The sequence below is a fragment of the Giraffa tippelskirchi genome, chromosome 5, assembly GCF_054371585.1.
Source record: "Giraffa tippelskirchi isolate mGirTip1 chromosome 5, T2T-mGirTip1v1.2.pri, whole genome shotgun sequence".
Taxonomy (NCBI): Eukaryota; Metazoa; Chordata; class Mammalia; order Artiodactyla; family Giraffidae; genus Giraffa; species Giraffa tippelskirchi.
Window position 1 is genome coordinate 112,148,116 of NC_137279.1, and position 136,297 is coordinate 112,284,412.

General features: G+C 43.5%; 2 protein-coding genes, 3 long non-coding RNA genes and 1 pseudogene across 10 annotated transcripts; 4 read left to right on the forward strand and 2 right to left on the reverse strand.

The window, feature by feature from the left end:
* The first annotated feature begins 5,678 nt into the window (after positions 1-5,678).
* SLC16A4 (solute carrier family 16 member 4) lies at positions 5,679-33,609 on the forward strand. Of its 2 annotated transcripts, XM_081492798.1 has the most exons (9): positions 5,679-5,881; positions 7,917-8,029; positions 16,077-16,209; positions 16,857-17,000; positions 17,139-17,300; positions 19,101-19,616; positions 22,049-22,260; positions 24,081-24,174; positions 33,156-33,609. In XM_081492798.1, exons 2-9 carry the CDS (start codon positions 7,949-7,951, stop codon positions 33,314-33,316), a joined length of 1,503 nt encoding a protein of 500 aa, XP_081348924.1. In that variant the 5' UTR covers positions 5,679-5,881; positions 7,917-7,948; the 3' UTR covers positions 33,317-33,609. The 2 variants fall into 2 exon arrangements, with proteins under 2 accessions (XP_081348924.1, XP_081348925.1); XM_081492799.1 differs by lacking the exon at positions 19,101-19,616 and having other exon boundaries at positions 5,681-5,881.
* LOC145507031 (small nuclear ribonucleoprotein E pseudogene) lies at positions 17,832-18,273 on the forward strand (annotated as a pseudogene). Its single transcript, XR_014054509.1, has one exon. The product of XR_014054509.1 is annotated as a small nuclear ribonucleoprotein E pseudogene (transcript).
* Positions 25,746-38,158, reverse strand: LOC145507035 (uncharacterized). The gene is made up of 3 exons (XR_014054515.1): positions 38,049-38,158; positions 26,456-26,609; positions 25,746-26,216 (listed from the first exon to the last, which is right to left on the reverse strand). It is a non-coding gene; the product is annotated as an uncharacterized LOC145507035 (long non-coding RNA).
* Positions 38,159-46,943: 8,785 nt separating this feature from the next.
* RBM15 (RNA binding motif protein 15) lies at positions 46,944-54,327 on the reverse strand. 4 transcript variants are annotated; one of them, XM_081492778.1, is made up of 2 exons: positions 51,350-54,327; positions 46,944-47,305 (listed from the first exon to the last, which is right to left on the reverse strand). In XM_081492778.1, the coding sequence occupies exons 1-2, from the start codon at positions 54,213-54,215 to the stop codon at positions 47,283-47,285; spliced, it is 2,889 nt and encodes a 962-aa protein (XP_081348904.1). In that variant the 5' UTR covers positions 54,216-54,327; the 3' UTR covers positions 46,944-47,282. The 4 variants fall into 4 exon arrangements, with proteins under 4 accessions (XP_081348904.1, XP_081348903.1, XP_081348905.1 ...); XM_081492777.1 differs by having other exon boundaries at positions 51,346-54,327; XM_081492779.1 differs by having other exon boundaries at positions 51,437-54,189.
* A 2,857-nt stretch (positions 54,328-57,184) lies between these two features.
* LOC145507040 (uncharacterized) lies at positions 57,185-66,455 on the forward strand. The gene is made up of 5 exons (XR_014054520.1): positions 57,185-58,265; positions 58,847-59,131; positions 61,915-61,989; positions 63,411-63,503; positions 66,296-66,455. It is a non-coding gene; the product is annotated as an uncharacterized LOC145507040 (long non-coding RNA).
* Positions 66,456-126,592: 60,137 nt separating this feature from the next.
* On the forward strand, positions 126,593-128,652 carry LOC145507037 (uncharacterized). The gene is made up of 2 exons (XR_014054516.1): positions 126,593-126,647; positions 127,956-128,652. It is a non-coding gene; the product is annotated as an uncharacterized LOC145507037 (long non-coding RNA).
* The last annotated feature ends 7,645 nt before the right edge of the window (positions 128,653-136,297 follow it).

Consider the following 136,297-nt stretch of genomic DNA (forward strand, 5'->3'; position numbering starts at 1 on the left):
GTGCACAAGCAGATGAAAAAGTCTTCATTTTGTTGAATTTGAATGCAGCTTCTGTTGCTCTCTAGCAATTTAATATTTGACAGTAATAAAAAGAAATCTCCAGAGTAATATTTATTCAAAAAATACCAAGCACCTACAAATAAATAGTGCTAGCTTAAATTTAAATGGTGGGAACTCTCCCCAAATCTTAACTCTTCTGCACAAAGAGTGAGGACAGAAAAAAACTCAGCTAAAAATAAAATCTTGGTATTTCTGTATTAACACTCTGAAGTCCCTAAGTGCCAAAAAGTATTCATGGGCTATGTTTGTCAGTGGATGACAGTAATAGTGGTGACTTAGGAAAATCATGCTGCATTCTTGCTGAATAACTTTAAGGCCAAGAGTAAGAAAGAGGTTGAGGGAATTATTTATGCTTAGTTCAAGATCCTAAAAGCTTTATTAAATCGATTGGGTACAGATGTCAGAATTTAACCAATATTCCAATGGTGGCTTAAGAATTCTGCTCTTGATATTAAGCCCCACATGATTAATAAGAACCATTTTTAATGAATGAAGTATACCAATAGGTCATTTAAGGTGCAGTTACTATATATACAGAGTCATCACAACAAACTTGCAAATAATATTAGCCACATTTTACAGGTCTGGAAACAGATTCAGAAAGGGTAACTGGTCCAGAGTCTACAGACTTAAATAATGGTAAGGTTGAGATTCTAACCAAGTTTGCATTTCCCACTGTACCTCAAAGTTTTCTGTATGAAAGATATGTTTCAAGGGGTTCATCTTTTACAGCATATTTGCAGCTTTCCTAGCCTCAGTGAATGACTCACTGTTCTGCTGCATTTCAAATCAGACCCCGCCCTCAGCATCAGAGCTGTCTATCAATACAAAGCTCCTCCTGTCATCCTATTACCAGAATCATAGACAGCCCTGCTTTTCAGAGTAACAAGTTCCTACCCCTCCCCTCAAAAAAACAATCTTACAGATGTTTACTAAAAAGTTATTTTTAGAGTATGATCCCTACTACCAACCACACATAACTGCCCACTTAGAGGGCATCTTCTCAAACCACAAAAGCTCTGCTTCTGGTAGCACTTTAATCAAAAAGTATTATAGAGTTGGTTTTAAAAGCCTGAGAAGCCCCTTACTTTTTCAAAAGGAACATGCATAAATATGTGCAGATTTTCCAGATAAAACAAGAAACACACACACTGGCCTAAAACACACTGGTTTAAAACCTGGAATGTTGGTGCTGGGGAGATGAAAGGCAATTTCCTATTTACGTTTCTTTTTTTTCTTTTTGATGTGGAGGGTGGAGCAGAGGAAGGAAATGGGATAAGAAAACTGAATTATCCCAGTTATTTTCTAGGAGACTCAGCCTTAAACATTTCCAAAATGCAATGGGAAAAAAACAAGTTGTATTACAATTATAAGTATATACCTTTCACAGGAGGTGTTTGGAGTTAAGGTAAACAAGTATAGAAAAGTAATTAAAACAGGGCTTGGAACTTCAAAGTACTAACCAGAATCTTCAGTCATTACACAGAAGCACACACAACTAGGCTGCAGATTGCCATTTGTAGCCCAGAAACTGTATCTCTCTGGAGAAGGTAATGTCAATGCACTCCAGTATTCTTGCCTGGGAAATTCCATGGACAGAGGACCTAGTGGGCTACAGTCTATAGGGTCACAAAGAGTCAGACACAACTGAGCGACGGAGCATACATCTCTACTGGACTTTACAGGTTCCTCAAACTCCTTAGGTCCAAAACAGAACTCAACTCTCCCCAAAACTGTTTCTTTGTTTTGTATCTGTCCCAGCTCGGGACCTTGGAATTATCCTAGACTTCTTTCTCATTCCCTGCATCCTGGCAGTCTTCAAAATCTGTTTCTCTTAAAGAATTCATGGGCCTTCTTTCATTCTCCTGCTTGATTTTCTTCAAAAATACCATGTTGTTGACTTAATTTTCAGGCTTAAATGTATTATTTGTAGAGGCAGTATTTTCTTTAGACATTCTTTAGGCATTTTTTTTAGGTATTCTTTAGACAATGCAAACATATAAGGAAGGTAGTTATTCATCCCGCCAGCAAGTGATAGTTTATATTATTTTACTGTATTACTTGTATTTCAAAAAACAACTTACATGCTTGGGAACAAAGGTATGCTTGCTATATCTTGTTTTGCTTTGTCACTTAAGTAGGAGCATTTTTCTTGTCGTTAACAATTCTCAGGAAGCACAGTCATACTCTTGAGTGTCCCTTGGACTGCAAGATCAAATCAGTCAACCCTACAGGAAATCAACCCTGAATATTCATTAGAAGGACTGATGCTGAAGCTGAAGCTCCAATACTTTGGCCACCTGATGTGAAGAACTGACTCATTGGAAAAGATTCTGATGCTGGGAAAGATTGAAGGTAGGAGGAGAAGGGGACGACAGAGGATGAGATGGTTGGATGGCATCACCGGCTCAATGGACATGAGTTTGAGCAAACTCCAGGAGATGGTGATGGACAGGGAAGCCTAGCCTACTGCAGTCCATGGGGCCACAAAGAGTCGGACACAACTTAGCGACTGAAAAATAACAAACTGTCATACTCTATGTGTTGCTCTTAAGTTCTTGCCAAATAACTCTGATAATTATCTTTGTTAAAAAAAAAAAAAAGAAACTATTTCCAAACTCTGGAGCCCCACCCCCTGCCTTGAGCATAGAGTTAAAAGATGAATTGAAGCATATTCACTAAAAAATCCTTTGAAATATCTTACTAACACATTTTAGGTGGGGCAAACAGTAAATATTCCTGGCAATACTGAACAAAACTTTCTTTTACTTTTAAACCAAAGGTATCCATATCAAATGAATCAAAACCAAAACTATGGCTTAATCATGGATGCAAGAGGCATTCCCAAAGAAGATGAAAAAGATATTACTCCCCCATCCCCAAGATCCAGAGCCACTCCCAAAGATACCAAAGAAGACTTAGACAATACCCCTGGAGTGGGCGATAATGGATACTAGCTATAAACAGGGTGCCACCCACATTTCCGTCCAGCCATATTTTGGGGGCCCCCAACATGACAGCTAAGCTGCCTGCACAGATACAGAACTGCCAACCTGCATGCTCCGATGGGCAGAAAGCCAAGCCAAGGTCTCAGGACACAAAACAAGATAAATGAAAAAGAAATATCAGTCCCTGGGTGTAAGAAATAACAACTTAAAAGGGACCATTTTCAAGAATAGCTAGCTCTGAGTGACAGCTTGCTGATGTAATAGCCAAGAGCTGGGTTACAAAACTGAAAAGTCCAGGCAAAGGGAAGGCAGGATGCCTAGTATTTTCACACTTGTTTATTCTATTGGTGAATTCAAAACATCAGGCTACCCCATGGACTGCAGCACACCAGGCTTCCCTGTCCATCACCAACTCCTGGAGCTTGCTCAAACTCATGTCCATCGAGTCAGTGATGCCATCCAACCATCTCATCTTCTGTTGTCCCCTTCTCCTCCTGCCTTCAATCTTTCCCAGTATCACAGTCTTTTCCAATGAGTCAGCTCTTTGCATCAGGTGGCCAAACTATTGGAACTCCAGCTTCAGCATCAGTCCTTCCAATAAATATTCAGGACTGATTTACTTTAGGATTGACTGGTTTGTTTTCCTTGTAGTCCAAGGGACTGTCAAGAGTCTTTTCCAACACCACAGTTCAAAAGTGTCAATTCTTTGGCGCTCGGCTTTCCTTATGGTCCAGCTCTCATATCCATACATGTGAGAAGGAATAGGTGCTCAAGAAAGGAGGAAACAAGATGTCAAGGAGGGGCCGGCCCATAAAGTGGAAGGAGATAAAGCTAGTTGATGTCCGGAAAGATAGTTTACTCCATAGTACTCGGCTAATGAGGAACTGGGGAAGGGACTTGTGTGCTAGGTATAAATTGCTCATTGTAACGACTCTGGATGCGCCTACCCACCAGACACCCCATCTTGCAAGACCATCATTAAAGCTTTGCTTCCCACTTACCTTCTGTCTCCAAGTCCATTCTTTGGGTTTGGGCTGGTGAGGGGAGGGGAAGAATCGATCATCAATGCAGATGTAAATGAAAATTCACAAGCCACCATTCAAAGATCTAATTTTTTTTCTCCTGCCACTCTGAATCTAGAATGGAAGGAACTCTGTAAAACTGAACCATAGGTGACGGTCCAGGAGAACTGACTTTGGTAAGAATTCTCACCCTTTTGGGGCTTCTGCCAGTTTTCCCAGGATCTTATCAGCAGGCTCTCAAGCAAGTGGGGTGTCCCAGCAGGTCTCATCCTGGCCACTAGAAACTTGGGGAACCACTGACTGAAACCGCCTGCCCTGTCCTGGCACCAGAGTAACCACTTGCATGAGAGGTTAAATAGGAAATCCTGGTAAGGACTGCAGAACTAACAAGCTACCACCAACCAGAAATATTTGAGAAAGGTCAAAAGGTGAGAGAAGACCCCAGTTCATATGTCCTACCAACCCCCCAGAATCCTTCTGGCTGGAATCCATCTTGGCTGAACAATGCGAGCACCACCAGGAAGGATCTTGAGTCAGAGGTTGTTAGCCAGAGAACCCAGGAACTAACCCCATCACCATAAAACCTGAGACTGTGAGCCATGTGGCAAAGCAGCTCTCCTGGGTTCCCTTATCCTGCAGCTCTCTGCCCAAGTTCCCCTTCCCAATGAAGTCTCTTGCTTTGTCAGCACATGTGTCTCCTTAGATAATTAATTTCTAAGTGCTAGACAAGAGTCCACTCTTGGGCCCTGGCAGGGGTACGCTTCCAGCAACAAAATTGTAGGGGAGAAAAAATAATTTTCCCTCTACCCTGTAAAGTGCTTGGCTGAGACCCCTTTTTCTCCAGAGCACCTCATAAATGGATAAACTTAGCTAGGTTAAAAGCTTTCCTCTGTGGCCACTGTAATACAAGATTATCTTTGGTAAGCTTAGCCTACTTGTTGTTCACCCTTAAAACAAAATTTTATTCACCTGAGGCCTCACACAGGACCAGCCCAGTTTCAGTCCAACCCGACCCTGGACCCAGGGCAACTCCAGCCAGTTTCTGAATGCAGTCTGGAAAAAGAAATGCTCAAATAAAGTCTGATGGTTCATAATGCAAAAGCTGCAGAGCTGGGGTGGGGGAAGGGCCAACCCACACCTCCAGAGGCAATGAGAAAGCAGCAAGCCCAGTGGGCTCCCTGGGTATCTGCCTTGGGCTTCTCGGTGTCGCCTTCCTTGCTCCCTCTTCTGACACCAGAACTATTTATTTGAACAAAAATCGGTTCAAACTGGGCAGTAATAAACTAGATGTTGGGAGCGCTCCACTGACTGGAGCTCAGGGAGAGGTTTTTACGGAGAGAAGGCAGAAACAAAGTAAGGAAGTTATTGATGGGCCATAGCTTAATTCCTGGCTGATTGTGACTGGTCATCTTTAGGTTTCTATTTTGTAGCCCTGTTTCAATTTCTAGTTTGCTTTCATAGGCTGGCTTGGCATTAGAGCCACCTCAGTGTGCTGGCCTCCTGGTTTAATTTAACAATAGTTATCCAAAGGATTTTCTACTTGGTTTACTCTGGTGCTTGCTTTCGAGATCATGGTCAACAAGTCTATCTTCTGGGTCAGGATGGGTGGAGGGGAGGGTCTAGTATGATGTCAAATCCCAGTCTCCCCTCCTCCCCTCAGGAAGTAAAGTCCATCAGCAGGAGTGCCTAAGTTGGCTCTAGCCCTGGGCTCTTACAATGCTTGCTTGTTTTCACAGGGCAGCAGAATGAAATGCTTTAGAAAAAGAGCAACATTCTGGAAAACTGTATAACTTTTCTTCCCAGATTGCCTCAAGTCTGTGGAGGATTCCCTTGCTGAATGCCACATCAAAGGTAGGATGAAAATGGGGTTGTGTGTTGGGGTTGGTTCTTTATAATGTTTTGAATGACCAGCATCTCTCCCCGCACAGCCTGCTCACCAAAGAGACTGTCGTGCCACACTCCCTGCCGGCAGATTCTCCTTTCCAGGAAGAAACAGACTGCCTGCCAATCTGCCAGTGGCAAATAAAGACTGCTACCCCCTCTCTCAGAATATTTACATTTTCCTTTTGCTATTTCTCTTTTTATGTATTTATTTTACTGAACCACTTGTGTGAAGGTAGAAGACATGACATTTCACTCCTGAGCATTTTAGCACACATCTCCTAAGAACACGCACATTCTCTAGTAGGACCTCAAGACCACAATCACCACCAAGAGATCTAACCTGGTCTACTACACAGCCCTCATTCAAATTTCCCCAACTCAGTTCCCAAAGTCCAACTTTTCTCAGGCCTGGAATCCACTCCGGGAAGTCATTGCACTTGGTTGTCATGTCTATTTAGTCCCTAAAAATATTTTCATTTCAGCAACTGCTGTGAAAGGGAATTTCCAAACCTGAAGTTCCCCATCCCTTTAAAAATTTCTCTAATTTTAAGAGCTTATTACCCAGAGGACCAGAGGGTGGTACACAACTTGCCCTAGGATTTGACTTAAGACCTGGGGGGAGGACAGTGTGAGGAGTGACCACCCAGCAATCAATGAGGCCAGGCTTGCGGTCAGTTCGTTTGCAATTTCTGCCTGAGGTGAACTGGTCATCTTTTAGAGGCCATTCACACTGGTAGAAGAAAGATTTCTGTGGTGGCTTTGATGTCCCTCATAGCACAGCCTTTTGTTACCTTTTTCTATTTTCTCCCATGGTTCTGCCTGGATCGTGATTATGGAATAAACAAGGATAAGGGGAGTCTAATTGGGCAGACTTATGTTAAGTAAGGACATTCTCCAAGAGTTGTCAGCACTCTGTGGAATTCTAGGGGAAGTCAGGCAGCAGACCTCCACAAATATTCCCCAAATGGTACAAAGCCTTGCTTGTATATTTGAGGTTGAGATCAGAGAGCCTATAAACAACTTTAGACATGAGAAGTGTCAACTAAAAAGATGCACAACTTGAGAGCTGCAAGTTTTATCTAGGGCAAAATGAGGACAGCAGCCTGGGAGATAGCAGCTCAGCTAGCTCTGAGAGACTGTTCCAAGAAGGCAGTCAGTGAAGGTCAATATATGATTTTGGTGAAGGGGGGAGTTCAATGCAATCAAGTGCTTACTTTACAAAAAGTTTTCTGCTAGTCACAAGGAGCTGAAGTCACCAAGATGGGATTTAGTGATTTTCTAGATCAGAAGGATTGGAATCATGAGATCAGTTCCTAAAAATATCTATCTAAACACCTGCTCCACCAGATTCCCTGGAGCACAGAGGCCTCATTCCACCTTGAAATCCTTCAGGGGGTGTTAAAGGCCAACAGCTGCAGTAGCACAGGGTTCAAGTTCCAGAGGCAGATGGCAAATGCCCTTGTTGCTGTTCAGTTGCTGGCAAAGGCTCTTGGCAAATGCCAATTTCTAGTTGACAGGCAAGTGCCAATTTGCTGACAAGAAATCATCTATTCTTAAAGAGGTGGGCTGAAAAAAATTACAAGGTTTTTAAATTTTTTAATTTATTTTTGGTGTGCTGGGTCCTCATTGCTGCATGAGGGCTTTCTCTAATTGCTCCAAGTGCGGGGTTACTCTCCAGTTGCAGCACATAAGCTTCTCCTTGCAGTGGCTTCTCTTGTTGTGGAGCATGGGCTCTAGGGTGGACAGGCTTCAGTAGTGGCTGGTTCCAGCTCTAGAGCACCAGCTCAGTAGTTGTGGTGCATGGACTTAGTTGCTCCATGGCATGTGGGATCCTCCCGGACCAGGAATCAAACCCATGTTTCCTGCATTGGCAGGCAGATTCTTCACCACTGAGCCACCAGGGAAGCCTGGTACAAGTAGTTTTATACCACAGAAGAAAATAAAGTTTAAAGTTCAGATCAGTCTGTCAACTAAGCCAACATCTGTCTTGGATTTGTCACAGGGATCTTCTACATTTAAAACAAACGAAGCATCATGCTGAAGAGGAAAGTTCAACCTTATAAGAAAACCCTGGATGGAGGTTGGGGATGGATGGTCGTGTTTCATTTCTTCCTGGTAATTTACTTTCTCCTTCCTGAAAGAAAGCTTTCTGGGGAAAGGCTCAGAGCAGCCTAACAAGAAGATCACACATGAAACCCTTGACATTTGAATGGAAAGGGGATCCAAGTAAGGCCAGGAATTGCCAATGAACCTGCAAGTTGAAAATGTTCTCCTTGAGTGAAACCAGAAGCACTGCCATCCTGTCTCCTCCTACTACTCAACATTCCTTACTTAAACCTACAGAATGCTCCAGCCATTAGCAGCTCTGCTCTGGCTGCATGGCAGTTAGGATTTGGGGACAATCACATTTAGCCTTCCTAGAAATAGCACTAGAAACTGCTAAAATGTGCTTCTGCAAGGGTGGGCAGGGAGGGGATTCCCCAGCTCAGTCAAGCAAACATGTTACTGCTGCAAGCAACTTCCTTCTCTTCCAGGAGGCTGGGACCTTTCTTCAGTTCTGCCTGGTGTCCACTTCCCAACCCATCCCCACCAACCATAACTTATGCCAGAGTTAGGCTCAATGTATATTTCTGACATGTCTGGAAAGGAAGACAGGTTTGTGAATCTTGAAACTGGAGCCTGATTTTTTTCCTTCATTCATAAGCAGATCAGACTCCATTTTTAAATTAACTTCTTTCCCTCATCCTCCCAGAAGCTCTTGGGGTTATGTGAGACTGTGGTGATCTGAATCGGCATGGTCATCCTGATGGGATTGATGAATCCCATCACTGCTGTACCCTAAACCCTAAGTGTGGCACCAGTTCCACGATTCCTCTTAAGTGTTCCCAAGTAAGCCAACTTTAAGATATCCTCAACAAAGATATCCTTCCCTCCTGATCCTCCTCCTCAGCCTAGTCCTACAGTAAGAAGCTTCCAGGGAGGGGAATGCAGGTCCTGGTGGCTTCTAACTAACCTGCAGCCCACAGTATAGAAGGACCACACCTCCTCCATCATGACAGAGAATGGGAAAGTAGGGAGGCAGAGGTCCTCAGCCAGGATTTACATAATACAAAACTCCTAACCTGAGGACTATTTGTTAAAAATTAGCTTCATTACTAAAGAACACAGAATCTCTTTTCCTTCCTCCCAGAAGTGTTACTAAAAAGGAAAACAAGGACACATTAAGTCTGAGAGCCTTCCTGTGGCTGGACCACCTCCTCATATCACAGGCTTTGCAGAACCGGCATTATTGGTGAGGATCTTGAGTTCTCCCACTTTTTCCTGCATTATGCTCTGAGGATAGGAAGTTATCTAATTTAGTGGCTGCTAAGAACAGTTGTTTAATAATGAGATTAGTAAACAGTCTCTCACTTTTTATGGGCTTCTCGGGTGGCTCAGTGGGTAAAGAATCTGCCTGCAATGCAGGAGACACAGGAGATGTGGGTTTGATTGCTGGGTTGGGAAGATCCCCTGGAGGAGGGCATGGCAATCCATTCCAGTGTTCTTGCCTGGAGAATCCCAGAGACAGGGAGCGTGGTGGGCTACAGTCCATAGGGTCACAAAGAGTTGGACAAGACTGAAGCGACTGAGCACACACACTTTTGGGGGTGTGATGCTACTCTTAAGCACACACATAAAACATTTTGTTCTCAAAATGTTAACAATTAACTCAGGCCAATCAGCCACAGTAGTAATGTGGGTACTTGGATGATGATGCTTTCATACCTGTATGAGTTATAAGTCTGCTTTTCTAGAATAGATGAGCTCCTGAAAAAGTGAGTGAAAAACCCAGGTAACAACATATCCTTCAGGAGCTCCCTACTTTTTCTTTTTTATTTTAAAAAAGGTCTCATTCTAACTTACCATACTTTATAACTGCATAATCTGCATGACTGTTTTCTGTATTCAGCCTATTTCTCTGGACTGAATGTTCTACGAGCACAGGGCCATTTGCTGGGTCTGTTTGTTCACCACTATAAGCCAAGTCCCCTAGTCAGCAGCCAAAACACAGGACACACTCAATAAATACCTGCTGGCAGATGGGAGGATGGATGGACACATTCACGAATAAACCAGATGATAAATATGAAGTTGGAGAGATGGGCAGGGACTTTGGAGGACTTTTAAGAAAAAAAAAAAAAAGCAGGGGCGTAATGGAATCAGATTTGTATTTCAGGACAGTAGCTCTGGCTGCAGAGCAGATAGTGGACTGGTGATGGATAGGCCTGGAAGTAGGGAGGTCCACTGGAGGGATGCTGCAGTAATCCAGGTGAGAAAACGTACGATAGTAGCAATGGGGATGGAGAAGAAATACAGATCTGAGCAATAATGAAGAGATACTGTTAAGACTGTAGAGTAACTGAATGTCAGGGAGAGAGGGAATCATGGAGTCCTAGGATGTTGGCTTGGACAACATGGAGGATAATGTATGCCCTTCACTGAGTTGGATGACATGAGAAGGGGACAAACCCTAGAGAAGGCTTGAAGGGCTTAACTTTGGGCACTGAGTCTGGGGGACTTGTGACATAACCAGTCATGTATATGTTCAGTATAGTCTATGTGCATCTGGAGCCCAGGATCTGCATACTGAGATTTGTGAGTCAGCAGCACACACAGTGGTTTGAACTGTAAGTCTGTGGATTCAAGTCACCAGGGAGAGGGAGACAGAAACTGGGAAATAACCCTGGGGAAAGTGATGCCTAGGGGATGGGCGGAGGGTGGCTGAGAGGAAACTGAGAAGCAGTTAGAGGTTAGCATCACAAAAGCTAAGGCAGAAATGTGCAGAAGCAGATGCTGCAGAGAGGCCAGATATGATAGAAATGACATGAGCTATTGGTTTAGCAACAAGGAAGTCTCTGATAACGTTGATAAGAGGCATGCATTGGAGTGAGAAGAGAGAAAGCAGAGATAACCTAACAGACTACTCTTTGATGAAAGAAGTTTGTGAAGGTAAAGAGCTAGGTGATACTAGAGAGGAACACGGAATAGAATAACGTAGTTTTGTTCAGTTCAGTTGTGTCCAACTCTTTGTGACCCCATGGACTGCACCATGTGAGACTTCTCTGTCCATCACCAACTCCCGGAGCTTACTCAAACTCATGTCCATCGAGTCGGTGATGCCATCCAATCATCTCATCCTCTGTCGCCCCCTTCTCCTCCCACCCTCAACCTTACCCAGCATCAGGGTCTTTTCAAATGAGTCAGTTCTTCGCATCAGGTGGCCAAAGTATTGGAGCTTCAGCTTCAGCATCAGTCCTTCCAATGAATACTCAGGACTGATTTCCTTTAGGATTGCCTGGTTCGATCTCCTTGCTGTCCAAGGGACTCTCAAGAGTCTTTCCCAACACCACAGTTCAAAAGCATATGAATTCTTTGGTGCTCAGCTTTCTTTATAGTCCAACTCTCACATCCATACATGACTACTGGAAAAACCATAGCCTTGACTAGACGGACCTTTGTTGGCAAAGTAATGTCTCTGCTTTTTAACATGCTGTCTAGGTTGGTCACAGTTTTTCTTCCAAGGAGCAAGCATCTTTTAATTTCATGGCTGCAGTCACCATCTGCAGTGATTTTTAAGCCCCCCAAAATAAAATCTCTCACTGTTTCCATCATTTCCCCATCCATTTGCCATGAAGTGATGGGACCAGATCTTAGTTTTCTGAATGTTGAGTTTTAAGCCAGCTTTTTCACTCTCTTACTTTCATCAAGAGGCTCTTTAGTTTTTCTTCACTTTCTGCCATAGGCATGGTGTCATCTGCACATCTGAGGTTACTGATACTTCTCCCAGCAATCTTGATTCCAGCTTGTGCTTCATCCAGCCCAGTGTTTCTCATGATGTACTCTGCATAGAAGTTAAATAAGCATGGTGACAATATATAGCCTTGACATACTCCTTTCCCAATTTGGAACCAGTCTGTTGTTCCATGTCCATTTCTAACTGTTGCTTCTTGACCTGCATACAGATTTCTCAGGAGGCAGGTCATGTGGTCTGGTATTCCCATCTCGTGAAGAATTTTCCAGTTTGTTGTGATCCACACAAAGGCTTTGGCATAGTCAATAAAGCAGGAGTAGATGGTTTTCTGGAACTCTCTTGCTTTTTCAATGATCCAGCAGCTGTTGGCAATTTGATCTCTGGTTCCTTTTCTAAATCCAGCTTGAACATCTGGAAGTTCACAGTTCACTTACTGTTGAAGCCTCACTTGGAGAATTTTGAGCATTACTTTGCTAGCCTGTGAGATGAGTGCAATTGTGTGGTAGTTTGAAATTCTTTGGCATTGCCTTTCCTTGGGGTTGGAATGAAAACTGACCTTTTCCAGTCCTGTGGCCACTGCTGAGTTTTCCAGATTTGCTGGCATATTGAGTGCAGCACTTTCACAGCATTGTCTTTTAGGATTTGAAATAGCTCAACTGGAATTCCATCACCTCCACTAGCTTTGTTCGTAGTGATGCTTCCTAAGGCCCGCTTGACTTCACCTTCCAGGATGTCTGGCTCTAGGTGAGTGATCACACCATTGTGTTTATCTGGGTCATGAAGATCCTTTTCGTACAGTTCTTCTGTGTATTCTTGCCACCTCTTCTTAATTTCTTCTATTTCCGTTTGGTACATACCATTTCTGTCCTTTATTGTGCCTGTCTTTGCATGAAATGTTCCCTTTGTATCTCTAATTTTCTTGAAGAGATCTCTGGTCTTTCCCATTCTATTGTTTTCCTCTATTTCTTTGCACTGATCACTGAGGAAGGCTTCTTATCTCTCCTTGCTAGTCTTTGGAACTCTGCATTCAAATGAGTATATCTTTCCTTTCCTCCTTTGCCTTTAGCTTCTCTTCTTTTCTCAGCTATTTTTAAGGCCTCCTCAGACAGCCATTTTGCCTTTTTGTTTCTTTTTCTTGGGGATGGTCTTGATCACTTCCTCTTCTACAATGTCACGAACCTCCGTCCATATTTCTTCAGTCACTCTGTCAGATCTAACCCCTTGAATCTATTTGTCACTTCCACTGTATAATCGTAAGGGATTTGATTTAGGTCACACCTGAATGGTCTACTGGTTTTCCCTACTTTCTTCAATCTAAGTCCAAATTTGGCAATAAGGAGCTCATGATCTGAGCCACAGTCAGCTCCCGGTCTTATTTTTGCTGACTGTATAGAGCTTCTCCATCTTTAGCTGCAAAGAATATATCAATCTGATTTCGGTATTGACCATCTGGTGATGTCCATGTGTAGAGTCTTCTCTTGTGTTGCTGGAAGAGGGTGTTTGCTATGACCAGTGTGTTCTCTGGGCAAAACTCTATTTAATAACAATAATCTCTGACAAAGCCTGATGTTCTGCATTAAAAAGGAGCCACCGTGACCCAGCCTCCTTTCCCAAGACAATATTCTTTAGAATGGTCTGGTGAGGGAGTTCTTACTATGGGAGTGGGGGGTGGGAGGAAGGCATGCTCTTAAAGATAAAAAGGAAATGAGAGGGCTGTAGAATTTCTAAGGGCTTTTATTTTGAGGGAAGACCATTTATAATGTCTGATGTGGACTCTGGAACAGGACTGAAACCCATCAACCTTAGTTCAAAACCTGAGATGAAATAGTAGACTACAGACTTCAGTTAACTAAGGGAATATCTAGACCTTGGGATAAAGATTTTTACTATCTCTGAGTCAAACAGAAACAAAGTTGGAAGACTACAAGTTAAGGGAGGGAGGCAGACTGGATACAAAGGCTGTGTCCTTGGTCTTCTTGATACACGCTGTGGAAGGTACAGTCCCAGTTAGTAGAGACAAGTCACATCTACTTACTGCTGCTATGCCCAGACATCAAGGAAAGACCAGAGACAAAAGGTTCTGAACTTTGGGGACCAGTAGTTAGCCAAATTCAGGTGGTTAGGAACCTAGAAGCCAGCATCTTGTAAATGCCAGCACGGAATCCATGACCACAGAAGAAGAGGAAGGGTAATTTTATATGAGGTCTCATTGTATTGCTCCTTGCTCATTAGAGGACGCAATCACCGCTCTGCCTTTTGAAGCAGAAGAAACAAGTTTGTGTCATTTAAAGTTCGTGCATATTCTCTAACCTCATTTCCTGATAGAGGCACCTTTGAGGAACATTATGATTACAAAGTACTTGATAAAATGCTTTCTTATTTTTGAATATATAGCCCTCGTGTCCATAGCATTGTTCACTCTAAATAAGTAAAGTCTTACAGTTTCTATCAAATCAGAATGGGAAAAATACATTAAAGGACTTCCTCCTCACCATCCCATCTTCTGCTACCACTGATTCCTAGTCCCTCACTCCAGACAAGAAATAATACTAGTCTGAAGAGACTATTGGTGAGGATGGAGCAGAACGTTTTGGTTACTTTATTTAGCAGGTAGAAGCTGAGGAAAGGAAGTTCCTAAATGGAGGCAGGTCTCTGATTTGGGTTCCTAAATGGAGGCAGGTCTCTGATTTGGGTGAGTCAGTAGATTGTACCAATCAAGAGAAATGAAAAGGAAAAACAGGCATGGGGTTAGAGAAAGATGAATTTAGTTCTGGGTAAGTTAACCTGAGTTAGAAAGATATCACAGACAGTAATATGAGTCTCGAGCTCTTGGGAAAGCAGAATGGTTACACAAGATGATAAAAACATAGTTAATAGGTTATTATTTACCAGAATTTTCTGTCTTCACAGTCCTATGAACTAGGTGGAACTATGAACTATGAACTAGTCCTTTATCTCCACTTTACAAAAGAGGAAGTGTAACTTTTGTAGTTCGACCAAGGTCACACCCCTAGTACAAAGCAGAGCCAGGATTCCAGCAGAGGCAGGCTGACTGCAGGCAGAACACAGTATTCATGACTACACCATGAGTTCCCTCATAGCTCAGTCGGTAAAGGATCGTCTTCAATGCAGGGATCTGCCTGCAATGCAGGACACCAGGGTTTGATTCCTGGGTCTGGAAGATCCCCTGGAGAAGGAAATAGCAACCCACTCCAGTATTCTTGCCTGGAAAATCCCATGGACAGTCAATCATAGTGAATGACTATGTCTATCTCACTATAAATTGAGATGAGTGCAGAACCAGTGAGAAAGAACCAGTGATAAGGAACCCAGGATCTGTGGTCCTTCCACAAAGCATGGCCAACTTCAAAGCAGAGAAAGTAGCCTTCAAACAACAAGGCCACTGAACAAAGGAAAAGAAAGGGGCCACTAGGAAGCCCCCAGAGACAGAGTGAGTATGTGTGGTTTCTGGGCTTTTTGACTACAGCACCTGGCTAAGCCTCCCTTCCAGTTCCCCTCAGAACCTTGCTCCTCACTTGCCCCCCTTCTAATCAGAATTCCAAAAACAAATGCGAGTACTGCACTGAAAGAAAACCTGACCTCAAAGAGGGTGCTCCCCCTAGTGGAGAGGAGAAGGATGGTGCGGGCAAGGAGGGTAAGGTGAGACCAAAGAGTGGGGCACATGACCCAAACATAAGGTGACCATACATCCTCATTACCCTTGCTGTCCAGGCATATTCAGCTCAAAAGCAAAGTTAAAGCAAACTCTTAGGTTAGTTTAGCTAACCTAAAGTCTCACAGAACAATTCTTTTGGACCAACACATCTCTCACAGAGGTAACTAGAATTAGCTGTTTTTAACAGATGCTATTGTTAACAGAATGGTACAGTGGTTGGTCAATATATGACCTTTAAGCTCTCTAAACCTTAATTTCCTGTATTTCTTCCTATCTATCTGGCTGTGCTGGATCTTTGTTGCAACACACAGGATCTTCATTGCAGCACAGAGGATCTTTAGTTGCGGCATGCTAACTCTTAACTGTGGCATGTGGAATCTAGTTTTCTGACCAGGGATCAACTCTGGACCCCCTGCATTGGGAGCGTGGAAGGAAGTTCCCTGAATTTCTAATACAATATTGACAAACCTATTCCATGCTACGTAATGAGGATTAAATGAGATGCTTTCATGTAAAGTGATTAGACACTCTAATGGGACAATTGTCCCATAAAATATAACATGTTACAAAAAGGGACTGGCAAACAAACTAGTAAAATACAGGTGAGCCAGAGAATCATAGCTGCCAGCAGTTCTAACCTCCCCTGTAATGGCTTACTCACCACCTGACTTGGACTCTGCTCTGCTTTGATTTAGGTAAATGTATTTGTGATGGGGATGACCAAGACTTTTGCAATTTTCTTTGTGGTTTTTCAAGAAGAGTTTGAAGGCACCTCAGAGCAAACTGGTTGGATTGGATCCATCATGTCATCACTTCGTTTTTTTGCAGGTATAAAGTCGACAATAAGCTTGCTGTCCAAGGAGAAGGAACACAAAGGGCAATTTCAAGAAGACTCATCTGTCAGTCCATTCAAGACAGAAGCATTACTAAAACTCAGGTTCATTTATCAATATGTAAAGCTGAGAAGAGTAAGGACTTACAGTGTTTACCTCCATTTGACTTGGCAAAACTGGAAAAATTAGGGTTCAAACAAACGAAGCTGAAGAATCTATTTAACATCATAGGTTCAGTGAGTCAGTCTCTCAACTGGGAAGGCAGACCATAAAGCTCTGACCTGATCATCTAAGCATACTCATCACAGTGTAGATAAATAACTGAACTTTGTTCTAGTCATAGGTCACTAAACACAACCTTTTCTTGCAGAGGTTTTATGCCTTTTCAGTAAGCTTCCCTTCCAAACCTGCTTATTTACATCATCTTTTCTTCAAAACAAACAAAAAACAACCAAAACTCTTCTTCTAAAAAAGCAAAATAGTGTGGAACTATGAATATTAAGAAACCCAATACAGACACCCTTTTGAAGGATACACAAAAGTAAAGTCCTTTTATTTTCCTTCAGTTACCCATTTAAACTGTACATCAGAAAAGAAGGGATGCCGGGGCATATTTAACTGATATTTGTTTCTTTTCTCAAGGTCCCCTAGTTGCTGTTATTTGTGACATAACTGGAGAGAAAACTGCCTCCAGTCTTGGGGCTTTCCTTGTTGCTGGTGGATATCTGATCAGCAGCTGGGCTACAAGCATTCCCTTTCTTTGTGTGACTATGGGATTTTTACCTGGTAAGTCCACGGTAAAAGCAAGACTTTAAAAACAACAACAAAAAAATGGAACCAGGAAACTTTCCTTTTACTGTGAGTTCAAAAGGCCTACTTATATTATCTCAGGTTCTAGCTATTAATATTATGTTTTTCTTTTAGGTTTGGGCTCTGCTTTCTTGTACCAAGTCGCTGCTGTGGTCACTACCAAATACTTCAAAAAACGATTAGCTCTTTCTACAGCTATTGCCCGTTCAGGGATGGGACTGACATTTCTGTTAGCACCCTTTACGCAAGTCCTGATAGATCTGTATGACTGGACAGGTGAGTCCTGAACCATCAATTCTGCAAGATTTAATGTTGAGCCCTCTCTCCCTTTGATGACTAAAGAGGAGGTGAGCATGATTCTTCCCTGGAGAACAGACAGCAAAAGAGACTCTGAATTACTTCAAGGCCTTGCCAGCCTAGAGAGGCAACTCAAGAGTTCAAGTCTGAGGGGATGGAAAGCAATTTGTGTGGCTGAGGGAGCACACCATAGCAGGGATAGCAGTACTCCTGGGAAGCAAGAATCCCCTCCCTCCTCAAAGCCTTCTCTTTTCACATTTTTTAAGAAAAACATCTGCATTAAAAAAGATAATAATAAAAGACTCCTCCATCAGATTCACTAAGGATGGAATTGGGTAAAAAGAGGATTATGTTCCTTAATAATATTTATATACTGTCAACTATAAATTTTCATGAATGAATAAAAATCACTCTATAATTTTTCTCATACCTGAGATAAAACAATTGGTTTAAAATAACCTCAAGTTGGAGAGAGTGTGTGGAGCGGCGTGGTGCTTGTGAGCTTCCAGCATGGCGTACCAGGGCCAAGGCCAGAAGGTGCAGAAGGTGATGGTGCAGCGCATCAATCTCATCTTCAGATACTTGCAGAATAGATCGCAGACTCAGGTGTGGCTTTATGAGCAAGTGAATATGCGGATAGAGGGCTGTATCATTGGTTTTGATGAGTATATGAACCTTGTATTAGATGATGAAGAAGAGATTCATTCTAAAACAAAGTCAAGAAAACAACTGGGTCGGATCATGCTAAAAGGAGATAACATTACTCTGCTCTCAAGTGTCTCCATCTAGAAGTGATAAATGAAGTGAGAAATTGTTTGCCAATACCGTTGGTTTTTTAGGTGTCCTTTGTTAGAGATGTAGTTCTAAAACATGTATTCATATTGTTCTGCTCACCCTTATGTTATTACCAGATGACAATAAATGCTGTGGGACTGTTCTTATAAAAAAAAAATAATAATAACCTCAAGTTATTGGGGGGAAAAATCTATGTATATGTAAATATACATGAATATATATATATATATATATATATATATATATATATATGACTATTCCTACCTACAGAGCAATTTTTCTGAACTTCCCCTTTTCCATTCCTGATTTAAAAAATTACTAATATGGTGAACAGGACCAACTGACAAATCCCTAAGACAAGATAGCAAGATAGTAGAACCTACAGCCAATTCTATTTCTAGAAGCAACACACACACAAGTCACAGCTTTGGTCAGGACATGCTGAAGTCAAGCAACTACTCAGTTTCAAAGGCAACACTGGCATCTGTCTTCTTTCAAGGAATTTAAAACATCATGAGATGAAACGGCTATCTCCTCTTCTAAAGCAGTTTCCAAATGATTCCCATTGCCCAATTCTGTATTTTCTGTACCTAAATCTAAAGCCTCTTTTCAGGATTTAAAACACATTGTAATTTTCTAACATTTGAAATGTGACTCCCCTCCCCCTACCCCCACCCCGACCAACACATCAAAACAATTTTTTTAGTACAAATAACTCCTCCCATCCCACCTTTGGTATGGCTTTCTGGCTTTCTATCTCCAAAGGTCTCCCTGTTTTCACAAGGATACAGCAGTGTGTACGGCTAAAAGTTAAGTCAATGGATTTAAATACTTTCAGCTAAATTCAAAGACAAAGCAGTGTTTTCAGGAATTATTGTACTATGACTGAATATTTAGTGGTGGGGCCTCTTCTAAGGATACAAAGTATTGTGAAATCAAAGACGTAAATTTAGCTTAACTTCTCAATTTTTCTCTCCTGTTTAGGTGCCCTTATATTACTTGGAGCTATCACATTGCATCTGGTTCCTTCTAGTATGCTCTTGCGACCCATTCATATCAAAAGCAAGAGAAATTCTGATATTAAAGATAAAAGTAGTTTGTCTCCAAGTGGTCCAGAGGGAGCATGTGGAACAGAAACATCATGCTGCAATGAGACCCAAGAGTTGGCCATCAGGGACAGTATTATGCAGAAGGAAGGACAACCAGGTATAAGTTTAACTGTCTCACAAAATCAAAGCAAAGAGTTCAACAATGAACGTAACAGAAATGGACTCTTCCGAAAAACTAATGAAGAAACTTATCAGAATAAGACTACTTCGCAGAGCTGTAAACAAAAACTCCTTGATTTTTCTCTCGTTAAGAATCCTTTTTTCTACATATTTACGTGGTCTTTTCTTCTCAGTCAGCTGGCATATTTCATCCCTACCTTTCACCTGGTAGCCAGAGCCAAAACACTGGGGATAAACATCATGGATGCCTCCTACCTTGTTTCTGTAGCTGGTAAGAAAGCCTACTTCTACCTCACCCTCAAAAAGGAAAAATATATTCTACAAAAATTGGTTGCATTTTATTAAAAAGTTGAAGAAAAATAATATTTTTAAAAAGGAGTTTTGGGAGGGCCAGGAAAGCAAGTTTTTTGAAGCTGATGGGAGCAGCAGGCCTTCCCTTCCACAGATCTGTCACTGCATCTTGCACACAGGCTCTCCCTACAAGACAGCGGACCCCAAACCAAGTCTTGTTTTCATGGGTCAGTAGCCAAGTATTTGCTAGATACTGAACCTTACAAAGTGGATCGTAGTGGAAACCGTCATTTTAGGAAGCAAAAAAATCCAACGTAGACAGCACAGTGCAGTGGCTGAAAGAATTGGTTCTAGAGCTAGACTTTCCAGGTTCAAGTTTTTGCAGTGTATGACCGTTAAGACCTTGGGCAAGTTACTTGCTGCCTCTGTCTCTTGATTTCCTTATCTGCAATATATGAATAATAGTATCTACTCTCGTAAGGTTATTAGGATTAAACAAGTAATGCATGTAGAGTTTAAAATAGTACCTGTTTTAGTAATATTTGTAGCTAACAATTTTCCCCCTTTAACTCATAGTAAAGGGATAAGTATGTGTACTTAGGCTAGTCATTAATGGATTGGCTAACATTTAAATTGAACTAGAATGAAAAATAAAACCAATCATTTTAGCTGAGTATTTATAAAAATAAATGGAAACAGAATGCTTGATCCAGAAAATATGGATTCTTTCAGCTGACAAAACAAGGAATCTAAAAAAGTGAAAATGAAGGAAACGGAACTGGTTTGCGCTACCTGGAAATTCTCAGTAGCACATTCACTTCTCTCTTGCTAATTTCTGGAAAAAACTTTTACCAAGTCCTTGCAAAACTGACAGCACCCCATTTCCAACTGCTTTGGTCAAGTAAAACTTGTGTGTGCAAGAAAAAGATATATAGCTAAACTGATGTTTTCCACTGAAATGTCTGGTAGTATCAATTTGGATCAGATTAGAGCTTTACAGGGCTTCCCAGGTGGTGCTAATGGTAGTAAAGAACCTGTCTGCTAATGCAGGAGACATAGGAGACTTGGGTTTGATCCCTGGGTCGGGAAGATCCCCTGGAGGAAGGCGTGGCAACACAGTCCAGTATTCTTGCCTGGAGAAACCCATAGACAGCTGAGTGTGGCAGGCTATGGTGCACAGGGTCACAAAGAGTTGGAGAGGACTGAAGCAACTTACACACACACACAGGGCTTTACAACAAGGCCAAAGGATATAATAGTTCCAATATGCATTCTAGGAAAAAACTGTAAAAACAGATATGGAGATGGTAGTATGCATTTTAAATTCCTTTTTGTGGAGTAATTTACATTTGAACCATAGGAAGAATTTTAAGTAAAAAACAACTGCAGCTCAAGCTCCTCTTGGTGAAAATCTTTCAGTATTTAACTGGTACATTGCATATAATAGGATAAAGGATAAGAAGGTTCTATCACCATGAAACTCAGTAAAAAATGTTCTTCTTAAATTCTATTCAAATTACACCACAGTGTCAAACGTTCAAAACATGATTTCCCATTTTCAGACTTCCTACATATTTTCAAGTTAAGCATAATAACCTTTGGAGGACTTAACTACCAAAACCTCATGCAATTTTAAGAAAGTGTCTCAACATCTATTTTTTTCCCCAATGTAAGACTTAATCATTTATACTCCAGTCATCCACCATTTGACTTCCCCAAGACACTAACCTGTGGGTCTACTAATCCTCAAGAAATCTCACTTCCTCACCTGTAGGACCTCTTCAAGGGAGGCCTACTGAGCCCAAGGTCTTCTATAATCTGGTATTCCCAGTTTGGTGGTGTAAGGTTTCCAAACACAATCAGAATAAACACTTGATGACTCCTCCACCCAAATCTAGAGGAGTTTTTTCAGTATTTTATTAAACGTTTAGAATAGGTACAAAAATGATAGAATCTACTGAAACAAAGGAAATCAGTCCTGAATATTCACTGAAGGAGTGAGGCTGAAGCTGAAACTCCAACACTTTGGCCACCTGATATGAAGAATTGACTCATTGGAAAAGACCCTGATGCTCAGAAAGACTGAAGGCGGGAGGAGAAGGGGACAAGAGAGAATGAGATGGTTGGATGGCATCACTGACTCAATGGACCTGAGTTTGAGTAAACTCTCGGAGTTGGTGATGGCAGGGAGGCCTGGCCTGCTGCAGTCCATGGGGTTGCAAAGAGTCAGACATGACTGAGCTGAGCAACTGAAATGAACGGATACAAATGAAACCATTTTTTTCTCATATGTCCTAGCCACAGGGAATGAAGACTTAGACATAGGAAAAGATGCCTTATGCATTTATATTTTTCAAAGGGGCTAGAAAAATGCAATTAGGATTTCATAAGACCTTTTCAATACTGTTCCAGGTATCACTGAGACAGTCAGTCAGATTATCTCTGGATGGGTTGCTGATCAAAACTGGATCAAGAAGTATCATTACCACAAGTCTTACCTCATCCTCTGTGGCATCACTAACCTGCTCGCTCCTTTAGCTACCACATTTCCACTACTTATGACCTATACCATCTCCTTTGCTGTCTTCTCTGGTGGTTACCTGGCATTGATACTTCCTGTACTGGTGAGTAGACACACTTGTTAATGTTCTTACACCATTTAGAAAAAGTAAGAATCATCATCTCCCCCAAAGAGAAAACATACTTTGTATTACTTTTATAATTAAAAACAAAAACAAAAAAAAACATACCCAAGAAACCTTGTAGCTACATCCTATCCAGCTATTCTTATCTTGTAGGGAGGGATGATGAGAGGACTAGCCATGTGGGAACAGGAAAGAAAAACAAAACAGGGAACAGAAGGATTCCACTTTATCAGTCTCCCAGGTTAGGCTTCTATTCTTCACTTCAGCTCCAGAAATTTCTTTGGTTCTAAGATACATCTGGGAAGAGTTCCTTAAAAGAAAAAGGGGCTTCCTGACAAGTGATGACCTCTCTCTTGTTGAGAGAAGTTCTGTATACTTTAACAGGGATATTGTGCTTTTAACTCCTCTCCCTCTTTACCCCAAACTGACATAAAATCCTAGAGCTGAATGCAATGGAGTTGTACAAATACTTCTGAGTTTTTCTTGGAACCCTATGGGTCCTTAGAACTAGGTCCCCAGTGCGCTGGAACATAATCCTCAGGAATCTTCGGGCCTGGTATCAATATTAGCATAAGTGGTGAAGGGTATTAAGAGGCTTAAGCAAAAATTAAAACTTTCTAACACTTAAATCAACTTCTTGTGATATCTGATTTCTTATAAACCAGTAGCTGGTACTCAGCCATAGGTGGACTGAAGACTACTACTGTCAGCTCCAACTGTAAATACCATTTCCTAACAGAAAAGAGCAGCGAGACTGAGGGGGAAAAATATCCCCGAACCAACTAACTAAAACATTTTTTAAAATAAATAAAAACCAATGGTTCTTACTAATAAAATTAAAACACTATATGCCTACTCAAATTACTATTCCCTATCTACCCTTATGGCAGAAAGTGAAGAACTAAAGAGCCTTATGATGAAAGTGAAAGAGAGTGAAAAAGTTGGCTTAAAGCTCAACGTTCAGAAAACTAAGATCATGGCATCTGGTCCCAACACTTCATGGGAAATAGATGGGGAAACAGTGGGAACAGTGTCAGACTTTATTTTTTTGAGCTCCAAAATCACTGCTGATGGTGATTGCAGCCATGAAATTAAAAGATGCTTACTCCTTGGGGAAGGTTATGACCAACCTAGATAGCATATTTAAAAGCAGAGACATTACTTTGCCCACAAAGGTCCGTCTAGTCAAGGCTATGGTTTTTCCAGCGGTCGTGTGTGGATGTGAGAGTTGGACTGTGAAGAAAGCTGAGCGCCGAATAATTGATGCTTTTGAACTGTGGTGTTGGAGAAGACTCTTGAGAGTTCCTTGGACTGCAAGGAGATCCAACCAGTCCATCCTAAAGATCAGTCCTGGGCATTCATTGGAAGGACTGATGTTGAAGCTGAAACTCCAATACTTTGGCCACCTCATGCGAAGAGTTGACTCATTGGAAAAGACCCTGATGCTGGGAAGGATTGGGGGCAGGAGAAGAAGGGGACGACAGAGGATGAGATGGTTGGATGGCATCACCAACTCGACGGACATGGGTTTGGGTAAACTCCAGGAATTGGGGATGGACAGGGAGGCCTGGCACGCTGCGATTCATGGGGTCGCAAAGAGTGGGACACGACTGAGCGACTGAACTGAACTGAATCTACCTCAGCTCTTTCATATCAGGGTAGAATGCCATCCAAACCACCTCAGAAGCCAAGTGTTCATTGCTTGAGACAACATACACAATATTTTATCCCTCTGTAGGCAAAAGTCTCTGCAGAATATCACCCTCAATATGGTTAACACTGGATTCTAATCCCTACAGGTTGATCTGTCTGGGAATTCTACAGTACACAGCTTTTTGGGACTTGCAAGTTTCTTTGCTGGGATGGCTGTCCTTTCTGGACCACCTTTAGCAGGTAACAGCTTAGCCTTAGTAAACTTCAATCACAATGAACCAAAATGTTGATCTATGATTAATGGTAACATAGAATGACATTATTAGATAGTTAAAAGAAACTGATGATTATCTTTGCTGTTCCTGTACCAACTTGCACAACTCCATTAAGAAACCAGGAGAATCTGAGGGTTAATTCACCAAGTGTGCACTAAGCAGATTTGAGTCTTGCAGCAGGGACTGTGTATATATCTACTTCTCTGGGGAGACAATCCAGAGTTTTATCAAATGCCCAAAGATATATGATGCTTAAAAACAAAAAAACAAGAACTACTAGCACCTTTTATCTAAACAGCAGTCATTACAGAGCTTGAAAACTGCAGGCCTGATCCCTTTGCTCTTCAGACGTGCTGTAAGACTAAATGCCAGAATCTATGCAGAGGACACGTGGGGCCACTAGAGACACATTAAGTATAACTATAGTAAAACTTTGGGGAGTTCTGTTTCTAAATTAACTTTAAGACTGAAGCATTGTTTTACGTTCACTTTTTACCTACTGGAACATAAGACTATTAAAAGACTAACCACTCACACACAAATATTTTTAGGAAACAGACTTAAGCTTTAGTATCTTATGCTTTAGGTTCTCAACTATTGAGAGCCTATAAGAATTACAGTATATAGAATATACTATATAAGATATTAGTAAAAGAATTATAGTATGCAGAATTACAAATTACTACAGCATTTCTAATCATCCACAATAAGGAATCCAATCTAAAAATTACTTTTGCTTCCCTCCGTCCTGATGTAAGACAGAAAAAGGGTCTGATCTTGCCCCACAATTTTTTAAATCAAGTTTTATAATGCCATAAGATTTGCACCTCTATAAACTTGAGACTGAGAAAGGCAAATATCAAAAGAAAAATATAAAAACTTAAGAAATTACTAAAGGTAAAAAAAAAAAAGTACCACTGAGGTTCAATTTGAGTATATCTATCTAAAGGAAAAATGTACACAAATATACAACCAAGTCCTGATTTGAATTTATGAACACATCTCTTTCCATGAGGTCTAACTTGGCCTATACTTCATAACTGGAAAACAGGTGAGAATTTTATAGCCCAGAATTATTATACAACAGGGAGTGGTAAAAACAGACCAAACACTAGAGGCTCCTAGCAAAGTTACTCTGTCTAGTATTCAGGTCAGTGAAATAGAGGAAAACAGAGTTCAAATACAGTTTGCTGATGAATTTTTTCAATCTTGATCCTTCTTCACTGACTGTGTCAAAGACACTTTGGAACATTTTAAGCCTGTTAAGCCAAAAACATCGGAGGTAACAAATACCAGGGCACAGAATATATTATTCAAATGATAAAGGCAAGTAATAAAACCACATGTTTAGAGATACACGTTTTTGTATACATTTAAAAATGTTTAAACAGTTCAATGTATGAGAAGACAAGGCAAGCTTTGTGAGGAGTATTACTTAAAAGGAAAAAACTATAGATGTATGTGTGGGTTTCAAAACTAATTTGTTGGTCTTTAAAAAAAATTTTTTTTTAATAAAAAAGGACCACAGAGCAGATCAGAAAACAGAGTGCATCACTTTATTGTGAAATTTATTTCACATGCACACACACCTATGTAATAGAAAACATATATGATATAAATACATTTCTTATTGTGAGTCAAAAGAAAAATTACAAGCCTTTTGTTACCCAATATCCACGATATCCTAGCACCATATGTAAGCATAAAGACAGAGCCCATGGTAGAATATTTACCTGCTAACTCTCAGAATACTATGTAGGCAATCATAAATTTTATAAGTTCTACAAAAAAAGTTAAAGTAAGTGATAAGGCTGTTGCTAAAAGCTTAAGTATAGATTTTTAGTCTGGGAGTTGCTCAGAGTATCTTAAACAAGATTATGATAACTGATATATAATTCAGTTAAGTTTCCTTCTCTGTACCATGATCTCTCATTGACTACAATGTTGTGCTAGGCATCCTGTTGAAGGGAGATTTCAAGATAGTCCTTGCTCCTGTAAGTCACTGTTCTGTGAAATGACAAAGAGGATTTTACAAAGGCTGTTAGATTTGTCCCTAACTTCCAACAGCAACTACTTAAGAACATCAGAAATAGTGATTTGTAGATCCACTCATCTCTCAACTGGTATGGACAGTTACATTATTGTCTTCAGCTTTAACTAAACTGAAAGGCTTACTGGTTACAAAATATTTTTCTAAACCAAACTCAGATCTTCTGAACTGTATGAGATCCTCATTTTATACTTACCTAGATTTGTTATTATCAAATTAGAAAAGTTGAAATTCCTATAAAAATTACAGGTATTACAAATGAGCAATCGAGCAAAGAGTAAAATGTTTCACAATAATCCTCAGTCAAAAGACTAGTTAAAAATGGTACATGAACAATAATTTTCTCCTTCCTGTATGGAAATGAAAAAGAAAAACAAGTTAGTCCTATACAGCATATTTTAATAACTCAAGGAAAGGGGGGGGAAAGCATAGGAAACCCAACGAACCTATTTTCTTTAAAAAAATGTTTTAAGAAAAAAGAATGTTTAAAGAAATAAGAGAATTATATATACACTTTTTGTAACAGGTAATTGTTAAGAACTACAGTAGCAACAAAATTCTTTATCAGATCTTGGCTAAAACTGACAGGGATTGAAATAAATTAGTAGTTCAAAAATTAACCCCCCCCAACACACAGATTCCCCACAAGGGACCACTCTGCCCACTCCACCTCACAGCCCTCCCTATTCTTGTCACTACTCAGCAACAAATTCAATTTTAGTTAACAACATGACCTGCTTCAGACTGGGTCAGCTGACCCAAGTGTAGGTCAAACGTCACTGTTCATCCAAACCCAAATTCTGTTTTTTTGCTGGTAGATGGCATCCAGAACTATACACTAACACAAAGATGGAAGCTTGAAAGGTTGTGAAAAAACAAAATGTTAATATTTTTAAAACACAATATACATTTCTAATAGACCCCTGTTAGCGATATAAGTCAGAGAAGGCAATGGCAACCCACTCCAGTACTCTTGTCTGGAAAATCCCATGGATGGAGGAGCCTGGTGGACTGTAGTCCATGGGGTCGCTAAGAGTCAGACACGACTGAGCAAATTCACTTTTCACTTTCATGCATTGGAGAAGGAAATGGCAACCCACTCCAATGTTCTTGCCTGGAGAATCCCAGGGACCGGGGAGCCTGGTGGGCTGACGTCTATGGGGTCGCACAGACTTGGACACGACTGAAGCAACTTAGCAGTAGCAGTAGCAGCAGCAGCGATATAAGTACAAAAATAGTGCTTTGGGCAAAAAGCAAGTATATAATCATACTCTCCAATGTATCAGTATAAGACAGATACACATTACTTATGTAAAATTCCTAATCTTGTACCCTAGGCATTTGACATGTGAGCTCAAAACGCTATGGGCTGTTCAGTTTCATTTAAAAATAAAAACACCAATGGCCCACATTAGCTGCCTATAAGACAAACTCAGTGTAGTTCCCTTCTTCCACATACTCCTCCATTTCCCAACTGATAAATGCATATATTAAGCTAAAATATATTTTAATATATATTTGAATCAATAATAAATGTCTGAAAACTCACTTAAAATGTCAGATAACTGTTTTTTGTTTACACCACCAAAAATTTATTTTCCATTCATACAGTTGATCTCTCTTATCCATTTAGCCCTCCCTCTTGCCCGTTCCCCTATGATAACCACTACTCTGATCTCTATATCTACATGTTTGTTTGGTTTGTTCATTTTTGTTTGTTTCATAAATAATCGCCAGGACTTAACACTAGGACTTAATCTAGAACGTCTCTCTCTCTCTTGCTATCATTTTTCAACCTCACAATTCACCAGAAATATCATGGAGCAAAACTGGTTACTTTTGCATTAACATTTTATCTGTGTTTTATAAGAAAAGACAATGAGTAAAATGGAAATTCATCCATCTAAGCCTGTCTCCTATTAATGCAAAAAAGTGCATCTCTTCATGAAATGAGAGATCATTTCCTCCTACCTCTATTCCATCCTTATTTCAGATACAATGTTAAACAAATATTCTACCCAGTCCTCACTCAAACTTTTATCAACCATGTCCTCTACAGTTTTACCAGTCATCTTAGCCTATCAGTTGAGAATTTCTCTATGGTCTAAAATTTTATTTGTAAAACAAATACACAAACAACCCTTTGGCCTGCTATAAATCCCTTTTGGATATTAGGGGTATGGGGGACAAGTAAGAAGGCAGAACAAAGCTCCTTTTCCCTTAAATCCTGAAGAATATATTATACTCTGAAGAGGCAAAACAATATAAATCATTTATTTATCCAGTGGTTATTTTCCCCATAAACAACAAACCTCACAGAATTTTACTTTGATTCAGTATCCCTAAGATTAAGGAATCCCTACAAAAACAAATTTCAAACAGCTCTCTACTGTGGTTTAAAAAAAGAGGGGGAGGTAGTCCTTCCCTTGCAAGGCCAAGAAATCAAGTTTCAACATCCTAACACAGACCAAAATCCTCTTAATAAAATTTACAACAGAGAGCCAATAATTAAAACACTACCAGTAAATCTTCCAGCAAATTTCTATCACAGGGTCTTTAGAGAGTTCCTGTCTTAAAAGACACTGAGGTTTATATCTGCTAAACCATGTTTCCCAAGACTTTCTCCCCTCATGGCACATATAGGAAATATTTGTACAGCACACCCAAAGTAAAATGACAAGTCTGCCAATAGCCAGGCCCCCAGGAATGTGAAAAGATCATTATCTCTGTACCTCGGCAGTCTGCCACTATGCTACAGCCCAACAGATAGCTAGGAGCTCTAGTTCAACACCAGCAAATCACTTACAGAATTCTCAACTAGTATGAACTACTATCAAGGAACTTTGGAATTAAGGGCCTTTTAGGAGTATTTTAAATCTTAACAAAATGACCAATAATAAAGTTACAGTAGTAACCGTACTGTAAAGGATTTATAAACCCAGCTAAAAATCACCTTCTGAGCTATCACAGACACGAATATTTAGGCAAGATGCCACAGTCATTTTTAAACGTGTATGGTTTAACCCATAAAATGATAGAGTAATTTTTAAATGATGACATTTTAAAAAATGAATCTAGAATACTATATTAAACACCAAACTTGAAAGATTCTAATCCTTTTTGCCTATAAGAAAACTGGTTTTCAAAACTGTTTAAGGAAGCTGAGTCCTATCTCCCCAGTTGTTTTTAAATTATCAAAGGAAACATTATTTGACATTTCTGTCCAGAACAAAGGTTACACAGTTATAGATATAAGAGAGTAATTTGGACCCCAACTTCACTGTACATAAGAATCAACTGGGTGCCGCCTAGAAGGAAGATGCTTAGAAGCCAATGAATTTGCACAATTAACATGCATCTTAAGTGAATCTGATGCAGGTAGTCTGGAACATTAAGGAAATGCTTAGAGGGCACTTGAGCTTAGGAAGTCTGCACCAGTAGCCAGTGTACTCCTCAGAATGTTGGCTGCATACAGTATTCCCTAGTGTGGAGTGGAGGCTCAGATCCATGCATGCTTTCCTAGACTGCAGCTGGTATTCTCTGCCATTCACAATGTTTTTGCTATGACGACAGAGGAACCCAGTCTTAAATGTCAATTTATGTGTGTATTTCCTTTTAAAAATGATTAGAATGCAGTGGTTTCCAAACTACCAACAGTAACCCTGAAACTCATTAGGGTTGAAAGTACATTTGTATACAGCTATTTCATGCTATTATTTAAAAAGTACAAAGATCTAATAAAATCAAACCAAATATACCACCTTTTTGTTTGCTTGGTTTTGGCTGTGCCTGGGATCAAACCCTTGTACTCTATAGGGGAAGCACAGAGTCCAACCACTGAACCACCAGGGAATTCCCTATATAGTCTTCTTTTACTTTCAGTGGTGGGGAAAAGCTAATTATTCCAACAAAAGAGAGATGTTTGGTTAGAACAATGAAGCTATAAATTTAACTTAGCTAGTTGTTGTTTAGTCGCTAACTCGCATCTGACTCTTTGCAAACCCATGGATGATAGCCCACCAGGCCCTCCTGTCCATGGAATTACCCAGGCAAGAATACTGAAGTTGGTTGTCATTTCCTTCTCCAGGGGATCGAACCCGTGTCTCCTGCATTGGCAGGCAGATTCTTTACCCCTGAGTCACCAGGGAAGCCCTACATTTAGCTTGATTATGAAGCTAATACTTTCACAGGACAACTAATTAAAAATAATACAATTTAGTTGTCCATCTCACTCTTCACCTATTTGCTATTATAAACAGCATCATAAAACTAACTACTCAACTGCACATTAATATTCTACTGAACGGCAATTAGATCTTAGGGAAAGAATTTTAAAATATGCAAATCTCTCAATTCTCAAGCATGAACGGGAGAAACAGATTTAAAACAAACTGTTTCATTAAACTTTGCACTGGGAATTCCCAGGCAGTCCAGTGGCTAGGACTTGATGCTTTCACTGCCAGGGACCTGGGTTCAATCCTTGGTTGGGAAACTAAGATCCTGTAAACCACATAATACAGCAAAAAAATAGTAATAATAATTAAAAAAAAAAAAAAACAATCTTTGCATGGAAATACAACTTTGCATGGAAGCAGTTCTATAGGATGCTAAATAATTCCCTGCCCTAAGAAAATATACTAAACATATCTTTAATGTTTCAGAAACAAGATTCTGACTTAAATGTGTGTGAAATGAATGGTTTTATAAGCAGTTTTCTCTCAAACTGTCAAAGTCCCTCTAGGATTTATAAAACAACTCATTTTCACTATTTTTAGCTTTATCCTCCTGACCCTTCAGCAGCACTAGCTACCTCCTTGTCCAAGAACTTCTAGTCTTTTCCCAGAGTATAACTTCTAACACCCCTGTCTTATAATTCACTGGTTATGTATATACACTGGTAAGTTGCTCTACTAAAGGACTAAGGGAGGAGTGACAAAGGATAAAAGGGCATGCTGCTGATATCCAGTTTCTCCTTTATAGGCATTTCTAGAAAAGTTAACAGAATGGTTACGTTTCTTAGATATCGAAAGGTCAATCAACATAATACAAAAACTTGTGAGTAGGTTTCACTATTATGCTTATCTCCAAGAAACATTTAATTGCAGTCAAGCAAGGAGTTAGTAAGTAAAAGCAACTTAAAGTTAGCTGAATTTAAATAAAACATTCCATTTATTCATTACATTAAGAAAAGGAAACAAAAAGCTAATAAAGCAAAGAAACAAAAATTAAAAGTATTTATCAGAGCCAACTAAGAGAATATAGAGGACAGGATAGGAGATAAAGATATACATAATCAGACAAAAATTTTACTTCAATCAGACCCATCCAGTGAGAAATCATGTTCCAAGATATAAGTGAAAATCAAAAGACATGACGTCAGCTCCATGCAGGCAGATATTTTCATCCATTTTTATCCACAGATATAGTCTTAGTACCTAGAACTGTGCTTGCATATCGTACCAAAATTTTTTGAATAAATGATCAGAATAATAGCCTTAAGTTTTTTTTTAGGATTTTAAATATAAGTACTTATAAAACTCATATTATTATAAGTTTGCATCTACAAACATAATATGCATACAATAATCTAGAAAAGATTGTGAACCCCTAGAGGTTCTGAGCCCTTTTTAGGGAGCCTGAGGTCAAAATTATTTTCCTAACAATGTGCTAACTCACTTTAGCCACCTCCGACTCTTTGCAACCCTATGGACTGTAGCCTGCCAGGCTCCTCTGTCCATGGGATTCTCCAGGCAAGAATACTGGAATGGGTTGCCATTTCCTTCTCCAGGGGATCTTCCTGATCCTCAGGGATTGAACCTGCGTCTCTTATGTCTCTAGCAATGGCAGGCAGGTACTTTACCACTAGTGCCACCTGGGAAGCCCTTTCATAATAATTTTGAGACTTTTGCCTTTTTCGTAAGAATGACTTTTGCAATAATGTATAAATGTTGGTGCCTGGTACAAATATTCCTTGCCATCACAAACTCACTTTAAAAAAAAAAAAAAAAAGCATTTCACTTAAGAAGTTCTAGTATGTGAAAGTCTTTTTCGCTCGGTCGTTTCTGACTCTTTGTGATCCAATGGACTATAGCCTGCCAGGCCCCTCTGTCCATGGAATTCTCCTGGCAAGAATACTGGAGTAGGTCGCCATGCCCTTCTCCAGGAGTTCTTCCTAACCCAAGGATCAAACCTGGGTCTCCTGCATTGCAGGTGGATTCTTTATCATCTGAGCCACCAGAGTGATTCGAATATGTGCCATCAACCAAATGATTCTGAGAACCCTTCAATTCTTGTTTTAAAAAGAACACTTTGATTTCAGGGAGAAATACTGTCATTGTCTAACCCACTTGGCCAAGTCAGTTCCTTTTCACTTGTTCTCACCTGAACCATCCCTGCATAGCCCTTATCACAGGTGTAATACCTAAAGCCCCACTAAACTATGAGTTCAGGGGCCATGTCTAGTTTGGCTCATTATGGTATCAACACTTAGCACATCACTGGGAACATAGTAAGAACTCAAATGTTTGTTCAGTGAAGGAAAAAAAGATAATAATGAGTTCTCACTTTTTTCCTTGGAAAATGGTTCAGTTTTTTTTTCTTTGTAAGAATAATTGTAAAATGAAATGGTATGTGTTTCCAATTTTCTCCAACTTTCATTATAACACTGGAGATGGGCTCTAGGTCCACAATTACTTTTTTGCCAAGGTTTAAACCCCTAACTCAGATGGAATTGATTTAGCTTCAACAGAATTTAACACAGGTAAGCAGCTTGACTAACTTTCTAATGGGTCACAATACAGAATAATTACAGGAGGCTTCTTCCTTCAATGGTTCATGGCTGAGAACTATTAATGGCACGATTTGCATCATTAACAGAAATCCTTCCTCCCTTATAGGCTGGTTATACGATTATACCCAGACATACATTGGCTCCTTCTACTTCTCGGGCACGTGCTATCTCCTCTCTTCAGTTTCCCTTTTCTTCGTACCATTGGTGGAAAGATGGAAAAACAGTCTGATGACAGTGAGAGAAGACTGCAGTCAAGTGAGAGCTTAAAAGAAAATCTAAAGTAAAAGTCAGTGGAAGAAAAAGCATGGAAGAGAAGTACCCTCATTTATAAAATGAGAAGGTGAATCACATAGTTTTTTAAGGTTCCTTTTTGCTTTAGCTTTCTGAAGAACGTCTAACTGGTGATAAGAAAAGAGTAATAGCAACTTAACAGTTTGCTTCTTAACTAGAGATAATCTTTGTTTTCTTTTCATTATTTTATTTCTTAAATTTTCTGTAATAAACATGTTTTGCTGTGCAATAAAACATAAATAAGAACTGCTAAAAACCCAAACAAGAAACCTTTATTTCAAGATCATTTCTGAATACTATTCCTATCCATCCAATGTTACTTTTTCACTATATTTAATTATCTGAAATGGTCAAGCTCACCATCTAGACATAACTTTAGAAGAAGTTTTATATGAAAGTTGAATAGGTGGCTCTTAATGGGAGATAAACTAAGATGTTTTCTTAAAAACCATCCTAGTGTTCTCTGCAATACCAGCCTCTCTAGAATCTCCTTCAGCTTCTGTTATTACTATTATTATTCCATCTTTCCATTCCTCTCTGCTTTAAAGTACTATTAATTCCCTACAGAGAAAAACTCCAAAACGAAAGCCTGGATTTAGCTCCAAAATGTGGCACTCTCTCACCTTCTACATGTACTTTTGTGCCACCAGTTACAACCCCAATGGCTTGCCATTGTCCACCAGACTGTCTCGCTTATCCTTCACAATCTGACTCACCAAAGGCTTCTGGAAAACCTCTCGCAGCATGAAGTCATTCTCTCCTCTGGAATCTCATCTGCCTTTTAACAGAGCACTATATGAGCTAATACATCAATCTTTGGCATCAGTCTGCAAGACCAACAGGCCCAGTACCAATTTTGGAACCAAATTTATCTGAGTTCAAGTCTAGGTTATGTTAAAAACTGTAGTTGGTCATGTTTAAAATGTATAGGTTTTACACACAGATGGGACTAATATTCTTTTTACATTTTAGATGTAAGACAATATGAATAGTCAGAAACAGTACCTCTTCACACAAACAGCAATAATGATAAATCCGAGCTCTGCTACTTGTTACTATGTAACTTCATGAAAGTTACTCAACTGGTCTTGAGTCCCAGTTTCCTCCTTTATAATATGAGGATACCACCAACCTACCTCACTATAAGGATTAAATGAAAATATACTTGTACCAAGCAAAAAACTCTTCAGAGACAGTAGCCACTCATTTCCTTTCTTCTTTCTACATCAAAACACAAGATTTTAAAAATCAGTGACTTACTAGGAATCACTCTAATCCGTCCCAGCTTCCCTTTTGAGCAATAATTGTTCTCAAAAGACTGACTACCTAGACAACTAGATTCTTTCCTCCAATGAAAGCAAACTATACATTTTAAGTAGAACCAACTAGACGGAGTTCCCTGGTGGACTAATGGTTAGGATTCGGGGCTTTCATCACCATGGCCTGGGTTTAATCCCAGTTGGGGAACTGAGATCCTGCACACTGTGCGGCCAAAAACAAAAAACATAACAAAACAGTAAAAGTAGAACCAACTAACGAACTTCAAGTTGAATTCTGATTTACACAGGCTTCATGACTCATACACAACTGAGTAGTTCTTCATCCTACTCAATGGTAATAGGCCCCTCTAAATCTGGGTGGTGCGGATCAAGAAAGGGTGAATCTCCAGACCACAGGAAGCTAGAGACTTCATAACTAATGTACTCATTGTACTAACAATTAATTTAAGATGTTCCTATTTACTTCTGCCCCTGAACACAACAATAAGATATCAAGACATTTTTAAGTAATCATAATCTAGAAATATTATCTCAGACACATAAAGGGTTTCAAGAAAAGCAAAAGAGTACACCTTTCTCAAGATATCCCAAGTGGGAGGGGGGGTGGGGGGCGGGGTCCCTGGTGGTCCAGTGGTTACAACTCGGCCTTCCAATGCAGGAGGCACAGGTTTGATCTCTGATCTGGGACTAAGATCCCACATGCTATGGGGTGCAGCCAAAAAGAAAAAAAAAACTAAAAAAAAATATATCCTATGGGACAAAGAGGAAACAAACAGTAGACTTCGCATGTGTTTGCAGAAGTAGGCTGGTGAATAACCTTATAGCAACATCTAACACATACCAGTCACTGAGGCAGACACATTTTATATTTAATCTTAGTCTTCAGAACCCTTAGAAGAAAATACTATGATGACTATTTTACAAATAAATAAAACTAAGGTCAAAGAAATTAAACACCTAGTATGTAGAGTCCTAACTGAAACACAAACTAACAAAACCCTACACTTTCCCCTTTAGACAATCTTGGCTTCTTGGCAGTACACAAGATTATGGAGCTAATTTAACTGCAAGCAGTTATCTTATAATAAATGTGTTCTAACTCAAATTGGCATCAAGTTTTAATATCTAGTTTGAAATGAAAAAAAGGATGCAAAGTATCTAAGAATCAAAACAAACAAAGCCACAAAACATGTTACAATAAAGTAAGAATGTAGTTATTAAAAAATAATGTTCATTATTATTCCAATATTCACCAACTCTGACCAAAGAAGGTAATGCTTAATTAAGTACGGGCCACTTATAATTCCTTAATATAAAATATTAGTTGAAATGTTTATAAAGTATAAGAATTACCTATAAATACATACATATTTAGTAGAGCTATGATAATTTGAACATAAAAGTTCAGTTGGAACTTTTGAACACAAAAGTTCAATACTTTCTTCACACTTACCGCGTTATTTAAAACTATTAAGATAACCATTTCCAGCTGCTTTAACTCTAAGAAATGCCATATCATTAATGTAAAAGGAATTTTCTATATACGCTGTTCATGAAATACCGTTTCTGGTACTAAAACTGTACCTTATAGTACTTTTAAGTTTTAAACATTCTTTCCCACCTATTACTTCATCAGTATCAGGTCAATCCTGTGAGGAAGATGGATAATTATTAATATTCCTATCTTATACCTAAGGAACAAAAGCAAATTAAGACCAAGTTATTTGTCTAAAGTCACAAAGCTAATCCTAAGGGAGCCAATTGTGAATACTAATTAACAATGATTAGATCATAGCCCTTGGCTTTTCTTCTTTGATGATAAGTTTAAAATTTAATAAAAGCAATAATTATACTTAAATGGACTGAAATAATCTGTGGTATTTTTCAAATAATCTAGGGACATTAACATATGTGATGCTATCTGTTTATCTGCAAAAAATCAGCTCCTTAGTACATAAACTTGCCTAATTGTAAAATTAGCTTTTTCCATGAGAGGAAAAAAGAAACCACAGTGTATTAATATTTGAATTTAGACGTAATTTTTAAAAGAAACAGAATCCAAACCTGAGGACCTAAATTTAAAACCAAAGCCCAATACTTTTTAAAAACCTTGAGTGATTCGCTTAAAGCAGAAAGAGCTTGTATGAGGCTTTATGTCCATATATTTGCCTTATTTGGTTACTCATGCACCACAAGCATCTACCTAAATGTCTCATATTTATCACCCATGGTCTTCACATATACAAACAAATGAAAAACAACAAAAGGCCTTGGAATCATCTTTTAAATAAATCAGTTTAAAATTCATGTTTTATTTCTATGAGAGGGAAGCTGGCATTACCTAGGATCACTGAGACAAATAAAGACAACCATTTCCTAAAAAGAACTTACTCTCTTGTACATTCTAACACATCATAAAAATCTACTTTCATCCAAAATGATGATCAATAACAACCTACTGAGGCTGTTTCAGAGATGCAGAGGATAAGACGGGGCAATCAACTGTCTGGCTTGCCTGGAAATCAGGGAGTTCCTGGGACCTAGGACTCTCAGTTTTAAGAGTCCTAGGCCACAAGTTGGCCACTCTTACCAAGGAGTAATAACACATGTGGATGTCTGGATACTTGATAGCATGCAGCTAACAACTAAAGTTTTTTTTCTAGCCACACTTACCAAGAATCACAAATTCAATTTATTTTACATCATTCAAGGGCTAGTAAGCAAAGAGAAACAAATAGGATACACAGCAATACTTAAGGAATGGAGGCAAACATTTTTTTAATGAAAATCCACTTTCAGGCATTAACTGCTCAATGACTTGTGAAATGAAATTTCAAAAACTGAATTAACTTTCCTGGTAGCTCAGATGGTAAAGCGTCTGCCTGCAATGCAGGAGACCTGGGTTCAATCCCTGGGTCGGGAAGATCTCCTGGAGAAGTGAATCGCAACCCACCCCAGTATTCTTGCTTGGAGAATCCCATGGACAGAGAAGCCTGGCAGGCTATAGTCCATGGGGTCGCAAGAGTCAGACATGACTTAGTAACAAACACACACACCGCAAAAAATTCCAATTTTCACTTTTACACTATTTTTACAAAACTGATAAACTGGGCCAAAATAAAGCCAAGATGTCCCATTCTTTGGTTGGTGTCACTACATCAACATTCTTTTAGCAAGGAAAAGAGAAATCTATCCTTTAAGAGTTGTATTTCAGGACCAAGGAAATGACAGATAAGTTTTAATAAAGAGTAAGAGCTAACATAAACTTCCTTCAATATTGCAAAGCTAGTCAGAGTTTAATATAAATTATTTACATACACCAAACTCTAGAACAGAGGACTTTACCACACTTGATTAAGCCATTTCAAGCCTAAATGCCCCAGCTACGCAGCACAGTCCTCTGAAGCCATAGTAATAAGATGACTCACCAAGTGGCAGTTGTCTTAGGTTCTAGGATTAATGGGTGTCTGCCTGGATGAGAACATATGTATGTGCCCAACAGACGATCTCATCCTGTTTGACTAAGAGAAGAGAGAGGCTAAAAAAACTGGTCAGTAGTACAGTAACTGCTTTATAATGGAAAGAATCAGACTTTGTCCCAGAGACTTGCAATTCATGCAGACTTTTAAAATGTCCTCTGTATGCATTATACCCCAATTTTCACTTACCAGAAAAGTATAACAGAGTGATCTAAGAGGATAAAAACCAACTTTATCACCCCGAAATTAGATATAGCTGAAAAGTGAGAATTATCATACTGAGTTCACTGCTTCAAGATATGTGAAGTCAGAGTCATGAGAATATTAAATCCATATTTAAACCCTCCTATTACATTTAATGACTTGATGTCAGTTTCCACTCAAGTAAAAATCAGTAGTTCATATTTGAGTTCTAGTTCACAAATGTATATATCCTTATGTGAAAACTGATACCATGCCACAGTTAATAAGATATGGGTTTATAAATATGGAGTTTAAAAGAAACTTACCCTTTCCCTTTGTGCAGCTCTGACTTCCAACCCAGTTTCTACAGAAACAGAAGGACAAGTGCCAATGCCAGAAGTCTGCCAATTAGAACTCATCTTTTAGTTGCTGAATAATAAAGCCATATCCCAAAGTCGGCTATAGGTTTTTGATTGTCAGTAGTTCCTAAAAAGAAACCCAGGAGGAAAAAAAGACATTTAACCAACTACTATACTTAGAAATGCTCCCTCCTTTAAACTTGGCTATTAAAAGTAAATAGAGGAGGGTAGATCTAATACCATGTGTTCAATTTTTTTTTAAAATTAGGGCTTCAGATACCTCCACATTTAAAAAGCAGCAAATAGAAGAAAAGGTATCTTTGAAGGTTCAAAATACCTTTAAACCGATGTATTAAAGAACACTCATGTATCACAGACATAAAGTATTTTCAACCACCAAACCTTAAAGTTCAGATGAATCCTTTTAGCGGAATGAATTTTCAGTAAGATTTTTAACACCGCAGAGGGTAAACTTCACAAGTAAAATGTGTTGTGAGAAATAAATGATACAGGCAAATTTCCACTGAAAAATAAAAAAACTCGTGTCTCATGTCTCAGGAGGAATCTATAAATGAACTCTAAAGAAGTTTTCTAAAGATGTTGACATTGCTGGGCTTGATGAAAAATCCCTCTAAAACATACATGCCAATTGAAAAACTGTGAGACGTGAGAATAATCTGGCTGCAATTTCTCATTTGGTATCAACATGGCTGCTTGGTTAATGTACTTTAGAATCTTTTATCTTAAAAACTTAGGCATTAAAAAAGAGCATTTCTGTATCTAAATTGACACCATGCAATTCACAGTATTTTCTGAACATTCACATTGGTCCATTCTCTTCAATATATATGAATCTTTATTACTTGTCACTGTGAACTTTAACATAATTAGATTCTTGTTGCTATGTGAGGAAAATCAGTTTCTTAATGAAGTTACTTTTGTACTATGATTAAACAACAAAAGCAATCAGGAACCACTCCTCAATCCTGTCCATATCTATGCTCTCCATAGAAAGCTCTGACTCCATCTCTGCCAAATTTTCTAAATTATGGGGCACCTATCAGTACAGTCTCAAATATCCTCACCTGTATCTATATAAAAACAACACGTTCTATCTTATAATGAAATGAATGAACTAGAACAGAATAGGAGGGAGAGAAAAAATATTTAAATGTAACAAAATAAGCAAGACCCAACTAAATAGGATGGGGTTCCCAGGTGGCGCTACTGGTAAAGAACCCCACCTGCCAATGTAAGAGACATGGGTTCAATCCCTGGGTCAGGAAGATCCCCTGGAGGAGGGGAGGGCAACCCACTCCAGTATTCTTGCCTGGAGAATCCCACGGACAGAGGAGCTTGGCAGGTGGCAGTCCATAGGGTCGCACAGAGTCGGACACAATTGAAGCGACTCAGCAAGCAAACCAACTAGGATAAACAGAAAACCCTCCCCTGTCTTGGTGGCAGAGACCTCTGGTAATCTTCTGGTCACTAGAGGTCACCACCTATGAACTCTTGTACCTACTTTTCTTAATGAAAATATGTATTTTTTTAATCTTTAAAGTCAATGTCCTTGACTAATGCACAAATATGAGAATCTTATGCATGAGGGATAAGATGCTAATCACCAACTTTTACTACCCTAAACATTTATATATCTACATTTTAGTAAGTACTTTTTTTGATAACTTTCCAGTAGAGGAATCACGGGGAATCTGAGTTCATTCAATAGCTTTGTGTGAGGCCATCCAGTTCTACATTTCTTAGCAAGCTTCTATGTGATGCTAGTACTGCTGGTCTGAGGATCGCACTTTCAACAGCAGAAATTCTACAAGGCTAAACAATATACACATTGCACTGAATCCAAATTTACTCTGAAAGTTTTTGGTTTTGATGTTTGAACAATTTTTAAGAGGCTGATTGTGCATGTGTTGGTCAGTATGTTTACGATTTGACTCTCAAGCAGTGATTCTCAACCTCGGCTACACACTAAAATCAGGTGAGCACTTAACACTAGCACCTCGGCAGAACCCCACTGGACCTAGATGAAGTTAAATGAATCTGTGAGAGTCTCCTGGCTACTGGTATTAAAATTCCTCACGTGATTTTAATGCATAGCCAGGTTTGAGACCTCTGCTACAAAATGAAGAATTCTAAAGAGTGCAGTTTATTGAAGTGTTTCGCTATACAAGAACATACATAAACTATACACTGATCTTGGGAGCAAGGCAAAACTGACAGTCAGTTTTATATGCTAAAATAAGAATTTTATGAAACAATTTTCCCAAAATTCCTTAAAAACATGTAATAAAAATATATATGTATATGTGCCTCAAAGTGTTCGTTTTATCTGTAATAATAGTTCTACTCTGAACATTAATGCAATAAAAGGTTATGCATGGAGGTTTTTCATTCAGCCTCTTTTTTGGGTAGAAGGAAAACCTGCTGGTCACTTGAGAAAGATCAGATACTAATTCAGTATTTTAAAACAGTATACATGCATGTATCTGGTTTGCACAGGTCATTCCATAAAAACCCTCTAAACTGATTTTTAGTATTTAAGTTTGGTTTGATATCACTAGAAAAATGACAAATTATGAAATATAGAAAACATGGTCAAGGAGTTACAGCAGAAACTACATGTAACTACAGTGTAAACTGTCTTGACAATTTGCTGAAAGCTGAAAGAAAACTGACATGCTAAGAAAATGAGGATATATGAGGAAGACCTCAGGATGGCCAACAATTGTGCGACTGAAGAAATAAAATCTCTACTATAATATTTAAATAGAAGAACACTGCTTATCTCTAAGCAAGAACATATTCACAGTCTTGCAGATGATTTGAAATGCTAATCTATCTTTGAAGGAAATATTATCTTTGATGTGTTTATGGTTGAAAGATTTCTCATTTTGAATTACTTATACTGCCTTTGTCTTCAATTTGTATAGCTAATTAACTAATTCTTCAAATATTTTGGTATCTACTATATACCAGGCACTATTCTAGATCTTGGGAATAACCGAAAGAAATATGAAAGACATTTGTTCTTTTCCTGAGATATGTAGCCAAATCTTGATCAAATCACTTCACCCCCTTGCTTAAAACCTCTGCATTCAGCTTTAGAACACAATCTAAACCCTTGGTCCTTGGCAGCAAGGCTCCAACTTAGTTTATGACCTCCCTTCCCTGATAGCTCAGTTGGTAAACAATCTGCCTGCCATGCAAGAGACCCTGGTTGGATTCCTGGGTCAGGAAGATCAGCTGGAGAAGGGATAGGGTACCCACTCATGTATTCTTGGGCTTCCATTGTGGCTCAGCTGGTAAAGAATCTGCCTGTAATGTGGGAGACCTGGGTTGGATCCCTGGGTTGGGAAGATCCCTTGGAGAAGGGAAAGGCTACCCACTCCAGTATTCTGGCCTGGAGAATTCCATGGACTGTACAGTCCATGGGGTCACAGTCTAACAGGACTGAGTGACTTTCACTTCACTTTCTTTGATTATAAGCTCCATGAGATATAAGGAACTTTTCTGTTTTCCTCACCAATATAATCCCAAGACCTAGAATACTGCTTGATACATAATAGGTACCTGAATATTTGAAGAATTAAATAATTAGCTACACCAATCAAAGATAAACCCAGTAACAATAATTCAAACTGGGAAATCTTTCAACAATTTACAAGCCAAAGATACACTCAATTTTACCTATAACTCCATTGTACCTCACTCAAGCCTATTAGTAACCTAGTTAGAAGGTAGTAGACAGAAGTAATGGTTCATTCGCAGAAAATACTTACATGTGTACATATACACTCAATCCCAAAATCACTTTCAATTTTAAGACAGACTACAATCACATTATTTTTTAGATTAACTGAAAACTCAAGGATATCTCAATCAATTCCTGACAATACACCCCTTAGCCAAGCCACAAAACTTTTCTGGTATTCCTTTAGCATTTCATAAACTAAACAGCAGCCCTTCTTCACAGACAGTTATAAGGTAAAATTAAACACTAAGTTAGACTGAATTTCTGGGAGAAATACTTACATGACTATAAACCTACCACTTGTGACAATGTTAAGTGCTAAATTCCATGGCATTTGCTGTTTCATTCTGCTTGTCCTCTCAATAGCTCTGAATTTATCTTCTGGAAGCTCCTCTCAGCTTCACAATCTGAATACTATTCTGGTTCTCCTACCTGACTCTTTTCTGGCATCATCTTCTCTTCCCATGCCTTAATATGACACTACCCCAAGTTTACACTTCAACACTCTTACTCTCTGACCAATGCTGCTCAACCCATGACCACTGAACACAGACTACTTCATCAGAATTACCTGGAGAGCTTGTAAAAGAACAAAGACTCCTGGGCCATGCATGCTGGTCCTAACAAATCCCACAATTTCTGGGGTTGGAGCCAAGGGCCTGTATGTTTCCCAAGAACTTCAAATGCTGACACACTATAGTTTAAAATCCACCACCCAGACATTTTCTCAGGTTTGCAGCTTTAATCCCATCCCAGCCTTCTGAAAACAGTGGGGTATGACAGTACAGTGACCAAAAGCCCTAGCTATAACAAAAGCCTGGCTAGAACCCTGGCTGCATCACTTACTGTCAGAGTATAGTCTGTGGTGAAAAGTAGATGAGACAATGTTTGTTGAGGACTTGGCAGAATGCTTGGCCTCAAGTATCTAATAAAAATGACTATTAGAACTGTTGCTTTACATCCATATCCCTCAACTAATTATCCATCCTCACTCCCCACCTGCCTAAAACTAGCCTTTCAGGACCCCCTATTGTTGTTGACCCAACCATATTACTAGTTTTCTAGACCTAGCCTGCATCTTTCCCATGTATCAACAAGCTGCTCTATTATTATTAATCATGCTTGATGGACTGACATCTCAATTCCAACCTCCCTCCACCATTCTACGTTCTTCTTCATCTAACAAATTATTTTTTAAACACTTTCATGATCAGCCCAGCTTAAAGTTCACATACTCAATCATATACCCCTATCACCAGTAAGAAGTCAATTAATCAAATATTGGCTTGTGACATTTCTCCCATAGTTGTCTTGAACAATGAACTTGCCCCAATATTTAACTATTTCCCTGTTTCTATCTAGTTTCTCCAATCAGAGTCCAAGTTGCTGACAGGAGTAAAGACTATTTGATACATTCTTCTCTATGCACAATATCTTACTTCTTAACATACAGCCAGCATTTAATTTATACAGGAACTCTACCTGAATGCTTAATAACATAGCATTTGGGAACAGAAGCATGTTAAGTAATTTTACCTCAAGATTAAAATCTTGGTTGCTTCTCAGAAACAAACTTGTCTGAGGTTTGAAGAAATTTTGTTACTCTGCTTAAATTTATAAAATTAATCAACTCTGCTTAAAACTTGTAACTAGGTCATAATTCAAGTTTTTAAGTAAAAGGCTCTTTTAACCAGGAAAGCTTAAAAACAGCAAAGTGGAATGGGAAATAGAGGTGATGGTCAGATAAGCCATAATCACATATCCTACTGCAAAAATAAAAATAAATGCTGTACAAACCATAAGTATTAAATTTATTGCCTCAGATAAACAACTTGTAAACAATAATGTGACTTAAGCTACTGAAGTGGCAAGTTATAAAATCTAGGTTGTTTTACTAGTCAGGGTAATCCCCATTTTCAATTTTAATACAACTAGATCTTTCAAAATGAACCAAGAGATGTTCTTGGAACTATTTCCTTTATAGCAGAATCCTAAATTTAGATCCTACAAAAGACACTGGGAAACCACACATATAATTCAAAAGGGCAGTTTCCAATTTATAAAACCAGGACAAGATCTAACACTCAACCCAATTAATATTTTTTTCTTCATGGTGTAAGTAGAAATAAAATGATTTGAGTAGTTTCAAAAAACAGTGTACGTTTCCATTTTGCATGACATATACAATAAACAAATGCCAAAAAAATGCCCTGTCTGCAATATTTTTTCTTCTTGAGATAAAGCCTGAGATCTTAAGAAATACCAAACATGTAGAAATATGTTGAGAGTATAATAAAATTTTCCTCAAATTGCCACAGTGACTTTCTTTTTTTTTTTAAACTAATTAGAAAAACTTCTTAATGAGCTTTCAATATGGACTAGTCAGAGAAAGAAAATACACTGGAAATTAACATTTCCAACAGGAATAAACAGCTTAAAGAAATGTACATGACAGATCATTTAGCAAAGATTTAAATGGCAGCCAATTCATAAGCAGATGTTTTACAAATTCTTGAAAACAACATACTGAGAACCTGAAAATTGCTGTACTTCACTTTCCCCATTTGGAAAGAGATGAAAAAAACCTAATGAAAAAGAAAAATCCTCATCAAAATTTTTGATCCCATTTAAAATACAGCAAAGAAAACCTAAATTGTATTATACATTTAAAAAGCCGTGCTTGTGTTCAGCTGCCAAAGCCTCACACTTGATTAATAACAGAGGAAGGGGCTGGAGGGCTCAGGCGGCTAGAAGCACTAAATGGACAATGAAAATGGTTAAGCGATTTTACTCAACACTGCCCATTCACTTCCCTAAGTTTACTGCAGCTACCTAATGTTATAATTAAATCTCCCTGTGGAAAAAGAAAAAAATTAACCATTTTGGCTAAATTATCACTCACAGTCTAGTAATACACTTTTTTGCTATATATACTAAAATATTCTTAACTTGGAGGTTTAGAGATCAGTGTTCATAATAAGCAACATTTTTACACCAGTTGAGTTCTTCCAGCACCATTAAATCACCAATAACAGTTAAGGCTACAGCTGAGAGAAAACATCAAATTTTTACAGGTCCAAATTCATAACCAGAATTTTAACACTTTGGTTCTCACATTTAAAAGAATTCTTTCAAATGTTAAGATAAATTTTAAAACTTAAAAATATCAAAACACCAAGAACACAAGTTCTGGTCTCCAACTTTGTTAATACAACACTTTGGTGAGGGGAGGAAGCTAGGAACAGCAGCAGAGTGCCTACATCAGAGAAACATATCCCCAAACACTGAAAGCCCTCACCCTGTTAATTACGCTTTTGACCTCTAAAAACCCTCTTACCTGTTTATAAGAGTTTATACAGCTGTTTGCCACTGGAACACCACCTTGCAGAGTATAAGCGTGGCATCCTTTGTTGATAATCACCTGTTGCCTAAGTAATCATCATCCCGCATGGAGACAGACAGCACTAGGCCTCTTCCATCCGAGGTTAAAATTCAAAACAAGCCCAACAAGCCTGCATTTCAAGGTGGTCTTCGTCTGCAACTATTAAGTTTAAAACTGGCAAACAACAATGGTGTCTGAAGCCAATGGTGCAGCACTGCTGGCTTCCTCTTGAACTCCAGCGTTGTCACTGTGCACCGAAGTCTCCTGCGGCAAACAGGGGAGTTGTTCTCCTGTACTGGAAACAGCTTCCAAAGATCAGGAGCCCCTGTACAGGATAATGCAGGAACTAAAGGCAAACACTTTTTCCTCCTTAAGGATGCCTCCATTTTTTCCTCACAATCTGTACTACCAACCGAAGTGACTGGGCCTGAGTGTGCGTTCGTACCTATGAAACCGTCACGGTGCATGCACATCCAAGGCATGTGGAACCACAGGTCAAATAAGGCACAGATACCAAGTAATGGTTCTAATTACAAACGCTAGCTCTCAGGAACTCTTCATCCATTCAGAACTAAACCCATCACTGCATAACTCTGGTAAGAAGCCCCTGAAGATGGAGGAGCTCCTCAAGTGTGTCAGGAAAGGCTTTATTAACATCATCATTAACATTTAAAAAGCAAGCGGAGCATTTCTCCTTCTTTTGGCAATTTGGTGCAAATGTTAAGTGCAAGATAAAGCAATTTCAAACTTTTCTTCAAATTAAAAATGAAACTAAGGCCAAACGTGATGGGTGGACAAAATAAATCAAAACTTAAAATTCAGCAACTCCGGCTCTTCAAACCAGCAAAGCCCCCGACTCGTGCACTGTGGTGAGGCTTACGGTGCTTGCCCCGGCTTCTTGCGTGCCAGCAAACAGCACCATTTCCTCATCAAGTTGAGGACTGAGAAGCAAATGATCCCCTTCACTGCAAACAAAGGGGGTCACAGTAACACTAGTGATCCTTCAGAATTGACACACTGTGATAGTCAAAATGATGGTCTCCCTGCTTCTTGCTCAAGACATACAAGATCTGAGCAGCAGCAAGTACCCCCTCAGCTGCAAACAAAGGGGTCAAAGGTTTGCCGTCAATTCACTTCCAGGCAGAAAAACATTTTCCTCAAAAGAAACAATTTATTTAGAATAAAACAAAAGCAGCTCAACTGTGAGCGCACGTTTGAGTGACAGCTACTTTTAAGCTGTGTGAGCCATAAAAAGGGTTTTTCTTTTCCAGAAATCTTGTGTACACAGCACAAAGCAAGGTCATTTTTTTTCCACTTAAAACACCGGCATTGGCATCACAATAGCAGATACACAACTTTAAGCTGCCATTTTAGTAAAATGCACAAATACTAAACAGATTAGCTTTCTTCCATCAAGAGGCCCATGTAAACTTCACATAAGCCACAACTTCTCTTCAAAAAGGTCCATTAGAGCTTTGAATTCCATGTCTTCATCCGTTGTTCACCAGTTTTGCTTGCGGGGGGGAAAAAAAGGTTATTCAGTACAAATGTTTACAATATTAAAAATATATATATTTCCCCTATGCCATTATAGATGAACATAACATTAACAAGACCTTCCTGGACAATCCACCTTGACTTCAAAAAGCACCAATAATACCCACTGGCACAAACCTTGAAATGAACTTACTGTGAACAGACAACAAGTAGAACAATAGGGTGATTTTTTTTTTTAAAGACTGCAATTAAGGGTTATAGGACTTAAAATATCCTTTGTACTCATGTAACTGAGTAAAACATGTCAAAAAAATTCAGAAAAAAGCAAGTTTATAATCAATTTATAATCAATATATTCTATATAACTTAAAAAAAAATGAAACTATAAAAAGGTGGAGTTTAGTCAAACTTATACCCCCTCTATTTTCATTCTATAATTTATATGGAGCAATACAGACCTACTCCATTATTGTAGAAAGGGGTCAAGATACAAAACCTTTTAAAAATCCACCTTCATTTGTGTTACCAAAGACAGCAGCTGTTATTTTAAGAAAACACTCATACAAACAATCGCTAAACGGCCAAAGAACACGGTGGGACTTTAACTTTCCAACTGTTTAAATCATACATATAAAACTCATTAAGCTAGACAGTTCATCGTGGTCACTTGAAATCATTTTCTCCCTTTAGGCACATCACTATAACCAGAATGTTAACAGGGTCAGCTCCATTTCTCTTCCTGTTCTCATACCTAACTCCTATCTCCAAACCAAACACTGTGGCAGAGACAGAAAAAAAATGTCCAGAAACTCTCTCCAAAAACTTTTTCACAAAAAGGTCATTAAGTCCCTCTTCTCAAGAGGATTTCCTAGTTCTGTTACCACAGAGTTTTTGGTGAATGGTTCCTATATGGACCCAAACTGCAGTTTAAGCTGTACCTGCATAATGAGCAATTTCACTGTCTGAAGAAAGTATTAAAAGAAATTAAAAAGACAAAACAACAACAAAATTGTCAGTGAAAATCTGCTCATAAAAGTTTTTAAATAAACTAAACAAGTGTTAGACTCTGAAAGCAACATACCCCTTACTTTTACTATTGTACCTCAAGTGGTCTAACTGAGCTAAGGGCCAGAACATGTTACTTTCAAAATGTGACAAAAGCTTATATCAGCCAGAGGACGGATGTTTTAAGACGTAATCCTTAAAGGGAAAACTCTACTTGCTCTCTGGTGAGAGTCAAAATAGACATCTTAAACCAGGAATTTAAATTTTTTCATGGAAAACCCTTTATAGGAATCCCAGTAACAAGCAACAAAATAATACTAAAAAAAATTGGCTAGGAGCTGAATGATTACTTTTTCATAAACTTTGAAATTGTGATTAAAAATCTAAATTAGCCTGATGGTTTTTTTTTTCACCAATAATACTTAATGAGTCATTTAATGATATACTTAAGAAATTCCATTCATTTGAACTTGAGTTCCAGAAAAATCAATTAAAGAAATACATTTTTTAAAAAATAAAAGCAAACGGAACAACTGGCTGTCACAAACATCCAATGTTGAGATTACAAATTCTGGCTAGTCAGAATTAGAACCAGATTGTTTTAGACAAATGCTTTCATTCCACTCTTAAGTTTAGGTAGATAGTTTACCAATATTATAAACCTGAACAACAGAATGAGCAACACAAATAAGAGATTCATCTGAATGATGGCACTCTGTAGGTAAGCACCAAACTAAACATAATTTTGTTATAATACATATACTTAGAAATGGTATCAAGCCATTGTTTCAAAAACACTGAAGTGCAAATTGCTCAGATCTAACAAAAGCCACGATGTCATATAAAGATTCAAACAAACATGGAGCAAAACCCACAGTACTCTACTCTTCGATATGCTGGCATATTAACTCAAATAAAAAAGAAAGCCACACACACTTTGGATTAGAGTAAAATTAGATATCAAGGACTTCACTCTCTAAAAGAGTAAAATCATTTGTCCAGCCATCTTATCAAAAGATATTCAAAAGTTAATGGTTAGTGAGACCATTTAAACTGGAAAAAATGTATCTAGCCACAAATTGTACTTTGACCCCATTTATTTATGCATAGACTGCACACTGACATTAAGTTTCTGAACACTGACATAAGTTTCTGAACAGGTGTCTATTCCATATTAGCGTGTCAAGCAGAGCTTTTTAAAAGCAAAAGGACCAAAAGTGTTAATTGTAGGACTTCAGGTATTTTCCCTACAGGCACACCAAGGACCTCTGTGCTCATAGCCTATTATCTTCCTTCTCTCAAAATGGCTAGTTTTTCCAGTTTAAAAACAAAAAACACAAAAGTCTCCAAACTTAAAAAGAAAACTTATAAATGCATAGTGAAAACTAAAAAGGATGACACAGCAGTGATGAGGCTTTCATGCTAACATGCATTAGACACCTGTCATAACGCACAATTAAAAATTACATGACGTTTCCCTAGGTTATTATTGGTGCTATTTCAAAACTATCAGCTTTGATAATAGAAAGAAAACAGTTGAGTTCTGCCAGGCTTTCAGTAAGTCACTTACACAGCATAGAAACATGACCATGATCCAAAGGTCCTCAAGTTTCTAATCATAATTAAATATCCAGGGCTTTAGCTAAAGTCCTCAACATTTAAACCACAGGGGAGAATACACTTACAAATGACCTGAGAAACTAGGGGTTGGGGGTGGAGGAGGAAAATAAAAAAGACAAGGAAACCATGAATTATTGTTAAGCAGCAAAAGCTCTTGTTAAGAACCAGAAATTGATATCTTCAGTTTTGGAAAAAACTGTGGAGGTGGGCTAAATTATTTCATACTAATTCCAGGTGTCTGAGAAAATAAACCACTAAAAAACGGTTTTCCTAAACTGCTATTTCAATTCTCTGTGGCTGGACACCAGTGAAAATAAAAACACAAAATTTCAAAGATACTCAAAATACTTTCAATAATGTGAAGTCATCGCTGTTTAAATATGAAAATAAAACTCCAAGCAAAATTTTGAGAGTATGTCAAAAGTATTTCACAATGATTTAAAAAAAAATTCTGCAACCCAGATATGGGTGATTAATGCCCACTGAAATAAAAGGATGACTTATGAGCCTGCAGACAACTCTTCTTTCTATTACTGAAGTCAGAAATTTGAGTGAATACAAAAATAAAAACTCACCTCTGATGAAAAACACAAGTTTTGAAATGTGCACAGTTAGAACTGTACCTGCTATACCCCTCTGAAAGTCAGTGAAAACCACCACACACCAATAACTGACCAAAGAATTCTGATTTTAAAAGCACCTACTCACTTCCTGCATACTAGTGTAAGCAAAAGACAACATGGTTTGTAACATACTCCTCTATTTTTACTGAACAGTTACAGCTACAAACCAAAAGTGCATATATGGGATACACAACTCAAAAACTAATGGTAAAAATACGTACGAAAAAGCAAGCTCTTGGGAACACACCACGTATTTTAAGAAAAATACTCAAATACCTGATTAAAATAATTGCAACATTTTATGTATGCTTTACCAGCTTATACTCCTGAGATTCCTGCTCAAATTTCAGCCACACAAATAACATTTCTGGTACAGGAATTATTTACCTACATACCAATCAAAGCCATTTTTAGGTGTGTAGTATCTTTTTACAGCTAGTGGGCTCTTCTTCAAATTCTAACTTTCAAATTTCTGGTTTTGTAACTTTGAGGATTTTTTTAAGTTCAAGATTAAAAAAGAAAAAAAATCCGCAGAAAAAGAGGACAACAGTTACACATAAGAATGGAAACTCCTAATTAAAGTAAATCCACTTGCCTGCTACCTTTAGGGGAGTCCTTTCACTTAAAATAGCTAAACTCTCCTGATTTCTATTTTAAAGAGGTTTATAAAAATACAAAAAAGAAAAAAAACCTAAAACTAAACAACTAATTAAAAAGAAAATTTCATCCAATGCTGTATCCCATTATACATCACAAAACAGGAACCATGTCAAAGTACTAAACACAAGTTACACACGGACTTTAAGACGCACCACGGACAATGATCATGACCAGGTAATCTTCTTCAGATTTGGCCAGTGCCTTGGCAGGGGAATCCAGGAACTGCTGGGAGAACTCACAGGGTGGAAAGGCATGAAGGACTCCGGTGTTTTCCTTGTCTTTGTTGCCCCCTACAGGGAGGCTGATCACCCCAGCGGCCTGCTTTTGCTTTAAGTAGGACACGAGGTTCCTAAGTGGCCTCTGAGTAGAGGTGGCAGTGTCTGATGTGGCTGAGGAAGAAGAGGACCTGCTATCAGAACTTCCAGGCACAGCCAGAAGAATAGCATAACCATTGGGCCCTGCCACTTTGATGCGTCGCGTTACTTCATCCAACTTGGGCTGGTCCAAACGAAGACGCTGAGTGATCTTGAGCTGGGCCACTTTGCCTCCAGTTGAGCCCTCCACAAGAAGACTACTAGCCACCTGCAGGTCACCCTGCAACAGATGCATGTTGGAAGGAAAGTTGCTGTTCTTCAACAGAAGCATGCCCTGCCAGGCCAAACAGAGTTTGGGAGATGCTGCTGCTGCAGGGGCGGTCCCCCCATCCTGTTTCTGGGAAGGGGACTTCAGCTTCGATGAAGCAGTGCTGGTGCTGGATGCACTCCCATCAGGCCGATCTTCTTTTTTCAGAGGGCTTTTACCCTCCGTGGAAGCAGTTGTCCGGTGCTTCTTATCCCGTTCAGCTGATGCAGAGTTTTTACGGTCTCGCTTGTCACCCTGGCTCTTCTCCAAACTACCTCGTCGGTCTCTGATTGGAGAGGGCCTTTCCAAGAGAAGACGGGAAGATCGATCGTTGTCGCTGTTGTAGCGATCCCGGCTACTGCCCAATTCTGGACTGCGGTCAGGAGAAGGCGCACAATGACGTTTTCGTGGACGGTCACTCTCTGGGGACCTATCCAGATGCCGACCCCCACTCTCCTCAGGCAGCCTTCGCTTCCTAGGTTGGTCTCTGCTGCTGGGCAGATCTCGATCACCTCTGTCCCGGTCCAAGGACCAGCCATCCCGCCTGCGATCCAGGCTATCCAGTGGCTCATAAGCAGGCACAGCAGTAGCTGCAGTCCGAGTGCTGCGTTCACGGACTGGGGGTGGGGGCGGAACCCAATCAGAGTCAGGATAAAGGTCCCTATCACGATCTCTGTACAGTAAGGGTGGTGTCCTATCCCGAGCACCCCTCAAAGGGTCGGGTGCACGGTGTCCAAAAGCATCTGTTACCAGTTCATAATGAGTTAACGGCAGAGGTTGCAGATATTGCTGCTGGTAACGATGTTCTGTGTCTGCAAAGTCTACTCTAAGGCGACGATCTGGGCCACCAAGTGGGAAGCCCCTCATATGGGTCCAAGCAGCATGAGCTGCATCCAGGCTTTCGTACTGGATGTATGCCCAACTATCACCTTTGCGGTAGTCAATGGTGCGTATGGTGCCAAATCGGTCAAACTCCCGTGCCAGGGCAGCAAGAGGCACCCAAGGACCCAGGCCACCTACCCAAAGGCGGGTGGTGGGTGTAGCTTTGCCATAGCCAATTTTGATAGGATTCCGAATTATAATTTTGCCAGACATCGCTAGTTTGGCCCGGTGAGACATATCTAGGTTTTCAAATTTGAGAAAGCCATAGGTACTGGTCTGGCCCCGAGAAGGCCTCTTGATGTCTACTTCTGTGATGACTCCGAAACGGTCAAATGCCCTTCTTAGATCACTCTCTGTCACAGTTATGTCTAGGTTGCCCAAGAAAAGCGTCCGGTTAGCTCGCTGATCATCCTCGGGTGAGATCTCATCTACTTCTCTGAAAGGAGCAGCACCTGCTCCAGTTCCCACCCTTGGCTCAAGACTGTAGGCTGGGCGCACTCTCTCATAGAACGAGTAGTCTCGCTCTCTCTCCAGGTCTCGGGGCAGTGGTGGCGGAGGTGGAGGGGGCAGGCGGCCAAGGGCCAACTGCTGCAACCGGTAGTCTCTGTATCCCAAGGCTGCGCCACCAGGGGAAAGTGATCTCTGGCCTCCACCACCTCCTCCAGGGGGGTGCCGGTGACCACCTACAGAGGACCCGACCACACTGGCTGAAGGAGGATAGGAATCTTTGTCTAAAGGGGAGCGGCTGCGGCGCCGGCTCACATACACAGCTTCTATCTTCAGAGGCCGGTCATAGAGCACTAGGCGGCCTCTGGCATGCTTGGCCGCCCGCGCGTCCTCTGGCCGCCGGAAGTTCACAAAGGCTACTCGCTCATCCCCGCTGCCAGAACCCGAGAGATGACTGATTTTGACACTTACATCACCGAAGCGTTTAAACTCGTGAAACAATCCGTCCTCCACTGCTTCGTCACTCAGCTGGGACCCCAACTCGCTTATCTTCAGTGTCTTGTATTCCCCGCCATCTCCGCCACCAGGAGCTGAAGAGGCGGCCCCAGAGGAACGTGACTCCCCGCCTCCACCCCGGGAGCTGCTGCGCGACTCGCCCCCGCCCGAGGAATTTTTGGTGTTTGGGGAGCTGTAACTATGCAAGCGGCTACTGGAGCTGCCCCCTCCGGTGTCGTACTCGCGGCTACCACCTCGGCTGCTAGACTTGTCCAGATGAAGGCTGCGCCGCGACCCGCCGCCGCCGTCGGTCTTTCCGCTGCTGCTCCCATTGCTGCCACCAGAGCCCCCTAACTTCTTGCTCCGCTCCCCGCGGGAAGTCGAATCCTCACCACCACGGGAGCGTTTCGGCTTGACCGGAGAGCGCTCTTTTCCCTTCATGGTAGCGGGTCGTCGGAGATCTTCTCCGCGGAACTGACTAACCCGCCGCCCCGCGCTCGTTTCACACAGCGGAACCGCACGCCGCCATCTTGGACTCTGCCGCGGCAGAGGGTCCCGCCCCGCAGTCTTCATTGGTCAATTAGCTCCACTCTTCTACAGGCTCATTGGGAAAACTACTTGTCTGTCTTTACATCTCCCCGCGCTCCAGGAAGGCGCCCGCCCAACCACTGTTATTGGGTTCCCAACGCCCTAGTCAGAGTACCTCATTGGTTATATTCGTTGTCCATCTTAACGGTTCCTCGCGCCAGACTGTAGCTCCGCCCCTCGTACTCGACGGTCACCTGACCCAAAGTCTTGAGGCGTTGATTGGGCAAAAAGTCTGCCCTCTAACGGTACTTCTTGCGCGGCGAAAGCAGTGATCCCGCCTCCTCATAACTTTCATTGGTTTATGACCCCGTCCTTTAACCTACTATTTGGGAAGTCAGGCCATATGTTCTATCATTTTTTTTTCTGAGAGGCCGGCTCACAGCGATCTCGCGCGCGAGAGAAGGCTCCCTCTTTCGACGCCCTTCTTGCAACTCCTCCGGCGGCTGAAAGAAGTTTAAATCTGATTGGATGGTGACGATGAAATTGATAGGCCGAAATACCTGTCCATCACTCGCTTAAAGGCGTAGGCTCTTACAGTGAGGAGGCTGCCTGAAGGTGAAAGAGTAGAATACGTGCTTGCTGTGCGACGTCGCGTAGACGTCGCGAAATGGTGACCACGAAACAGTTCCGCCTCCCCGCGCTTTCGGCTTTTTCCTTTCCAACATTTGTTCGCTCCCGCGGCGTACTTGGTTGGGGTTTGGCCCTCGGACCTCAGAACTTCCAGGCTCCCTACCTCCTACCTGTGTGGGACAAGGGGCTGGGCTTCTGTCTCTTCCCTCCCACTGTTGGGCTCACAAATCCCTCAGAAAACCGTCCCGGGGCGCCCAGCGGACACCATCTTAGCCCCGCAGGCCTTTGCGTGAACAGCCTTTAAAAGCCCCACCCACCGTACGCAAGAAAGTGCTCTGGGACCCGCGGGGCAGGCGAGGCCAGGTTCACAATTCACGAAGCGCGGGGTCACACTAACGCCCGGGGGCGGGGCGGGGCGTAGGCCGAGTGCAGGCTCTTGGCGTCCGGCAGCGCTGGAGCCGGGGCTTATCCCAGGCTGAAAGCCGGCCCTGCTCGGTGCGTTTCGTTCCCGCCCGAGTGTCCCGGGGTAACCTAGGAGAGAGACTGAAGCTTCCAGTCTCGACTCGTATAGGCCGGGTGGGGACTCTCGGGCCACGGCGGACGAGTTTGGGTTTCCTGATTTATGTTGCAAATTCACGTAGATTTGGGGATTTGTCGTCGGATAATAAAGCTGCGTTTGATTTTTATATGTTAATAACCTTCCCTGGTAAATAACGGAGTGAAATGAATGTACTTTGCTCCCTGCAGATGTGTCGCGTTTTTTCCTGTGGCTTCTTGTATGTCCCCACCACCTTCAGTTAGTTTATGCTAGAACCCGGTAGAACAGCCAGTCCATCTCTTTTGTCTCTTAGGATCATTAGGCGCTTTAAAACCCAACTTTCTTTCCATAGACCTTCATTGTGTCAGACAGTAAAGCACTTGTGCGGGGTGCTGGTGATACCTAGTTGAGAACAGGTACAGTTTCCATCTGGTAAAGGGAGGTAGTGCTGAGTTCCTCACAGGGCTAAGCTTTTATGCATTCCTCCCCATGTCCTCCGGGCAGAGGAAAGGGGATTCTTGTATTGATCCTCTCTTCAACTGCATCTCTCAAGATTCTATCTGTAGGAGACAATGTGAGATGTTTTTAAACTTTGAGGTAACTAGGTCCCCCAAACTGAAACCTAAACTTTGAAACTTTTAGAGACTGAAAACTCTTTAGCCCTGCCTTTTTAAGTAATTTTGAAGAAGGTGAAGATGTGAGCGTTTTATCTGGAGTAGACGATAAAAGCTTGAAAGAAGCCAACTATGCAAAAGCATTTCTATGATATTGTAATGTGTGGACATAGTCATTGTATTAAAACTGTTAAAATAACTACATAAGGCATAGTATGGTGTGTATAATATGCTACCATTTGTAGTCTTAAAAAATGATGTGCCTGTTTATGTGTTTGTACACTTTATATATATATATATATTCATAGAAACAATTGAGACTACTTAGGAGGTTACTGGGAGTAGGCAATGGCAGCCCACTCCAGTACTCTTGCCTGGAAAATCCCATGGACGGAGGAGCCTGGTAGGCTGCCCTCTATGGGGTCTCAGAGAGTCGGACACGACTGAAGCGACTTAGCAGTAGCAGCAGGAGGTTACTGAGATCATGCTGAGGAGAGGGGAGTTGAGAGTCTGGGTGGGAGAAGGACTCAAATTTTCATTATATTGCTTTATGCGTTATTAATACTTGTTTTACCATATGCATGATATTGCTATTTGTGTTTTTCAAAATAGCGATTGTTTTTAGCTTTCCTTAAAAAACTTTTTATGGAAAAACTAAAAAATGTACAAAAGTACAATGCTTTAAAGAACTCCCTTGTACCCAACATTTCAGCCATTTTCAGATCATGTCAATCTTGTCTCACCTACATTGTCCTCTTATTCTTCCCCCTCTTCATTATTTTGTTCCAAGCTTATTGGCCCCGGAAATGGAATCAACCATTTCTCCAAGTAATTCTGGTTCTTTTAGTGGGAAATGATACTTAAAGATAAAAATCTGGATACTAGGGAATTAAAAAAAAACATTATTCAAAAGAAAAAAGACTTTACATAGGGGATTTTCATCTGTTTCAAGGTTATATTAATAGAACACAACACAAATTGAAGTTAAGCCATTATCTGATTAAACATAATCTGTTATAGCTACCCTAGAAAAGATTGAAGGCAGGAGGGGAAGGGAACGACAGGGTGATATAGTTGGAGGGCATCATCGACTCAATGGACATGAGTTTGAGCAAACTCCGGGAGTTGGTGGAGGACAGGGAAGCCTGGCGTGCTGCAGTCCATGGGGTCACATGTGGGACACGACTGAGCAACTGACTGAACAACAACAGCAATAGCTAACCTAAATAAATCAGTCTCCAGGGTGACTGTTTTTGGCCTAAATTGACCTACTTAGGTGACTCACTGATTTAAAAAAAAAAAAAGTAAAAATAATGACCAAATAAGTATAGTATCCCAGATCTCCTCGTAGGGACTGAAGGAGCACAAGAATTGAGGGAGAGAATTCAGAGAATGATACTGCCAAGTATGGCAGTGCCTGAGGCTCTGCAAGGCTTAGTGGCTTGCTATTTGAAACACCAAGGAACTTGATGGAAGATATTGCCCACATGTGGCTGTGGTAGGAAGGCTTATCTGGCAGGGGGTTGGGGGGGGGGTGGCGCCAGAGGGGAGGTGATAGCCTATCTGATATAAAGAGGACTGGTAAGTTTAATGGATAGGTATGAAAAGGCCTGGATTCCATTATCAATAACAGAGCGAAAATACCACTTGTGTGTGTGTGTGTGTGTGTGTGTGTATGACAGAACTGAATAATGACATGATATGTTGATCCAAGATGTAGTTAAAATAAGTGATTTATTTTGTTTTCATTTCCTTTGTGTTCTTTAAAGTATGAAGTGGCTTAGTGAGGTTATATCAGCCTGTGTTCACACATGTGCTTTTGAGAGGGCTGAGAGAGGATAAAAGTGACCCACGGTTTAGAGGGGCAAGACTTTGAACACTTTTTCTACTGCTGGTGATGGAGTTGTTGAGGTCCAGTCCAGGCTTTCATCTGGTCTCCTTGTGGTCTATGGCCAGATTTGTGAGGATAACTGACCTGGGTGAGGAGGATCTTTCAGCGGTCATGAAAACAGAGTTAAGCTACCAACAGATTCCCTGAGCATCATAGCAGCAGGATGATCTCTCCTTTTAGTGCCTTGTCAAAAACCAAAAAGTAGTGTTGAGGAAAAGCTGCTATTGCCCATTGTGGCTTCAGTGTTGACCCCTTGGAGCTGTACAACTCAAAGCCCTTAAGGATGCACCCAGCAGGAGAGCGGTTGCAACTAGCTGTCTAAATAAAGTGCTTTCTCCATCTCCTTTAGAATCAGTCTCAGGTTAAAAAGGAAAAGCAAAAATGAAAGTTACATTCATGGAAGAAAGCTGTGCAATTAAAAGGTATCAGTATGTTTTCTATCAAATGTGTTCTTTCCACCCTCTTCCTTCCTAGGTTTTATTGTTTGTATCCTCAGTACACATAGAGACAATTATGACTGCAATATGAAATTTATCTTGGAAGCTGAGAGCCCTTTGATTTCCTGGCAGATGCAAAGAGGCCTGAAGCTGGAAATTTTTTAAAAAATTTCCCACTCACAGTCGTGAATTAAATTTTTCTGTTTCATTTTCTTTCGTAAAATGAGTGGCCTGACAGTAAGATTTGTTTTGTTCGCTCTGCAGAAAAAGTATGTGTTTTACCCATAGACGTATATGAAATCCCTAAAATAGCAAATAATCATTTAGGACACAGTTTCCACTATAAAGTCACTTGTTTGTGGTTTGTATGGTTTTTTAAAAACAGCTTTATTAAGATATAATTTACATACCATAAAGTTCACCCATTTAAAGCATACAATTCAGTGGGTTTTAGTATACTTAAGCTATGCATGTGGTTCACCCTTTAACACTGTTACAGAAAGACTCTGCTATAATTTCTCCTACATGACTAAGCCCTAATATAATTATCTCTTTCATTTATTTAGACATTTTATAGAGCAGTGGCTAAGAGCATGAACTTTGGAACCAGCCAGCCTGGATTAAATGCCAGCTCTGCTGTAGGTCTCAAAAGCATTGGATTATTAATTTCTCTGGGCCTTTATTTTCTCATCTATAAGATGAGAATAATCATAAAACCTCTTTACCAGGAGGATTAAATGGGTTAAAACATACAGTTTGACCCTCAGTATCCATGGGTTCTATGTTCTTGTATTCAACCAACCATGGCTCATCTGACTGTATAAAGAGCTTAGAAGAGTGCCTGGCACACGGTAAGCATGCATTGCTGTTAACTAGTATATTTTCTCTTTGAACTTTAGTATATAGAATTGGATTTATCATAATCTTCAGTTCCTGAGACATAATCATTAATGGTCCACTCATGGGTCTTTAAACTTTTAATTTACTTATCAAAACATAGTACATACCCATGAACCTATCACTCAATCCAAGAAATAGAAAGTTACCAGTATGTTATGTCTACCTAAATGTTCTTCCCTTATCCACTGCCTACCCTCATAGATAGCTACTATCCTGAATCTGATATTTGACTATCCCTTGTTTTGAGAACTTAAAAAAAATTTTTTTTAAGGAATTTTAAATTCCCTATCATGAAGTTTGTGGAAAATATATGTAAAAGTGGATTTTTTTTAATTCCTTAATATATGTATATGTGCATGCACTCATGCAGATGCGCACATATCACCTTCAAAGTATATTATTTTAGTTTCCCTTGTTTTGTAACTTTATACTAATTTGTATCTGTAATCTTCTGGAGGCTTGCATTTTTCATTCATAATGTTACTATGACTCTTCCATGTTACCAGAAAACTTTCAAGGAATGGATTATTTTCTAATATTTTGATGCCCTGCCATCCTTATGCTACCACAGGATATATCATATTAATAATATGGCTTTTCAAATTCCAGCCATCAAATAAGCATTGCAGGCACTCAGCAGGGCAGATGATGGGAGGAACAACTGCATGTCCTCCTCTTAAGACACCACCTGGAAGTGACTCACTAAAATTCTGCTTCTATCTCATTTGCCAAAACATAGACCTTTGGCCACATTTAGAAAAGAAGGCTGGGAAGTATACTCTGTATATACTTTAGCCCAGATAAGAATCAAGGGTCTTATTTCTAAGGAGAAAGACGGAGAACAAGCATTGGGGCCACCAACAGTCTCTTCCACAACTATGTACTAGGTGAATTATATGACACAATGCAGGGAAAGCGCAAGGTACTTAGCAAGCTTCAGTGAAAACTGTCATTTCATGATTTCACTTACATTATCCAATTTGATCCTCATAGTAATCATATGAGTTAGGACAAATGTGATTATCTTAATTGCAGGTTGGGAGACTAAGGTTCAAGAGGCTAATTGCAGTTGCTGGTGGTGGTGGTAGTTTTTGTTTCATTTTAAAGAGTCCAAGGGAAAGGAACCATAGGCCAATTCTGGAGTCCTGGCTTCTCTGGACAAAATCTACCTTTCATAAAAATCTTGTAATTCTATGTTCTCTGATTTCCTGAACCTGGCATGTAAATCTGAAAGGTGTGGGATGGAACTTAAGTCCACTAACTAAGTCCCCCTGTGGGACACTTTCTACCGAATCCCATATGAACCAGGTTGCTGAAAATGAAATGGCTCTCCAGCAGGTTGAAGCCTGAACAAACAAATCAGGTTACATAATTCACAAATAGATAATAAAAATCAAAGCCAGACTTTACTGAGCACATACTACATACCAGGTATTCTGCTAAAACTTTTCTCCCATTGGCTTGCTTCACCCTCGTAACAACCCAAGGAGATAGGCAGGCTTATAATCCTCCCTTTTATTTTAATGCCTTTTTTAAACAAATTTTTGGTAGCAAGTGGACTTATTGCAATGGCTTCTCTTGCTGTGGAGCACAGGCTCTAGAGCACAGGCTCAGCAGCTGTGGCCCACGAGTTTAGTTGCCCCACAGCATGTGGGATCTTCCTGGACCAGGGATTAAGCCCGTGTCCCCTGCATTGGCAGGTGGCTTTTCAACCACTGGGCCACCAGGGAGGTAACCCCCCACCCCCGCCACCCCCAGCTTCTTTATCAGGTAAAGGAAACTGAGGCTTAGAGATCCAATTTATTTTACAAATATTTAAGAAGAATAATATGTGTAGATTTGTTTTTTTCCCCAAGTCCGTGAAAGCATTTGATTTGAAGTCATTCTTATGTATTAGGGGTGACACTGCAGATTGCCCCCCATATCTATTCTCCCTTTCTATGTTATGAACAGGTACAATACTCTGACAGGGAACATTTTATAGCAAAAAAAATTACAACATGATATAAACAATTCTTTAAGTCACTAACATAGAATATATATATAGTAACTATGTTAGTATCTGCCTACTTGAAGAATGGTACTTTAACCTCAGTAGTTTATAACAACTGGAAGAAAGTATTTCATTTGATTGTAGGCAGTTTAGAGGTGAAAATTAGCTGTCTTGCAATGGAAATGGGAATTCACAGATTCTCAGTTATTGGACAAAACTTCTAAAGTCAGAGGCAATAAAAGCTTTATTTGCTGCTCCTTATTGAGTATTAGGCAAAATCCTCTTGCTGCTGCTATGTCAGGTGGAGATTCCAATTTAAAGAGCTCTGGATGGTGTATCCTGTGTGTCTTCCTATCTTTCATGTCAAATTCCATCCACCTATAAACACTGGTGAGGTTATAAAGTTGATAGAGTGTGAGTGCTTCTTTTCAATTGGATAAAAAGTTGTAGATTCTATATTTCCTGGTGTGTTTAGTACATAAATTTTCTCACAGAAATACAATAAAGTTCTGAGATCTCATGAGCCATCTCTGTGAGCCCACTATTAGCAAGAAGAAACCAGCTTTGGGGAAACCCAGCCCCTCGACACAGCCATAAATAACCTAGTGGAAACAAAAGAAGACTTCTACAAATGTTTGTATATGTTTGTCCATGACCATGGACAGTATTTCCATGACATTTTAAAAATTATGAGCTCCTTTAACAAGTCAATCTTTTTCAAAGTATGTTCTATGTTCCCAGCATAGTGAAAGTACAGAGAGAAATTGTATGACATGAACCCTACCAAGAATTTGCTTGGATGAGAACAAAAATCAGGTACATTTAAAATTTGTCACTGAATTATTAAAGTGAAAAAAAATTTAAATTAAGTCAAGTATAGAAGTTTAGTGATAAGAGAACTCAGTGTGGGCTGGGGTAGTCAGGGGAGTTATGTGTGTTCCTTGTAGAATTCCAGACCATAAAGAATGCACAGGGTAGAATTCTAAGTCCAAGCAATGTTTCATAAGGGTTCTGACCCTAAATTTCCTTACTGTGTGACCTTGAACAATCTTTCCCAAACACAAATCTGATAGTTTCCGTTGCTCCGCAGATAAAGATAAGAATTCTTAGTATGCCCTACAAGGCCCTATATGGCTTGGCCCTGTCTACCATTCTTGCCTCATCTTGCTCTCCATTTCCCACTGGCCTACCTTCTGTCCCGCACACTCACTGAACTCCCTCCCTTCCTAGGGCAGATGCTCTTTCCTACCCTCATCACCATGTGAACTCCTATTCATACTTCAGGGATCATGTCCAGGTTACCTCCTCAGGGCAGCCTTCCCTGACCAGACTGAAGTCCCCTATTGAAGGCTCTCATTTGCCATGTGATGTGCCTCTCCTTCATTGCACCTGTCACAATTGCAATTTTACATTTGTTGTAATTATCTGATTTACAACTTAGTGCATTTGATTTATGTCTTTTTCTCCCCCCAAGTTTTCATAAGGACAGTACTGTGTGTGTCTGGTTACTTACCATTTTATCCACAGTTGTTAGCACACCATCAGGCACATAACTGACACAAGTTTTTGTTTGATGAATGAATGAATGAACATAATCTATATCAGTATTTCCCAATATCCCATAAAATGGTCCCAAGATAAAAAGTCAAATGAGTTTAGAAAACACTTTGTGCTATATCGTCCAAGGCTCCACCCCTGCCCCCATGTATCTTTGCATATAAAACACTCTGGCAAGAAAGAAAGAAAAAAAAAAGACTGTAGCAAATCTGCAGTAAACAAGGCTTCATCTTAATTCGACCACAGAATGTAAACCAGAGTTCCCTAGGAGAACTCTGGGCAGTGTTTCCACTCAAGGGAGATAACCTAGCTGCCCGTGCTGATGTTTTTGATTCAACAAATGCTAAGTGTTTTGTTTCCTGAGAGGAATTTCCCAGTTGTTAAACTGCTCTGGGAATCCAGGCAGATGTAGGATTTAGAATTTGAAAAATGGAGCCACAAGTACAAACAAGCTCTATGAATACAATCTGCTCCATTAGCTGAAGGATGGACTCTCCTCAGCACAGTTTGTAGCAGAATATGTGTTCAAAGAATGAATGGAGAGAGAAAATAACTGTGGTGATAACCCTTCAGCTAGTGAGTGGTCCCATCTTAGGAAACATAACTATAGTTAAACAAGTTCAAGTGTGAGTGAAAGCTTTTTAAGCTATGATGGTTAATGTATGGGCATTTTTAACTAGGTACTTAGTGAAGACAGTGGCATAGTAAACTTCAGGCTTCACAGGAACTTACCCAGTCACAGGATTTAAAGAGGCAACACTAACACTCTGAAGGCAAGTAAATACTGATCTTTGCTTGTTGGTTTTGTGATAAACATTTTGTCAATTGTTATTTTTTTCTAGGATTTAACATTAACTTCCTTTTTTGTCAAATCCAATGCTTTATTTTTCCCCTCAGTGTTCATCCTCCTTGATCTTTTGGTAATCTTTTTGACCGTGTTCAAGAAACCCTTCTTGAAATTCTTCCTGCCCTTGTTTCTGTGACCTGCAGTTTCAATTCAATAGCATTTCAATCAGTATTTATTGATCACCTGTGATGTACCAGACACTGGGCTATCATCATTCATTTATGAACTCATTCATCAACATTCATTGAGTTCCTACTGGATATCAGGCACTGTGCCAGTGACTGAGATACAAAAATGAACAAGATACAATCCTGGATCTGAGAAGCTTCACAGCCTAGGAAAGTAGACAACTAACACATCATGGCAGGAGGCTATGGTACAAGTACAGACTCGGGGGCTGTGGCCTTCAGAGAAAGAAACAATTGCTTTTCTCTGGGAGGGAGGGATACTGTTGCATAGCACAGTGCCTGGTACAGGCTGAATCTTCAATAAATATACATTAAAAGAACAAAAAGCCTTCCAGGCAGAGAGACTAGCATGATTAGGGTATCTTCAGGGAGCCCAGCCTGGGACAGAGGACCAGCTTCTCTGGAAGCATGGAAGGGGTGGTGATGGGGATGTTGATCTGAAAGAAAGGTTTTTTCCTACTGTTGCTATTTAATTTATAAATGTTATGCACATGCATATTTAAAAGCACATTACGTAAGTTATTAATTTACAGATTTTTAATATATTTTATATTGAGAATAAGAATACAATTATTGTTTTCACAATACAAATGACAGAAATTAAAGCTCAAACTATAAAAGCTGGTATATAAATAGAGAATACAGAGGTTCTGCAGCAAAGCCATTGTCTTCTTGAGGGTAGTGGTGAGATATTTAACAAAAGTGGGAGCAGAATATTGGGCTGAAAGGACTGTATCCTGTAGGTAAGGGTTTGTCAAATGGTGTCAGAATCAAAATCACTTGGGAGATCTCCTTTTATAAAGCAAGTTTCCAGGTTCCACCTGTATTAGTCAGGGTTCTGCAGAGAAACAGATCCAGAAGGATGTAAAGATAGATATAAATACAGATAGATACAGCTATGTCCCATGACCTGCAGGTGGCAAGCTGGGGACCCAAAAGAGCTGATAGTATAAATTTCAGTTCGAATCCAAATGTCTGAGAACCGGGAAAGCCAGTGGTGTAATTTCCAGTCCAAAAGGCAACAGGCTTTCAAGACCCAAGAAGAGAATTTTTCAGTTTTGAGTCCAAAGGCAGGAAAAGACCATCTCCTTAGTGAAAGTTGCTCAGTTGTGTCCGATTCTTTGCAACCCCATGGACTGTAGCCTGCCAGGCTCCTCTGTCCATGGAATTCTCCAGGCAAGAATACTGGAGTGGGTTGCCACGCCCTTCTCCAGGGGATCTTCCCAACCCAGGGATCGAACCCAGTTCTCCCTCATTACAGGCGGATTCTTTACCATTTGAGCCACCAGGGAAGCCCATAGTCCCAGTTCAATCAGGCAACAGGAGTTGCCATTTACACAGCCTTTTTGTTCTGTTTAAATCTTGGATTGGATGAGGCTGACCCCCATTGAGGGGCCAATAAAGTCGACTGACTTCATTCAGTCTGCCAATTCAAATGTTAATCTCATCCAGAAACACCTTCACAGACACATCCAGAATACATTTGACCAAACGTCTGTCATCCCCATGGTCATTACAGTTGATCACCCTACCACTTTATAGTGCATACTGAAATTTGAGGACCTTTGCAGGCCATTCAGAACAGTGAAAAGTTTTCCAAAAGAGAGGCAATTTGATCAGATTATCTGGAAACCACTTAAGAAGGAACCCTGGAAGTTCCATGGAAGGTGAGTGGTTGTGGGATAGGGAAGGTGAGGCAGGATGCAGTGTCATGGAACAGATAGGGAGCTTATTATACAGGACACAATGATGAGGTCCTGCTCTCCCCTATGCTGATGACCCCTGTTGCATTGCTATGTAAAAATTAACCCATTGCTTGGTCTTCCCTTGTGGCTTAGCTGGTAATGAATCCACCTGCAATTCGGGAGACCTGGGTTTGATCCCTGGGTTGGGAGGATCCCCTGGAGGAGGGAACAGCTCTACCCACTCCAGTATTCTGGCCTGGAGAATTCCATGGACTGTGTAGTCCATGGGGTTGCAAAGTGTCGGACACGCCTGAGTGACTTTCACTTCACTTAGCAGCTAAAAAGAGTCTTGGATCAGGAATTTGAGAAGGGCTCCACTGGACAGTTCAAGCTTGAGATGTCCCATGTTGTTGCAGTCACATGTTGGCTGGGGCTTTAGTCATCTCATCTGGGCTGGATGTCCAAGATGAGTCATTCACTTGGTTGGCGGTTGACATTGGCCATCATCTGCTACACACGGCCTCCTTGGCAGAGTAGTCTCGGGTAGTCAGACTTTTCACAAGGCATCTGGCTTCATTTCAAGACAACCAGGCAGAAACTGCATGGCCTTTTCTGACCAGCAGAACTTCCACTCTACTCTATGAATCAAAGCTTCCACTAGCCTGCCCAGGTTCAAGGACAAGGGAATTAGACTCCACTTCTCAATGGGGCCAGTAGCCAGGTCACAAAGTAGAACAGCCTGTGCAATGGGAGATATTGTTCTGACATCTTTGGAAGACATAGACTTATGTAGCTCCCAAATCAAGATTTCCAATCCTGACTTCTTATCTACTCTCCTGTTTTAGATACACAATTGCCCGCAAGATATCTCACTGGGAAGTCGTGCTGTCAACTCAAACTCAAGTCTAAAACAGAATTTATGACAACAATCCTTCATCCCATAATCTTATTATTTCAGTAATATTAAAACTGAAAAAAAATATAGACGGACCCTTTGATCTCTGACTTTTCTCTCTCTTTTTAAAATAAATCAATTATTTATTTATTTATTTATGGCTGTGCTGGGTCTTCATCGCTGCATGTGGACTTTGCCCAGCTGCGGTGGAAGAAAACAATCTTACATTAGACTGAACGAGAAAAAAAAACTCAGACTGAGGATCAAGAGACAGTGACCAGAAGACAGAGGGTTAATGTAGGGGCTGCTCTCTAGAAGCTACTCTCTACAGTGACCAGAAGACAGAGGGTTAATGTAGGGGCTGCTCTCTAGAAGCTACTCTCTAAGCCCACGGTGCATGGGCTTCTCATTGTGGTGGCTTCTCTTGTTGCAAAGCACGGGCTCTAGGGTGCATGGGCTTCAGTAGTTGTGGTGCTTAGTTGTCCCACAGCATACGGGATCTTCCTGGACCAGGGATTGAACCTGTGTTCCCTGCATTGGCAGGCAGTTCTTAACCACTGGACCACCAGGGAGGTCCCGACTTTTCTTTCTCTGAAAAATAATCTGCTACCAAATCCTGAATTTTCTTCTTCTTCTTCATTACTGATTCTTGGATTCTCCTCATTGCCTGCCATCCTTTGATCCAGCCAGTTCCTTCTCACCCCTTGGTCCTCTAGCTGATCTTCACGCCTCCATCCTCTCCCTTGCTGTCACCCATTTTACATGCTGTAGCCTGGCTAGTCTTCCCCAAATCACACTTCCCATTTTCCTGATCAACATTCTGGAGTGGGCTCCTAATGGAAGTCCATTTACCAAACTATCTGATACCAGGTTCCTGGAAAAGAGTTTAGCATTCAGGGTGTTTCTTAAATAGTGACTTTGAGATTGACACTCCTGGAAGGAAAGGGAAAGAACTTGGATTGGGAGGAAGAAGTGGACTTGCAATCAGACCCAGCCACAGCTCCAGCTGACCCCATGGGACTGCTGGAGTTAGAAAGTTCCACTAATTAGTGGCCTTCAGAGTTGTCCCACAATGAGCTGAGATGGCAGGGCCTTTTATATTTCTGCATTGTTCAGTCATGGCCACTGTGGAAAGGATCGTGACCTTGGGTAAGGCAGCTCTCTGCAGGTGAAGAAAACCTGAAGTGGCTGACAGCTCCAGGTGTCCATTCCCAGGGGCTGGGGCAGCAGAGTGCCCCACATTCTCCACATTCACTGGTGCCCTTGTCCCTTCAATCACACAGCTCACCACAGCTCACGTTCTCCTTGGTGCTCCCAGGCTCAACTTCAAGTCCCTATTTCATTCAATCTTCAGCAAGCTCCATTCCATATCACTCTCTCCACTTTTGCTTTCATGCTGATTATTTCCTATAGGTTATTTTGCCTTATTCCACCCAAGTTGGGCTTCCCTGGTGGCTCAGCAAGAAAGAATCTGCGTGCAGTGCAGGAGACGCAGGTTAGATTCCTGGGTCAGAAAGATCCCCTGGAGGAGAGCATGGCAACCAACTCCAGTATTCTTTCCTGAAAAATCCCATGGACAGAGGAGCCTGGCCAGCTACAGTCCACAGGGTCACAAAGAGTTGAATATGACTGAAGCAATTGAGCATGCACAGATGCCACCAAGTTAGGGTATGCACTCTTCAAGGGAGGAAAGGAGGTGTGCCTTTTCCCCAGGACGTCAGCACAGAGTAAATACAGCACGGAGATAAGTACTCCACATATTTACAGCTGGAGCTCAAGAGATGCTTGGAGATAGATTAACCAGAGCCTCTGGTTACTGCTGAGATTGCTCAGAGGGTACTGTTTCCAATATCCAATACCAGAGCAGAATGAATAGTGTAGGAAACCACCACCTCCTGGTCCTTCTGGGGAATAAGAAAACTAACCCTTACTGGTTGTGCAGAGTTGCTGAGCTGGGTCTGGTGTGGGAGCACGTGCTGGGCAGGAGCTCACTCCAACTTGAGCCACAGTTGGAAGTTACTCCCCATCCGTTTCTTCCCACCCACAAAGCAGAGCCAGAGATCCTTTGGTCTCATGGGGCACTGTGTACATTTAACTAATGAGTGGCCATCAAGTGTTGCCCAAATGCCAAGTGTAATTATAGTGAGCAATTATTTTTGCCTGAAGAGGCAGCAGTCCAGCCACTGTCGAGGGAGGGAGATAAATGTCTGTGTTCCCTGGGATCCTGTGGGAACATGAGCTGTTTTGCTGCCCTCAGAGGATCAGGAACCCAGATATAGCTTTCTTACACCCAGGGCACACCTGGGCAGGAATCCCCCAAAGGAACATCTTTCTGTTTGTAGATTCATTACTGCTTTGGGGAGTGGGAAAGGCATTCTCCTCCCCACTCCACTCCTCCACCCCTGGCAAGTACACCACCAGAAGCCCCACTCAAGCAGCTTTCTATGGGCTTGGGCTCTGAAGGCCACTCACAGCAACCCCTCCACCCTTGGACCCAGAAAGGCCGTAGGCAAAATTCACTTGGCAATTTCCCATCACCCCCCAGTGTCTGAAACCTAACAATAGCCTCCACAATCATAACAATAAATTAAAAATAAAGCACTTTGGAGCTCCCTAAATGGAAGTTTTTCACATGGTTTTTATATTCAGAGTTCTGTTTCTCCCTCTGGGTAGATTTTATAAATAACCAGGGAATGCTGGAGAGAATTTCCATATTGACTCTCCTTCTCTTTTCACATAAGAAACTCCAAGCAAGTTTGTATCTTGTGACCTTTCTGTCTGAAAGTCTATAAAATTAGATAATGCACATAAAAAGGTAAATAGGAAAGGAAGAAAAGAAGAAAAAACTATATGGAGACAACTTAAGGAAAGTGTTTATTTAAAAAAATTCAAGGGACTTACCCGGAAGTCCAGTGGTTAAGACTCCAAGCTCCCAAAGAAGGGGCCCGGGTTTGATCCCTGGTCAGAGAACTAAGATCCCACCTGCTGTACAGCGTGGCCAGAAAAAGATAAGAAATTCAATTATGTCATGTCTTGAGATAAAAACAGGTTCATCCCAATATCCTAACCTTGCTAGTTTAAGTCTTAGGCAAATACTAGTTCACACTGGTTGAACCTTTGCCATGTATCCAGCATGATTCTAAGGTGTTTCTTAGGCGTTAACTCATTTACTCCTCGTATTAACCCTGTGAGTAGATGCTATTATTGATCCACTTTATAGAGTGGAAACTAAGGCCTACAAGAAAGAAGTAACTTATCCCATGTCAGTCTGACACCAAAGCTAGGGCTCCTAACAAGATGACTCCATTACTAAAAGCTGAGGCACATTGTCAATGTGTATGAACTGTCATTTTCTAAAGGAGAACCAGGACACTGTAAGGTCCTGGGACCGTGAAGGTACTCCTACGCCAGCTCACTGGACACCCAAGAAGCATTTCTCACCCTCTTTACCCATTCAGGGGCTATGCAGTTTCAGAAGACTTCTTGAGTCTAGAACTCTGAGCCTCTTAAAAGAGGTTGGAAGTAAGTATTGAACCTCTTTTCTCTGAGTGGAATTTGAGTCTATGTCCATTATTTACACTCACTGAGAAATAATCTTAGAAAAAGATGTTTTTTCATGTGATACACGTTTACATTTACACACGTAGATGCAAAATTTTCCCTGCCATGTGCCCTTTCCCCAGCAGTCTAGGGAAGTGCCCATGTCCATCACGTACTCTCAGGGCATCCTGAACTTTTCCTTCAGAACACCTATCATGGTATGGGATCATATGCTAACACAACTACATGTCCAGTATCTCTGCCTCACCAGACTGTAAACACCACAAGGCAGGGGCTGAGTCTGTGTTGCTCCGTGTAACATCCCCAGGGTCTGGTGCAATGCCTGGCACGAAACAGGCACCCAGATACTGCTGGAGGAGTAAGGGATGTTATCCATGGCACCATTTGGTTCTGAGAAAATGCTACCACAAACTGTAAGAGAAACCAGCTTCTCTAAAATCTTTCAAGACCCACTTCAATTTTCAGACAAAATAAAGAATTTTTCAATATACAATTTCAATCATTTTTGAGATGAGTGGCTTTCCCTTATGTTGAGAATACTGGTTCTCAAGTCAGAAGGTCTGGTTCTCATTCTCTGGTACTCATTGCTTGATGATGGCCCAATATTTTAACCTTCTCAGTGTGTCCATTTCCTCCTAGGTAAGGTGGGGCAAAACCAGTGTCAGAGCAATGATGTAGAGATTAAAGGAGTTCCCAAGCAAGTGTTCGGAATTGTGCCTGGTGCATGGGAATCCATAAATGTTGGCTCTTATTATCAACATAGCTATCAGCCTAGAACTCATACAGTTCTCCGGCAGATTTGAGTCATTTCTAAAAATTCACAGGATATGAAACCAAATTGAGGCCAGGTGTAAAGGCATCTGGACTCAATATCCCTGCTGTCAAGATCCTCTAAGAGGGCAAAGGGAACCTCTCCCAACCCCAGCCTCCGTGAGTGTCATTCATTTTATTGCAGGTGTCCCGGGGTCTCAGGAAATGGGGAATTCCTGGTCTTCTGAGGTTTTTGGCTGAGACTCCCGCTTGCTCTACTGCCTAGTTGGGTTAGATGCCTAAGAAAGATCCTCTTAATTCAAAGAACTCGTGATTTCCTGAAAAGGTCAGCTCCCACCGAAAGTTATTCAAATCCTCCATCATTCCTACCTCCTCTCCCTCACCCTTCTCCCTATGCCCTCACAGTTTGTCCCCTGCTTTAACCCATCCTCCAGGCTTTGCCCCAGTCAGCTCAAATAGCCGAAGTTTTCAGTTTAATAGTAAAAATGCACTGCTCTGAGCACCTCACAAAAAAAGTTAACTTATAACCCACAGAAACCCAGTGGGGTAGGTGCTGGAGTTACTGCCATTTTACAGATGATGAAACCGAGGGGAGGAGAGGCTGACTGCCTTGCCCAAGGACACTCAGCTGGAGAGTGCAGAGCCGGGGTCTGAATGAACCTCTGGATTCCCAACTACTACCCTGCCTCTGGAGGAAGGTCTCCCCACCCTGCCCCTGGAGAATGCTCCTCAAACTTTCTCCTCAGTGTTGTTCACCAGCTAAGAGGCATGGGGAGAAACCAAGATGTGAGAACAAACCCAGGCAAGTGTGGAGCTGTGAGGGAGGTGGTTGAAAGAGCCAGCTCTACAGCTGGACTGTGTGGATTAGAATGCTGGGTTTTTAATTTACTAACCCTGGTAAGTAAAATGGGAATAACAATAATACATACCTTATATAGTTGTTTTGAACATTAACACACATTAAACACTCAGAATAGGGCTTCCCAGGTGGTGCAGTGGTAAAGAATCTGCCTGCCAACACAGGTGACTCAAGAGATGCAAGTTTGATCCCTGGGTTGGGAAGATCCCCTGGAGTAGGAACAGGCAACCCACTCTAGTGTTCTTGCCTAGAGAATTCCATGGTCAGAGCATCTTGGCGGGCTACAGTCCATGGGGAGGCAGAGAGTTGGACGTGACTGAGCATGCACACATGCAATCACTTAGAACAGTATATGACAAACAGTAAGTACTCGATACTTTTTTTCTGCCTTTTTTGATTTTTTTACATTCTCAGGAGGCAGAAGCTACAACAAATGCTTTTATGGAAAGAATGTTAGACACGGAATCAGAAGATCAAATGTGAGTGCCAGCTATCTTCTGTTTACTGTATGACCATGAATATAACACTTTTCTTCTCTGAGTCCTCACTTTTCTCATCCCCAAAATGGGTATGAAAATAATTTCACTCAACTGACATAGCATGCTTGTTAAAGAGCTTTGTGAATTCTGAATCTAAAACACAGTGAAGTAGTGATTGAAGAATCATCCCACTTTGTTATTTAGGGCTTCTCCTAGGATCAGCAGATAGGTACCTTTCATGAGGTCTTTAGACTAAAAGACTAGACTTCCACCACTGGAGAGTCACTGGAGTCACTGTCTGTGTTCCAGGCTTTTTGATTTTCAAGACTCCCCCTTTTAAAGAAGTCTCAGGAAGTGAAGACCCAATGTGTTTGGGAGGAGAGAGGAAGAGTCTCGGGGATGTGACTGCTGTCTTCAAGAAGCTGAAAGGTTGTCATAGGCTGGACAGGTCAGACTTGGGACTGGCTCACCCAAGAGGCAACAATAACAACTGGGTCTCTGAGTGGAAGTAACAGGAATCAGGTTTAGTGTCTAGAAGAAAAGAAGACAATTCTTTTGATTATTCCTCTCAGAATGTGGGGAAGGCTACTCTCGTAGTGAGTGTGCTGTCAGTGGAGGCATTCAAATAGAGAACTGCTGCTGCTGCTGCTGCTAAGTCTCTTCAGTCGTGTCCGACTCTGTGCGACCCCATAGACGGCAGCCCACCAGGCTCCCCCGTCCCTGGGATTCTCCAGGCAAGAACACTGGAGTGGGTTGCCATTTCCTTCTCCAATGCATGAAAGAGAAAAGTGAAAGGGAAGTCACTCAGTAGTGTCCGACTCCTAGTGACCCCATGGACTGAAGCCTACCAGGCTCCTCCATCCATGGGATTTTCCAGGCAAGAGTACTGGAGTGGGTTGCCATTGCCTTCTCCGCAAATAGAGAACTGGGACCGCTCAAAGGGGTAGAGGAAATTGTAATGAGGTAAGAGGGGAGAATCCAGTTGGCCTGAGCCTGGGGCATACTAGTTCTTCCTAGGAATGCAGCCTGGAGGTGAGGGAGGGGACAGCAGGAACAGGCAGAAATGAAGAAAAGGACAGCCAAGGGTGTAACTAGCAGGAGCCCAGGCTCAGCTCCGTGAGTTCACTGTTTTGCCAAGGGCAGTCCCCGTCTCTTTGGTCAGTTTAGACCCCAGAGTCTGGACCTGTAAACAATCCACTCACTCAGTCAATTCAGCAAACATTTGCAGGCCTGAGAGTCAGTCCTTGCCACCTCCCCAAGTGGGATCGCCGGCGCTTGCTAACCTCCTGCTCCGCGACCGGCAGGGGGCAGGAGAGACACACAGATGCCGAACTGCGCAGCTCGCTAGCAAAGCTTCGCCGGTTAGTAAACTGGGTCACTCGGTCCTTTGAAGCCGCAAGCACTCCGGGGGGGTGGGGGTGGGGAAGGGAGGGGTGGGCACCTTGGGCCTTCCAGCAAGGGCTGTGAGATTCCAGATGCTACCTCGCAGTGCCATCGAAGTCCCCAGATCTTCTGGACTTGCAGAAGGAGGGATGAGATTGATAACCCGTGATAATAGCTGGGGCTGGCGGAAAGCTGAAGGGAACTCGTTCCATCAAAAGGTGTCCTCCAGCTGGACACATCCCAGGCCGTGTATTAGAGAAGAAGACTGGCCACGGCAGGGCCTAGTGCGGTGCTTTGTTTCAGAGAGAACCTGTGATCTCAGTAAGGGCTGAGGCTCTCAGTGCCGGTGGAAACCTCCTTCTGGGGAGAGGGAAGGGCTCCCTGGCTGGCCACCAGTCAGTGGATGCTAAACCTGGTCGCTCAGTGGAGAGGTGGCAAGTCTGGAGTCTGATTTGCTTTTGTGTCCTGTATCTTATAAGATCTGGGTGAGTCATTTTCCCTCTTGGATTCCTTTTCTGTAAACTGGTGATGCGGTTATACAGATGAAGTGGAAGGATGAGGGGAGCCAGAGCATTGCCCTCCTCACCTCCTCCCAACCTGGTGGGCACGTCTTCCTGGCACAGCAGTGGAAGAGAGGCCTTCTGCACATGGCAGTGAGGAGGGGAGGTCCACTGTGCTGTTAGTCTGGGCACTGTGAACCAGTGCTGCAGGGATGCTGCCCTGGAAGGTGGGGGAGGGGGAGTCTCCCCACACCCTTCTCCATCCCTTGGCACCAGGATCTGGGTCTCTCCACCTTCAAACTGTGGTTCCTTGAGGTCTTTGAGGGCTGAGAAATCAGGGAGGTGGAACAGACCTGGAATGAGAGGGGATCTGGAGGATGGAATGGGGAAGAAGCCACTCCCGAAACTCCAGTTCCTCCCATGGACCCTGTAAAGGTTAGAAGAGCCCTTCTAACCTGGATGGGAAGTCAAGGACCTGCTTATGTATTCTTCCAGACTGTGTGTTTTCTCCACTCATTTAAGCTCTTGAAGCCAGGACCATGCAGGCCCTCACCTCCAGGAGAGGGATGGTGGGCACTGATGCTTCTGCATGAGGATTTAGCACAGTACTCCTTGTTGTGTTTTCCTTGTTGCCTGTTAATAAGGGAGGAATCTTGGAGAACTAATCTGAGCCCCCAGTTTTACTGATTAAAAACAACAAAAACATAAAAAACTGAGGCTCAGAGAACAGTGGGACCAGAGAAAGGAAAATTCCTGCCCTTTTCAGTTGCTTCTAGAATCTTCACCCATGACTGTTGAAGAAAGTGACTGGATCCCTACAGTGAGCTGCCCAAACCTAGGAGTATCCCCACTCCTTGGAGATTTCACTTTGCCCACATCCTCCCAGCTTCACCTCTGGCCATGCTTATATTACCCAACCTCAGGCGTGAGATGGGCTGACTTCTCCTAGCCCTACCCTGGCCTCTGCGGCTCCAAGGAGCAGCCAGTTCATCTGAGGTTGAGGGATGTGATGTGATAAAGCAGTTGCCTGAGTTGGAGTCTCAGCACTAGCTGGGAGACCTGGGGCAAGACACTTCCTATCTCGGAGTCTCCATCTCCTCATCTATCAAATGGGCACCATAATAGTGTTTTCCTTATAGATACTATTCTTTGCAGTCTCTTAATTTGAAATTGGAAACAAGAACAAACTACATAGCCTTCTTTTCCCCTGAAAAAGCCAAAGAGCAGGACCCTGAAAGAAAGTGGTGGGAGCCAGACTTTGTAATCTTCTAGTCTAGGTAGTGGGAACTCTGGGGAGGAAATAACCCAGGACTGGGGAACAGGGCTGTGGCCCAGCATACTTTTGCCCCTAGATTGCAGAGTGACTCTATTCTGGTTGCTGTGCCTCTTTGGCCCTTACTGTTCTGCTCTGGACAACAGAAGGGTTGCACTTGGTGACCTCTTAAAGTCCGTGCATCCCTGCACCCCTGAGATTCCCATGAGCAGAGCTGGGCCCTCATTCTCTGGGAAGCAGCCCAGGCCTCACGCAGCCACAGCAGCTAAAGAAGCAGTGCTTTGCTGGGCTCTGGTCACCTGCCCAGAGGAGGTCCCTCAGGCCCAGAGAAGCCCCTGGTTTCCTGGTTTGGGTGCTGTGAAGGGCCAGGCAACAGGGACTTTGGCCTATTGGCATCTGGTTCCAGCCAGAGCCTTTCAGGGATGGATGAGAAAGAGCACGGCTGGCAGAAGCCGTGAAAAAAAACAGTCTGGACCTCACATTCTGTGGCCTTGGTTTGAAATCCACAACCTGAGCCACCTGGGAATTGATGAAGGCCTGAAAGGAAACAATGGCCAGGGGCCCAGTAGAAGTTCCCTGTTTGAAAAGGCCTGGATAAGGAATGGATTCCATGTGAGAGGACAAGTATTAGTAGGTGGAAGCTCTGTAAAGGCCAGAAAGCAGGGACTAAAGCAGGTACCCCAACACTGTCTCAGTCAATAAGCAGGGACTTAATGTGTTCTCTGTGTGTGGCACTGCGTGACAGCTGTGAGGATGTCATCAAAGGGCTCACATGGGGCCAGCTTGGAGGATTTTATGATCCATGAAAGTTGTATGTGGTGCAGGCCACAAACAAGCGATAAGGGGGAAGGGGATGGGGAGCTGAAGAACTCCCCAGTAGTGGCCCAGAGCAGGCTGCTCTCCTCTGTTAGGCAGATGTTAGGTTGGTTTTCCTACTTTGGGCAGTGAATCATCCAAATACCCCCTTGTTCATTTCAACAACTATGAATGCCAAGTCTACCTAATTCTGAATTGAGCCCCATGTGTTGACTGACTGGCCCTAGTGACCACTCTTTGGAGTCACTGGAGGCTGGGTGATTATGATCATCCTTGTCTTCAGACAAGCAAACCAAGGGCCAGTGGGAATTACTTCACCCAGGCTACCCAGCTTGAGACTTGGAGCTGGGATTTTTCTTTTTCTTTTTTTCATTTGGTTGTGCCCGGTCTTAGTTATGGCATGTGGGATCTTTAACTGAAGCATGAGAACTCTTAGTTGTAGCATGTGGTATCTAGATCCCTGACTAGGGATCGAACCCAGGCCCCCTGCATTGGGAGTGCAGAGTCTTAGCGACTGGGCCACCAAGAGAGTCCCTGGAGCTGGGATTTGAATGCATGTTCGTCTATCTTTGAATTTTGTATTCATTCCAATAAGATGCTGACTCCCACTGCCTTCCCATTGTCTTATAGCAAGGATAGATAACAGCTGCAGGGCAGCTTTTGCCAGAATAGTAGACATTTCCAAGGAAAATCAGCTGTTCTGCTTGTCTGTCCCCACTGTAAGCAGCAAGACAGCTCAGTATTTGTGAGGCCACCAGGAGAATGCCTAGTGGCCTTCACCTTCCACAGATACTTCAGCTTGGGACCCAATGTCATCCAAGGTCCCCCAGGATCTTGATGCCTCCACTTCCACTCAGCAACTCCATTCCAGGACTTCTTGGTGACTCATGCAAAGGAAAAAGCAAGGTCTTTGCAGAGCCCGGCAGAGCCCATTGGAGTCCTGGTGAAGGTCTCTCTGATGACCTTGAGCAAATTTCAGAACCTTCTGAGCCTGGGCTCCCTCGTCTGTTAAGACAATGACAACCAACCATGCCAGACAAAATGTACAGCCTCGTTCTGAGAACCGAATGAGTTAACCTTGTGAAGCCACCGGACTCTAAGATGATATCCAATAAACAATATTCATCAAGAGACAGAATTGGGGGACTTTGTGGCAAGAAGAAAGATTATGGAAATTATAATCATTGAGCACTTAAAACATTCCAGATACTGTGTTCAATCCTTCACTTGAACAATTAAGCCTCCCAACACTCCTATGAAGCAGGTAATATCTCCTCACTTTGCAAATAAAGAAACTGAGGCTCTAAGACATTAGGTTACTTACCCAAGGTCAAAATGAAGAATCTGACCCAGAACCCAAGAGTTAAACATCTAAGATGCTCTGCAACAATTCCCAATTTCCTGCTGTGACTGAAGGATCCTTCCCTGAAATATACTCTCATCTATCTTTAGATTTTTGTTTAGATAAACAAGACCTTCTTGAAAGGGCTTCATATGGGTCATGACAATAGTTACTCCTTCTCCTATGTGCTCAGGACACTGTGGTTATGTTTATCCATTACGGGTTCCAAGCATTACATGTATTTACACATCTGTTTCTGGCATCAAGTGGACCCCTTGTAGGGCATGGACCAAATCTTGTTTTATATCTCTTTGTTTCCTCTCCAAGCAACTTCTCCAAGCATATCTTTTGCTAAATGTTTGTTGATTTGAGGTGGGTGTTAGGAGGAGTTGAGTAGAGAGCCTGACAGCTTAGTCAGAATCCCTATTCCCACTGAAAGTATGTGACCCTAGGCAAGTGAAATCTCCCTGGGCCTCCTTCAGTGTCCTCACCTCTAAAATGGGATAATAATAGCTACTATCATGAGGCATTGTGAGGATGAAGTGAAAAAATGCAGGCGATACATTTACACAGTGTCTGGCACATGTTACACAGTCAGTAAATCATGTGTACAATAACACCTGAGGGCTGGAGACTGGACAAGGTGGATGCTGGTGACAAGGAAAGAAAGAGGTAGCCCTGGGTGACATGAAGAAACAGGGATGCTGCTAAAGACAAAATCTGCTTACTTTTTAGAGCATGGTGGAATAGAGATAGATAAACAGGAAGGAGATATTTTAAGGAAAGTTCAGTAAAATGGAGAGAAGCCAACAAAATGAGTTTAAGGCTGCTGGGACAAGAAGGGGAAAGGAATTGGCTAGAAGTGAGAGAAGCCTGAAGTAGTGTTCCGGAGACTCTGTCCAGAGGACAGGAAAGAAAGAGACTGGAGAAGAGAGAGACATGCCTACCCAACCAAAATAAGGAAAATGCCGGGGAGGCCAGGGTAGGGGGCATGCCGCTGGGAGGACATTACAATCTAAGGTGGCTGTGGAAGGAGCAGCTTCCATTGGATCCAAAAGGAGGATCTGAAAGCCAAAAGGAATGAATAATCCAGACATCAGGCTCAAGGCGGGAGGCAGCTGTTCATTTATGTCTTGATGAACACTTGACTAAAGCCCTTTTAAAGAAACTCCTCTGAATGTTGTTTGGACTGAGCTGTCTTAGTTGGAGCATATGCCTTGATGAAGACCCCATTTAGGAGGGAGCAGAGAGCAGTGGAAGTGGGGAAACCTCGGACCCGTGACACTGTCTATGGAGACTGTCACCAGCTGTCAGCCCTGGGGTGGGGCAGCTGAAAGTTGCTAGACGGTAGGAGGAAGGCCTTCTGTTGGCAGTGCATTGGACCTCTTTGTCAAATCAAACAGGGTCCTTCTGAGCTTCAAATCTAATCTCTGCAATTTAAATCAAAGTTTGCTGACCCAGAGGCTTCTACCTGCAAGGATTGTGGGGAGGGAGGAATTTAGGGTCCTTGCTCCCTCCCCTGACCATCACTCAGCTCATTTTTCAATAGTGAGAGAGAAAGAAGCTTGCCAATTGGCAGGAGCCAAGTCATTAACCAGCCTGCAGGAGCAGAAATGGTCTTTCTGGCCTGAGGACCGGAGCGAGATTGTCCAAAGCAATTTATAGGCGCACTTGAAAGGTGACATGGGCAGGGAAATGGCTGAGGACGGAAAAATTCCTTCATCCACAGAGCCTCAAGGCAGACATGCCCTGCCTGTTAACCAGAAATAGCACAGGGAGCTGGGAGCCCAGAGGAACACCTCTAGTTGGATGTGAAGCACGCCCATGGACAAATGTATGCATGTGTGAATGCCCCTCTCCCTCTAACGCAGGCCCAGGTTGTGGGGGAGGGGTTCTGCTCTACACAGTTACTCAAGGGTCCAGGTGGCCCTGGTTTTGCCATGTTCAGCACAAGGTTGTCCTGTGTCCCAGCACCTGCTGATAGGGAGAGAACACAGATGGAGACCGACCTGGGACATCTCTGTGGTCAGGGTTGGAGGTGGTATGCACTGCCTCACACACCATTGGCCAGAACTCATTCCCAAGGATGCGCTAAACTGCAAGGGAAGCTGGAAAGTGAAGCGTAGCTGTGTGTCTAGGAAGGAGGTGAAACGGATTTGGTGATCCATCAGCGATCTAGGCCATGTGCCCCCAGTCACCCAAGACATTTGATAGAAGGTGGGAAAGAGCCACCTGAGAAATAAACCAACTGATGAGAACTGAAGGGCTTGGGACAACATCCCACCTTGGTTTAGCCTTAATAGCTGCCCCTTCCTTAGCCTTAGGAGCCGGGGGCTGTGTGGGGAAGACATCTGGAAGGGGGAGTCAGATAAGGTCTGACTTGGAGAGCTAGGAGAACTGTGGAAGCTCTTGGCCTAGGGGAGAGGTGCTCCAGGGGCCTGGGGAATGTTCTGAGGAGAAGACAAGGGTCTGGTCACTCAGAGCAAGGTCTGGGCTCAGATGAGGCGGGTACAGGGAGCCTTAGGTCCATCCCAGGTCACCAGGGTAGGAAAAAAGGAAGATACCCAGGACACACACCCTACACTGCGATTTTTTGTTTAGTTGCTCAGTCGTGTTTGACTCTTTTGAGACTTCATGGACTGTAGCCCACCAGGCTCCTCTGTTCATGTGATTCTCCAGGCAAGAATACTGGAGTGGGTTGCCATTTTCTCCTCCAGAGGATCTTCCCGACCCAGGGCTCAAACCTGGGTCTCCTGTGTTGGCAGGTGGGTTCTTTACCACTGAGCCACCAGGGAAGCCATACTTGTTACAATTCTTGTTACACACAATTCTCCTGTGCCCCACTTTCATGGAAGAAGAGCCTCAGGGCCAGGGCCAAGGAGGGGCGGGGGACCACCTGGAGGTCAGCAGGCAAGAGAGGTATCACTGCTCAGGAATTGCTGGTGAGAATGGGAAAGGAGGGTGCCCAGCGTCTGAGGAGGAGGGGCCCAGAGTGTGGAGGAAGGACTCTACTGGAGAAAGGGGACCACATGAGCCAAGGAACCCTCTTCTGTACAGGGTATAAGAGATGTGGCGTTCATTCTTATGCTGATATCGTTACTTTTAGACGTCACCAGCTTATCCAGTGGAACTTTCTGCCATGGTGGAAGTGTTCTCTGGCTGGCTGTCCAACATGGTAACCATGTGGTTATGGAGCACCTGAAACGTGGCTCGCATGACTGAGGAACTAAATTTTGAATTGCAGTAGTCAATTTTAATTAATTTAAATGAAAATAGCCACACATAGCTAGCAGCTACCAGTTGGGCTGCGGGGGCAGAGTTTCAGCCCAGGGCAAGTAGGCCGTGGGTAACTTGTGGCTGAGGCTCCTCAAGCCCTGCCTGTCACTGCTCCCAGGCCCTGGATCCATCCCAGCTTTGGCTTACGAAGAGCTCTGGGTAGTGGCGGATCTAGTTCTACCCTCAGGTCTGGGCGGACTGGGGGCCTCTGAAATTCTCATTTGCTGTCATCCCTGTGGGTCTGGGAAGAGAGATCAGTCTAAGTGTTAAGCAGCTGGGAAGCACTGCTGAATTTACGTGGTCCTCGTGCCTGAGCAGAAGGGGCTTGAAACCTGCGTTTGCCACCCTCGATTTCAAGGCACTGGGCTTTGATCCCAGCTTGGTTGTCAACAGAAGGGTCTGAACCATTGAGTCCCAGTCGATACATCCACAAGACGCTCTGCTGGGCAGCTCACAACTCAAGGATGGAAAATGTAATTGCGTCTGCCATTCATCTGGTCTGTGCCCAGACTGTCTGCGCGGTAAATGTTTTGAAGCTGGCTATCCACCCACCACCCCTGCTCACTCCCCCAACAATCCCCCTAACTTCATTTTGAATCATCAGCACTTCGTTCCTTTCTAGCACATCCCCTCCCCTAGTTCCCAGACCAGCTGAACCAGCTGTGCTTCCAAGGCTATTGTCAATGTCTCCCATCCTCTCATCACTCCAAACATGATCGACAGACATGACTGTCTCTGTCCCTGAGGGACCCTCAGGCTCAGGGCTGCCTGAACACTGGCAAAGTGCTCTGGACAATGCTCCAGTCCCAGAGTCTGCTCTACAGTCTATACTGAGCCCCACCCTGCTCTTGGCCCAGGAGCAAATCTGGAGGGGCAGACTTCCACCGATTCTTCCTCCTCCTCTCTCAGCAGCTTTTTCTCCTCTCTTCTTTTCCTTTATTCTCCTCCCCTCTGGAAGGGCTGCTTTTCCTCCTCTTTACAGGATCCAAGGTTGGCTGGTCCCCAAAATAGTATCTGAAAGTAGTGAGAGAGAGTTTATAGGAGAGAGATGGAGTCCTGTGGGGCTATAGGGTCCCAGAGACTGGAGTCGAGGTGGGCCTGGTCTATTTTTGGCCCCCAAACACAAGCTCACTTTTTCATCAAAACCAAATTTTTCTTCCACCCTTGAAGAATGCCCCAGTCTCCATAGGCCTGAACTGAAGCCATCCTCAAGTCTTGGTTTGAGCCCAGCCTGAGTCCCTGCCTCTGGTCTCACCAGGCCTCCCAGGCCTTCTTAGAATGGACACCAGCAAGCTCTTCCTAAAGGGCAAAGGTAAGGTATCCTGCTCTGTGTAGCATCTTCCAGTGGACCCTCAATGACTCCCCAGTAAGGGCCAGACTCCTTAGCAGGACTTGGGTGTGTCACAACCTCTTCCTCTTCTCCAGCCCCACACTCTCTCCAGTCCAGGCTACTCACCTTTTTTCCCTCTAGCTCACATATGACACGTGATGGGCCTATGAAAGGCTTGTACCTCTGCATATAGCCAAGATTATTCACAGTTCACCGTGAGCTAGTGCTAAACCCACTCATTTCTCTTCTGCTCAAGAAACGCCCTCCCTCTCTGTCACCATTCAGATCTGCTCCGGCACACCACCTCTGTAACGTATTCTGTCTCCTAACACCCGACAGGTGGCAGTGGTCCTTGGTTCTGCCAAAAGCACGTACATGAGGTTTTATAGTTTTAATTTCCTTGTCCATCATGCACCTTCGTATCAGCTCGGAGAATGGAATGGAGCCCACCCTGACCACCAGAGAGACTTTCTCCCTGCCTGAAGTCAGATTGCAGCTCCTGGCTCAGAATGGACAAATAAGAAGATGAATGCAGGACCTGTGGTTGATCCAGTTCATCCAGTGTCCCTCAAGCACCGACTGGTACTAAAATCTGTTGTTTACCCATGCATGGCCTTGACCCCAGCCTTCTCTTCTCTGAAGGATGGAGACCCAGGTGAGGCCAGTGTACTATCCTTCACAGAGCAGGTGCTCCATAAGTATTTATTGGATAATTAACTCCAGTGTTTAACTCTCAGAATGAAGCAAAGTTCAGATTGAGTTTTGTTGGTGTTATTTTCTTCTTTATTGTTTTCTCATCCACAGGGAGGTGCACAGGGCAGTGTTAGGGACAACAGATATAAGCCACTTCTTCCTACCCACTGCTTTATGATTCTAGAGTCAGAGCTTTCTGCGCTGGGCCCAGCCAGCTCTCCCCCAGACTGCTCTCTTGGGACCAGCTTCCCACAGCCTCCCCCGTCCCTGGGAGCAGCCAAGACGTCTTATTCATGGATGCTCCTTCTGTGCGGGGCTTTGGCGGTGGCTGCTCTTCCACCACTCTGCCACTCGCTCAGCGGGACCCTGCCAAGTTTCCTCCTCCACACCTGATGGCATACCTGGCCGAGTTCTCAGCCTCACTTTGGATTGTTTTCTTTGGTTCCAGACTGGGTTGCCTTTCCTCTTCTTCTTTGAAGGGACACCCTTGGTGCCTGGACCTTCACCACCAGACTGCCACCCAACTCCTTTTCTCTCCTGGCCTTCCCCTGGGTACATCTCCTAGAACACCGCCAGGGCCCTTCTGACCTGATCTTTAGCACCACCCCACACTTGTCCTCCTTGAGCCTCAGTGGTCCGTTCCCTTCCTCCATCAGGTTGTGGATTCCTTGAGGGCAGGCTCTGGGACTAAGTACAGCTCTGCAGCCTCCCACACGCTCCACGCTCTCCCATGGGACCTTGCCCATGGTAAGCCTTAATGCCTTTTTATTGATTACTCAGAAATGGAGGCTCGTTAAGAGGTTTTTGAAACTTGGGATCTCTTCCATTAAGACAATGGTACTTGGGATTTCTTTCACAAAGACAATGTTTCCCAAGGTGAGTTGTAGGATATTAATAGGTATTATAGGATAAAGAGATGCATGATCAACTAAAATATTATGTACATTGTGATTCTCCAAGTTAAAGGATGTGGGAGTCTAGGATCTCCATAGATTAGGATTCCCATGGACCTAGGACCCTAAGACAGGTACTCAGGATGGCAGAGAACATCTACTATAACAGGTAAAGGATAGAAGGCAACTGGTAAGGGCACTGACTAGGAGAAGGTCAGCAAGTAAAGCCAACCTCACAAAGATGCACTCTGGACCACAGGGCTTCACACAGTTAATGCCAGATATGGCTCCCATTAGGTAAAGCAGGAACCTCCTCACTCTCAGGGTCTTATCTCCTTCCAACCCTGTGGGGGGTGGGGTGGGTAGGCTATCATCAATAGCTTAACCAGTAAACCTTCACTCAAAACCACCATACACCTGAACCCAACGGCTAGATTCCAGATAGAGAATTTCTAACCAAGCTGAAGATCTAGGAATTTTCTAAGCCAGAACTTATAAGCAAAACAGGTGGCTTTCTATGAGGCTGGACAGGCTACAGCGAAACAAATTTGGTCAAGAACTGACTCCCCCCCCTTTTTTTCTCTAAAACACCTCATGGGGTTGATGTGTCTGGGAACACCTTGGTAAGTGTGTCTTAGAGTCATTTCAGGCAGGAAGCTCCATATGATCACCACTGGTGTTTTGTGGTCCTCTTGTTTATAAAGCACCTCTACACATCTGTCCCATCATAGGAATCTCCCAACCTTTCCCTGGATGGTAGGACCAACATGGCCATTGGTATAGATGATGGAAGGGCCCTAGGATGGAGAGTCCTGAGTCATGCATGTGAAAGTTTGCTGTGTCAGTTACTATTTGTGGGCAACCTATCTCCTAAATGGGAACATCTATCTCATAGGTTTACTGATGGGATGAAATGATAATATGTGTTAGGTTACTGTGTAAAGGGATTCCCTGGTGGCTCAGATGGTAAAGTGTCTGCCTACAATGCGGGAGACCTGGGTTCGATCCCTGGGTCAGGAAGATCCCCTGGAGAAGGAAATGGCAACCCACTCCAGTACTCTTGCCTGGAAAATCCCATGGATGGAGGAGCCTGGCAGGCTACAGTCCATGGGGTCACAAAGAGTCGGACATGACTGAGCGACTTCACTTTCACTTTCACTTTACTGTGTAAAAGCCCTTACCCCAATATGTGTTTACTGCATCCATGCTATGCGGATCTCCATAAAGAACAGCTACCATTCACTGGATGCCATGCACAGTTCTTGGTACTTTCTGTATGCTATTGAATGTAAGCCTCACAGTACTATTATGGGGTCGGTTATTATAATCCCCATTTACTAGATGAGGAAACTGAGGTTCAAAGATTTGAGGAGATTTTCCCAAGTTTACGTATCTAAAGTAATAGTCAGAAAACTTGAACTCAGAGCCAAATGTTTCATGTTCTTTAATGTTAAGAGTTAAGATGCTCATGTTCCATGCTCTTTAATGTTAAGATGCTAGTTCTAAAAAAAAAAAAAAGGCCTGTCTTACATGAAAAAACAAACAAAAGCAGATGAAAAGGATACTCATTCTAGGCTATGCTGAATGGGGTTCTATAGTGTAAAGATCAACAGTATTAATGTTAATCTTTAAAATTAAAAGTAGTAAGTTGGTGTTAAAAGAAATGTGTCCAAAGTTTAGTTCCACAAGTATTGGTGTAACAAGTCTCTTTCCTGTCTGTCTTCCATTTTTCTCCTCTCGAAAATAGGGGAAATTGGCATTATTTCCCACGGCTGTTGCAAGAAGTAAATTGACCTAGAATATGCAAAAGCAGCTACAACAGTGTCTGGCTCTTGGCAGACACTCAATAAGTGTAGCTGAATGAGATTCTTTGTAGCTTATAATCCAGCAATAACACATAGGAACATGCCTGCAGATACAGTGATTTTTTTCTTTTTAACACTGAATATAAGAGCGGCAGTGAAGACATCAGTGCTCATTTCTATAACTGCGTTTTGACAATTAGTCAGTGAGACATGAGGACAGGGCAGAAGCAGGCAGAATAACCTAGGGGTTAAATGCACCACCCAACCTGATCAAATCCACTTACCAGTTTTGGGCCCTTGGGAAACTTATCAGCCTCTCCCTGCCTGTATTCTCCTCTGTAAAACAGCAGCGTAGTTGTGAGGATTAAAAGAGTGAATGTATGCAAAGCACTGAGAACACTGACTGGCACAGGGTAAGTGCTCTGTAAGCAGCCCCCTCCTCCCACTGCCAACCAGCCATCTCTCCTTCCTCTGATCCTTTGTAACTCTCATGAATGCCACAGACAGGTCTGGATAACTTTCATGCCTTGGCATTTGGGGGCATATACATGTTTTATCACTCCTAGAAGACTGAAGCAATTTGAAGGCAGGATGCTGTCAGATTTGGCCCTCACACAGAAGAAGTGCTCCATAGTTGATTGTGGAATCAGTGAAAAAACTTAGAACACAGCCTTGGGGTCCAGTTCTGAGGGGCACAGGGCCATATGCTTCCCCTTCCATGCAACTCCATGGGGGGCCCCCTGCTTCTCTGGTCTTGTCCTGGCTACAGAGATTCCAAGAAGAGCACCCGTGCTCTGAAGAGGTGGACTGAGGTTGTAGGGGTCTCGTTACCCCTCCCCACAACACTTTATCCTTCAGCCAGCATCCGAGACCACAGACCAGAGTGATAGGCTGGCAGATTAAGTGCCCAAAGCATGTGGGTGCGTGATGTAAGAAAGTTTCCCCGCAATACTGTCTGAAATCCCACCCTTGCTCTCCAGGTATCCTCTGGGACACAGCTCAAGATAATTAGCATAGGAAATCATTAGCTGTGAGGCTTTCTGAGACTCAGGGTAGGAAAAGCGATCAAGGGCCCAAGGGACTGAGAAGGGGAGGAGGAAAGGAGGTGAATTTCTGGAGCCTGGGAAACAGAGGATGGTTCTCTCTCCCCTCCACAGTCCAGGGAGTTAGGATCTGGTTCACAAGGTATCAGAGGGGCATGGACCCCAGAGGTCCTCTGTATCTAGCCCTCCTAGGGAAATAACCAGTTTAGGCAGCCCACACTGCTCACATCTGTTCCAGGATCATTCCTTACCCCTGTCTTTCCATCCTCTTCTCAACCCCCTCCACTGATGTTCAACACATGGGCCATCCTTCCAGGAGGCCACCTGGCATGGCTACCCAAACTTGGGCTTTGGGAACAATCAGACCTGATTTCAAAGGAGGACTCCGTCAATTATTGGTGTGATGCTGGCCAAGTTCCCTAACCTCTCTGGGCTCCAGCTTCCAATATTACTAATGTTACTATTCCAACAACACTAATTTCATAAAATTTTTGAAATTGATGAGGGCTAGTTACATTAAGTCTCCAATGGTGCCTTGTACCTAATAACTGTTTAGCAAATTTTTATTGGGGGAATACAGTTCCAGGTTCATTGTACCATACAATCCCTTTCCGTCTGTTTCCATCTAGCTGAAAGCCAGGCAGAGTCACATCAAGGAATCAGGCAATCTGGGGCAGGGGTGGGGATGGGGACGGGCTAGCAGGACAGTCCTTCCTGTTCTCTGGGTGATCTGTCAGGGAGAATTACAGGCTGAACCGAATCTCTTGTCTGTATATGTGTGCTAGGCAAAGCATTTGTCAATTAGACTGAGCCATTTCCTGCCCTGAAACCTCTAGCTGAGCTGTCTGTCTAACCTCCCCACAAGCTCTACTTGCTTTTTTCCAGTAAATACATTGGTATCTGAATAGACAGATAGGTTGGATGCTTGATTGGGGAAAGAAATATTGCAAGAGTGATATCAATAACAATCAATAACAGTAGCAAACTTTTGAGGGTGGACCGTTTGCCTGGTAGATTGTATGCCCGTTACTTCATTATCATGACTCTAAAAGAAAGGTGCTCATATTATCCCCATTTTATAGATAAAGAAACTGAAGCTCAGACAGATCCAAAAACTTGTGCTATGGTCACATAGTTAACAAGTAGGGACTTTGGATTTGAGTTAATCTGACTTAAGGGCCCAGGTACCATGATGGACCCAATATCTTACCAGATGCCTTAAATAATTTCTAATTCTCACAACTTTATGAGCTGGATATTGCTTTTTTACTACTAAGAAAACAAATTAGAGAGGATACATGATTTGCCCAAGGTCATACAGCTAAGAGCTGTGGAGCCAGTGTCCAAATCTGAAGTTTATATATTTTCTCCATCCCATTCTACCCCAGTGCCTCTTATTCATCAGGGCTTGGAAGGGGGGACTCTGAAAGGAAGGGAAACTCACCTTGATAAACAATAAACACCTAGTATATTACTGATGCTTTTATACCAGCACCTCATTGAATCCCCACAACCACTCTAATAAGAAGGTATAGTTAGTCCCAAGGAGAAAATCAAGCCCAGAGAATGCAGTGACTTGCCCAAGATCACATAGCTACAAACAGGAAAATAAGGAACCATCTTCACTATTGGCTCCAGAGGGCTTGCTCTTTCTGCTGTAGTGTACAGTCCACAATGCCTCCTCTGCTGGCTTGTGATTTCGCTTGGTTCCCAACCCAAGGCTCCCTCTGTGCTTCAGGAGACTCACCTCTATGGATAGCATCACAAGGCTCCTTGTTCTCTGCCTTTTGGTTTGGGTTGAATGAACAGAAAGCTTCAGGAGGAGATCAGAAGCCATCAGAGAGAATACAGGGTATTTGTTCCGCTCACTCTCTGGCTGCCTCGCTTTGATCCTACGGCTCCTCCTCCCATGGCTCCAGCTCTCCCTGGGTCCTGAGAACACCATCTCAGGCCTGGGGCAGGAACAGCTTCTTGCTGTTGCTCCAGCTGCCTCAGTATTTCTTGTTGAGTCCCTTAATGCTGTCACACCCCTGCAGATGGTTCCTTCATCATCCCAGCTAACTGTCTTTCTGTTTCCTGCTGGGGCTTGACCAAGTCTCCTAATGTCCCCCCGAGGCTGCCCCTCTTAGGGCTACTTGGAAGGAAAGCCAGTGGTTTCTCTGCGGGTCAAACAGGTCCAAGGTTTCCCAAACCAATTAGTGATGGGCAAGACAGTGGGCAGGCCCTGGGCATGTCCCTGATGTCATCCTTGCCTCAGTCCATCTGGAACTGCAGCTGTGGGGTAGTGCAGACTTTCTACTTCCTCATCTTCAGGATGTGAGGTTCAGCTAGAGGTTCTCTCTTAACTGGAGGACAAAGGACTTACTGATCCCCTGCAGCAAGGCAATGGTGTGAGGACAAGAACTCCTGGCTTTTAATTCAGTTGTTAGTTCTCTGCTTTACTCTACAGCATTTCCCTTCACAGCTCAATAAATATTTCACCAATGGTGACTCAAAATAATCACCCCCTCCCTGCCATCCAGACAGCTTATGACCTAGAAACTGTCACTGCTCTTTTACGTATTCTTCCACTTTGCCCTCCCAGGTCCCCAGCCTCTGGCTCTTCTCACATGGGAGAGCTGGCTGAAAACAAACATTCCCAGATCCGAAAGGGGAGAAGCCCAGGGAGAGGGGAAGAAGCCTGCTCTCTCCCCACTGCTATGAGTACCAGGAGAAGATGAATGTGATGCTCTAGGAGATCTGCTGTCTCCTGGGCAAGAGACGCCTCCATTGATTACATTCCCATCTGGAAAACATGATCCTTGGAATGGTGCTTGGCCGATCTTGGCGTTGGGCTATGAAAACTAAATTACCTCTGCCCCCAACTCATTCCTCCCACGTGGAGCATTTGGAGAAAGAGCTGGGGAGAGGTTGAGGAGGAAGGGGGCCCAGGATGTGGAAGGGAAAGAAGGGTGGGCTGGAGATAGAGCATGTGAAGACATGGTGGTGTGGGGCTATGCCCCTGGCACTTCTCGGGGGCAAATAGAAGGGCCCATGCAGGACTGAGCAGGGGTTTAAGCACTGGGCCCAAGATCAGAGCCCTCTCAGCCCAGGTGCTGTCCACGGAAGACAGTGTTGTTCCAGCACTGCGTCTCCACTTCCCACTCAGAACAAAGGCTCCTTCCTGTTCACACATTAGGGGTCATGTCTGGAGGAGGTGGAGAAGGGAGCCCCTTGCATTTTGGCTAGGAATTCCTGGAGGGGAGCGATAGGGAGCAGCCTGGACCAGGGACAGAGAGCAGCAGAGGAGAGAGGACCCATCCGTGTTGAGCCCAGGGTGAGGAGGGAGAGGAGGGCTGCACTGCAGACAGCTGGTGATGCCAGAGCTGGGGGCAGAGGGCACACGGCTGGGAAGGGAGGGGACAGTAGGGGGAGCTGAGCTTCATGTCTGAGAAGGGGAGGCACTGGCCCTCTGTTTCCCTTTGGGCTTTTGCTGTTTAATTGAGTGATTCCTGGTCCCAGAGCAACACAGCTCTTCTCTGGCACGCACTGGAGACGTCACTTAATTGCCTTCAGATTCTGCTTGGGGTTTTTCCTTCTGAATTTCTCCAAATAGTCTAGGTGTACCCTGACTGCCATTTTAGTGTGTTTTGTTTTCTCTGCAACTTAATGTCCCAGTGGTCCCCAGGAGCTGCAAACCTTTCTGTAAGTCCCAAGGTGAGTCTCCCTCTGAAAGTCTGGGGACACCCATGCATGGGTTGTGATTCGGGCACCTTGCCCCATCCCCCATCCACATACCCTCCTTCCTAGAGCACAGACTCTCAGACAGTGTCTGAAATGTCACAAAATGGAGACAGCTGATAGTAATTCTTCCAAAGAAATTGTAGGCTCCTCTTTTGGCTTGGATTTAAAAATGCATACTTGAGGGACTTCCTCGGTGGTCCAGTGGTTAAGAATTCAGCTTCCAATGCAGGGGACATGGGTTGGATCCCTGATTGGGGAACTAAGATCCCACATGCAGCAGGGCAACTCTCGAAACACAACCATTTGTCTCCACATGCCCTGCAACAAAACATCCTGCATGCTGCCAACTAAGACTCAACGCAGCCAAAAATAAATAAAATTGAAATTCAAAGTAACACTAATAAAAATAAAACGAAGGCTCAAGGTAGGGTAAAACCACCTTGCCCGTTTAGGGTGAGTTTGTTTATCAGGGAGTTTTCATTCTCTGAGAGAGAATGATCTGACAATACCTGGAGCTGCTTCATTCCTCTGAACCCTTAATTTCAAATATGCCACCCTCTGGCTGCAAATCTTGTCCTTTCAGCTTTTCCCCAAACCCCTCATTCTTCCTCAAGACCTTCAGCTCTCAACCCCTCTAAGTCTGTCAGCCCTTCCTGAGCTCACCCCTTGCCTGACTAGGTCTCCTCTTCTTGGTTGACCGTTTGACCCAGCCTCTTGTGATCTGGCCCTGTGTTAGTCTCCTACCGCTGCTGTAACAAAGTACCATGAGCTGGGGGTGGGGATGCGGGTCTTAAAAGAATGGGAAATTTATTGTCTCACAGTTCTAGTGACTAGAAGTCCAAAATCCAAGTGTTGGCAGTGCTGTGCTCCCTCTGAAAGCTCTAGGGGAAAATCCTTGCCTCTTCCAACTCTTGGTGGCTCCTGGCATCTCTTGGCTTGTGGCAGCATCACTCCAATCTCTGCCTCATCTTCAAATGGCTTTCATCCCTGTGGGTCCATTTCTGTCTCTTATAATGACACCAGTCATTGAATCTAAGGCCCACTCTAATGGGCTTCTGTGGTGACTCAGATGGTAAAGAAGCTGTCTGCAATGCAGGAGACCCAGGTTTGATCCCTGGGCTGAGAAGATCCTCTGGAGAAGGGAATGGCTACCTACTCCAGTATTCTTTGCCTGGAGAATTCCATGGACTGAAGATCCTTGAGGGCTACAATCCATGGGGTCACAAAGAGAAGGACACAACTGAGCAATGAACACTTCCTTTCACTTTTCAATCTAGTATGACCTCATCTCAATCCTTACCTAATTATATCTACAAAGACCCTATATCCAAACAAGTTCACATTCTTAGGTTCTGGGTGGACATGAATTTGGGGAGGACACTATTATACCTACTACAGACCCCCTTTTCCTTCTACACCTGCCTTCCAAATCCCCATGCTTGGCTCATGACCACAGTCAGCATCTCCATTTGACCTTGGGGCTACTGTGCCCAGCTCTTAGCTCGTCCCACACCTCACTGCTTGCTTTCACAGCCTCATCTCTCCTTTCCCTAGGAACCAGACTTCAGAGAGATAAAGGAGCTCAGTGGGTAGGAACTCCCTTGACCTCCAGCCCTAGGGCCATCTTTCACCTTTCCCACCTTCCTTCAACCCATTTAAGGCCCTAGACATTCCTCCTCTTTTTTGAGGTTCATTCAGATCTTCACAACTCTATACCTGGTCTATGGTAAATTACCCTGACTGTGTTTTTCTGCTTTCTCAGTCATCCTACTCTTGTCTCTCCTCTCATTCCACTCTGCTCCTTAAAAGCCATTCATTCATTCACTTATTTATCAAGCACCTACTATCTGCCAGCCATTATACTAGCTCCGGCCACCGCTCTGGCCTCATTTTCTACACCAATGAAATCATTGTCTTGTCAGAGGTTAATAGTAGAGAAAGAGCTTCCCATGGCTTTGCCATAGGATAAAAAGTTCACTTTCTTAGGTTGTGGATAACCCCCTTAATATGTGACCCAACTTACCTTTGACCTCTGTCTCCAATAGCTCACACATCTAGCCAGATCAAGCTGGGCTCATACTTGCATGCTCTGGTGCTTGTCTTCTGACTGATACGCCTCTGCCTCCTGTCTGCCTGGAACACTAGCCATCTTCAAAGATTTCATGCTAATGTTACCACCTCCCAGGAAATTTCCAGGACAATCCTGTCCCGGACCCCCTTTTTCTTGTCATATAGAACTCTTACTGCATGAATTGTAATGCCTTTCAATGATTTGTTTACATCTCTGTCTCTCTTTCCCTTGTAGTCAAGGACAATATTTTATTCATTTTTATATCCTCTGTATCCAGAATATATTTTAATAAGTGTTTAAGTTTTTCATAAAAGAGATGGTGGAAATCTCAATTCAGCTGAGCACTGAACCTACCTAAAAGAGTTAGAACTTCACCAACCTCACCCCATCCCCTGCATCTGACTCCACTGTGCATTCTCCTGGGCTGCCCACTGCCATGGAGGGTCACACGTGTTAGGAGTTGAATTGTGCTCCTTCCAAATTTGTACACTGAAGTACTCTTGGTATCTAGAATATGACTTTATTTAGAAATAGAATCTTTGCAGATGTAATTAGTTAAGATGAGGTCATTCTGGAGGAGGGTGGGTCCCTAATCCAAGACAACAGGTGGCTCTACAAAAAGGAAACATCTGGACACAAAGACACACATGGGGTGGGGGTCAGGGGGACAGGTGGCTCTACAAAAAGGAAACATCTGGACACAAAGACACACATGGAGTGGGGGTCAGGGGGAATGGCTTGTGAAGTTGAAGGCAGAGATCAGCGTGAAGCTTGTTCATGCCATGCAACATCAAAGACTGACGAAAACTGCCAGGAGCTCAGGCAGAGGCATGGAAGAGACTCTCCCTCCCAGCTTCAGAAGGAACCAACACTGAGGTGGTCCTGATCTGGGACTTCTAGCCTCCAGAACTGTGAGAAGATATGTTTCTATCGTTTTAAAAAAATTCTATTCTTTAAGCCACTCTGTTTATGCGATTCTGTTACCCCAGACCTAGGGAACTAACACCGGAGATAAAAATGCTCAGAGAAAACAATCTTTCATTTCCATAGCAAAGCCCTTCATCTTTCATACCCAGGTTCCATTTAATCCCCCATAAACCAGTGAGCAGGGATCTCCTTGGTTATTATTCTCCCCATCTTCAGATGAAAAAAACAAAAACTGAAGATCAAGTGGGGCAAAGTCATTTGGCTTATAGTTTTCCCTGTTTTTTTCTTTGTTTCTTTTTTTTTTTTTTTTTTTTACAGACTTCAGTTTTGGTCTGTTTCCATCACTACATCAGGCTGCCTTAAGGAAGCTTTGAAATGTCCAAAGTATTATGTGGTTTGTGTAGTTGTTAGCATTATTCACGAATAACAACATGTGGTTAATTTTCTCCAGGAGAGTTCTGCCTTTGAGGCTAAAGCATGTTGTTCTCACCCAGCTCCATGGGTCCTGTAGGACCCCTTTCAAGACCCCCAAGAGCAGGGGACCACTGGGCCATCTGAGCACCTAGAACCACTAGGTGCCCACCTTGCCCCAAGCTGAGGACCTGGAAAAGACACTCACCCAGGCCACTCTTGCTCTCCCCACCCTGGCCAGAGGAGCGTCCCCAAAGATTGGCCATTTCTCTCTTCTGACAAAGGAGTTCTGGGAACCAGCCCAGGCCTGCTTTTATGCCTCAGGATCACATTTCATCCAGACACCCCTGAATCATTCTCTCAGGCCCAGTGACCCTCCGCCAATGGGATTGCATCTTTTTCTAAAACATAACATTTATTTTTAAGATTTATTTATTTGGGGCTGTGCTGGGTCTTCACTGATGTGCATGGGCGTTCTCTAATTGCAGTGAGTAGGGGGCTACTCTTCATTATGGTGCGTGGGCTTCTCATTGCAGTGGCTTCTTTTGGTGCAAAGCATGGGCTCTAGGGCATGAGGGTTCAATAATTGTAGTGCACAGGGCCAGGTGCCCCGTGGCAGGTGGAATCTTCTCGGACCAGGGATCAAACCCATGTTCCTGGCACTGGCAGGCAGATTCTTAACCACTGGACCACCAGGGAAGTCCTGGGATTTCCTTTTTAAAGGTTCTACCACCTACTCTCATCCTTGAGATTTTCCTACCCACTCCACCGGTTGCAAGGGAGCCAGAGTGCTCAGTGGCTCCTTCCTTTTTTATTACCAAGTCGGATGCAAACCCACTCACTGGCCACACAGCAAAGCCAATCTATTTACCCCCACAGCTGTGAGGAAGGAAAGCGCAGTGTTTACTTATTACTGGACCCTGAGCAAGCAGAATGGGCAGCTGGTGCTCAAAAGACCTGAACTCCCAGATGAGTTTCAGGCAAGAGTTTTTAAAGGCAATATTAGGTGTGAGGCTTCCCTGATAGCTCAGTTGGTAAAGAATCCGCCTGCAATGCAGGAGACCCTGGTTCGAATCCTGGGTCAGGAAGATCCCCTGGAGAAGGGATAGGCTACCCACGCCCAGTATTCTTGGGCTTCCCTTGTGGCGTAGCTGGTAAAGTAATCCACCTGTAATGCGAGAGACCTGGGTTCGATCCCTGAGTTGGGAAGATCCCCTGGAGAAGGGAAAGGCTACCCACACCAGTATTCTGGCCTGGAGAATTCCATGGACTGTATAGTCCACGGGGTCGCAAAGAGTAGGACACGACTGAGCGACTTACACTTAAGTGTGAGGGTTATAGGGTGTATGATCAGCTCATGAACACTGTTCTGATTGGTTGGTGGCGAGGTAACAGGGTGATGCTTTCAGAATCTTAATCATTAACTTTCTGGTTTCAGCTAGCGTGAGGTCTCTGTGCTGGTGGTCAGCATGTAGTCACCATCCTCCCCCAGGTGGGAGTCTTAGTTTCTGCAGAAAAGCTAGAAGATAGGTGTGCCTGCATGCTAAGTCACTTCAGTTATGTCTGAATCTGTGTGACCCTATGGACTGCAGTCTACCAGGTTCCTCTGCCCATGGGATTTCCAGGCAAGAATATTGAAGTGGGTTACCATGCCCTCCTCCAGGGGATCTTCCTGATCGAGGAACTGAACCTGTCTCCTGCATCTCCTGCATTGGCAGGTGGGTCTGTACCACTAGTGCCACCAGCAGGTTATTATATATATTACTTGAGGAGGAACTAGGAGTCCTGTGACTCTATTGTTCCAATCATTAACTACTTGAGTCTGCTCTTTGGAACTTGGGGAAGGTCAAACAAGAAACAGGGGACAGAAATGGAGGGCCTTGTACCCAGGAAGGCCCCACAGGGTCCTGCTCAGTTTCAGTCCCTCCTTTTCTTTGATACTCCTCAATCCTGAGGAGAATAGGGGTTGGACAAGAAAGAGAATAAAGTTTTGGATTTTTTGTTGTTCAGTTGCTCATTTGTGTCTGATTCTTTGCAGCCCCATGGACTGCAGCACACCAGGCTTCCCATCCTTCACCAACACCCAGAGCTTGCTCAAACTCATGTCCATTGAGTTGGTGATGCCATCCAACCATCTCGTCCTCTGTCATCTCCTCCTCCTGCCTTCAATCTTTTCCAGCGTCAGGGTCTTTTCCAATCAGTCAGTTCTTCGCATCAGGTGGCCAAAGTATGAGAGTTTCAGCTTCAGCATCAGTCCTCCCAACAAATATTCAGGACAGGTTTCCTTTAGGATTGACTGGTTTGATATCCTTTCAGTCCAAGGGACTCTCAAGAGTCTTCTCCAACACCACAGTTCAAAAGCATCGATTCTTCAGCATTCAGCATTCTTGATGGTCCAACTCTCACATCCATACATGACTACTGGAAAAACCATAGGTTTGACTATATGGACCTTTGTCAGCAATATAATGTCTCTGCTTTTTAATATGCTGTCTAGGTTTGTCATAGCTTTTCTTCCAAGGAGCAAGCATTTCTTAATTTCATGGCTGCAGTCACCATCTGCAGTGATTTCAGAGCCCAAGAAAATAAAGTCTATCACTGTTTCCATTGTTTCCCCCTCTATTTACCATGAAGTGATGGGACCAGATGTCATGATTTTAGTTTTTTGAACACTGAGTTTTAAGCCAGCTTTTTCACTCTTTTCTTTCACCTTCATCAAGAAGCTTTTTAGTTCCTCTTTGCTTTCTGCCATAAGGGTGGTGTCATCTGCATATCTGAGGTTATAGATATTTTTCCCAGCAATCTTGATTCCAGCTTGTGCTTCATCCAGCCCTGCATTTAGCATGATGTACTCTGCATAGAAGTTAAATAAGCAGGGTGACAATATACAGCCTTGACGTACTCTTTTCCCAATTTTGAATGAGTCTGTTGTTTCATGTCTGGTTCCAACTGTTTCTTCTTGACCTCATACAGGTTTCACAGGAGGCAGGTAAGGTGGTCTGGTATTCCCATCTTTTTAAGAACTTTCCACAGTTGTTGTGGTCCACACAGTCAAAGGCTTTAGCATAGTCGATGAAGCAGATGTTTTTTGATATTCTCTTGCTTTTTCTATGATCCAACAGATGTTGGCAATTTGATCTCAAGGAATAACAAATGAAAAATAAATGAAGTGAAACAGGACCATGGAAGATGACTTCAGGATACCCTGCCCACTCGGGTATGGCGTTCAAAGACAAGGTTTTGTGTCTTCTCTCTGGCTGGATCTTTGGAGGTAAAAGCCCAAAGGTAAAAGTAGAAGTCTGCTCAGTCACTAAGTCATGTCCAAATCTTTGTGACTCCATGGGCTGTAGCCTGCCAGACTCCTCTGTCCATGAATTTTCCAGGCAAGAATACTGGAGTAGTTTGCCATTTCCTTCTTCAGGGGATCTTCCTGACCCAGGGATTGAACCCGCATCTCCTCCATTGGCAGGCAAGCCACCAGGGAAATCCCAAAAGTAGAAGTAGCAGTAATTATTCAAACAAACCTGGGATCATATGCAGTGGGGTCTGGCCTCCTTACTACTAGTTTTGAAGGTCTAAAGTTGTATTAAGGTAGATAGCAAGTTTTCCTGGCTTACTACCCCATTTTCTAGTTCTCAGCTACTTCAAAATGGTGGATGCCATCTTCACACCTACCTTGCTGGAGCCCATCCCCACCCCTACCTCCCTAATGTCCAGATGGGGGAATTCCCTTTGCATAGACCTAGGGTCTGCCTTCTGAGTTCTGGTCTGAGAATCTTCCATTTTCATGACAGATTCTTTCATGACTTTCACCCTACTGGGGAAGATCCTCTCTCTTTCCACCCACCCAAACCATTGTAGCCTCAACCCACAATCATGTCTGAATACAACATTAAATGTAATAACCAAGCAAGAGAATCACACATACAGTACAAGGGGACGTAATTTCTACAAATCTTGATTTTGTATTTGTAATCTATAGCTCTCTGAAACTGTGGTTAAGAGGGGGATCATTGCAGCCACTCACATTTGGGCTCCAAATACACTAGTTGAGCCATATGACCTTAAGGAGTTTGATTAATTTCTCTGAGCCTCAGTGTGCTAATCTGCAAAATGGGAATAACAAAAATATTTACCTCATTGGATTACATAGAAAGATGCTTGCAACCAGTACTGTCTGGCCCACAGTGAATTCCCAGTATTAGTTATCAGTATGCTATCCTCACTTCCCACAGTAAAATAATTATTTTGAACACTTAAGAAAATTGTTTCTATCAGGGTGTGTATGGTGCTTGTCACATAGTAGGTACTTGATAAATGCTTTTTGAAGGAATGAGGTAAGCATATTTGGTTTGGGAAGACCTCCTTTCAGGCTTCTGACTGATGACAGTCACCATAAGGAGAGCTGTGATATTCTGATCTATAATAAGAAATACACATTTGGTCTTTGTTCCATTTCCTGGCACAAAGCTAAAACTCTTGGAATTTCCTGTGACGAGAGCAATAAAGGTGCCTTTTGCTATGTCAAAGAGGTGATTTTTGGAAAACACTCGAGGAAAGGAGGCTGATTGCCTGGGAATTCAACCATGCTTGTGATTGCAGGGTTGGAACCTTTAGTCCCTTTGCGCCCCTTACCTGGGGAAAGGGGAAGAGAGGGGCTAGAGATTGAGTTCAATCACCAATAGGCAGTGATTTAATCAAGCCTGCCTACATAATGAAACTTCCATAAAAATTCCAAAGGATAGGGTTTGGAGGGTGGCTGCCTCAGATGGCACGGAAGCTCTGAGCCTTTCCGCACACCTCAAGCTGCATTTCTCTTCCATCTGGTTGGTTAAACAAGTTATATAGTAAGTAAAACAAGTTATATAGTAAGTAAAATACTTCTCTGAGTTCTGTGAACCAATCTAGCAAATTAACTGAACCCAAGGAGGCGGCCATTGGGACCTCCAATCTATAGCAGTGTGGTCAGAACAGGTGACAACCCGGACTTATGATAGGCATCTGAAGTGGGGGCTCTGGGAAAGTCTCGAGGGACTGAGCCCTTGTCTTATGGGATCCCATCTCAGGTAAATAGTGTTAGCATTGAGTTAAACTGTGGGACACCCTGTTAGTGTCTGAGAATTGCTTGGAGGCATTGGAAAACCTCCAGCATATGGGAATTGGTGTCAGAATCATAAGGACACAGTCCATTCCAATACATGATTGAGATGCAATACTTTATGGTCTCCCTTGATCCTTATACCCTGGGTGAGGTTTGCAGGTCACTTCAGAGATGCTTTGCTAGAGTCCTTCCACCTGAGGCTGCACAGGGCTCCTTTAGCAGAACCAAGAGCTAAGGGAGGGCCAAAAGAGCACAGGCTTATTGGAAGAGAATGGTGTCACAGGGAAATACCCAAAGCAGAGGAAAAACAAAGAAAAGCTCTAATCTTCTGCTTATCTGTAGTCAGATTGCATGAGCCCTACTCCTCCCCTAACTCTAAAAAAGAAAGAAAGAAAAGGAAAAGGAAGCAATGAGGCAACAGATGGAGTTAGTTTTGGAGACAAAAAAAGAAGATTTTGTAAATACTGGAGGTTGTCTCTCACAAAAGGGGAGAAGTGACACAGGCAGGGCAGGGTCCTTCAGCTCCACTCCAGGATGATAGTTTCTTTTATCTCTTTCTTCCCTGTGGAATTAGGGGAGTGATGGAGATAATTTACCGTTTAATGTGGGCAGACGGCTTAATTAAGCTAAATCAAAAGGCAGCTACAGTGGCTGTGAGTGTGTGAATGACTCCAGGTAGGACCTGCCAGATGTGTATTCTCACCTTCAGTCTCCTAGTTCGACCCAAGGCACTGCAGTGCAGGGTGCCAGGGGTGACCTGCTTGTGAATTCAGGGTCCCAACTTCCGAAGCAGGTTCCTCCTGCAGCCTCTGCCAGAGCGTCCTGGGTGGGTCTTGATTCTCATCTGAGAAAAGCCTCTGGCCCTGTGGGCAGCGTCCAGGTCAAGAGACAGCGGCTGTTACAGAAGATGGTGCTGCTGGGCCCTCCTGAGGCTTCTCCTGAGGTTTCTGGGTGCTCAGTCACCCAGGGATTGAAGCCAAGTCCCTGCCCTCAGGGAGTTTATAGTCAGGAGGGCATACCAAACTCCTGGGCCTTCACAGGCAAGGCTGAGAGATTCGAGTCCTTCTCTTAAATCTGACAGATGAACCCACGGAGGCCTAGACGCCAGAGGAAACTGGCTCACCGTGAACAGCAGAAGAGAGATGAGAAGCAGCTCCCAGCTCCTGTGCTGTGAGCATGCGCGGGTACAAGGATGCATGGGTGCACGTGTGTGCATGTGCATGCATGGCTGTATTGGGCGATATGACAAGGGTTGGAGGATACAGAAAGCACAAATTTTCTAATTCCTGCTCCCACCCTGCTTCCTGTCTTCCTCAGTTTATGGGTTCCTGCTGAAGGCCAAATCTTTTCCTGCCTCTAGTTATGTCTGAAGGGGGTGGGGGCTGACCCCCACCACCGCCAACAGGCAGTGAGCTTCAAGGTCCCACCCGCTCCAAGCCCGGAGCTTTACAGCCTTCAGGGGGTGGCTGCACATCATTTCCTCGGTGAATTCTACTTCCACGGCTCATTAACCTATGCTGTCTGCAGTTGGCGAGTCTGGGGGAGAAACAATTCCTCCGTCCTCTCAATCCCCCACCCCCATCCTCAAGACACCTCAAAATGATTGTTTTGGCCCAGAACCGGAGAAGTGATGTTTCCCAAACCTTAAGGCAATGTTTCTTGGCTCATCAGCTGATCACTTTGCCGACTAGCAGCCCCTTCATCACCCCTACAGGAAGCCCGAGTCTGCCACCTCGGAATCCCAAGCCCCTGGGAGGATCTGAGTGATACTGGAAAGTATGCTTAGGGTCCTGTCCTCAGGGCTGTAGCTGACTGCTCCAAGGAGGGCTCCAGAAGAGGCTAAACTGGGGAAAGATCACTGGGCAGCTCTGGGCAGGGTACAGGTGACAGTTACTCAGGAGTTCCACTGAGGGTAGTCGGGTAGTGGAACAGGAGACGGTGGATCAGTGAACCTGGAGATGGTGAGGCAGTACAATGAGGGGTGATGAGGATGCTAGCCAGCAACAGTGCTATCTAGTGGATAGAATCGCTCCATAAAACATAGCATGGCCAGTTAAATTTGCGTTTTGGATAAACAATGAATAATTTCCTACTATAAGTTTATCCCAAATAGTCAATGGGTCATACTTACACTAAAACATTACTTGTTGTGATTTGAATCTCAAAGTTAACTGTAAAAATAAAAACCATCCTGTGTCTTATTCACTACCCTGGGCAGCCCTAATGGTGGGGGAGACAACCAAGAGATGGTGGGACGGAGGACCAGAGGATGATAGACAGTAGAATAGGGGGTGGTGGGCAGTAAGCAGGGCATGATGGGAATGATAGGGCAGTAGACCAGGAATATAGCAGAGTGCCCAGGACCTCAGATCCTCAAGACTGACAACCACGGAACTGCAGGGGGAAAGTGGCAAAAGTGAGTTGATAACAAGCGGTTCCCCCAATAAGCTCTTAAAACTTGGCAGAGAGCTAGAACACCCTCTCCTCCCACCCTAGGGCAGCCACCAAACACAAGCATTCAGGCTGTTTCTGTTAGAGGATTTATGGTATTGGCTTTGCAAGCACACTGGCCTGCGTGTGAATCTGAGCTGAGTCCCCCACTAGCAGTGCACCTGGGCATGTAATTAACCACTCTGAGCCTCCATTTCTGAGAAATGGGGGTAAAAAGAGAACCAACCTTTTGTCATTGTCTAGTGTGTTAACGTCTATGGGGTCGCACAGAGTCAGACACGACTGAAGCGACTTAGCAGCAGCAGCAGTGGGTTAATGTTTATAAAGCTGTTAGATCATAGCACTCACTAAATGATAGCTTAAAATACCTAAAGTCCTCTAATCACCACAGGAAAGGGATAATAAAAAATAATAAATCAGGGAAGTTACACAGTACCAGATCTTTCAAAGCTCTCACTCACAGCCATTATCCCTCTTTTAGAAATAATGGAAACCATCATTTCCACAGTCCCTTTTCTTACTGGAGAGTAGCACTCACTAAACCACCTCTCCTCCTTCCGTCCCTTCCTTCCCCAAGGCTGCTTTCTCCAGCATTAGTCCAGAACATGAGCTGTAGATTAGAGTTCTTTCACCCCCCTGGAGCCAAGCAGGCAATGTGTATCTTAGGGAGATCATAAGGTGGGAGGCTCTTCATTCATTCAACAAACTTGTATTAAGCCACTCCTGTGTATACTGAGGATAAACTAGTGAATCAAACAGACCCTGTCCTTGCCCTCACGGAACTTACCGTCTAGTTGAAGGTCTCATTCCCTGCCTCTCTCAACAGCTACTGCCACCTTCACTTGAATAGTTTAAAGACTGGGATGGCAAATTGATTAAATGACCATGCCAGTTCTGATGAGTCAGAACTGGCTTTGGTGTATTTAGCAATGCTCTGATTCAAATGGGGATAGTTTTGTGATTGATTAGTGATGTCCGCCATGGGTGCAGGAGGGAGAAGTGGTGCCACGTGTGCCATTGATATCACATCAAACATTTTCTTGTATTCTAAATCCCAGCAGAAGAATTCACAGCTTGAATCGTAATGCTCTCTTTAGGACAGTGAATTCAAGTCTCCAGGGAGAAGTGAGAAGCTTGAGTCCCCCGCTCAGCAGAAGGTAACTCTTCAGAACTGGCAGATCTAAGTCCCAAAGGAGGAAAGAAATGGACATGACACAGAGAAGTAAGATTGCACTCCTGGTTCCCTGGCAGACATGGAACAGAGACAGGAACAGAGTTGACCAGACAATGAGGGAAATTTGACAGTGAGAACAGTCCAGTGACTAGTGATAACCTAGCAAATTGACAGAGTGATGCCATCATGGACCCTGTCCTACCCCATCAAGCTTCTCTAACTCAAAATGCTTTCTTTTAAAAATTTATTTATTTTTGGCTGCACTAGGTCTTTGTTGCTGTGTGCAGGCTTTCTCTAGTTGCAGTGAGCAGGGGCTTCTCTTCGTTGTGGTGTGAGGGCTTCCCATTGCAGTGGCTTCTCTTGTTGTGGAGCATAGGGCTTTAGGCCCCCAGGCTTCAGTTGTTGCAGCACACAGGCTCAGTAGTTGTGGCAGACGGGCTTATTTGCTCCACAGCATGTGGAATCTTCCTGGACCAAGGATCAAACTTGTGTTCTCTGCATTGGCAGGCAGATTCCTATCCACTGTGCCACCAGGAAAGCCCTGAAAATACCTTCTTTGATGATGAATGTTCTGTTGATGTTGGGAGTGACAGATAAGATGGCAGCAGGTGGCCCTGGGTCTGCTTAGCCTGGAAGGCAGCCCCAGGAGGTAAGGACAGAAACAGGAAGCCCTCCTGATACCTGAGATAAATGTCTTGGGCCTTGACATCAAAACTCAGGAGGTCCTAATTACACATGCTCATGTATGTTTTTAATACTCATACAGACATACTCATACATACTCATATAGCTTGACTGAAACTTAGAGATCATCTACTCCAGGATTTCTCAACCTTGACACTGTTGACATTTTAGCCAAATAATTTTTTTTCTGTGAGGGGCTGTTCTGTGAGTTGTACAATGTTTGGCAGCATCCTTAGAAGCCAGTAACACTGCATATTTCACATTGTTACAACCAAAAATATCTCCAGGTGCTGCCAAATGACTCCAGGGGAGCAAAGTCATCCCTGGTGGAAAACCACAGACTCAAAATCATCTCAATTTACGTATAAAGAAATCAAGGTCTAGAGAGGTGACCTTCCCAAGGAAACTTTCATTTATTCTTTGATGAGTCTCTCTGGAGAATTCTTTATACTTCTCACACAAAGAAAAGTTATTGTAAATATGCACATAGTATGATCCTATAATTATTGTTGTAGGATATGTCATGTCCAACTCTTTGAGACTCCATGGACTTTAGCCTGCGAGGCTCTTCTGTCCATGGGATTTCCCAGGCAACAGTACTGGAGTGGGTTGCCGTTTCCTTCTCCAAGGGATCCTCCCTGCCCAGGGGTCAAACTCTCGTCCCCTGGTTGGCAGGCGGATTCTTTACCACTGAGCCACCTGGGAAGCACATAACTCTAATACAACCATATCAAATTTTTTAGGGTGAGCCTACATTTGGGCTTCTCTTGTGGCTCACCTGGTAAAGAATGCCTGCAATGCAGGAGACCTGGGTTCGATCCCTGGGCTGGGAAGATCCCCTGGAGAAAGGAAAGGCTACCCACTCTAGTATTCTGGCCTGGAGAATTCCATGAGTCCATGGGGTTGCAAAGTGTTGGACACGACTGAGTGACTTTCACTTACATTTAATCAGAGGTGGGCCCTGCTCCCGTACCCTCTCCTGGGGGTCCTAGGGCTGCACTGTTCACAATATGGCTTCCTACCCAGACCTTTCTGGAATCTGGTTTAGAACAAAATGTACCATGCTTTAGAGGTGGAAACACTGTCACTCTCAGCTCCCATGGCAGTGCTGCTGGCTTGAATGTCAGTCTATAGGTCTTGGTATTGAAGGACAGTGAAGGACCTGGGTTTCATCAGAAAGGAAGAACCCCAAGATTAGTAGTGGATGAGCTGTTTTAGGGGCAGATGAGGTGACTGAATAGGAAACGTGGCAGGCTGTCCGTTTCACCAATAAATCTTATTCTCTTAAAGAAAAGAACATGCCTCTGTTAATTTGTTAGAGCACAGAGTTGCCCACGGCTTTAAAAGTGGCACAGGGAATAGCATTACATTTCTATTATCTTCCTAATGCAGGCATCATGCCGCTATGCCATTTCATATTTCCAGCTAAAAAGCAAGCAATTTCAAAGGCATTCCACTAGGCCTGAACATTTTTAATGATGTGTTCTTTCTTGACTTCACTTGTAATGTCACCCCTATCAAATGAGTCTAGCCCCTGTGATTATTGAAATAGTTGAAGAAAATGGCTAAATTAAAATTCTGCCACTGTGTAGGGTGGTAGGTGGTGCTGAAAGCAGAAGCTTCAGAAGGAAAGGACAGTTTACAGGTCCTTAGCAATTCAGTTAAACTTGAATCTCTTACCAATTAAAGATGTGTGAGCTGTTTTGGTAAATACACATGACCCAGGTCTCAGCACCACTGAAAGCTTATTGGGGGAACTGCCTATTATCAACTCACTGTTGCAGCTTTCCCCCTGCCTTTCCATGTTTGTCAGTCTTGAGTTTGTTTTTGGCACAGTGACATGATGCACCATTTCTGCATGAGATTGTAGGGCTGTTGTTTTCATGCTGTGTTGAATACAAAATGTCTTTCTCTCTCTGCCTGAAGATGATGCTGTTGGATTTAGATGCACTGAAGGACTAACTCATGCCAACTAACCTCCTAAGTGGTTGACGGTAACTCAGAATTGTCTTGAGAAATGTTGTTCCCAAACAGCTTGGAGTCAGGAGTTGTCTGGATGGTATTAAGGCAGAATGTGGGGGCAGGAGGTTGGTTTATACTTTTAATGGTTAACATACATGCCATGGGAGCCAGGTACCTACATCTCTGCTCTAGAAGAATTCCCACCAAGGAGTCCAGGTACCCATGGGGGTTGGTCAGGGCTCCCTCACCTTCTGACAGAGTTAGAAACACTGATGTTCACTGGCTCTTTTTTGCCTGGACACCATGAAAGCTACTCCATTTCTATCAACTCACTCTTTGCATAAACAGGTTATAAAGCATACATTCAGGTCCTAATGACATTTTAGTCCTGGGAGTATCTCAGGTCCTCCCTATAACCCACTAGATTCTAAAGCCTGGTGACTCCCTTGGAACTCTTAGGGCATCCAATAAGCTTTGAAACAACTGGTTTTGCTACTGCCTTTATCTCCCAGATGAATGGCTTTATCTGTGCATCCTGGGAGACCTCTCTACAACACCATTCACCCACACCTAGAGGGCATGTGTTTTGAGTTCATGGTTTTGAGTGATTTTAACCACCTTCCTCACCCCTCTGAGGTCTCCTTTTGTGACCCAGGAGCACATAGTCCCAAGAGTAACATGTCAGGGCCAGGATCACCATCAGTAGACATGGAGCAATAACACAGTTCAAACCCACAATTTTAACTAGAATTGAACTAATCAATTCTCCAATCACTTCCTTGTTGCCAGACTCTGCATGATAACCAGGGGTCCCTGTTCTTTCTGTACTCTTCATCTCATAGATATGACAGACACAGAGATAAGTAACTCTCAGAGAAGGCAGACCCTAATAAAGGCGTAGTTGTACAACTAACCAACAAAGCACTAGTGTGTTTGTCTCCCTCACTAAATTGAGAAGAAACTGTGTCCTTATTTCTCTGTTTCTTCAGCACCAAGCCCAGGATCAGGCACACATTTGTGCACAGTAAATGTTTACAGAATGAATAAAGGAACCAGCTTAAGAAACACAGAACACTTCCTGTCTAGGGACCAAGCCAAGTCAGTGGAAGACACTTTCCCTCATTAACTAGATGCCCTTTTTTGGCTTCCAGGCTCATTTTCTCTAGGAAACTTTTTATGCAGTTATAGAAGCGGAACTTTCCTTCTTTCTCTCCTTGCTCGGCTTCTTAACGGTCTTTCACTCTGCCAAGGCCATTGTCATGGGAACTGTAGAGACTTAGACACCACTACCAATTTCAGGGCCATCCCTTGGAGATCTGGGAACAATCATTTTTATAATATGTGAAACCAGATAACATGAAGATGAAGGCATCTTAGGATAGGTTTACTAGATGCAAAGAATGGAAAAGCACTCATGCAAGCCAAAATAAAGAAGGAAATTATTGTAAGGTTGAGGCTTCCCCAGTGGCTCAGTGGTAAAGAATCTGCCTGCCATGCAGGAGACCAGGGTTCAATCCCTGGGTTGGGAAGATGCCTTGGAGAAGGAAATGGTAACCCACTCATTTTCTTGCCTGGAAAATCTCATAGACAGAGGAACTTGGTGGGCTACAGTCAGTGGATTCACAAATGAGTCAGTCGTGACTGAGGGACTAAAACAAACAAAAATATTATAAGGTTACAGTGCAGCTCATGGAAATAAAGTACAGCCCAGTTTCTTGCAAACTGAATCTGGAAAATTTGAACACTTAAGAGTTCAAGGTAGACACTCTCTTTGATTCTCTTTCTTGGAAGCCTCCATGATGTCTTGTCTATTTACATGTGGTGCCATTTTCCTCTCTTCAGCTTACTCAAGAAGCTTCTCTGCTTCTTGATAACTTCAGCCTGTGGTTTGTGGGTGAAGTCCTTGCAATAATCTTTGAATTCTGATTGAGTTCTGGCTCTGTATTTTAAATTCTTGAGAGGGTGACTCTGATTGGTTATTGACCAGCAATGGGGTTCACGGCAAGCTGCCCCAAATATGCCACTTTGACACATGGATTATTTTGAGTTAAAGTTATCTTTGGGGGCTTCCCTGGTGGTCCAGTGGTTAAGACTTCACCTTCCAATGCAAGGACTGCAGGTCTGGTCCCTGGTGCTGTGCTTAGTTGCTCAGTTGTGTCCAACTCTTTGTGACCCCATGGACTGTAGCCTGCCAGGATCCTCTGTCCATGGGGATTCTCCAGGAAAAAATACTGAAGTGGGTTGCCATGCCCTCTTCCAGGGGATCTTCCCAACCCAGGGATAGAACCCAAGTCTCCCAAATTGCAGGCAGATTCTTTACCGTCTGAGCCACCAGAGAAGGCCTGGTCCCTGGTGGGGAACTAAGATCCCATATGCCTCATGGCCAAGAAAACCAAAACATAAAAGAAAAGTGATATGGTAACAAATTCAATAGACTTTAAAAATGGTCCACATTGAAAAAAAAAATCTTAAAAACAAAATTACCTTAAGCAGCCAATGCAAGAACAATACTCTGACCTTCCTTTGCTCCCTGAAAGCAGAAATAAATCTCCCACATGAATGGTACCATCCCTGTGCCGGGAGACAGAAGGCATCCTTATCACCAGAGACAGGGAATTTAGAGCTGAGAAGGAGGTACAGGTATTTTCCACTTTTGGAAAGTTTGCTTTATGCCACTTTACTTATACAAAAAACCTACATTTGCACCTGTTTTTGCTAACTGAAAGAAATCTGAAGAGGTTTATAAAAATGTGTGAAAAGCAAAAATAGCATTCAGCAATTGTTTTGCAGAGGGCTGTTTCAGAGACAGTGTGCACCCTGTGTGGCAGGAGTGACCCCGCCGAGCTCCTCCCCGCAAGAACTCAACATCTCAGCATCAAGCCCCCACAGCTTTGAGCTGTGTCTGTGAGCACCTGTGCTGTATCTCTATTTATTTCATGTATCCATTAGCAAGATGTTTCCTTAGGTAATGGTTTCTTTGCTTTATACCAATTCGGCTTGTGAAAGATTTCACAGGAATGTTCTACCTTTGGGTAGCTGCTGCTGCTGCTAAGTCGCTTCAGTCGTGTCCGACTCTGTGCGACCCCATAGACGGCAGCCCACCAGGCTCCCCCGTCCCTGGGATTCTCCAGGCAAGAATACTGGAGTGGGTTGCCATTTCCTTCTCCAATGCATGAAAGTGAAAAGTGAAAGTGAAGTCACTCAGTCGTGTCCGACTCAGCGACCCCATGGACTGCAGCCTACCAGGCTCCTCCGTCCATGGGATTTTCCAGGCAAGAGTACTGGAGTGGGGTGCCATTGGCTTTGGGTAGCAGGGGAGCCTATATGAGCAAACTTTGTTCCTTCTTCACCAGTTTACTACCCCAAACTCCAACTTCTTTGTCTTGTCAATTCCTCTCAAATGTATTGTTTCTTTGTCTAAAAGATATAAAAGCTGCCTGCTTTGGTCACTTCTTTGAGTCTCATATTTCTATGAGCTCCTATATACACAAAATTGTAGTGGGTTTTTTCTCCTGTTCATCTGTCTTGTGTCAATTTAATTAAACATGCCAGTCAAAGAACCAAGAAGGGAAAAGGGGCAAAGTTTTTCTCATAGTTCAGGATTGAGACAGGATCTGATTCTAGTCCAGTCAGCTAGAGGGGTGGGGTGTCACATGAAACAAATAGGGCAGCTTGAGCCTGTTCCTTCAGTAGGGTTTAGTTCAGACCAAGAAAGATTTCGGAGAATGGGGGTTGGTGGCAGGCAGGGGGGTTTCTCCACACACACAAAAAATTACTCTATTAGATCAGTTTTGAGGTCATCAAAGTTAACAGCTCTACGGAAATTCATGGCAGAAGAGGGGATGTGTCCAGGTCGTGGTGTTAATAATTTAAAGAAATGTAAGATAATTGTGAGTGATTGTGTGGTTTGGCTCCAGGTCACTCTTAGACTTTTACGTGTGTTCAGAGCCTCCTCCTCCACCACCAGCTGCCTGCCTGAGTCACTGTACAACTGTCAGCAAGAGGGAAGATTCCTGAAGCATGTGGCAGGGACAGTGTCCTCCCCCACCCCATAACCCACCCCCCTTCTGCCATATCCTAAACTAGAAACAACCCCACATGGTTGTCTGCCTTCTGGCAAAACTAAGCCTAAATATTTCCAGGAACAGCTAGCCCTCTTTTTGCTGCAATGTCTGCCTCTAAAGAAGGAGAAACCATCCTCTTGCTCCACACTCCCAGGGTTAAATCCAAGTAGCCCGAGGCAGGGCAAGTGCAGGTATTTGGGGTAGGAATGAGACAGTCCAAACAGATTTGAGCTCAAATGAGATATGTTTCCTATTTTTAGCTTTTTGCTCTTTAAAGGTAAGTTTTCTGGACTAGATTTTCCTGACCAACAGCCAGGTTTCTGGATTCAAAACTCTCTCTAAAAAGTCCAGAAACCTAGGTTCCAGTGTTATCGCTATTATGTTAGTTGTGTGACCAGGGGCAGGTCCCTTCCCCACCCTAGACCTCAGATTCTTCACCTCTAGACCAGCTCTGGCAGGCAATCCCTCCCCGCCTTGCAGTCTTGGAACCCTCTTCACATAATGTTTCTGCTTGTCTTCTTGTTTCTCTGGGAATTAATTTGCTCATGCTCACAGTTTGTGCTCAGCTCCTACAACTATCAGCTTGACTCCACTAAAGAAGTCTGGTAGCCACACTGTGGGATGACTCACAGGAATGTGTGGAGTTGGGGTTATCAGGTTGTTGGGCTGCCTCTCACTCAGTCCACCCTGAGATATCAGTATATTCTCATCCAACTTCTTGGCTTTGGTTTGAACTTTTCAGGCAGAAGAGTCTGTCCTCCATTGTAATTCCCTCTTAATTCCATAATCCTCGATCTCCCCAGTAGCTTATCTTCTGGGGAGCTCACTGGCCATACCTGGGCCTAGAGGGGAGGGCCTCTCTACATTCAGTTTATTATCAGAGGAATGAGGCTAATGTACGGGCAGATTATCCTAAGAGAAAGGGAGCAGGAGGACACTGTAGATGGCATGACTTCAACAAGAGGTGAGGAAGGGGTGAGCCAGATATCGCTAGTGGGACGGTGGTCTAATCATGGTGTTTTCCAGGTGAGAGTGGTGGAGCATCAATAGCTCTGTCCCCTAGAAACTTCCAAGCATCCTGGAAAGTGTTCACTCATTCGTTCATTCAAGATTTCCTAAGCTCCTGCCCTGATGTATTTTGTGTAGGCAATATCGAAATAAACAGATCCCATCGCCTGCCATCTAGGCTGCCACTTGAAGTAAAGAAACACAGAAATAGATCATTAAAGTATCATGAAGCACATCTTTAGAATGGAAGGAGGGTGGACTGGGAAAACTAGAGATGCCTAACACTTGTGAGAGTGTGAAGCAACTGACTCTTTCACTCACTGCTGGTAGAAATGCAAAATATTACAGCCATTTTGGAAGACAGTTTGGCAGTTTCTTACAAGTTAAATATATGCTTACCTTACAACTCAGAAATCCCTTTCCTAGGTATTTACCCCAGAAAAAGTGAAAACATATGTCCACGTAAAAATCTCTACATGAATGTTTATAGCAGCTTTATTCATAATTGTCTAAAACTGGAAACAACCCAAATGTTCTTCAAATGGTGAATGGATACATAAACTGTGGTACATCCATACCTTGGAATACTACCTAGCATTAAAAAAGAAAGGGTTTCAGACACATGCAACAACATGGATGAATCTCAAAAGGGTTATGCTGAATGAAAGAAGTGAGGCTCCAGGGTCCATTCATGTGACATTCTGGAAAAGCCAAACTAGAAGGGAAAAAACCCTGCCCAAACTGGTGGTTGTGAGAGGCTGGGGGTGGGCAGTGTAGCTGACTACAAAGGTGTATAAGAGAACATTTTGGGGCAATGGAACTGTTCTGTATCTTGATTGTGGTGGTGTTTATACAATTGTTTGTGTTTGCCAAAAATCATACAATTGTACTCTAAAAAGGGTGTATTTTACTTCGTGTAAATTACATACCAATAAAACTGACTAGAAAAAAAAATATGATGTGGTTTAGATACTATGTGATAGAAAGGTCTACTGGGTATTTGCTTCCTCAGAAGGTGGCCCTGTCCTGGAGGTGAGGTAGATGGGAAGTGTGGTAATGAGGATTAAAAATGGTGACTGAATTTAGAGGGTCATGTCCCACTAAAAGGAAGAGAACAAGATAGTGGCTAAGGGCATGGCCAAGCCTAAGAGAGGCTGAAATGAAGTTTCCCCGTTCAGGAAAGGAAAAAGGAGCCAGATTCTAAATGTATTTATTTTTCAAATTATTTATGTATTTATGTGGCTGCACTGGGACTCAGTTGTGACACACAGGATCTTTGATCCTCATTGCAGCGTGTGGGACCTTCAGCTGCGGCATGCAAACTCTTAGTTGAGACACCATAGACTAGATTGGCCAAAAAGTTCATTCCGGTTTTTCCATAAAATGGTACGCAAGATCCAAAAGAACTTTTTGGCCAAACCAATAGTTCCCTGACCATTGGTAGCATGGAGTCTTAGCCACTGGACAACCAGGGAAGTCCCCTAAATGTATATAGGAGTGTGTTTCTGTGGGGGTGTGGGGAGAGTGGTAGTATCTGCGATGTGCAGATTTAGGAAAGACCCATGTCTATAAGCGGGGGTGGGGTGGGGGGGTGGGCAGTGATAAGGATCGGCCTTGGATCAGCTGAACCCATGTGTTGTGAGGACAGCACTGAGCCAGAAATGTACTTACATGACTCAGAATTTACCAGTGCTTCAAGGAAAACCACTGGACAGCAACTGCAGTATAAATAGCAAACAAGCAAACACATTCTTCCACATCACAATGGAGCAAAGATGTTGGCCCTGAGGCAGGCTGAAGGGGTCCAAGAGCAGCCCAGCCCCACTCCTCCCCAACCCCCAACCCCCAAGTTTCCCCCTCAGCTCCCAGAAAGCTATCCTCTTTTCCCAGCAGAGTCCAGTCCACATGGCACCTGAATCGACTGCAGCCAAACAAGTGATGAACGGCAACATTCCCCAAGGGCACCGCCTGCGGAGGCTTGCAGGCTGCTTGCTAAATGGAAGCTTCAGAGGCCTCTGGGGCTGCTGCCGTTTGTTTTGCTGCAAGCCCCTTGGCAGATGCTGTTTGCTCAGTCTGCCTAGTGAGCCAAAGAGGGAAAGTGGGGTGCTCCGGGGAAACAAAGCAGGCGATGGTGAGGGGATCTAAAAAGGAGCAGATGCCCTCCTGACAACAGTGCATCAAGGCCTGGGGCTCTCGGGAGCTGAGGGACCCCGCAATGTCAGGTATCTCCTGGCAGTGAGGTCCTTTGGGGGTACAAATGCCAAGGATTTCAGGGGAAGAACTAGGGCCCGTCACCAAGAGTGAATTTTAGCAAAGGGGCCAATCAGGCTAAGAAATAGAAGCCACAGCTGTGGAAGTTATAGCTGAGAGCAGACTGGAGCTAGGTTGCTTGAGTTCAAACCCCAGCCCTGCCCTTTATGGCTTCTGTGCCCCTAATGTCCCTAGGCAAGTTGTTTAACATTTCTGAGTCTCCATTATTTTAAAAATTATTTATTTATTTATTTTATTTTTGGCTGTTCTGGGTCTTTGTTGCTGTGTGGACTTTTGTCCAGTTGCAGAGAGTGGGCGCTACTCTTGGTTGTGGTACATGAGCTTCTCATTGCAGGGGCTTCTCTTGTTGCAAAGCTCAGGCTCTAGAGCACAGGCTCAGTGGTTGTGGCACACAGGCTTAGTTGCTCCATGGCATGTGGGATCTTCCTGGGCTAGGGATTGAACCCTGTGTCTCCTGCATTGGCAGGTGGATTCTTAACCACTGGACCACGAGGGAAGCCCAAAGTAACTTTCTCAGCTCGTTATTTCTCCCCCTATTCCAGAGGCTGGTAGGGGAATCAAGTGAATTGCACTTAACCATAAGAGTACTCACTCAGCGGTGCTCCTTCTGTCTTCATGCAGAGCTCAGGAGCCAGTCCGCACTCGGTCCCTAGCTAATACCCCTGTACCACAGCCTGGCATTGCTATGTTTTTGGCAGGAGTGGGCCTAGGTCTGGGCAGGACCTAACCTGTCCTACCCACCTGCCAGGGCATCTCTCCTTGCTCTGAGTTATTTTTGGGGGCCTAGCACAGGCTAGAAGAAGAACTAAAGAGCCTCTTGATGAAAGTGAAAGAGAAGAGTGAAAAAGCTGGGTTAAAACTCAACATTCAGAAAACAAAGATCATGGCATCCAGTCCTATCACTTCACGGCAAATAGATGGGGAAAATGTAGAAACAGTGTCAGATTTCATTTTCTTGGTCTCCAAAATCAATGCAGATGGTGATGCAGCCACAAAATTAAAAGACACTTGCTCTTGGAAGAAATGCTATGACAAACGAGAAAGTGTATTAAAAAGCAGAGACACCACTTTGCTGAGAAAGTAAAAAATATGATTTTTCCAGTAGTCATGTATGGATGTGAGAGTTGGACTATAAAGAAGGCTGAGTGCCAAAGAATTCATGCTTTCAAACTGTAGTGCTAGAGAAGACTCATGAGAGTCCCCTGGACAGCAAGGAGACCAAACCAGTCAATCCTAAAGGAAATCAACCCTGAATATTCATTGGAAGGATTGGTGCTGAAGCTGAAACTCCAATACTTTGGCCACCTGATGCAAAGAGTTGACTCATTGGAAAAGACCCTGATGCTAGGAAAGATTGAGGGCAAGAGGAAAAGGGGGCAACAGAGGATGAGATTGTTGGATGGCATCAGTGACTCAATGCTCATGAGTTTGCACAAACTCAGGGAGATACTGAAGGTCAGGGAAGCCTGGTGTGCTGCAGGGTTGCAAAGAGTTGGACATGACTTAGCTACTGAACAATGATAGGCTCCTTGGGAAAATGATGTCTCCTTGGACTCTCTCCCTAAAACTGTGAAGGTTAACATTTTGACATAAGCATATTGTAATCCAAAAGGCTTCAAGTAGCCAGGAGAACAATGTGGGGTGATCATGCCTAGTGCTGCATGGGGAGAGGGGCCCGGATAAGCCTCTTGGGCAGCCCTGTCATATCCAGGGCTTTTTCTAAATACTGTCTTGTAGTAGTCTTTGTAGAGAATGTGCATATCTTTTGCTAGGTACTCACCAGAAATATCCACAGGTTACATCACTTCCAGACAGATCCTTACTTATATAACGTTTATTTTGTAAGTAGTGGTGGTGGTGGTGGTTTAGTCATTAAGTTGTATACAACTCTTGTGACCTTGTAGACTGTAGCCCACAAGGTTCCTCTGTCCATGGGACTCTCCAGGCAAGTACACTGGAGTGGGTTGCCATTTCCTTCTCCAGGGGATCTTCCTGGCTCAGGGATCAACCCCAGGCCTCCTGCACTGCAGGTGGATTCTTTACTGACTTGTAGTCGTAATGGAAGCTGTTGTAAGTGGTATCATCTTTAAATAATTTTATTGCTATTGTTGGTTGCTGGTATTATAAAAATAAAATAGATTTTTGTATATTGAAAAAAAAAAAAGCCCCTTAGACTTTTCCGGCAGCCTTCAGTCCCATTTCCTAGGGGCTGTCTTCTGGGTGGGATGACTTTTTTTCTTTTCCCTGCTGCTGGAGACCCATAAAACCTGGCCATACTCCTGTTTACTCATCGGCCACTTGCAAATCAGTTTTCCAAAGCTTCCAGATTAGGAAGAGCCTAAACACTACAAAGGAGAGATTTTTCTAGGGATTTTCAATGAGTGGGGGCCAGCGGGGTGGGGAGGGGAAGGAAGGTTCAGGGTAAAAGAAATTCTAGTATAGCATCAATAAATTATATTTGGATATTGCAACTGTTTCTGTACTTAATTTTCTTTTTCTCTTCTACTTTTTTTTTTTTTGTCGAATCCCTTTTAGAATTCCAGCTTGCCTCATTGTACTGAGTCAAATTCATTTGACCAGAAGAATGGGCGAGCTTTGAACTCAAAGGGGCAGCAAAGCCCAGAGGTAAAGAGATGCTTTAAAACCCCAACCCCGCCCCCCCCCCCCGCACCCATCCTCACCTCCCCTTAGTCAAACTTGGAAGAGTTTGGTTTTGTTTTAGGAAGAGAGGCTGTTCCCTTATAGACCTTCTTTTTTTCCCCAGAGCAGCCCTCCCCACTGAAAGAGCTGCGTTTTCTTTTACATCTACAATGAGATTTTGGACTTATCAGTCCCCCACCTGAAATGTCCTCCTCTAACTAATCTCCTTTTTGTAGGGGCACTTTGAACCCCAGAAGCAACTGTGGGTTAGATGATGGCCTGGTTTGACATAGCCTGCATATTTCAGGGCGTCTATTTGTCTGTCTCTCTGTGTTGCCCGAACGTGCTCCTACTTACCCTTGGTAATCCTTTCTGAACCAAGGGTGCCAAAGTAAATATCATTCATTCTGTCTCCAGCAGCAATCTTAGATGGACAAGAAAACGTCAGCCTTGGAAAATAAACAGCCCTAATATTAGCCCAGACATGTGGACATGTTTCCCCAACAGGTGTGGGGAAAAAAAAAAACCCTTAAGTTCTCATGTATTTTTAAAGCATGATGCCTGCACCCAAAACCTCCCAGGGTGTCACTAAATGTATTTTGGCCCAAACAGCAGTTATTACCATAACTCTTACCCAAGGGACGAGCCAGCATCCAGCCCTCGGTTCCTTGGCCCCAGGGCAGGCAGCTGTCCCCAGACCTGGTTGAGCAGCTCACGTCTCCTGACCCCACATGTCCCCTCTGCCACCAGACAGGCAGCGATTCTCAAGTCACAGCACATGGCCACTCCCTCCATCTTAGACAAATGTACAAGTGACAAAGGCAGACAGGTCTCTGCACGGACCCCAGATAGTACGCTGTCACCAGTGTGCACTTACTGCATACAGCAGCAGCCATGCACAGTAAGTCATGAGGCCTGGGTACTGTACCTGCCGTTGTTCACAGGGCTCTGTTCTCGGCACTGAGGCTCCATGAAAACTCACAGTCCAGGGCTCGCGGGTCTGACGGTCCAGTTGAAGAAGCCAGACATCCTCATCACAATAAGAGCTGACAGTGCCCGACTATGCAGAGCAGTGGTGGAGAGAAGCTCTCAGAGGATGGCAGGACTGCGGGGGACAGGGCCAGTGAGGTGCAAGAAAGAAATGGGATCTGAGTGGGGTCCTGGTGCAATCCTAGACCTCAAGTAAGCAAGAGGAGGAAAGTGCCTCAAGCAGAATCAGGAGAAGCAGGGATGTTGAATTTGATAAAGACCAAGTGAGGCAGAAGCACAATATTGCTTCATGGAAGCTAAGAGCTTCTCCTGTGGCCATCAGGGCACCAGAGTACCTTAAACACACAGGCCCCGCAATGTAGGCTGCAAGAGTGAGGCAGTCCCTGATGGCCTGAACTTGGCATTCACATTTACAGAGGAGGCATGTGCAGAACACTGGTAAGCACCAGGGCAAGGCGGAAGGAGTCAGGGGAGAGGAGAGGCCAGGAAAGAATAAGAAACACTGAGCCTTCACTTAGGTCAGAGGACAAAGAGCACTCCCATGGGATAAGACAATCACCAGTATAAGGCAGCATTCAAAAAGCATCACATAATTGCTCTAACACTCACAGTCTGTTCTTTTAAGCAAACAGAAACATTATCTAAATTATTTGTTATATATTACATAAGTATTATACTTTATTAATTTTAATTGTCCTTCCCATGTGGCTCAGTGGTAAAGAATCAGCCTGCCAATGCAGGGGATGCAGGTTAGATCCCTGGGTCGGGAAGATCCCCTGAAGAAGGAAATGGCAACCCACTCCAGTATTCTTGCCTGGGAAATCCCATGGAAAGAGGAGCCTGGTGGGCTGCAGTCCGTGAAATTGCAAAAGAATCAAACATGACTGAGTGACTGAGCATACACACACGCAATAATTTTAATAGCATGAGGTCAAAACCTATGGCAATTTCTCATTTAAAAGATCTTCAAACAAGTTAGAAAAGTTTTGTGCACATCTGGCTTTAATTTCTTCGCTGTCGAGTAAATGAATATCATGTGTGTTTCTAACTTTCTAACAATGCCCCAAGTTCCTCTTTTTATTCCAGTTAATAGTTATTATTACTAACAATTAGATAGTAAAACATTTTTAAAGGAAGTCATTTACTCTCCCACGTCTTTCCCTTAGTGGTTTGAAATTAGTTCATTCTCCTGTATTTCTATTCATATTTTTAAACAAAATCTAGCAAATACCATTAATGGAGAGTTTAGAAATCTCTATAGTTTTGTGAAAGTCCCTGAGCACTGTCTACCTCACACAACCTGAATCAGGTGGGTTTGAAGTTACTCTGAATCATGAGGCACAGCAATCATAGTCAAAGTGGGTTTGACTGAGCCTGCTTTTTTTTGTGGCCAGTGGGATTCTAATAGTTCCCTGACCGAGGATCAAATCCATAGCCCTGGATTGGAAGTTGAGAGTCTTAACCACTGAACCACCAAAAAGTCCCAGAAATCTCTATACTTTTAATCAAACATAAAGCAAACTTCTTAGAAGACATGTTTTGCCTTAATATGTATTTCTTAAAAATTTTACTGCTATCTATGCATCTTTCAACAATGCCTGACAAAAGATTACATTTTTTTGTTGCTGTGTTGCATTTTGTGCATGATTTCAGTCCATTTTTTTATGGTAGAAAAAGCAAGGGTTTCCCAAAGGGCATGTGGAATTTTGTGTTTTGCAATTACTGAGAAAGACCAAAAGACTCTTATATATGTTAATCATTACGTTTAAAGAAATTTTGTTAAGTACTGGAGTAAGTATTGAAATAACTTTGAGCATCAGTGAAATATTTAAGGAAGCTTGTATTCATGGTCTAGATGGTTAGTTTTTTAAATACCTTACTAATTGGAAAACTTTCTTCTATCATTAGCTAATATCTCAAGGCAAAAACTTAGGTCAATAACCTCATTCCCAATAATAAATGTCAACCATATTTCAGGGATTTATTGTTTCATATCCAATAGTTATCCCTGCTTTTGCCTTATAATATAGCAAATAAAGAGCTTAACCAGGAGAAGAAAGGCCATTCCAGATATTTTCTTACTGTTTCTTACATTTGTTTTATTGATAGTATCTCTAAGCAGGTTTCTTTGCAGGTCTCTTTTAAAGCATTTGCTCATTTTGTGAATATTATATAGATACATAGTAAACCTCTATGCAGATCAGGAAGCAACAGATAGAACTGGACATGGAACAACACACTGCTTCCAAATACAAAAAGAAGTACGTCAAGGCTGTATATTGTCACCCTGCTTATTTAATTTATATGCAGAGTACCTCATGAGAAACGCTGGGCTAGAAGAAACACAAGCTGGAATCAAGATTGCCAGGAGAAATATCAATAACCTCAGATATGCGATGACACCACCCTTATGGCAGAAAGTGAAGAAGAACTAAAGAGCCTCTTGATGAAAGTGAAAGAGGAGAGTGAAAAAGTTGGCTTAAAGCTCAACATTCAGAAAACTAAGATCATGGCATCTGGTCCCATCACTTCATGGGAAATAGATGGGGAAACAGTGCAAACAGTGTCAGACTTTATTTTTGGGGGCTCCAAAATCACTGCTGATGGTGATTGCAGCCATGAAATTAAAAGACGCTTACTCCTTGGAAGGAAAGTTATGACCAACCTAGATAGCATATTAAAAAGCAGAGGCATTACTTTGCCAACAAAGGTCCATCTAGTCAAGGCTGTGGTTTTTCCAGTGGTCATGTATGGATGTGAGAGTTGGACTGTGAAGAAAGCTGAGTAATGTAGAATTGATGCTTTTGAACTGTGGTGTTGAAGAAGACTCTTGAGAGTCCCTTGGACTGCAAGGAGATCCAACCAGTCCATCCTAAAGGAGATCAGCCCTGGGTGTTCATTGGGAGGACTGATGTTGAAGCTGAAACTCCAATAATTTGGCCACCTCATGCGAAGAGTTGACTCATTGGAAAAGACCCTGATGCTGGGAAGGATTGGGGGCAGGAGGAGAAGGGGATGACAGAGGATGAGATGGCTGAATGGCATCACCGACTCGATAGACATGAGTTTGGGTAAATTCCGGGAGTTGGTGATGGACAGGGACGCCTGGCGTGCTGCGATTCATGGGGTCGCAAAGAGTCGGACACGACTGAGCGACTGAACTGAACTGAACTGAACATAGTCAACACTTAGATGGTGGTCGAACTGAGAAAAATCTGACCGATGATACAATCATGAAGTCATCATCATTTCCTCTTTAAAAAGCCTTAAGTACTTACAGATTCCAAATGGTTGAGATTCATGATCTACGGATTCATCAGTGGGGAACAATCTCATGCCTTCAATGGTTTGAAACAGGGAGGGAGAAGATTCTATCCCTGGGTTTAGGAAGATCAAGTTTTTAATTCTCAGGGACTTTTTAGCCCAGAAGCATTTTCCTGGATGCCCTATTCTCCCTTGGGAAGAATAAAAGCAGTTCATGGAACTGAATTCTTCACATTTCCCCTGAGTGATAGATACAAGGTGAACAGTAGAGGAAGAGCTCAGCAGAGTTTGATATGCAGGCCCAGCCCAGTTGGGAGTTCTGGGAGAATTCAGCTACAGTTTTCTTCCCTGATAAATGTGGTGAGCTGATCTGAGCTGGCTGGGTTCTAAGCCCAGAGGAAGTGATCCTGGGGACAGAACCAAGACAGGAACTGCATGTTGCTTGACGAAGTTTTGAACACACAAAAAGGCATAGCAATCTTTAGGCATCAGTTAGGATTACATTTGCCTTCCCGTGTAACGGAAACTTACGTTGGCTTACCCAATTGAATAATTTTTTTTTAAATTTCTTGTCATATAACAAGAAGTCAGGAGGTAGGGAGTCCAGTGATGTTGTCAAGAAAGTCTTGAAGTACATTAGAGCATTCTAGCTTCCTGCTCTCCGCCCGAGCATGACGCTTTTCTTCCCAGAGTCATGAGCCAACTGCTCCATTCCCACTCATCTCCTCTTTCCAGGCAGGAAGAAAGGGAGGGGTGAGGCCCACATGCAGTGTTCTTCTCTTGGGCATTTGCCTTTTATTAAGGGATGGACAGCCTTCCCAGGGATGTTTACCTGTATTTTACTAGCTGTCCCTGTGTAATCTGCAAGTAAGCCTGAGAGATCAGATATTTCAACTGAGCACTGCCCCCAAACAAAATTGGTGTTCACTTACCAAAGATTAAGGGGAGAAAGAGTTCTAGAGTCTGGGCTATTTCATGAGTGAACCACCCATGCTCCAGTTTCATGTTGAATAAACTGACACTTACTTTGCCACAGTCCCCTCTCAAAATCCTTTTCATCATGCCTTGGACAATTTATTACTTTATTTATTTTTGGCGGCACTGGGTCTTTGTTGCAGCACATGGGCTCTTCGTTGCTGCATACAGACTTTCTCTAGTTGTGATGAGCAGGGGCTAGAGAGTATCTCTAGCTGCCAAGTGCAAGCTTCTCATTGCAGGGGCTTCACTTGTTGCAGAGCAGAGGCTCTAGGGCTCGCAGGCTTCAGTAGTCGTGGCACACGGACTTAGTTGCCCTGTTGTATGTGAGATCTTAGTTCCCAGACTAGGCTTCAAAGCCATGTCCCCTGTGTTGGCAGGCAGATTCCCACCAGGGAAGTCCCCAACATATGACTTTAAAATACTGTCAAGAATCACTACATGGGGAGAAAGTCTTGCAGTGAGCTCCCCATGTGCCCAGTCATGCCCCTGTACTGGCCCCTGAATCACTCCTGGAATAGTTCTGTGAGGGTGGCAGGAGTCAGGTTGCCTGGGCCCAGGCTTCGGTTTACTGTGGGTCTTCTCCATGTCCTTGACCTACCTTGCGACTTGTTGAGGAGGATGGCTCCAATTCATAAATAACAGGAGCCAACTGCAAGAGGCTGGGCAAAGGCTGAGCCTCGCTGGCGGACCAACAGTGTTCACCCCTGCTATTCGGCAGACTCCAGGCAGGCTTGCAGCCCAGCAGCCCTGAAGGGCATTAGGTTTCAGCAGCTGGAGACTGTGTGTGGGAGGTGCTCCCAGACAAGATAAGCTGGCAGTGGGGGAGGCTCAGGACTGAGGGCCTAGCTTTGCATAAAGCTATGATTTTCTCTAGTTTGTTGGTAGATCAACACTTCTACTCCAAGCCCCTTCCAAGGGTGATAATTAACTATAAAATCTGTAGATTTTGCTCTAAAACACTGTTTTAAGAATTGTTGCTCCATTCTCATGAAAGTGGCATAACATAGGTGACTCTGAGCAGGGCTAATAATCACTTCTGTGGATGATTAGAAGAGGGATGGATGAGTAGTTTTGTGTTTTTCTCATTGTCAAATACACATTGCATACACACTGTTAAAACTAGAAAGTACAGAAAAATTTTGAGAAGCAGGAAATAAAAACCCTTTATAAATCTTAGGACTCATATGTAGTTTATATATACACATATGTGTACGTATATCTATATATATGTGTGTATATATATATACGCTGTTTGCATATGTTTGTGTGTGTACATTATATCCCCATATAGTGCCTAGCAAAATTCTGTTCCCAGTATCATTCTTCCATTCTTCATTCCTACCGTCACTCCAATGTTATTTAGGGTAGTGATATATCCAGATAAAAGATGGCATTTTGTAACATTCCTTGCAATTAGCAAGTGCTAACAGATTATATGTGGGAATTAGACGAACTTTCAGGAAGACCCCTAAAGGAGAGAGCAGGACAGGCAGCGCTTGCATGCATGCTCTATTTTTCCTTTCTTATCCCCATTTTCCTGCCTGGAATGTGGATGTGATGGCTATCACTCCAGCAGCCATCTTGGATACTTTAGGATTGAACTGTGTGCTAACAACAGTGATGCAGAAAGCTAGAGGGAACCTGCATGCCTGATAACTTGTCAAGATATCATACAGCCCTGGAATAACTGCCTCTGGACTCCTTATATGAAAAAAGATAAACCCTGAGTTTGTGTGAGTCACGTCTGTGGTCACATCTCTGTTAACAACAACTGAAAGAGATTCTTAGCTGCTCCAGTGCCTGACACAGCGCAAGTGTGCTGTAAAAGTTTGGGACAGCACATTTTCTTAGAAAGAGCTTCTGGTAATGAGAAGGGTGGGCAAAGAACACTGGCCCTTGCTCTATCATCAAGTCTCTGAGTGACCAAGCTTAATGCTCTCTCTGGGCCTCAGTTTATTTTCTGTGAAGTTTGAGTGTCAGGTTAAATGCTCTCACCTTCTTTGGGCTCTTATCCTTCTGAATCTATGGATTGGACAGAACTGGGTGTTCTCCGGTTCTACCTCTTACCAGCTTTATAACTCTTGGTGGGTCATCTCTCCTCTTGCAGCCTCAAGCTTTTCATCCCCGTTGCCTAGCATATCAGGTTCACAGGAAATATTTGCTGAATCAATGGGAAAATAGGGGACCATGCTACCTGTCTTGGCTGCCTCCCTGAGTGATAGCAAGGATAGAGTAAAATAATCCTACACAGTGCCAACTGAAAGAGTGGGTTGCTATGATTCAACTGGATCCAGGACTGGGTTAACCTGTCTTCCTCCAGCCCCAAGCAGAGCTTTTGGTTGAGGCATTTGCCAAGACTGGCCTCTACTACAAAATGGCCCTGCCATCATTCTCTCCAAGCCACTTTTTGGATAGCCAAAGTCCTCGGGTGAAGGAACAGAGAGAAAACTAAATGAGTCCTATGACAAGTGTGAGGAAGAAATAGAATCAATATCAATCCCTGCCTGAGTGAAGTTCCAGACACAGCATCCTGCATCTCCCGGCTGACCCCTTCTGAGGATACCAGGAACTCTGCCATCATTTGCCTTCAGGAGAGAAAGCTGTGGCCATCCATGGAGCTCCTTGATTCCCATTGGCCCAGAGCTCTACCTGTGCCGCTGTTTTCCAACAGGAAGTTCATTTGCCCTGGCGCTCAATCTCCATGGCAACCCTTGCTTTTGAGACACTGAATGGAAACTGCTGGTGTGGGGAGGCCAGTAGCTGAATACTGATTTGCCAGGGTGTCTGTAACCACGACTGCATCTCAATACCTTTCCAGATACCCAAAGAGCTAAAAATACATCTGGCTCTGTCTAGGGCTCTCCAGCCAGGCTAAGCATCTTAAAGTGCATCTGTGCTGACTCTGACCTGCTAATATTGGTTATCTTTGGTAACTTGGGCTTGGGAGACCTAGAGTGGAGCTTTGAATGTAAAAGTGCTGAGCGCAGGTCTAGAGGAGGGGTTATGTTGAAGAAAAAAAAGGTAAAGGAGTGAGAAGAAGGATCTCCTGAGAGGAAACCAAAGGGTTGGAGAGGGACAGCCAGCAGAGTACACTGAATCCTGACTGCAAAACGCTGGTAAACTTGCTGGTGAACTTGCTGATCCAACTCAGATGAGTCAGGCATTTTTTCTTTTGTTCATTCAACAAGCATACATTAAGTCACACTCTGTTCCAGACTCTGTGCCAGGCACAGGGCTTACAGGTGTGAAAAAGAATGCATATGTTCCCTGCTTTTAGCAGAATTTACAGAATGTTTTGAAATTATCCTGAAAAGTTCAGACCTGGATGCCTTCTCTACCATGCAGCAAGCTTCTTCAACTTGAAGACTGTGTTACATGTAACCTTGACAGTGTTTCCAGCAATATAGTAGGTGGTGAGCTAATACCGGATCAAATGTAACAGGATGGAATGTGATGGCGCTGATGCCACAACTATGGCCTGTTCTGCCCCAGTGCAGCAGCCCTCTTCATGGGCTTCCCCGAGGCGCTGGCCAGGGCTGTAGCACGTGCTCAGGCTGTGAGGTCCTGTACTGGGGACAGAGGAGGTGGACTGTGCCACTGTCACCTGCTAAGGGAGCTCAGTGTAAGTGACATTCATTCCTGGTCTGCTTGGCAGGATCTACAGACAGTCCTCCTCTCACTCCATTTCTTTCCCGTAATCGCTGCACATGTCATTCAATTAATTCTGCATTTCCCAAAGCAGGAAGCTGTGCAGAGTTTAGAGCAAGCAGTTTGTGCCAGCTCTTAAAAAGCAGGTGTCACATGCTCAGCCCATGGTCCCAGCTCCAACACCGGCCCCCTCTACAAGGCAGATAAGCCTCAGAGGGAGGGGGAAATGAAAAGTGACCACACTCTTTGGGGGCTGTTCTTGGATACACAGTAGGTGCTAAGCAAGCACATGAAGAGCCCACAAAAGATGCACCAGGTCATGTGAGGATGCCGCCACGACCCTGACGGCCCTCCTGAGTCTCAGGGGGTCAGATCTGGCAGCTGATTGGTTGGCTTGGAGCAGAGAGAGGGGCGGGGCTCCTGGGTTCCCTCTGCCAAATTCTTGGGCTGTCTGGCTGAGAAAGTAACCATGTAACCTAATTCTCTTTTTCGAGCAAAGCCGCTCTGGATATGCCCAGTGGAAGCACCCACTGCCTGAGGGAGCAGCGCTCCTGGTTCCCTCCTGCAACTCCAGGGGCAAAGCTGCCAAGGCATCTCCTTCTGCCTTGGTATTTTCCTTTTCTGTGTGAGGCGAGAGCAGGTGTCAGACAGTTTTCCTTTCTCCTCCTGCTGAAGGAAGGATCCTGCAGCTCCCTGGGGACTGGTCTAGAACTGATCACTTGCCTCTACTGGTACCTCCCTGCAGGGAAGTGGGACAGGGATCTGCAGACCAAGACCTGGCATGAACACTTGAGGGCTATAAGGAGGGTCCCGTCTTAGACCAGGACCTCAGCCTGCCTTTTGTTGGATTCACTGGGGGCTTCACTTGAGCTGCTGTTTACCACTCCCACTTTTGACTCAAGCTGCCCTCAGAGCCAGTCTGATGGCACCTTCAACAAGACATTAGCAGGACCCTTCTCATGGCAGGGGCTCCTGGGGTGCAGAAAGAAACAGTAGAGAAAACTCAGCTGACCCAGGATGCCACTCCAGGAAACAGATGATCCTGTGTCTGTGGCCTGGCAGAGGAAAGAGGCTTCCATATGGAAAGAGAAAGTCCAGGTGCCACTCCAGCTCTTCAACTAGCCATCTAGTCACCTGAGCTATGGCTAGTCCCTCAGAACCTGTATACACACCTTGCAAGGTTCTCAGGAAGATTCATCAAGACAATGACTATCCAATTACTGTGAACAATAACACACAAATGTGTGGCGTTTGTTCAATACCTGCTTTGTAGTTGGATGTGGTTGGCTGGATGATATGGCAGATACTTGTAATATCTAGAGTTAACATCTCACGTCTGTAAGCACCATGACATCTCAGATGACTGGCTGTTGCTCTTTATGAAACTGTGCTCCTTGAAACCATGATCCCCAACTTAGGAGGAGATACAAACCAACTGTTTTTTAATTGAAACAATTTCCCTGAAACTTACTGAAGCTCAGGTTCTATTGTCTCAGTACAGAAAGAACAGCAAAAGGCAAAGAGGCAAGTGAAGAGTGGATTTATTAGAATAGGATGCTCATGAGAAATACAAACAGGCAGGTGAGAAGGCTCTGCCCCAAGGACTAAGAGGACTTTATTTGCATCAACAAATGAAAAATAGGCAGTGGGGAGGACCACCTTCTTCATTCTTGGGCAGATGTCAAGGCTTACATCATTAGCTCTTCCTTGGACCCTGCATGGTTTAATTAGGACTGTCATTTTGTTGTTGCTCAGTTGCTCAGTCATGTCTGACTCTTTGCAACCCCATGGACTGCAGCACTCCAGGCTTCCCTTTCCTTCACTATCTCCCAGAGTTTGTTTAAACTCAGGTCCACTGAGTCTGTGATGCCATCCAACCACCTTATCCTCTCGCCTCCTTCTCCTCTTGCCTTCAGTCTTTCCCAGCGTCAGGGTCTTTTCCTATGAGTCAGCTCTTCGCTTCAGGTGGCCAAAGTATTGGAGCTTCAGCTTCAGCATCAGTCCTTACAATGAACATTCAGGGTTGATTTCCTTTAGGATTGATTGGTTTGATCTCTTTGCTGTCCAAGGAACTCCCAAGAGTCTTCTCCAGTGCCACAGTTAGAAAGCATCTATTCTTTGGCACTCACCCTTTTTTTTGGTCCAACTCTCACATCCGTACATGACTACTGGAAAAACCATAAGTTTGACTATACGGGCTTTTGTTAGCAAAGTGATATCTCTGCTTTTTAATGCGCCGTCTAGGTTTGTCATAGCTTTTTCCCCAAGGAACAAACGTCTTTTAATTTCATGGCTGCAGTCATGGTCTGCAGTGATTTTGGAGCCCAAAAAAATAAAGTCTGTCACTGTTTCCTTTTTCCCCCATCTATTTGCCATGACATAATGGGACTGGATGCCATGATCTTAGTTTATTAGCAAAAGTGGGCTTCCCAGGGGGTGCTAGTAGTAAAGAACCCGCCTCCCTTTGCAGGAAACGTAAGAGACTCACATTCGATCCCCAGATTGGGAAGACCCCCCAGAAGAGTAGATGGCAATCCACTTCAGTATTCTTGCCTGGAGAATCCCATGGACAGAGGAGCCTGGCAGGCTATAGTCCACAGGGCCACACAGATTTGGACACGATTGAAGCGATTTAGCATGCACATGTATTAGCAAAAGTGTGGTGACATAAACTAAAATATGGTAATTCATCTCAGGTTTTGGTATAATGTCCCCTTTCATCCATTTTTCACTCTCTTTCACCTATATTTCTGTTTTGGCTACATGCAGAAATGCTGCTGTTCAAGGACTATTAAATCTATGATGTCATAAAGAAAGATTCAGACCCCATATCTTTTGTCTTGTGTTTCAACTCTCAGTGTTGGTGGCTTGAGTGTGTCTGGAGCTTGGATGTGCCCGGTCTTCCTTCAAGGTAGTATAGATTGTTGCTAGGTTACTGGATTCTTTTCCTGAGTGGTCATTAGCTTACAGCAGACACTTAAGCTCCTTTAAAATTCCCTTTCTGTCCTTAATTCCCTACTGGGATCTCTAAACTGACTCTTTTATTATCTTACTCTATCCTTATCATTTAGGGAAGCCAAGAGGGGGTAGGAAGAAGGCCTACACATGTGAAGAAAACCAAAGCCATAATTAAGTGCCCTTATGTTTAATAAAAACATTGGGAAGGTGGGAAGAGAAAGGGGGAGATGGACATGGCCCAATACATCAAGGAATACTCTGTGGAGAAATTGGCTTGAAGCTGGACTGTGGAGATATTCAGTGTTGGCTTCAGAAAGCTGGCTGAGAGGATGTGGGTGGGCAAAGGATGCTGAGGGTGGAGGGACCTGGTGAGCGCAGGTAAGGGTGCTGTGAGGGAAGACAGCCTGCTCAGCAGACTATAAAGGCTGGGCTTTGGCTCTAATTTCAGGTCTGTCCATCAGCAGTCATTTGTTGGACGAGCTTAATTAGCCTTAGTCTCAGTTTCTTGACTTATGAAAAGGTTGATAACAATAACTGCCTGAAATGACCAGTGTGAGGAGTATATTAGAGCCAAGCCGCAGCTCACTAGCTGTCTGACCCACACAAGATCACTTCTCTGAACCTGACTTCTGGTTTTTAGAGAAGGGATCACACCTCCTCCAAAGGGTGATGTTAGGAGCTAATGCCATGAAATATTTGGCAGAGTAAATGCCCAGTGAATGTGATGACATGTCAGATCCATTTCAGGGAGGCGGGCTATTGGAAAGTTTTTTGAAAGCAGAGTTTTTTGAGCTGCCCTCTTCCCTCTGACCCATGGAGAGGGTTTCTTTCTTTCTTTCTTTTTTTTTTTTTTTGCTTTTAATTTATTTTAGTTGGAGGATAACTGCTTTACAGTATTGTTTTGGTTTATGCCATACATCAACATGAATCAGAGGTACACATGTCACCTCCCTCTTGAACATCCCACCCCTCTGGGTTGTGTCAGAGGACCAGATTTGAGCTCCCTGCATCATGTGGCAAACTCCCACTGGCTGTCTGTTTTACATATGGTAATATATATGTTTCCACGCTAGTCTCTCAATTAGTCCCACCCTCTCCTTCCCCCAGTGTGTCCAAAGTCTGATCTCCATGTCTGCGTTTCCATTGCTGCCCTGCAAATAGGTCCATCAGTAACATCTTTCTAGATTCCATATATATGTGTTAGCATACAACATTTGTTTTTCTCTTTCTGACTTACTTTACTCTGGATACTGGACTCCAGGAGAGCACTTCTGAGCGCTCCATGTACCCAAAAGGAAGAGCCCAGTGGGGAGCAGAGCTTCTCTACACCCCCCCCAGGCTTAAGCCAGCGAGTTAACCAGGTCAGCCTTAGCCCTACAGGACAGACTTTTATCCCCTGAACTCAAATGACCAATTTAATGACTGTAACCAAGGCAGGAAAAGAATCCAGAGAGGGCTGTCCTCTGGCAGGCTCTGGTGGATTGCAAGCCTCGTTTCTTTGTTGGAAGAAAAAAAGGAATCATTTCGGTGGATTTATTTGCTTGCCACCACACTGAATCACAGAACTTGGAAGCCTTTCCCAGCAGTGAAGACTCCGGGCTCACCACACACCCCCACTGAGGCCTGGGAAAGGCAGTGCACTCAAGCTGCTGGGGCCATGGGGCTCTGGCCACCTGGAGCAAGAGCAAGGGTGGGTGCGGTGGGTTGCACGGGCCCCAGGTTGATGCAGAACCTGCCCTGAGACCCTCCGCTCCTTACTGTGACCAGTCCTCAGAGACCTACCCAGAGCAGCCAGACAGCTCACCATAGTGGGCTTGGTCTCAAGGTCCCCCTAAGAGGGGCCCCCCTTCACCCACGGGGTCTGAAAGGCAGCCTGAGGAGAACAAGGACCCTGAACCCAGAAACACTGATCTCGAATCTCCTTTACTGGTGAAATATGGAGTTGCCAGTGACAGCCTTAACTTTTCAGTGCCGTGTTTTCTTTGCCTGCGCTATGGGATGTTGTCCCACCCTGCTCATCTGATGGGGTTGATTTGGAGACCATTTGGGTTAATGCTGTCTGTCATCCCGCCTGCGTGCTCAGTCACTTCAGTCACGTCTGACTCTTTGCAATCCCATGGACTGTAGCCCACCAGGCTCCTCTGTCCATAGGATTCTCCAGGCAGGAATACTGGAGTGGGTTGCCTTGACTTCCTCCAGGGGATCTTCTCCACCCAGGGGTTGAACCCGCATCTCCGGCATTGCAGGTGGATTCTTTACCGCTGAGCCACTGGGGAAGCCCGTCTGTCATCCTAACACCTTACAAATAATCATGAATGACGAAGTCACTTAAGTGCTTCCTTCTCTCTTGGGCAAATAATCCCAAATCCTAGCCCGCCAATCAAATTTGAATCCTGTCTCTTTCTGCAACACATTTTCACATTCGTGGCCCGTGGAGCTTGAAGCTCTCTACAGACAGTCCTCTAAGCCAAGCTAGACTAGTGCACAGTTGAGGGTGGGGGATGGGCATGGCTTCACATGGAGGTCCTGCCTGGCCTGTGCTCTCCTACCTGCTGGCACTTCCCCCTCCCCTCTGGCTGTGGGCAGCTGTTACCCCAGATACCTGGATCCTTCTCTCTGCTTGCTCACCACCCCGCCTCCCCTCTCTGCCTGCTGTGCGCTCATCCCTCATCATCCACTTGTCCTGATCTCAAAGGCTGGAGTGTTAGCCAGGCCTGCAAGTGAGGCCAGTGCATCCTGACAGTCCAGGGACTTGGCCTCAGGAGAAGCCACCTGCCTCTCTGCCTGTAGGCTGGGCTGAGCCTCCCCCAACTCCTCCCAGGAGAAGCCCTGGATTTCTCCCAGAGGACATGGCTTCTCTTCTCCGGCCACATAGCTGTGTCTGAGCACACAGCCCCTCAGGAGTGTGTCTTACCTTCCTCTTTCCCCTCAGGTTTGAGTAGGGTGCCCAGCTGGGTACCTCACTTAGAAGAACTGTGTGTCTGTGGGATGAGTGGGTGAATGAGTAATTGCACTGAAGGCCTCACAAAGGGCCTGGAGGAGGATATGGCAACCCACTCCAGTATTCTTGCCTGGGAAATCCCATGGACAGAAGAGCCTGATGAGCTATAGTCCACAGGATCACAAAGAGTCGGACATGACTGAGCACGCATGCACCTCACAAAGAAATCTCCTCCCCCTTGGGATTTGGTTTTCCTCCGACTGAAATCCCTACCAACGCAGAAAGTCCCTCCTCCCCTTCCTCAGGCCAGCCACGTGGGCCTTCTTTTCCAAGAGGATAATTCCATTGCGTTTCCTGGGAGTTTCCAACCCCAAAATGGCTCAGGCTTGCGCAGTGGTGCCAAATGTGGCACAAAAATTATTCTGAGCAACTCACAGCCTGGTCTTACACAAATAGTGAAGTAGGGGAGGATGATTCTGGCTTTCTCTTTCTTCATTCCTGTCTTCCCCACTGTCGTTGATTGAGTGAGTCACTCTTGGAATTACTGATTCAGTTGCAGAGCACCAGGCACTGGTAGGTGCAGGTTATACGAAGGGACCACGTAAACTGTGCGGCCAGGAAGGAGTCTTTCTGTAAACCAATAAAGCAAAGTGCAGGGCTGCCCACTCCAGGGAGGCCCAGAAGTCTAGGGAAGTAAGGAGGAGAGACCTTTCCTGGGGGTGTACCTGGGAAGATTTTCAAGGATAAGAGGCTTGGAGGGGGGAGGTGGGTCATGTGGGCCAGGCAATGAATGAGGGCTGTCTAGTGATGTGGGAGGGGGAAGAGTGAGACCAGGGAAAAAGGAGCTGTGTTTGGAAACCATCTATCTGCAAGCCAGTGTTTCATTTCACATAACAAAAGGGGGAGTGATGACCCATTCTTCTGTCAGCAACTGATTCCTGCTAAGGTGCTAATTGCTCATCAAGGAAAGTGTTAAATGTTAATTAAAGGCATAATTGTGAATTAAGCTTTAAGGTGTGGGCCTCACTCTTTGGGGGCGAGGGGGGGTTGTGGCGGGGGGGGGGCGGGGCGGGGAGGTGCGGGGAGTGGGGGAGGATGCTTCCCGGTGGCTCAGCAGTAAGTAAAGAATCCACCTGCAATTCAGGACACTCGGGTTCAATCTCTGGGTCAGACCCTCTGGAGGAGAGCATGGCAACCCAGTCTAGGGTCCTGGCTTGGAGAATCCCATGAACTGAGAAGCCTGGTGGGCTACAGTCCATAGGGTTGCAAAGAGTCAGACACGACTGAAGCGACTGAGCACACACACACACTCCTTTTGAGGACTGTATTTATTTTCATCACCTACTGCCTGGGAAGCTGTGGCCTTAGAATTGAGCCAACCTAGGTTCAGAATTTGACTGCAGTTACTACCTATAACCTTGAGTAAGTCATTTAGTTTCTGGAACTTTCACTTTCTATAAAGTGGAGATATTAATCTTCACCCCGCAGGGTTGTTTTGTGGGTTAAATGAGATGTCACACGTAAAGGGCCTAACTCAGAGCCAACGCAACACAGGTGCTCAGAAATCTTGCTTTTACCTCCAAAAGTTAAATACAGAATTACCATATGATCCAGCAATTCTGCTTCTGGGCGTATACCCAGAAGAACTGAAAGTTGAAGAGATATTTGTACACTTATTATTCACAAGAGCGAGAAGGTGGAAGCAACCCAAGTGTTCTCCAGCGGATGAAGGGATAAACAGAATGAAACAAAATGTGAGAGATATCACGTGTGCGCGCACACACACATACACCCACACACACACACCACAATGGAATTTTTTCGGCCTTAGAAAAGAAGGAAATTCTGACACATGCTACAATACAGATGAACTTTGAGGACATTACGTTAAGATAATCACAAAAGCACAAATACCGCATAATTCCATTATATGACGTAACTTGAATAGTCAAATTCATGGAGACAGAAAGTAGGATGGTGTTTGCCAAGGCTGGAGGGAGGGGGGAATGGAGAGTTGTTTAACTGGTACAGAGTTTCAGTTTGGGCTAATGGAAAAGTTCTGAAGATGGGTGGTGGTGATGGCTGTACAACAATGCATATGTATTTAATGCCACTGAACTACACACTTAAGATAATAAATTTTGTTATGCATATTTTATTACAATTTTCAAAAGAGCCATGTTGCTTTTATTCTTCTCCAGCAGCAGAACCTTTACCAATTTCTCTTTTCTTTTTAAGAAAAGAGGACTAGGACAGGCTTGGTGTGACACTTCTGGAAGGTCACTTGAAGCCTAATTCTCAGGTGATCCTGCCCAGACTCCCAGAGTAGGGACTGTGTTCTATGGAGGGACAGTGTTCTGTGGAGGCTGAGGAGTCTACAGATCAGACTCACTGGAAGGAAGCTGCCTAAAGTTGGGCAAAGGGAGAGGAGGCAGATTAGCATTCATGGAGTGTCCACTGGGCACTGGGCAGAGCGCTTAGCAGGTGCCAGACATACAAATGACAAGCTTCTGCCCTCAAGGAATTCGCAATCAGTTTCCACCTTTACCTGCCAGCTGACCTTCCCCACTGTAGAGATGGCAAGGAGGGCAAGAAGAAAGACACACTGCTTTGCAATTGTCTTCCTGGACTCCAGCTCAGAGCTTTTTCCAGCAGTCTCAGATTTTCCTAAAGACCTGGCTCCTGAGCCTAGAATTCCTCTGTGTCCAGACCCTAACGAGTAGTCAGAGTTGTTGAGGGAGGATCATCATGCTGCCAAGGCTGGTAAGAGCCCAGGCCATGAAGCAGCAAGGGAAGGGGAACCTACTGGGGGCCCTGCTTCCTGCAGCCCCCTGGGTGGGTGGGGCTGGGAGGACCTCCCCTTGAGCTGATTGAAGGGACTTGCCTTGGTCAGCAACCCCTTGAGATCTCAGGCTGTCAAGAATCGAAAATCTTCACGGAGATCACCCAAATATTTCAAGGTCCTAGAATGAGTATCTCATCTTTCATATATCCTCAATTTCCTGGCATATGGCAGATGGAGAACCCCACTGCAAAGTGTAAACAGTTTAAACATAAGGTCCCAATTCCATGCAAGTGCTTTTCATTAATTCAACAAACATTTATTGAGCCCCTACTTAATACAAGGCATGTTAATAATAGTTTCTGTACTTAAGCTGTATAAGAGATAAGAGATCTAAGTAAAATTTCCAAAAAATTAAAAGCATGACTCTCATACAGATATGGAATGAACATGTATCAAAGACTTTCTTGAACTCACTAGTTAACCAGGGAACCAATAAGATGACAAAGCTGGTTCAAAGAGCATTTAAGGACAGAGATTTAAAGGAAAAGAACACCAAAATAATGTTTTGAAGATAGAGACAAATCTGGTAAATATCCTACAGGGTAATAAAACAAGGATTATCTCTCCTACTGGACAGAAACCATTTGAATCTCTACCGGCAAAAATCTGCAAGTTAAAATGTATTTCACAGTCTGAACACTTCATTAATAATATCAAATGACAAAGTCAAACAATGAACTTGCCTCCTAGAGCAGTGCTATCGGATTGTATGTAACATGAGTCAGGTGTGTAACTTAAGTGTTTCTAGTAGCCACACTAAAAACAAATAGGTGAAACTAATTTTAAGACTATATTTTATTTAATCCAGTATGTCCAAGATAGTGTCAGTTTGACATGTGGCATTAGCCACATTTCAAGGGCTCAATAGCCATGTGTTGATAGCACAGTTACAGAGAATTAAATGATCTTCCTGTAGGTCTGTTAAACAAAGCTTCAGTATGACACTGGAGGAATATACGGTCATCCTCCTGGCCTCTAAATTTCAGATAATTTTGCCTAACATACCTACTTAGGGTCCCTGTGACCTAGTTGGCAGGGGTAAAGGAAAGGTGAGTCCAAACAGTGGCTCTTAAAAGGCAGCCATATGACCATCCAGTGTGACAAATGGTCTTGGACAACTGTATGGGGGCCGTGAGGGCCCTTAGTTTTGCTAGCAGAATGGGATGAATCTGAAAAGACTTCACAAAGGATGAGTGGGCTTCACTCCAAGCAAAGGGAAGAGTGTAACCAAAGGCAGGACAGTGTATAAGGTCAAAGAATCCTTTTGCTTGGGTGTGTAAGCAGGCAGGGCAAGGAATGAGCTTCAAGTCAGGCTGGGACCACATAATCAAGAGTCTTGGGCATCTTACCTCTATCCAACAAGGAGCCATAGAAGTGTTTTCAGAAAAGAAGGGAGGGACATGTCCAGATTCATCTTTTAGGAAGACACGTCAAGGAGCTGTTGGGCCTGTGGCTGGCAAAATCTTTTCCATTTGCCCCAGCTGTGAATAGGGAAGAAGTCATGGTTGGTAGCCAAAAATATTTCCTAGATATCAAGTTTCAGATGTGATGCCCAAATCCAGAGTGAAGAAAGCATTGGTAAGGGGGGCAGGGATGCAGCAAAAATGCCTCTGGGTCTGAGGAAGGATGCAAGATGATTTTTATGGATTGGTGATTTAGTTGCAGACATTTTAATAGTCTTTGGGGTCAAGTTAGTACAACATAAGAGAAATCTCAGCCTGGAATTAACTCAGCCACTGGACAAATGAGGCAAGAGAGGGCATGGGCTTGATTCCCATCATCTAGATGGAGACAGAGCTGGCTTTGATTTCTCTTGCCCTTTACATCTGAGAGGGCTTCCCTTGTAGCTCAGCTGGTAAAGAATCCGCCTGCAATGTGGGAGACCTGGGTTCAATCCCTGGGTTGGGAAGATCCCCTGGAGAAAGGAAAGGCTACCCACTCCAGTATTCTGGCCTGGAGAATTACATGGACTGTATAGTCCATGGGTTCACAAAGATTTGGACACAACTGAACGACTTTCACTTACATCTGAGAAGCTCAGAGAGTTTGATGGGCCTGCTGTCTCTCACTCCGAGAAGAGGCGGGTCAGACAAGGACAGGGGAAGCTGGAACAGGCACGGATTGTATGAAGAACCAAGAACTCCTGAATTTTCTGAAACTTGCTCCTTGGTATCCCACCTCATCAGTGTAAGAGGGACCTGACTTCCCTGAATTCTAGTTCTACCTAAAATGCACAGTATAGGCTACTTAAGGCTGAGAGCCCATGGCCTATAGGAAGGGGAGAGGCAGTGTGGAGAAGGAGAGGTTTGGGGATGGCTCTGGAATCAAGCCATCCCTCTTGATGTTGTGTACCAGAGGCCAAGGGGTCTTAAATCAGCTTTTTTACAGTTGATGTGTTTCCAAGTGACCAGTCTGAGAAGCAGACAACTCTTGGGTCCTATTTCCTCTGGGGGTTATATAATCACCATGTGCAGGACTAACCACCCAGTAGAAACAGGAAAATTCTAATCTCCTTGGAGATAAGACTTCCTCTGGCTTTTTGCCATGAATTGATCACCAGCTGGGGCTTCATGTGAATGTCTTCTGATGAAACCTGAAGCCCAGAGCAGCAGAGAGAACTGAATTGGAACTTAGGAAATCGACCTAACCCCCAGCCTCATGTTTAGAAATGAAGTGGACAAAATGTCAAACATTCGTTTAAAGCCAAAATCCAGTCCAATAACCAGCTATATTCCAAATATCAGATATGAGTTCGGTTGCCTCTCTGTCACAAAGGGGACCTTTTGTTTACTCAGACCTCTCTCTCCCACCCTCCAGATCCAACCTTCCAGCCCCAGCCCCTCGTGGAAAGTGAAAGTTGCTCAGTCATGTCCGACTCTGCGACCTCATCGACTGCCAGGCTCCTCTGTCCATGGAATTCTCTAACAAGAAGAGCGGAGTGAGTTGCCATCCCCTTCTCCAGGGGATCTTCCCAACCCAGGGATCAAACCCAGGTCTCCAGCATTGCAGGCAGATTCTTTACCGTTTGAGCCACCAGAGAAGCTATGTAATTGCCTGTATTCTCTCTCTCCCCAGTGTAGGTCTCTCCTCAAAGGTATATAATGGAGTCTACCTATTAAATTTGGAAAGAGCCTTAGAGTTCATCCAGGAAAGAAGGGAGAGAGGAAGCAAGGACATTAAACTTTATGAAGTGTTCGTTACTAGGCTAAGTTGTAGAGACCTGGGATCTCGCTTGAGTCTTGTGAGAACCAGCTGGTGCGAGCGTGCTAAGTCTCCTCAGTCATATCCAACTCTTTTGGGACCTTATGGGCCGTAGCCTGCCAGGCTCCTCTGTCCATGGGATTCTCTAGGCAAGAATATGGAGTGAGTTGCTATGCCCTCCTCCAGGGGATTTTCCTGACCCAGGGATAGAGTCTTTACCACTAGCACCACCTGGGAAGCCTCTGAGAACCGGCTAGGGTGGGCAGTATTATCCCCAGTCCACAAAACAGAGCACTGCTGCTCAGCCAAGTTAAGCAAGCTGCCAAAGATTACACAGCCAGAGGTGGACGTGAGGCTGGAGCTCTGGCCCTCTAATTCCTGTTCACATTTGGTCCCAGTAGAGCTGATCTGAACTCTAGAGAAAATGGCGATGGAGCGAAAATCCCAAAGTGAGAAGGACTCCTTGGGCCAGGTTAAAAAGCTGTGCCAGGGGCCACCTGGCTCCAGCTACCTTCAAGGTAGTGCTGGCCCGGCCTCGAGCTTCTAAACTAACAGTTCTTCGTCTTGGGGGTGGGGGGGGCGGTGGCGGTGGGAGGTGGGTGCAAACTCTTCTGAG

Excerpts from the sequence above, each read along its gene's own strand:
- SLC16A4 (XM_081492798.1), top strand. The coding sequence starts at position 7,949 with ATGCTGAAGAGGAAAGTTCAACCTTATAAGAAAACCCTGGATGGAGGT. Across the intron at positions 8,030-16,076 it reads TCGTGTTTCATTTCTTCCTG|GTAAATGTATTTGTGATGGG; the intron begins GTAATTTACTTT and ends GCTTTGATTTAG. Across the intron at positions 24,175-33,155 it reads TTCTGGACCACCTTTAGCAG|GCTGGTTATACGATTATACC; the intron begins GTAACAGCTTAG and ends CCTCCCTTATAG.
- RBM15 (XM_081492776.1), bottom strand. The coding sequence starts at position 54,215 with ATGAAGACTGCGGGGCGGGACCCTCTGCCGCGGCAGAGTCCAAGATGG. Across the intron at positions 48,066-51,349 it reads GGTCATGATCATTGTCCGTG|TGTTTGGTTTGGAGATAGGA; the intron begins GTGCGTCTTAAA and ends TCTCTGCCACAG.